The 144,179-nt window shown below is 39.3% G+C and overlaps 2 protein-coding genes across 4 annotated transcripts; both read left to right on the top strand.

Annotated features, from left to right (window-relative positions):
- The first annotated feature begins 35,588 nt into the window (after positions 1–35,588).
- LOC121959351 (glycylpeptide N-tetradecanoyltransferase 1-like) lies at positions 35,589–45,132 on the top strand. 2 transcript variants are annotated; one of them, XM_042508621.1, is made up of 12 exons: positions 35,589–35,647; positions 35,752–35,854; positions 36,041–36,185; positions 38,106–38,224; positions 38,385–38,476; positions 40,382–40,498; positions 40,646–40,816; positions 42,678–42,786; positions 42,987–43,157; positions 43,267–43,434; positions 43,585–43,722; positions 45,002–45,132. In XM_042508621.1, the coding sequence occupies exons 1-12, from the start codon at positions 35,631–35,633 to the stop codon at positions 45,023–45,025; spliced, it is 1,374 nt and encodes a 457-aa protein (XP_042364555.1). In that variant the 5' UTR covers positions 35,589–35,630; the 3' UTR covers positions 45,026–45,132. The 2 variants fall into 2 exon arrangements, with proteins under 2 accessions (XP_042364555.1, XP_042364554.1); XM_042508620.1 differs by lacking the exon at positions 45,002–45,132 and having other exon boundaries at positions 43,585–43,868.
- Positions 45,133–47,345: 2,213 nt separating this feature from the next.
- svild (supervillin d) lies at positions 47,346–108,089 on the top strand. Of its 2 annotated transcripts, none has more exons than XM_042507583.1 (29): positions 47,346–47,667; positions 63,233–63,750; positions 70,047–70,081; positions 75,373–75,428; positions 77,903–78,000; positions 79,841–79,943; positions 82,262–82,776; positions 83,864–83,996; positions 90,433–90,580; positions 91,140–91,223; positions 92,669–92,755; positions 93,076–93,259; positions 93,408–93,580; positions 95,283–95,444; positions 95,721–95,857; positions 95,949–96,096; positions 96,969–97,114; positions 97,374–97,549; positions 97,775–97,910; positions 99,012–99,312; positions 99,626–99,780; positions 101,378–101,480; positions 101,608–101,815; positions 101,907–102,040; positions 102,954–103,109; positions 103,760–103,903; positions 105,302–105,414; positions 106,579–106,734; positions 107,934–108,089. In XM_042507583.1, the coding sequence occupies exons 2-29, from the start codon at positions 63,371–63,373 to the stop codon at positions 108,018–108,020; spliced, it is 4,458 nt and encodes a 1,485-aa protein (XP_042363517.1). In that variant the 5' UTR covers positions 47,346–47,667; positions 63,233–63,370; the 3' UTR covers positions 108,021–108,089. The 2 variants fall into 2 exon arrangements, with proteins under 2 accessions (XP_042363517.1, XP_042363518.1); XM_042507584.1 differs by lacking the exon at positions 47,346–47,667 and adding an exon at positions 49,794–49,847.
- The last annotated feature ends 36,090 nt before the right edge of the window (positions 108,090–144,179 follow it).

Below are 144,179 nucleotides of genomic sequence, written 5' to 3' on the forward strand. Positions count from 1 at the left end.
TGGTTATCAGTATCAGCTGAAAAAAAATCCTATCATGCATTGCTGCAATTAATCTATGAGTTTAATCACATAAAATTATTTGGCAATTATTTTTTTAATAGATTAACCACTGTAAAATACAAAAATTCCAATAATTCTATTATTACTTGTTCTAAAGGGTGAAGAATTGTTGCCTTTGAAAGTTTTTTTTTTATCAATTTAAACTGAATTGTGATGGACCTTTTTCACTATTTCATGACATTTAATAGACCAGACAAAAGCAAGAGGACCTTGAGTTTGGACCTTGTTAATGATACTAGGACCTGGTGGATTAGGTGGCAACAACAACAACAACAACAACAACAACAACAGGTATTCTTCCAACAAAGTGACAGGACAAACTAGGTTCCCTGGCTGCTCAACAATAAAAACCTGTGGGCTGTTTTTGTTTCTTTTGCAGCATCTTTTTGCTTTTTTGTGTATTCATTTAATAAAAACGTTGCATATTTCTGACCATTCTTATCCTGGATGATGACAAATGATTCTGGCTTCAGTTGCAGGTTGCTCTCATTAGCTTTGAGTCCCATATGACAATAGGTGACTAATTGGCACACAAATGCTGAATTGTAATGCAGTCACAGTTGTGTGTTTATACAGTGTTTTACAATGGCTTTGAACGCAGCTCTTATCATAATCAAGGATTAGATCTATGCGCTTAATAACTACAGCTTTGACATTTTTTACTTTACACACTGATGTAATCATTGATTTTTCTATAAATATCACTTTTAATTACTTTATACAACAGCCCCTTATGCCAAGTCAAAGGCTTCTGTAAGTTGGCAAAGCAGTATTTCTAAATATTGCTATCTTCCTCACTCTCTCTTTTACACACACACACACACACACACACACACACACACACACACACACACACACACAATGCTGGGTCAGACTGAATACGTTTAATCATTTATGAGTCTCCAGCCCTGCTAATGCAAACTGCACACCAATACCCACTTAATAATTAAAGCCTTGTATTGATTGTGGAATTACAATGCTTGTGTTGAGGGACATTAGTCAGTGCTGCTGATGATAATACCACTGCTGATTCGCCCCAATAAAACCAACTTTAATTCAGTGGGAGAAAGAAGATTGAGGGGAGAAAATAAAAGTGTGCAGGGAGAGATTTGAAAGACAGAGTGAAAGTCAGAGGGATTGACAAGGAAGTCTTGAGTAAAACTAAAAACAGAGAAAAAAGAGAGAGAAGACAGGAGAGAGACAGAGCGAAACAGAGTGGCAGATGGTTTGAACACAAATTCGACATCCAGTGACATTTCATATTCAAAAGGCTGAAAATGAATTACAGAAACACAACCAACAACAAGCAATCTGTTGTTTTGAACCTACAAGGAGGAGGCCGTTGGGTTATGTTGTAGTTTTTAGATACATCAGGTCTAAGATTAAAATTTATCAAATGAAATGTTACTGTTTTCCCACAATTAAATTAGCAATTTTTCACTAAAAAAAACATTTTTCTGTTACTGTCAGGTTGCAAAAGGAAGTAAAACTAAAAATATAGACCAACCTTGCCACAGCGACTTTCACTGATTGATTACAGTTCTATATGTCTAATATGTTTATTTTCGAGCATGGAACCTTCTCGTCTTGTTTGTGGCAAATATACTGGTTTACACAAACCATGGATTAATACTACTATTCTGCTGTACTCAGATGAATACTTTGTTCTCTAAGATTTTCAGTTTGTCAGTGTCATTGCTGCACAAGTTGGTGTTAAAAAAATTATAGAAAGAGGCAAATACTTTAGAAATTGGTACTAGATGACCAGAAAAAAAGAGAAAAAGGATTGTGGCATTGACATTTGCTCAAAACCTATGACTACTAAAATGCATCGGACCAATAAATGCTCCTGCTAGGTAACAGTTAGATGGAGAGAAGTCTACTAAACTAACATTGTTATGTTACAATCTTGGTTGAAAATTGGACAAAGTATCCCTTTAATGAATATACATTTAACAAAATAGACTGTATTCAGGTGCAGCACACAAACAGATGCAGTATAACCAAAATGACCAGTAACACACCTTCAACTAAAATAAGTCTCACTACATATGACACATGAACACATACACAACCTAACACTTACAAAATACAACTAGATAAAGCATTTAATCTCTGTTTATATCTCTTGATAAAAATTGTGCTCAGCGTGCACATACTGTGGAGTTTTCATGTTACGTTCAATGGTACGTGATCACTGATAAAAAAACACTGACTGTAAACATACAGTGGATCAAACCTGTGATATCTGATCCTGTGAATTTCTCCCTGGTCACCTGGCATCCCTGCCCACATCTCTAAACCTTATCGTGAACCCATGACCCATAAATATTATATCCTACATCACAAAGTCAACATGAGACCACTAACAGGATGAAAAGCTACAGATCTATATTTGCACTCTCTGCCCTGAGACTCACACTTTGTGCAGATTACATTTATGTTATGCAGCATTAAAATGATGCACAGATACTAAAAAAGAAAACATTGTGCTAAGGCTTAAAAGATTCAAAGAGCCTGACTTGTGGGCCTTATGATGTGCATGTTCTGGTTTTTCAGATGATAAAAATGTGAAGAGAAGAGATGCACAGCTGCTAAAAAAAGAGCCACATATTAGTATTAATGTCTACATCTCAAAATGATATGTCTGATAAAAGTCTGAACAAAGTGCAACTTGAAAGAGCATAATCCTAACCTAATGATAGTATGCAATGTCAGGACATTATTCTGAAACAATTTATTTTATATAAATTTTGACAATTATTGCTTCATTTCAATTCCTCTCAAGAAATTCTGTACTAATGTCAGATTCATCTACCTTAGGCAGTAATGCAAGTTAATCCCAGCTGCAAACAATGTTACACAGGTGGAACATATTATGTTGAATCCCATTTGTAGGATACATTAAACATTTGGTAGTCATCACTTTGATATGGAAGTTTTTTATCTAAAAGATCTCTAAACAGGTCAAGTAATATATTGCAAGCACACTGGTCAAAAAAAACGGCTACATTAACAGTTTCAAGTAAAGCAGTTTAAAAAATCTTGAACAAATCACTGACAAAACCAGACTAAAAAGAAAAAACATCACACATTCAATAAATAATATAGAGAATTAACTGATATATGTATATGACACTTGTCTAACAATGCTTTAAATGGTAATTTGGTGAACTACAAGTTCAACATATATACTGCCAGTGAATGGAGGTAATTAATAATTCTGGTTACCATGGTGATTTGTTTGCAAACATGCATTTGTCAAGATCAATTACACATTTTTATCAATAAAACTCTGCATATGTATGTCAAACTGTCTAATGGATGTTGACTTCTTTTTCATAGGGGCATAATTATAGAATTTCTATGATAGCAGAAATAGGCTGACTTTACTATTTCAGCAGTAAACAGAGCACACCTGGTCCATTCACATGACATGAAGGGTTTTTAAATAAATTATGTTTTTTCTGTGTGTATCTGATCTGACTTTTAAACTTTTTGACATTTTTCCATCTCGTTGCATCTTCTCCAAAAGAGGCCGGTCAGCAAAGTATTTAGAGAGAGCGTCTGAGTCCAGATGTTGCGTGCAAAAATTCATCACACACAGCTTTTGTGTACATGTGGGCCTGATCTGCAATATGTGTTTGCACGTGTGGGGTGGTAATACACGGAGAAAGTCAAAAGGAAAGAAAGAAATGTAAAGAGAGCATGCTAAAGATACAGTCGATGTGTTTGTACATCCGTGCACGGCTACGTGTGTGCTCCAAGTTCCCTAATGAAAACATGGCAACACACCAAAGATGTGGTTTCTCTGAAGTTGACAGCTTGCTCTTAGACTGATGCTGCTCCTCCAGAAAGGCTAAATAAAAAATATTCCCTCAGTAAGTGTACATCATTTATCATCATCACCTTTATTTACCACCGGTGGGTTGAGTGAGAGTGTTGCTTGGAGCCAGAAATACTAAGGTTCTGGCAAACTGTATCAGTGGGGCAAAACATAAAATTGGACCTAATGCCCAACAGTTGTAAATATGTTTGATGATGATATTGTTGTCACATTTACACACAAATGATGAGGTACAATGCACTAATAAATATATCTAATCATGATCTTTTATTTGATATAGAAGTCCATTCGGCTCCAATCCCTTGATTTATTTTCATTTTGGCACACTTTAGTAATGACTTGCTCATTGTTACATGAGTAAAATAGCAATCAGTCAGTACCACACAGATCGCACACTTATAAACATGATATGACAGAATAGAGGTCGACTGGAATAAAGAAGATCCCGACATAACACGGACATTTTGGTGGACAGGTAGACAGTCTGTGTGTGGGTATGAAAGATAAAAATAGAGACAGACAGATGTATTGCGAGACTGTGAATGTGAGGTTTGGAGAGAGAGAGAGAGAGAGAGAGAGAGAGAGAGAGAGAGAGAGAGAGAGAGAGAGAGAGAGAGCGAGAGCGCATGTGTGTGTGTGTGTGCGTGCGTGTGTGCGTGTGTGCGTGTATGCACGTGGGCGTGCGTGTGTTTAGTGGCAACAGAATCAAAACAGAGCTTATGAAACCAGTCAGTTTGCCTTGAAGTCAAAATAAGATGAGTTTATAGATTTTCTTTGACTGCGCCATCTGTCTCCGAAATATAAGAAGCACATGCAAGCATGAGTGCCCACACACACAGACGCAAATATGCACACAAACACACACACACTAGAAAAAATATTGTAGAAAGTACTGTGTTTGTCCTGTGTTTTAAGAGAAGGGTACAAATTCATTTGTCATGATTTATTCCTCAGCCACTAAACTTAACTGTTAAAACCAAAAACAAACACAGACAATCTAAGCAGCTGGTCACTTCATTAACATCACAGAAAATCCATTAAAGTTTGTTAATGGTGTGGCCCAAGGGTGGCAACACTGGTCAGCGAGTCGATCAGTCCACCACTCTGGACAAGTCTCAATTATCTTAACAAATGTTGGATGGACTGCAATGAAGTTTTAGACAGTTACCCTCTTTAGAGGATGAACACTCATGACTTTGGTGGTCCCTAGATTTTTTTCTTTAGCATCTTAGTGTTTTTAGGGTAATATCTGGACAACTATTGGATGAAATGCTAGACATTATGGCTCAGAAAACCACGTCCCACTCAGGTTAAATTAAAATAACTTGATTACCCCCTGTGTTTACATCTAGTCTCATCATCAGATCAAAATTTGTTTGTCCAATATTGTGTTTTACATCCAAATACCTGCAAACTAATGACATTCCCATCAGCCTTAACTGTATTTTGTGTTCAGTGCTTGCAAACTGGCAATGCATAACATGTCAACACACTAACATAAGATGATGAGTATGGTAACCACTATACCCGCTAAACATCAACATGTTTGCATGAATTGTTATTGTGAGCATGCTTGCCATGCTAGCGTTAGCATATAGTTCAAACACGCAGGCCTGCAGGAAAGCCAGTCCGCCTTGCTTCCATTTTTTCACAGTGGCCACTTGTGGTATTGCTGTGAAAAAAAAATCCCTTACAGCCTATAAAGCATTTTCCCCATGTATTAGAGATGTCTGAAAAAACTGTTGAAAGGACACCTCAAACTACAAACAAGGTAAATAATGAGTGCTGCAGTGAGTTCTGCTACTAGGTGTAGAGCCACAAGCGCAGCTGTAGGTTATTAGTCTTGTTTACATATTTCTGACATTAGATTATTATCAGCTATAGTCACTCAATAGGATGACTACAATCGGTAACAATCTGTCATGCAGCATTCAAAGCCCGATGTTTTTGAGCACTTGATTATGAAGGTTTATTAAAATAAAGTACATAATAAACATTTTTAATTTTGAGGAAGCATTCATGTAATATCAATACAATCAACAGAGATTGTTATTTATGTGTCTGGTTTTATGGGATGATGATTGTACGAACAGCATGAATCAGTCAGAGTGGCATTCCAGCGCAGTGTGGGTTAACCTTCAGAGATTTATTGGATTGAAAAGATTTTTGACTCTGTCATTTATCGTCTTGAGCTTTTGATCCAGATATGTTCTGTATCTTGAAGGCAAGGACCCAGCTGCAGTCTGTGGAGCGCTGGATCACTGTCATTGCTCTGGCTGCTTAGACAGCAGATAGTCTGTATCTGAGCACTAGTACCTCTCTCTGAGGTATTTGAGACGTCGTGACCTTTTGGTGGCCACTTAAAACTTTTAGACAAGGAGCTTATTGACTGTCAGCAATGATTTATGTTAGTAAAGACAGAGAGGGAGGCGGGAGGAAGTGAGGAAAGGGGATGGAGAGGAACAAACATAAACTGTTGACATCCTGTATCTTTTTTTAATAATAAAAATGCCACAGATACAAGCCATGAGAGCATTTAACAGTAAAGCTGCCTGTGTTGCCCTTACTTGTTGACTTGAACCATAGGCAAGACAAGTTCATCTGTACTGCATCTTTAAAAAAAACAGGGCAATTCAGAGACAGAAATGCACTAAGAATAGATATAAAAAAAAACAACAACAAGGAAATAGGGCTGGGCAATAAACAATAACAATATCAATCGCGAAATAACTTTTCCTCGATCGATAGAATGTATTTCAGACATGTTTTGACGGACAACTCGAACAGCCAATGATAATAAGAATAGACATCTTTGGACATCTACAGATTACCTCGTGTTAGTTTCATGTTTAATCAGACTTTGGATGCATTATTTAGAAACCCCAGGACGCATCGCTCCGTGTCTCATCCAGCCACTCGCGCTGCACTCTCGCTATTATTACCAGGGGCAGATGTAATGTTTTGGGGGCCTGGGGCCACAGGCACATTACCTTACTTTCACCCTTTCTCTAACTGGGAATGTTGGCAGCTATAGGAGAAGCAGGCCTTCTCAAAAGTGTTTTTTTCCTGAGTAAAATCAGACATTCACAGAAGTTGAAGTCAGAGTCCTGCAGTCAGGAAAGGTTGGCCTGTTATCAGCACAATGTGCTTAAATTTACCTTAAGTTTGTTTAAGATGGAGCTTTCAATTTTTATATAATGCTGGAGAGTTTAATAAATAATAATAAATCATATGTTTATCACACTCCAACACACCATGCTCAAATGAAACTGTGTCAGTGAACTATGATATCTTCATATCTCACTTAAGACTAAAAGGGAACCTTTAAGCTTGACAGATATAGTGATTTGATGTATATCCTGATATATATCGATATTGACTGATATGAAAAAATTATCGTGATAGGACTTTTTTTCCATATCGCCCAGCCCTACAAGGTAATATAAAAACATGAATAGGGTTTTAAATAAAGAATAAAACAAATCAAATAATAAAATAAAAATCAAAGTGAAACTAAAGTGCAGTTCAATGCAAGATCTGAATAAACATTCCAAAGTCTAAATTAACATAATACTGGGTAATTCAGAAAACTTTAAAGCCCTTACTTAAAAGAACTGAGGGATGAAGCAGAACTGAAGGTTTTCTGCAGTTTGTTTCACTTATGTGATGCATAAAAACTGAATTCTGCTTCTTCATGTTTAGTTGATGACTCTGGGGACAGAAAAAAGACCAGTCCCAGAAAATTTGAGGGGTATGGACGGTTCATGTCACAGCAGTAGGTCAGAAATGCATTTTGCAAGTCACATTTAACAGTCACATTTAAAGTCAATTAGTACACAAGAAGCCAGTGCAAAGATGTATTACAGCACCAATACACACAAAGTAGGCTGTATCCTTCAAATAGGATTCAAACCAGTTTAACATAGTACCAGAGAGTCCATAAAAACAGCAGTCTAGATAATGTGGTGTGGCTGAAATCCTGACTGGAAAACATTAAACAATTGTTTGGGGCTGAGAATTTGTTAAGGGTTTGAAAAACAGCTTTTTTAAAGACTTAAAAAGAGGAGGTTTGATATGGGTCTGTAACTGTTGGCTCTTTTTTAAGTGTGACTCAATAACTGCAGTTTTTAGGGCCTGTGGGAAACAGCTTAACAATAGAGAAGTGTTGACAATAAGCAGAAGATCTGATATAGATAAAAATATAAAATGCCTGTAGGTACAGTTATGAAGCAGCAGGAGGATTTCAAGCAATGCACATTTTTTATAGTTGATGAGATCAAATTATGTCAAGCAAATTAAATTGGTTTTAAGTGGATGCAAGGATAATACAAACTCAACACCTGGCGAGAACAAACAGAAAACTATTTTTTTTAATTCTAAGATCAGGGGCTACTGACATAGGAGGGTTTGTCAGCCTGCCAGAAGCAAATGAGACACATGCATGATCATCGTTTTTTGCTCGGACAAGAGCATAATGTAAACCAGCCGACCAGAAGTTTACAGCTCATCTCTTATCCTGTCTGCACTGTTGGCTTGGTTTATTTAAATGGTGTTGATTCTAAATGCAGCAGTGCACTTCAGTAACATCACATCCAGTTCCAAAATCAATGAACTTAGTTTGTTAGAGATGTCCCTAGGAAGAGAGGTAGGGGACTGATGAAGCAAACTTCTGGTGGCCTTGCTGGCGTTTTCACTCTTGTCAGACTGGGCAGGAGATGAGCGGTTTTCTCATTTTGTCGTCTTCATTATCAGCGAGTTTGGCGTAAAACAACGTGCGTGGTTAGGATGGAGGCGGCCGCTGTGACAGTGACCAGAGGCCGAATCTAATGCCAGCATTAACCAGCGCTTCCATTTTATCAGTGTGAACTCCCTGTTCACCAGCACCATATGTGACTGTTTCATCCTTCACTTGAAAAGGCCGACTTAAAATGAATTAAAACTCGTGATACTGATGCCATCAACCATGCTGCAATTACACCAGCGAAGCATTGCTGAAAAAACATGTTAACTGTAAATTACATGAACACAAACTGAAAATTACTGAAATACCTGCTCCTCTAACGCTACATCTCTGTCTGTCTCTCTTTTCGTCTTGCCCTCAGTCCAGTCCATGTCCGTGTCCAGGTTTCTGTGTGATTCAGTAAGAAGTCCACCAAAGAACAGCTTTTTTTCTCCTTGCCTCAGATGTGCCTGTTGCAACATATTGTACATCAGGGCTTTTTCTTAGATGTCTTTTCATAGCTCCAGAAAGTAAAAGATTTTGACTGCAATGTCAGAAATTCAGCAGTGACTTTTTAGTATTCATATAATTATGTTCTAGAAACTTTAGGCTTTTCTTTAGAACCTTTTATTTCTTTTCTTACTCCTGTCTAACTGCTGTCATATCCTCTGTCTGTCTGTCTATCTGACTGCATGTCCCCGAGCTAATAATCATTATCAGGCCAATCCAGTTTGCACATACTGCTAACTCATGTGGCACCACTGAGTTAGCTAAATGTTACAGCTTGGCCAAGGATGCCATTCATGTCTACACCTTGCACTGTCAAGAGCAGGAGCATCTCATCCATGAGTAGATGCACGCTTCCTTCAGCACAATGATACAGTTGGCAGATGTAGTTTTGTAGAAAGAAAATAGTACCTACATGAAACTGCTCACAACAAGGTCTGTTGATTATCTTGAGTAAACGGGTCATGATATCTGAAGACATACATTGCTGTTGAGTTTTTCAGATGTTTTTTTGTTTGTATTGTTTTGGTGCTTTGAGCACCGCAAGCTGAGTGCCATTTAGTTCCATTATATTGGACAGAGGGCACACACCTCAACAGCTGATATCAACACTCAAAAACTTACACGAAAAAAAAGCTAGATTGATAAAACAGCACTAAACGTAAGAGGAAAAATAGGGTTTTTTATTTTGTAGTGGACTGTCCCTTTTAAGTGAAATGCTTGGTGAAAATGACTGATTAAAAACCTGAATGTGATTTGAGCATGATCTGATATTTTTCTTTTTCCTAACAGGTAAAGAAAAATGAACAAGAGAGTTACGCCTGTCAATCAAGACCATATTTGGTAAGGTACTGCCATAGTACTGTAATTTACATGCTTTATGTGGTTATAATAATTCAGGGTTAAACATACGTTGTGTTGTACAGTACAAAACATAAACACATTATACTCCACGATACGATACCTGCATTACTGTGCTACCCAGTATGCTATGTGTATGACTGGTTTGACTAAACGTAAAGATGATGTATGAGAAGTGTCTTTCCTCGTATATCAGCTCACAGTTACGCCGTGTTTCTCTTTTGGTCTGCTGCTCTCTCCCACTGTTTCTCTCTTGTCTGACTTACTTGATATTTTCCCCCAATCTCTCACTCTCTTTATTTCTCTTTCACTCTCTATCCTGTTCCCTTTCTCCTCTTTCTTTCTCTCCCTTCAGTGAGACTGCTCTTCTCCTTCCTGTTCTCTCTGTTGCTCATGTTGATTGTTCTACACTTGTCTGAACCTTCTCTGAAACTCCCTGCAGGATGGGTGGTGTGTGTGCACACACCGCCGGCACACACCGTCAGGCTCACATTTCCACCTGTGCTTCATATAGTACTACTATAAACTTAAACAGGGATACTTACTTTTACAAAATGAGAGGAGGCCAGAGGGCAGTTAATAAACAAACATTAATAATAGTTATCACTACATATAAATTTTCAACCTTTCAATGATTGCTGTCCTCACTCATCTTTGCCAAAGAGGCAGCAGCCCGGCGTAGATTAGATGCACGCAGGGGTGTTTTCTAAGATTTGAGGACATTTGGGGCTTAGGGGACCTCTGTTGGGGGTCTGGCCATTTTTTGGTAAACAAGCTCAATTTTGATGGGGGCTTTTTTATGCACGCCCAGCCAATTCTCGGCTGGGCGTGCAAAAGCAGTCGGGTGGTTATTATAAACTAGCAGGTTGCGTCCACCAAATACGCACACAGGTGGCGTCACTCCTTTATGGTCGGTGGGTCACCCACCACTTTTACACTCACCAGTTTTAGCCCACGGACCATAAGTTGGGTATCACTGCAGTAGAAACGTATGCACAGACACTCTCTCACATACGCTCATGAGCTCACACACACTTTCAGGAAGCAGCAATTGAGCACTTGCACGCATACACACAAGCACACACACAGCAGTTGTCGTGACATTTGTAATAAATGGCTTAATGGAATTTCCTCTGCTAGTTAAAAAGGATTGAAATGCCACTGCAGGCATGATCACAAATCAATAAACCATCTCAAAGCTGCCATTTTAGTGTGTGTGTGTGTGGGTGTGTGTGTGTGTGTTGGGTGCATTTTTTTCAGACCACAACTTGTGAAATTTTGTTCTGCCTCTGCAGTTCCATTTTATTTTTCATTCATTTCATTTTGTTCCCTTAAATGTCCCCAAACCGTGTTGATAAGATAAGATGAACTTTATTGATCCTCAGGAAAAACTGCAGCAGCAAAGAAAAAGATAAAAAATTTAACATATTGAAGTGTGCCTTCACAGATTTTCTTCTGTGGGTTGAAATGATTCTTTGCTGTTTTGCTTTGTTCTTTTTGTAAAGCTGGATATTTACAGTTTTGTAAATGTGCAGACACTGTAGGAAAATTAATACAAGGCTGGTACAAGTGGGTAGATAATGAGATACAGTCTTTTTTTAATAACCTATTTTATTGGAATTAAATGTGTGAAAGTACAGGATGGAGAATATGGGATTTAGGGTCAGTCAGACAATGATTTATGTTTATGAACAATCATTTGTATGAAAATCAAAGTCTAGTTTGCTATGAACTCTCTGGAAATGTGATTAAGTTATAATTTGTGTTTAGTTTAATTTTAGTTAGAAGGATGACAATTTTATGTTTTATGTTATATTATTTTATGTTTTATGTATGTTAAACCGACAAGATGAGCTGTTTTGTTTGTTGTGTTTATCTGTGGTATTGAACAACCATGCTTTTGCTGGTGCTAATGGGGATCCAAAGACAGACAGACAGAGGGACGGAGGGACGGACGGATGGAGCAGACAGAGGGACGGACAGACGGACGGAATGATTGAAACACTAAGATATTTGGCGACTGGGTAAATAAGTGATTTCACAAACAGCAACGACACTTTCACAGGCTCACATTGTGATGCAGTTCATTTCATTTCTACTGGGTGTCCACACAGACAACCAATCACATCTGTTAAAAGCATGTGTCATACCCAGCAACGGGACCAACCACACCTCCTCACTGAGGTCAACTTTTTATCCCTTCCTGGCTCGAAGTTGCTCTGACAATTTTCGGAAATCATTCCTAAGTAGGGCTGCACGATTTTTGCTAAAACAAATAAGAATTAAGATCATGATTCTTCAAACCAGAGATTCAATTAAAAGCTACAAAGGTTCTTAACACACGTTTAAACCTCCGGGCTACTGCGCATACATGATTTGAGCCGCAACAAACGCTTGAATATAAGAATCAAGATCTTATTCTCATAGTGTCTGTGAATACAGACCCTCGCCACTGGTAAGATGTAGGGAAGTTTACCACAGTTCATTTACACATTCTACTCACATTATTTTGATACAAATCTTGTTTAAATTGGCAAAGTATCCCTTTAATTATGTTTGCACTGGATCAGGTACCATCACCTCACTCACTTTGGTTCTGACTAGTATTATTTTAGCAGTAGTGTGCCCTGGTGTTATCACCACCTAGAGACAAGATTAAATAAGTGTGAATTTGGGGATTCCAGAAAGATTAGTAATGATATGGTAGACATGTGTGGAGGGACACGGATTAAGGTGTAAATCTGATTCATTTAAGATAAATCTCCACTGCTTTACTGCCTTTAGAATGGCTTTTTGGCTTAAATTTTTTGATCCTCTTAGTGTCTTCATGCTAAAGCACTTTGTGGACTAAGCATTTAATTTTGGATTCTCCTCTGATCATTGCTAAACTCTGATATTCCCTGCTAGCTGAGTTCAGTGTGTCGCTGAACTCCAACATGGCAATGAACACCATAATTTCCCCTGAGAGAGCTTTGTGTGCCCCAATAATGGCACTTTCTCTTTTTTGAGGCTTAAGAGGAGGTATGAATTATTCTGGCATTGAATCACACTTGATGCCCGTGGTTTTGGAAAAGGCATGGGAGGTGATATGTGCAATTCAAGCCCAGGATAGATTTATTAGTCACGCCACCACAGCAGGGATCTTCTGCTGCTGCTTTTGAAATACTTTTAATGGACGATTCTTTTTGTCAATACTGCGTTCAGTGTTCTGAATCTTGACGGCACCCACGGACACTGGTACCCAGGAATGCCAGTTGAATTTTTAAATTTTGTGAGCACTTTCAGCTCCATTTGCTTTTGGCTGGATGTGCTGAGCAGTGCCTACTGCTTGTCCATCAGCATTTGGAAATGACTGACAGCTCCCATGTCTGCTGTGGTCAAGCCACTCTGAACAATGCCAGTGTTTTATATTTGGGAAAAGGGGCGAGATACTTCTCTGTTCTAGAAGCCAATAAATGTAATCCAGGCAACTGAAATAGAGCTGCAATGAATGGCTGGTTAATTAAAAACTTAACAGATATACTTTGGGTAATCTGAATTATTTATTTAGTTTGTCTGGCAAAAATACCAAATATTTTCTTGTTCCAGTTTCTTGGACTAAATACTTTCAGGAATGGGGCTGTTAATCTGGGAATATCACAGACTAGATGTGTCATAATTTCATTAATGAAATTCATAAATTACAATGTGATAAAAATAAAATTAAGAATTTAAAAAGATATAAAATTAAACACATAAATCACATATATATTTTCTCAAAAGAGATACTTATTCATTTTAAGTGATACTGATATTTCATCGCTCATTTATTTCACAGTTTTTGTTATTTATTTTATTAGGGTTATGATGTTTGATAATCAATAATTAATTTTTTTATCAAAGCAGTATATTGCATTTTTTTTTGTTTAGTTTATTTATTTATTTGATTGTCTATTTAAGTAGTAACATTATGACTCATCTAATTTTCATAAGAATGAATACCAGCAATTGGAAAACTGTGATGGACATTTATTACTGTTTTCTTAAGTTTTAAAGCAAAATGATTAACTGATCAAATATAAATCAGCAGATTAAGATAAGAGAAGAACAAATTTCATTTCATTTATCATTTATCCTGAGCAGCTGCAGTGCAACGTAGGAAAGAGTGCAAATATAAAAAGTAAAAATATATAATATCAATACAAGGTAAAAGATACAAGATGAATAATTAAGAGAAAATTAGGTACGACAGGCCTGTACAACTAGATTCTGAAGTAATATTTCTGCTTGATTTAGGAAATAATATCGCCGCTATCCTTGCAAGTGTCTTTACAGACACCAACATCTGCATCTTACACCATGCAGGTAAAGAGCACAGCAACACATCATCTGGCACCTCCTGATTTCTACACAGACACACAGCAGGCCAACACAACCGTAAACAATGCAGCCTGAAACAATACACAGGGATACATGTGCACCACAAGACAAGCAGAAGCCAAACGCATACTTGTAACAAAACTTAGGCACGGCGGCCAAATAACAACACACACACCTGGCAGGAGCTGCAAAATCCATACATCTATTGTTTCTTCTGTTTGGCGACAGCAGTGAAAAGAGCTTAAAATGCAGCTTACCTTTGATGTCTTCAGTGATTTCCAGTTTTTATCCAACGTTGCAAAGAGTAAAACCACTGTACAGTTTGTCATGTAGGGCATGTAGGAAAGGATTCACTTTGAGAAAGATGTCCAGTTTCTTCAGTGAAAACTGTGCGTCCTCAAGAGCCGATGAAAGTTGATGCCAGCAGGTTGTTTTAGCTAGCGCTACTTAGCAGCTAACGCAACGCCTCTCTACCTGCTGGTTAAGAATAGCGACTGAACTTTCTCTCATTTTTCTCTTCCTCTCACAGCAGTTTATTGAAAACTTAGCAAACTTTTACCGCACCAGTAGCAGCAGCTTGCTAATCTTAGCTTCAAACTCCCTCGAGCTCCATCACTGAAGGACAGGAAGTGATCACGAGCGCACCTGCTGACGAGAGTTGCCACCGCCGTTTTTTCCCAGACTTGTACTCTTTTTGTCCCGGCAAAATAAAAATATCTCAATTTGTCCCGGTTTTTGGGGAAAATGCAAAAACCTGATTTGATTTCCTTCGTTCTGTAGTCTAGAAAGGTTCCCCGTGCTTCTGCGGCTATTTAAAATTGTCTCTGTTTTCTTCCCGTCTATGTACGTCACACCTGTGCGCCCTAGCGCAGGGAGGGAAACTTGACCGAAGAGAGACAGCAAACTGAATTGACAAATGTCCGCGCTGAGTTCTTCTTTTCACCAACTTTTGGCGTCTCCATTTGAAATGGGAGGAGAGACGACTGACGAGGAAGGAGATGGAGCAAATCCATGCCAGCCACCACGACAAAAAAGGATAAACTACTTACAATCCGGACTAGGGGACGCCGCCGACACTACATTTTTCCGCCACATGCGTTTTGTGTCCGGCGAAAATCTCCGTAAAATATGAAGGGAAAAACGCTTGGAAAAAAGCATTAATGGTATCAAACAAACAAAAACAGGCAGCCATTGCAACTTTTATGACCCAAAAAGGTTCACCAGAAGAAGACAAGATTGCAGCGGCAGAGCTCACCAGTGTGTACCATGGAGGGAAACACGGCCACAGCTACTTATCAACGGATTATGGCAATAAAGTAAGTGCGAAAATCTTTAATGATTCTACTGTTGCTGCAAAAATGTCATGTGGAAGAACAAAAAGTGAGGCTTTAGTTCAAAATGTCCTAGCTCCTTACAGACAGGAGGATGTCCAAGATGTCCTATGTCCGAAGTTTATGTTCATGTGGTCAGTCTGAACTGGTAATGGTGGCCGAGCCCTCCGCCCCAAACATTTGGTCAAGTGTCCCTTTTTTCACCAATCCAAGGTGGCAACCCTACTGCTGACAGCTTTTTACTAAATGTTAAGTTAACCCTTTGAAGCCTGAGAACATTGGTTTGATTTCTTTCAAAACATGGAAAGAAGTTCTTTTTTTTTTTTTTTTTTTAAATAACATTAGGAAAGAGAGTAAAAATGATTAGTTTTCTGTAACCTAATTTCAAACTTGTAACATCACAATTAAAAATTGTTTTGCAACTGCATAATTGATCAAAGTTTTAAGACCAAGCAGTGATACAAAGTTGATAAAAAAGTGTGTGATATCTATCTCCACTGCAGTAGCACTTACACCAAACTTCACAGTTTTATTCCTGTCTATATTCTGAAGGTTTTTTTTTTTTTTCTGATGGTTTTGGTCATATATCATTCATAGCCCCATTCTATGCAACATTTTATTCCTAAAAACATGGCGAAATTAGATTTGTGTTATTATTTTTTCTGTCAGTATTTTCTGAAATATGAAATTATATAAAGAGATATCAAAAGTTCCCACTGTAAAGACCTCGCTCCAATATGCCTATTTAAATTGGCGCATAATTAGACGACTCATTTGCACAGGCAATTTGAACAAAATATTTTTGAAAACTTATAAAAGAAAAAAAAGTTGACATCCGTAAGTTAAAAGTTTTATTCCTTGTGTCTCCCCTTAAGCAAAAGTTTTAATACCACACTGAAAATATTCTAAAAGTAAAAGTCCTGTATTCAAAACCACATTAGGCCAAGTAAGTTATAATGAGTTTAAAAGTAAAAGCATGCGATGTCTGTCAAATTAATGGGTTGCATTTCACTGCTGTAGATGTTTAAGGTTATTCTGATTTTGACGACTAGGTAGTTTAATTTTAGCAATGCATCACATTTTACATGATCCTCTTATAACATCACTGTCCTGTGAGATTAACATATCGTTTTTATCAATGTGGCTGCGGGTTCGACTTCAACCTCGGTCCTTTACTGCATGCCATCCCCTCTCTCTCCCCCTTTCACACTTGCTGTCCTATCTGAATAAAGGAAAAAGCCCAAAAAATAATCATTAAATGGGAATACTAAAGTACAAGTACCTCTAACCAAGCACATGTGAGTGAATGTAATTAGTTACATCTTGCCACTGCTATTATGTGACCAGCATTTCTGAGATATTTTTGAGACAGATAAAAAAGCAGAAAACCTTCACAATGATCTGTACTTTTGCTGGAAAAATTACTTAAATAACAATAATTACTCCATTATCAAAATCATTGCCGATTGAATTTCCAGTCAGTCAGACTAATCTTTTCAGCTCTAATATTCGTGTTTTTAAAAATTATTACAAATGGGAATTGTTCCCATTAACTGACCATGTGCAGTGAGTCCTGAGAGTCAAACACTTATTCAAGTCACTGCATTTGTAGTTTTTCAGAAAAATTAGATTTCTAAATGTGTTTTGCTAAATGGGCCTTTATTCCTTCATTATTCAGCTGAAATACTTGTTTTCTCCATTTTCCCATTTTTCTTTCAAACTGTCCTCCATGGACCCAGAGACAGCTACATCCTCACACATGTTTTGCAGCCAGGCCTGGCTTCTCCTGCTCAGTTCATTTTTAATTTCTGTGGGCCTGTTCTTTGGCATTTAATTAGACCTTTCCCAGTCAGCATCCCCACACTACATGTAAATCTGACACATGGTGCTTATGGAGCTATCATCCGCAGAGCTAAAATTGCATCATTTTGCTGAAAATAGTTTTCTTCCAGCTGAAGTCTCTAGATGTTGGTTCAGTGTCAAAACTGCCAGATCCATGCAAAATGGTTCAGGTGCACAGGTGGTGCAACAGTGATGGATTTTGGATCCACTGCCAGCACAATCTGGCAGAAATTAGGTTCATTTTGGGTCACCTCAGAGGGATGTAGTGGATGTACAGTAATGTGTGAATCCTGGGAACAAAATCCAACAATAACACACTCAAAAATATACTTTTTTTATTTTATTTTTTTTATGTGTGTGTGCAGTAAGTGACTCTGTGAGTAAGATCTCAGGAGCAAGAGGACCGAATAGGACAGGAAAGAGAATCAAGCACTTGAGGGAAAGGAGTGAAGGAATCAGCTCTGCCTGACCCCTTTTTCTGCATCAAACAACTGCACACACACATTGAGTGTGTAACACATTTGGAATTCATGACCAAAAGTTTGGGAAGAGTGATTCATATATTCTACTGATACTTTCCCCCACAGCAATGCACGCTTTAACACACAGCTCACCAAACCTATTTTACCCCGTGGTGGGAAAACCAATCATGTCCAACAACTATTCAAACTCGCCCTTTGCCAGTAAATGTTGCCCTGCTCATCTCTTATGTTCAGGCATCTGTCGGAGGTCCCAGGGTCAACTTGCCACACCGTCATCACCTTTTCTCCTCCACTGAAGGCGTTTCAGCATGAACTCAATCCATCATCAATGGCTTACATCATTTTGCTGCATCAGAGGCAAAGATGTTTCTTCATTCCCCTTTTTGCTGTCATCTTCAACTCTTTTTACCCAAACAATGCAAAATTTACAAAAGACATCCACCTGCCTGATACTGAGTAATGTCCTCTCTAGCACAATGTAGGCTAATAGCTGTCTGATATGTTCGCCTGAATGCAAAGTGCATTTAAAACTCACTTTTTTGACACCTGCACCCAGTTTCATATTGTATCCTTTTAGATTCTGAAAGCAGCTACGGCACTCAGAGCATTAATATAACGCCAAACAACCATTTGCTATTTAAAGAAAAAAGTAGAGTAAAGGCATCCTGAGCAGAAAATAAAGTCGCACTAACTCTGTGTGATGTTAGTGATAGCTGCACATGCATGTTACTGCATGTGAGTCCCTTTATGTATCTCACTGGCGAGCTAATCGCCACTGCTCTGCACTGTGCTCATACAGCAGTTAACACTATGACACCATCCTGACCCATCGTGGTGGAACAGTGTTGCAGAAGTGCCGCGCACAGCCTCCACTTCCCCCCTCTGTTAGCTCTTTAGCTCCGTTAGCACCGTTAGCTGCTAGCCATTAGCTCAGCCACATCCACGTTGAGAGACATGTGTAGGCAATCCTGTTAGCTCTTTCAGCACTGTTCGCCTTGTTAGCACTGTTAGCGGCTAGCCGCCCATTCTTTCCCCTCCTCCTCCGTTGAGAGCTGTATGCAGGCAATCGCTGCTCGGACTCTAGATTAGTGGTCGACAGATTATAGGCCTGGCCAATTATCGGAGCTGATATTTGGCATTTTGCCAGTTATCTGTATTGGCGGTGTATTGTAATGATCACTGATAAAATTAATTAATTAAAAAGTGCAAAGAAAGTGTCAGCACTGGAGGAAATTTTACTTTGTAGAACCTCAGGGAGCTATTTTTCTTTTTTCTTTTTTTTAAAACTTGACTTAATAATAAAAAGTTGCTGGGGACTTGCTGTATGTGATATTCAAAGTTTGAGTTTTGATTGAACATTTGCTAAAGGCATTTCAACAAAGTTTTGTGTTGAAAAACCAATATCAGTCAACCCCTAATATAAATCATAGATGTGCTCAGGATGTCGCATGGATTAACATGCATTGTAGGTGGACCTTCTTGCTCTTTATAGCATGACCTGAAAAACACGTGTATGGTTACTACATCCATTAGAGGGTTTTGCTATTTGAATGTAGACATATGTTATTGCTGTAATGGCTGACTTGATGGACTTGTCATTTTTCTTGAGAGGACAGCCTCTTAAGAGAGCCTTTTGGACAAACCGGAGCTCTGCTTTTTGTTACAAACGTTTAGTAAAATTCGGTTGTCATTGTATCGGCTGCAGCTGCTCAAAATGCTACTCTTCTGGAAAGTGCTTACAGATTATTTTGTAGTTTTAGCAAATTTTATTTGGAAAACTACTAAACACCAGCAGTCTAAAACCACAAGAGATAACAAAACCATCTTTGCTGGTGGGCTTTGAGTGCAACCCACTATTCTCTTGACCTATCGTTTTTTTTGTTCTGGTGCTTGATATGCTCTTCTGCCCTTAACTCTTCGGGTGCTTCCAGCTTGCTGAACTGGTGCTCAGCGTACACTGTGTGAGCGTGCAACTGCATGCTCAACGTTAAGAAGGAAAAAGGAAGAAAATGATGCCACAGTTTCTGACTATTTAATAATTTAGTCAGTAGTAAAGATGTTTGCTCTGGCAACAATAGCATGTGTCAACTTAGTGTGCAGTGCATGGCTGTGTGGCAGTCATACAGTTTGGGAAAAGCTTGAATTTTTTTACTCAAGAAATGTGTTTAACTCTTGCATCATGACTGGGTTCTTGCTGCCTGAAGCAAACCTGCGTCTTGTTCGCAACTTTCCTTTGACTTTATATGCAAAAGCGTTTTTCCCTAAAATTCACCTTGCATTCACTATGAACAAACCTTAAGGCGTCAAAAAAATCTTTCTGTAAATTCTACTGAGTCTGGTCTCCATCTCATGAGTCATGAGTGGAGCAGATTTAATGGGTAGAGTCAACTGGGGATCGCAGGTTTGACCTGGATTCACAATAGTGGGTCTATTTCACGGAGAGGAGGATATATGACATTTGAAGAGGAAAAATTCTCGATTTGAAATCCCTCTACTGTATTCTCAAAAGAACATACTCTGAAAAATGCACATACTGTAAACACGCTTCTCTCTTATTCTACCCAGCTCTGTCTGTTTCTCACACACAAGCCCAACTGTGAGTCAATTAACTGTGTGTGTGGTGATATGTGCGTGTTAATATTCGTGTGTGGTGACTTTCCCTGGACTAGTCTCTTGGTAGTTGGATTGATGCTGCTTACACGGTCACTGACAAATTGCAATGTCAACCATTTCCCTCTGTGACTGTTTCCAGACAATGTGTGTGTACGTGTAAGCCTATTAAAAGTTTGTATCTGCCCATACATCCTGTATTCTGTATGTGTGTATTGGTTAACCTCTTGCATCCTGCTAAATGAATCACAAAAGAAGCAAATCTAAAAAGGCAAGGACTCTATTTGTTCAGTCAGTAGCTTTTATCCCAACAGAATGTCCGTGCTGTTGCTACAAAAACTTCATTTCATTTGCTTTTAAGTTGTCAGATGAATTTCTTTCTTTTCTAAAATGAAAAAGCTCAAAATCCACAACAAACTATTTACACTGACCACAGAAGTTGACTTTTTGACTTACAAATTAGGTGGATTTTCCACCATATTAAACATTGCCTGAAAGATACTTTTGACTGTAAATTCATACAATATTTATTTAGATTTCTCTATCTAGCCGAGTTGCTTTTGAACAGTTATAAAGCTTCAGGTGTGTTAGGGTAGGCTGATTATATATTTATCTATCACTTGATTTGATTTGATTTGATTTATTATTTTTTAAGAGGCTGCATCTACCGCAAATGAAACTTCCTGACAAACAAGGCATTAGCCAGAGGATATGTAGACTTTTGCTTTTAACTTGCAGTTAGTTGAATCAGAGAGACAAACAAGAACTGCAGTTAAATTTTAAAAAAGAAAAGAAAGAAGGAAGAAAAGAAAAGAAAAGAAAAAAGAAAGAAAATGACAATGTTGGTCATTTAAGTGGGAAAATTGCTTAATTTTTTCAAATTTGGTCTTATTTCTGCAGTTACATCTTTCAGACTCTAAATCTGTATATTGTTGTCTCTCATTTCAAGAATGACCTGTTCACTGATATGTACTGTACAATGACTGTCAATGTCAATAAAAGAAAGAGATTTACCAGTACTTTAGGGAAAAAGGCTGGCAGCCTGGCAGTAATGTAAAGTATAGTAATTTTGTAGATAACGGGTCGCGACAGGCGGTCCTTCATCGTGCCGCAGAGGACTAAACATACACACAGCAGGAAAGCTGTGCAGGGTGAATTTAGTTCAGCTGGAGTTGAAACAGTTCAACCTGCTCACAGTATAATGTGCTTTTTTCCTTTTTCCCCTGAAATAATACCGGAAACCACACTGTCATTGTTGCACCAACGGATTCATTCAATCACCTTACGCCAATCCCATCGTCTCTGCCAGCAGCCAGTCAACCAAGCATTGCCAGGCCCTCTGTGCCAGTGTTGGCTCAGCATACAAGATCCCTGCATGTACAGTTTCTCTTTCTGTGTGTGTGTGTGTGTGTGTGTGTCCCCTGTATCTGTTCACTTCCATATGCATACACGTGCATGTCTTTGTGTCTGTATGTGTGACTCATCTGTGTACACGAGTGCGTGCCATCTCATCCTGTTATCCTGAGATTTCCCATCCATTTGTGCTTGCGTGAGGGTTTGACTGCAGATTTTGGCATGAGTATGACACTATGCCTGTTTTTGCTTCCTTTTTTTTCAGGGGATGGCAATATCGCTTGGTCAGTCAGCCAGTCTGTCAGTCCATCAGTCAACTTGTTCCACAGGGAAATATCTAGACGAGACTGTCATAACATGTGGCACAGAAATTCATAGCCTTAAAGCTGAAACCCTAATGACTTCACTGACACTTCATCTTGTTAAGAGCACGTCAAAATTTCCACTTGATCAGCGTTTTGGTTTATAACAAGACACCCAAAATACTAACAACCAAATGCCCATAAAATTTTCTGGATACCATGCTAAAGGTGAATCAGACAGATTTTTGTCACCCCTCAACCTCTCCACTAGCATGATGTTAGGCTGAAATTCCCAGCTGTACATGCAAATGTAAAAACATGTTCATTAATGAGATGCATCCTATGGATTTTAATGATCTGATGACCTCCCCCTCCAGCATCAACAACGAGGCAAACTGCACACCTCAAACACATACCACATGACCATTCACGAACACTAAGTTTGGCAGTGGTACTGGTGTGCCAGTGTTAACACTCTGTCCACTCTGCAGTTGGTTCCTCAGTTACAGAAAATACTTAATAATTTTGTTGCTTGGACTGACGACAAGGTGTAATTGTTACTGGAAGCGATATGAGAAAAAGGTGGTAAAGCCAAGCCTGTTCTCACTTATGTCCACTCTGTCAGTGCTTTCAGTACACAAGCGTGACAACAAAAGTCACCTCCCTCGTCTTCCTTGACGGCATCAGATGAGAATGCGCTCAGAAAGAACCGGTGGTGTTGTTATTATACGCCGTCCCACAAATGGTCCAACGGCACAAGGTGCATCCATTTGCATCCAGACAGAATTGGTGGTGTGCTTGTAGGGTAGGACGGGATGTGGACAGTTCCCACAAACAACAGACTTTCATGTAGGAGTCCAGATTTTGCGTCCAGCATGAATGTGAGGGGTTTCTTTCTACACTTTAGGATGTGCTTTTTTTTGCCTAAACCTAACCATCCATGACTTTGTTGACTAATCCTTACCATTATGAGGGTCCACTTTGGTTGCCATGTGCTTATGTTGTGTAAAATAAGGGCCGTGCAGTATCATCTCACCATGTGCATTTATTGGCATCATGGTAACAATATCCTGCAGCGTAAACAACTGACACAGAAGGATACCTTAAATGTCATAAGTAGACGCAGAAGGTCACTGACAGAGCGGCACCATGTGACAAGCTGGGAAGGAAGTATGTTGTCAAGGCAGTGGACAACAAATTGGGAGATGTTGCAAAGCAAATAATGTGATATCAGAGCAGTACAGGGAGTCAAAGGAAGCCATGGCAATGTACCTACACAAGAAGGATGACATCAAAACATACGTAGACATAGCTATAATGTTTTGGCTTGACATGCCATGATTGATATTGTCTGATCAGGGAGCTAACATGGGTTTCATCGTTTTCAAAAGTTTTTATTTTGCCCGTCCAGACCATACTCAAACTCTGAGATTTCAAACTAAAACCAGATCAACCAAACTACCAAACCTCTCGCACTTGTTTTTACCTATTACACTGCAGGATGCCATTCGTAAATTTGTGCAGACACATTCCTCTGTACTAGTTGGTATGACCAGGCCTTAATGTAAACTCTGCTAGAGCCGATATGATAAAAAAAAAATTTGTGAAAGTAGCCCAGAATTGTGGTATGTCAAGGCAAAATTGCCAATGACAACAATTATCAATATGAAAGCAATAATTATACCCTTAATGTTACATGATGTGCATTAGAGCTGTTCAGCACAACAAACTAGAATTTGTTTTCTTTTTTCTGTTATTGTTCAGCTGTCTTTAGACTGACCCTTCTGTCTCTTCCTCTCTGTCTTTGTCAACAGAGGTTACAGCTTGAAAGGCCTTTTAGTCTTTGAAGATGTCAAAAACTGCTCTACACTATGTATTTGTGATTTTTTTTCTCCTTTCTCTCTCTCCCTCTTTTTTCTGTTTCTATTATCCAATAAGGGAAAAGAGAGCTCATGTCTCCTGCTCTGTCACTCTCCGTCCGTCTGTCTGTCTTTTGTGTGTTGCTCCACATCTTTTGCCGACGTCAAAAATAGACCTGCCCCCCAACCCCCAACCCCCCATTTTTAGTCCCCTCTCTTCCCCTCTCTTTCTGTCTTTCATAGATGTCAGAGAGGCATTTGTGTGCTCTGAATGTGGAGTAGAGGTGATGTTTGGATGTTTTGAAGCAGAACTGTCTGTCTAACCGTCTGAATACAGACTGAGACCTATTGATTTCTGGTTTACGAAGGGATCAGAAGCTAATCTGTATGGCACGCACACACAGAAATGCACACACGCACACAAACACATTTTGTGCATACTCAGTAACAAATGCTTTACCCCCATTACAGTAAGTACTTGTTCATGCACAAATGAACAATAAAAACAGGCTTTCATGGAGAATCATGAGTTTTACATTGAAAGCGAAGCATTTATGTACTTGACGTAAAGATATGCAGCTTAGGTTTGGGAAAACAATCATTCGGTGTTGTCACGCTATATGCTTAATATAAAGGTTTAACTAAGTAAAGTTACGTAGGTTAGGTTTAGGAAAGCAGTTCTGGTTGGCTGTTGTCATGTTATGTAAATTTACGTAGGTTATGTTAATGACGTGGGTTATATGCAAAGTTACATAGGTTTGGTTTTGGAAGAAGCATTAAGAAAGAAAAATGGTGGAGATGTACCTCAAAATAACTCAAAGTTTACATTGTTTCGCATGGGACTCGGAACAGGTTTCCAGGGGGAATGTGTGTTTGTTTGACCTATCCACCTCCCTAACCTACTTCCTCATTACTCTTTATACTACTTCCCTCTTTACTCCTGTCAGTGCATTCATCATGTGATTGCATGCCTTCACCTTTTTGTGGGTTACATATAAATTACTGGCTCATTATTACATGGATTATACAAATTCTGGTGCATTATTTGTCATAGGTATACATACACAAACTGACTCATGACACCTGGATTAGAAACATTTTCTAATAGGCTGACACAAATACAATCTAGGCACTAACATTTAGACATACACAATAAAAATGTTTTGTATACACAATCAACCATGCATCCCCCACACAAACAACACTAAGATGATTGAATTAATTGTCTTATCGTTTTCTAAGCAAAGTGATTTGGGAGGCTCCCAGACTGAGTCACACGCAGCTTGATACTTCCCATAACACCAGCTCCTCTTTTATTAATTCCCCTTCTCTCTTCCACCCACACCTCTATTTATTTATTCTCTGTATTTGTCCATTCTGTTTTCTGTCATGTTGCTTTGCTTTTAGATTAAGAGAGCAGTCTAAACTACCAGTGAATCATTCCTAGATCGTCTTCTTGGCCAGGCTTGTATGTCTGACCCACGTTTTTTTCAGAAGACTGTGATCATGCTTGAAATAGAAGGTAGATGTAATAACAGATATAGGCAAGTAATGGATTGATAAGATAACAGTAAGATAGACAGTAAACTTTTGAGAGAAAAGTATTGATTGTCATGATCTGTGGGATGATTTCCAGCACCAACAGGCATGGTATAAGAGGCATGTCTAAACAATGCATCTTCTGTCATAATTATTAGTGATGAAATTTGGATGAAATAGTGCCCTGAACGGAGCCAAACTGTTTCCTGAATCAACGCAGTGTTGTGTGTCGGACCCCAAGGCGGCTGCTGCTGCTGCTGCTGCTGCTGTCAGAGAGAGAATTGTTTTCCTTCAAGCCTTAACTCTTCTGCTCTGGCATTCCTCAAAAACTGGCGCAGCATCCTAAGTTAGGTCACTAGCTGATTTAAATGGGTTACTAAATTATTCCGGAAATATTGGTGTCAGACAAATTTATTTATAAAATCCTTTTCATAAACAGGCTTGTCACAAAGTTCTTTGCAGAGAACAAAAGGATTATAAATGCAGGTAGGAGGAGGAGATAGATAGGACAAGAAATAGAACAAAACACACAAAAAGTGAATACAGGATAATGTTGGCAGGGCGAGTTTGCATAGTGATGCTGCATGGAGTAAATGTCTGTTTTTCCTTTTCTTTCCAGTTCTATTCCACATGAAGTACATCACCAACAATCAGAGAGGGTAAATAATATGAGCCAACAGGCAGTACATGCTAGTAAATTTTGACTACGGTTGTTAAGTTTCGTCTACTTCTACCAGCTACTCTGGCAGGTATCCAAACCAGCATATGGAGGTTCACTTAAAGCACTAAATTAGTTTGGCTGCTAGAATAATGGAAGTGACTGATGAGTTTTGGAATACAAAAACCACCGTGGACAAAATCCAACAGAGGATTTGTTTTCTGCTCAGAATATAATCGAGTAGGACAGGGAGTTTATATAGTAGCATGAATAGGCACAGCATATACATGGGGGTAGATTAGTCTCCATAGTTACAGAGGACAGTGTTCACAAAAAATATGTCAAGGATAAATTTGCTTCACGGATGAAAAAAGTTTAAATGGAGTTCGTTACACTGAAAACAGAAAAACAAAAATAAGTGGTGACTCACACAAACTTATGCAAAAGTTATCAATATTTATAGTTTGAAAAGGTTGCAGTAATGCGTAGGTGTTCAGGGAAATATGCTTATTTTCTCTCTTGTTGAGAGCTATGTGAGAAGACTGTTAAAACTCTCATGACTGTCTGTTAAAAATGAAACTTACCCTGGCATAAAGACTTGAAAACAGGGGAACAGCTTACCTGGCTCTGTCCAAAAGTTTAAAAAAAAGTCTGCATACCAGCACCTCTCATTTTCAATTAATTGTTGTGTATCAGTAAATACGCAACAACAAGCTGTGGTTTTACATTGGGTTGTGTGCTACACTAACTCAGCTGCTTGTACATTTCTGCAAATCATGTAACATTTGTAAATTTTATATGTATCATATCAACCATTTTAAAGTGACGTAATATATAAGCTGACTTTGCAGCCTGTTCTCATTCCGAACGCATCAAACAGCTCCACACTGTAAGTGCTTCTGGTGTTTGTGCACAACACCAAAAGGCATCTTTCATGTGTGCATGGTAAACCGCCGGATGGTGTCTGGTGTTATTATACACCACTGGACAGCACCTGCTTTGTTGGCATGATACACACAAGGGTGGCATCAATTTCGAACTAGACAGAACCTGTCATATGTTTATGAAATGCATTAGGACGCCATCAGGTTGAAACACTCCAACGCAATGACATAATATAAGAAACGCGAGGGCACTTACAGGGTAGGTGGGGAATTGGATGGGTCCCCCAACCTCAGACCTGTTTGAATGTGATGAGTTTTTTTCTCACCTTACTATGTGCCTCCTTTCCCTAAAATAAACCATCTGTGATTTTTCGAGACCTAAACCTAACCATCCATGCTGTTGTTGCCCAAACACACCCATGTCCCATGTCTTCCCACCATGTGCTTTTCTTGAAATCATGGTAGCAGCTGCCTGGAGCGTAAACAACAGACGCAGAGGATACCTAACTCGTGATATGTAGCCGCGGAAGCCCACTGACAAAGCTCACTCCAAACTTGTCAAATACCGCCGCTCTGTCAGTGATGATGGCATCAGATACATTGAGAAAATTATCGTTATGCTTTCATCGCCCAGTCCTTCCTCTGGACAGAGCCAGGTTAACTGTTTCCCCCAGTTTCCAGTCATTATGCAAAGCTAAGATAACAGGCTTCAGGCTGTAGCAGCATATTTACCAAACAAACATGAGTGGTACCAATCTTCTTATCTAACTCTTGGCAAAAAAAATAAATAAGTGTGTGTTCCAAAATGCCGAACTCTTCATTTAATTAAACCTGTTAATACATGTTTTGCTATTGATGCCTGAGATTACATTGAAATAAATAGTTTCCAAGACTAACCTTGCACTAAGGGGACATAAACAGCTTAATGTTTATCTGTTGAAGTAATTGTATGTCAAATCCGTCCAGCTTCTTCATATTTTAGAGCCAGCCCTTTGTCAGTGCACTGCTTGCTTTTATTTACTGAACTGAAACTATTCTCGGGGTTTGAAACTGACTGTCTGTGCCGATAAAAGGATTAACAGGATGTAACAGCTGAGAATACATTTTAAATGTGTCTTGAGTGAAATGCGCACTTTGATGAATCACAGCAGAGTGTATTTTTGTGTACTGTACTTGTTAGTGATCAAATGTTTGGGATGCTGCTGAGCTCAAAGGACTCACATCAGTTTATATACACACTGAGCTCATTCCAAGTGAGTTTGATAAGAGTTTGAGAACATGAGCCACACATTAATTTCATGTACAAACATAGTGATGCACCTCTGTTGTACTTTGATTTATTGTGGTCTCGTTCCTGGAAACGATTTTCGAAAAAGATACATGCCTGAGTTTTTTGTCTGTGAGACAGGCAGTGCCAGAGGGTTTTGTCGAGTTGTCAGGACTTTTTTTTTTTTGTCTTTTTCAGTTGAGGCCAAATGAAATTTTAGAAAGGTGCAGAGCCGGACAGGTGAAGTGTGTCTCTGTCCCTTTTTTTCTGTCTCATTCTTTTGCAGGAACAGATAAAGCACAAGACTGAGACAGAGAGAGAGGTAGAATGAAAGGAGAGGTGAGATGGAGGTTGTCCACGGTTGTAGATGTAATGGTCATTATTGTAAAGTCAATGTTTCGATCTCCCACAACAGCCATTTTCTCCAAGAGTTATCCTTCATGTCCTTGAACGAGACACTGAATCCTGCCCGCTCGCTGTTACTGTCACCATAATGCCAGCTACATGCCTTAAATGTAAGATGGACAGAGGTAGACAGAAATGACAAGTTGCCAATAACACAGCCGGGCATCTTTGATATTGAGACCTCTTCTACAACGAAATCTCGGAGCTCAAGGTGAATGCAAACACAGTCCAGTCCTCTCATGATGACCGGCAATTTGGCCAAATAATATCGATAAACAAGGTCCTGTGGTTACATGATTTGAGAGATCCTCCAATTAGGACAAAACCGATCTTTTCCCGAGTTGTTGGCAACATCAAAGTAGCATCTTGGACTCTTTGATGAGGAGATGTTTTTTTTTAAAAAAGCTTTCCACAAATTGACCCCACAGGCTTTCTTATTCGTTAAGTCAAAACATTATATTTTTTGATGTCTAATTAACAAAAAGTATAAGTGATTTATTGCTTATTACATGAGGTCTGTGTATTCATGTTAAAGTCCCATGTTTGTATGTTTTATCCTCACCCTTTGGGGGCGGGAGTTTGCTCAGCCTCAGGCCAGACACATTTTGAGGTCGACAGCCCATCAAGATGAGTGACAAGAGTGTGGAAGGAAGTGTGGGATGGAAAGTATACTTCCTGCCCTGAGAGAGGGCTGTTTCACTGTTTCCTACTCGCCAAACAGGAACACTTGTATTGGAAGAAATCACATTAAATGTCCACTATGGAGGATTTAGTGGCATCTAGTGGCGAGAATCACACTACAGAATCATCCAACATAAGTCTAATTTCTTGAAAGGCTGGCTTTAGTTTTTGGGTTAGTCTGCTAAATGCCCTCTTTCATAAAAAAAATAAAATTAATTTTAAAAAAAAGGTGAAATTATCCTGTCTTTATCAGTTTTTGACATCATCTGAAATGGTTTGTGAGTGTTTTATGGGGTGCCCAACTTTCTAAACCCTGAAGGAGCACGTTATCCTTTAATCTACCTGAAGTCTACATACGTGGACATATGGTTTTCAATACAAACAATATTATTGTAATTAGAACAAAGAGAGAAAAAACACAAAATTAGCTAGAGTTATTTTATTGGGTGCTATGTGTGAAGAAATGACAGCTTGGTTTAATTTGCAAAGCTAAATGCTAAGTGACCTCAATGAAATGTTAGTAAGTTTGAAAAAAAAACAGCCCATCTTTCTTCTTACAATTTAATTTACATGCATTAATTCATAGGCAACACACCCAGTGCCCAAACTTCTAAGTCCCATTTGTCCAAAAAATGTCCCATTTCACCGAAAGCTCATCTGTCTGACAGCCTTCTATCCTCATAACAAACATCTTTTGCTTAGAAGTCCCATTTCCCTGAAAATACCAATTCCCTGTAGTTAGCTTCAGTTTCCCAGCAGCATTTCAGCCCCTGATCCCAGGTGTTTTTTACCGATCGTTTGTGATGTTCCCTGCTGGGTTTGAGCCTCTGATCACAGGTGTTCTTGTTTTTACCAACTCTTTTTGGTGTTTCCCAGCAGTGTTTGAGCCTCCAAATCCAGGTGTTTTTTACCAGTGGGACCTTAATTTTCCAGCAACTTTTTTGCCACTAAACGCGTGTTTAAAGCCAAAAGGTGATCTTTTCGCAATCATAACCAAGTGGTTTTCGTACCTAAAATTTACCGCACATTCAACAGCTTTGTTAACACCTGTAACGTAGCCATGGTTTACAGAAACGTACATTACAAACATTTTCTCTGGGTGATATAACTGCTGGGATGTATATTTAGGGAGAAATGGGACTACAGAGCAATGGGAGTTTGTTTTTGGGCTGTCAGAGAAATGGGCCTTCAGTCCAATTGGACATGTTTCGTCTTTTTCGTCTTTTTTTTTTAATTGATTTTTCAGGCGAAATGCTAAAAAATAAATAGATACTTAATGGCCTAATCTTTCCTACGCACTGATTAGAAATATTTACTTTCGTGACGACTTATTTGACATTCAAGAGGGATCGGATTTAGTTAAATGCATATGTGAGAAGCAATGAGACAAGGCTGGAACAACAGGCTGAAAGAGAAATCTGAGAGGCAGTGAGTCAGAGAAGCTGAAAGACAAGAGTCAGCAGAGAGAAAGAGAGATGCAGAGATTGTTGCTCATTCATCCAATCTCGCAAACAACAGAGTTACAGACACAGAGACAGACAAGGGAGACGGGGAAGAAGAAGAGAGAGCAAGGCAAAGCGTGGAGGATCTTGTTCGGCAGAGAGATCACAGCAATACAGATCTATTTACAGATTAGTAATGGCTGTGCGTGTGTGTGTGTGTGTGTGTGTGTGTGTGTGTGTGTGTGTGTGTGTGCTTGCGTGCGTGCGTGTGCGTGTGCGTGTGTGTGTGTGTGTGTGTGCTTGCGTGCGTGTGTGTGTACTGCAGGAACCAGCAGAACACAGTCACACTCACAAATACACACTCACACACGATTGCACACACACACTCAAAGTAAACACACGTTTGCCTGTTTTTTTCTATATCCCCTGAGCAGATAGCAACAAATTGCCACTTCACAGTTTGTCATTGATTGGTTGTAATGGTAATGTATATTCATCACTGTTGGTGTTTGCGCACCATCTACGGGCCTGGGTATGGATAAATGACTTACAGAATAATGATTACAGAATAATCTATAATAAGGAAATCTTCAAATGACATGCATGAATATTAGGGTTGGGTATTGTTTCAATACCAATACCAATAGAGAGCCTCATTCATTACCTACAATGTGAATGGAGTGGTACGTTGACATACTTTTGAAAGTTTTGGTGGCATTTTGGCATACTGAACTGCCAACTGAATCACATTTCACAAGAAATGATTAGTAATCATTTGTAAGTTAACCTCATAAAATACTAAGCAGTGCCTTTCAACAGTTAGTGGTTGCTGTATTTTTTAATGATGTCCCCATGATGTATCCAAATGCTAATTGTGTTTTAGCGAGTGAAATGATGTTTAGAGATCAATGAAAAAAGTCCAAATCCGAAAAATATCTAGTGGGGACTGATCATGCTATGTCCATGTATATACATTTGAGCATGTTTATGCTGTGAATCACAGTAATCAGTTTCTCTGACATGATCAGACAGTAAATTTGCTGTATGCGTGTGGAGCATGACAGTAATCACTGCAGGTGGTCTGAAATCATTAATAAATCCAAATTGATTTACCTACCTTGGCGACAAAATAAGTAAATTATTTTTCCGCATCATGATAAACCTGAGTGACTCTTTCAGTAATTCGAGAGAGCTCCAGCACAGATGAAATTTGAATGACCCTTGGGGGGGATATTGCATCCTTTTTTCAGGATGTAAAAGCAGAAATGGCACACAAAACAAAACAAAACAAAAATGAATGCTAGATATAGAGTTAGACAAAAAAAATACCAGGTATCGGAGGCTACATCAGCTCACCAGAGACGTGTTTTGTGTAGTTCAATAGGATCTCTCTTTTAGCCTTCATCCTCTGCCTCACTGCTGCAGCAGAGCCAGCTGTGTCAACACTTCAGTCATCCTCCCTGCATCCAAAATCTTGGTGCTTTCTCTCTGGCACAGAACTGGAAAGAAAGGACCAAGTGTGATTAAACATATATGTTGGGTCATGTTGAAACACCTCAAGATGAACATGCAGCTTTTCTCTATATCTCCTTCTTTGTTGTGAAATCAGAAGTTGTTTATGAGCTTTCCCAAGCACTCATAGGTTTGCACTCAATTTTCACTCCTTTAGCCTGAATGGTGACAGGTGTTAGAGCATCCTTCTCCTATTTTACATGTACATTTCAGTCAAAAACATTTAGATCAAAGAGTTGGACCATTTATAACACTCGTGGTTATACAGATTTATTAGGCGTGAAGAGCTTCTGAGGATGCTGTACAGATTATCAAGACCCTTGAGGCAAATTTGAGATTTGTTATATTAGGCTATGTAAATAAAAAAAATTGACATGCTCCCAAGATGAATCCGAGCAGCATGCAACAGACTCCACATGGAGTGCAGTGAATCTCTTCTGGGGTTATCAGAGGAGAACGTACACAAGGCACAATGCGATAGATGCACCCTATTTTTGAAAAAAATAATACAGCCAGGTAGAAGCTATGTGGCTGCTGATGGACTTGATCACTGTGACTCACACAAAAAGCCATCTTTTTGATGTAAGTATTTCATTTATTTAATTGATGTAATGTAAGAATAAAATAAAAAATCTATTAGGAGAAGAAGTTAAAGGAAGCTTTCCAGCGTTCCCTGAAAATAGCCTACACAACTCTCCACCTTTTGTTTCATTTTAGTAAACACCTTTTACCATTTGGGGCTACTTTTATCTTGATAAAGGACACACTCTCTCTAATTAAAAATTGTTTCCCTGGTATAATCAGTTAATATGTGCTCCTGATTTCATGCAGGTCTTTTTATCCTTCCTTAGTAGTGAATAGAGCACTTAGTCAGGAATTAAAGTGGCCTTTTTTATTCTGTTTTGTCGATTTTAACATACTGAAGGAACATTGAGTTAATTCCAGGCTAGTAGGTCTTCAACAGGGGTCTGTGACACCTAGGAGGTCCTTAGAGTTACTGCAGGGGGGCAGCCACATTATTGTTTGTTTTGAGTTTTAATTCAAGTTTTAATTGAAGTTATTGTTTTTTTCCTCAGAAATTAAAAAAATGCATGAAAATATACATGAACATGAATCCAACATATTAGTGCAGATAAATCAGGCTATTCATTAAAAACCCATTTTATTTACAGTACACAACATCAATGAAAGGCTAACTTACTCACGAATCCTTCAGTAATCACGTTAGCTAGTTAACCGGATCATAATCAGAATCAGAAAAAGATTTATTGCCAGGTATAGTTAACACAATACGAGGAATTTGTTCTGGTGGGTTGGTGCAACATAAATATAGAAAAAGAAAACAGATAAAATAGAAGATACAAATATAAAATATAAAAAGTACGAGTCTTACAGTGCAAAACAAAACAAGTAACACAAGTAACAGTGTAACAGTGCAACACTTTAACGCTAAACTACTAAGCTAACAGGTAGCCTATGATTCAAACAAATAGTCCTTTTCATTGTGTCATATATTACTTCAAGTGTGCGGATATTTTTGTGACCACAATGGACTGTTTTGTCAAATTTTCAAGCAAGAGACTCTGACACACCGTCAACCTCCAGAAACCACTGGCGAAAGTGCAAAGGGGGGAGGCTAATGCTGCGCTCCAGTCACCTCGAAAGTCAGATCTTTCCGACTTCCGACTTGATAAAGTTCACTGAAACAGCCACTGAAGTCGGAGCGCTGACTCGGAAAATCGGAGAAAAAAATCTAGCCCGACAAAACAGAGATTCACTCATCTGACGTCACACAACAATGGCAGCATCCTCTGAAAAGCCACATGTGAACTGTAAGATGCTATATACTATATATATAGCCAAATATTAGCTATATATATAGTAGTATATAGTTATGTATAGTACTAGCAGAAGGCAATTTGTTTGAGAATAAAAATACAACATAAAATTAAATATATAAAGGCGTTTTACCATACACGTCCTTTCCTCCCATCTTCTTCATTTAAATATGCCAGAAGGCTGACGTTATCACTGTTTAATTTTCTTGCCGCTTGCCACAAGAACATTCCCTTGTTAATGAGTGCCATTTTTATGATACTTCCGACACGGTACGTCTGGAACGCTCTGAAGTCGGAGGTCAGAGTTTTCAACTTGAAAAGATCCGACTTTCGAGATGATTGGAACGCAGCATAACGCATGTAGCCATGCTACAACTACTGCTGACTTAGCGCTAATCCTAATATTATAGGCAAGTGCAATAAGAAATAAATTATTAAATTAAATTATCTCAGGTTCAACTCACTTTTATGTTTACACTTAAATACACATATATGTAGTGGAGAGTCCCTGCTCCATCTGTCTTTCAGCTAAGGCCCTTGGCCTGAAAAACATTCAAAGAAAATGCCTTTTTTCTATCTAAATATCATCAAAAGCTCAAAGATGGAAAAATATTTTAGCCATGTTGTAGCTTAAAGGAAGCCAGCAGCATTTTTCAGTCACTAATAATTTAATTTAAATATTTTTTTAAGTGTATGTTTGCATTGCTGTGTATTTTATTACAGATTATGTGATACCAGTATAACATGAAAGCAGTTTATTGAGTGAAAACGTCTGTGGAAATTAATTAAATGTGACCATTTTTAGGAATTTTACTTGATTATTTAAATATTTCTTTGTATTCTATACACATAAGCAACAACCCAATGATAAGTCTATGGTCTGTGTTAGCGTACTGTATACTGAACACGGTCACAAGAGACATAAAGTTCTGGAAAAAGTGCTGACTTTTAAGAAGAAGACTATATGGGAACTGTGCAATTAGACAATCTCCACCAATTAAATGTGCTGCCTGGATCAAGCTGCTAGAAGCTTTAATCTGCCGCAGCGCTCTATCCAGCAGCTGTCTGACATATGAAGACCGTGAGAAGTTATATTTAATTGTTAGTATTGCTCTCAGTTATCTATCGGGCTGGGTGGGAGTTGGGGCTTGGTGACTGAGGCGGTCACTCTCCTCCCCTCACTGCTCGCCAAGATAAGAGCTGAAAAACCACAAATGTGTCAGAAAACACCCCGAGTCACCCTTAGCTTCAAGGACTCGCACTTGTTCACAATGACTGATTCAAACTCGTAAGTATTTACAGTTCTGTTTTTTTTTTTATAGTAAGAAACTCGTCTAGTAAAAATCATCCTGGTGATATACAGAAATGTCTGAGCATGAAAATGTCTTTTAGTGATAAGAAGCTGATTGAGGACAAGAGTGTAAAAGGGAGCAAAAAGAAGCAAAAGAAGGAAGATGCGTGGCGACCAGAAGGACCCAGAGACCCAATTGCTATGGTTTGTGTTTTTCCATGTGTGCTCATAAACTTGCCCAAGGCTGTACATATTTTTATCACATATGATACAGATATATGTGTCCACTGAGATTATCAGTTTTAGCTGCACTGCTGCTGAGTGGGGGTCAAACTTAAATCTTTTTGGGAAAGATTATATAGTAACTTGTCCTTGCCTGTCCTGCCCTAGCTGGACACCCTTCCTGAGTCGAAGCAGCAGGAGATCCAGAGAGCCCTCCACCTCTTCTCCATGGGCCCGAGTATGCCCAAAACCCTGCAGCAAGCCAAAAAACGCACATACCGTTTCTGGGAGACACAGCCCGTCCCCAAATTGGGTAAGAAGCAGTTCCTCTTTCAGCAATCATTTGATTAAATATTCTGAAAAACAAAAGCACAGTCTCAAACTTACACCATAAGATTAACATAATGGGAAGTATTAACATTCTGCGGGAGAATTACATGAGATTATTTAACATATTTGTCCAACCAGTTGACTTAACTTCATATTAAGACTGGAAACGGGGAAAATTTTAGCTAGACTGGGAGCGTATCTATGCCCCTAGGGTCCTTTGTTCCCCAACTCAGTATCCTCTTAACATCACACATTAAGTAAACCTGTCAAAGGGTTTTATGTTCTCAGCAATGTATTTTGTTCCCTATAGGTCAAATGTTCATTGCATATTTCCCTGGGTCAGTATGTTGCAATCATCCATCTACAGCTTCCAGCTTACTTATGTTATACTTTTTAAAACGTTACACCCTCAAGTTTGTCTGCGAAACAGTTTTCTTGACTTTAGACTTTAATATCTCCATAGTGGCTCAACAGATTTCTACTTTTTATGCTACTGGAGCTGCAAGATAACCCTACCAAATAATGCTGGTTTGTAGAAGAGATGCATGCTCAAAATACAACACAAGGCCAGAGCAAGCCTGTTGAACGATACGGATGACCCCGCTAAACTTGCACTTCTAAAGCTAAGTTAACATGCAACCTGCAGTGTAAAAAGTTTGGTTTTTATGAGGGGTTATGTGCTTGACTATTTCTTGGTTCTAGGGAAGATGTCAGGCAACCTGCTGAGACTGAAAGTTAACTACTGCTCTCAGCCAAGAATTATTTCAGCATTTAACCCACCGCTAAAAGGCAAATAGTACACTTTGGTTTTCTAAAAGATATAATATGTTATTAGTGAGCTAAAACTCACCAAGCTGCTGAGTGCAGCTCGCCGCATTAATTTCATTTTTTTGCAGCTGGGAGGCGTGTTCATGTTAATGTAGGTCAGCAACAGGACTCTGTTTCTTGATTGGCTGCTGGTATTCTTTGGCAATTAACCTCAAAAAGTTAAATTTTCCCTGACTTTTAGTTTAACCGTACTGCACCGCAAAATAAAATGGCTGCAACTTGCTGAGCTCAGAGTGGCCAACGCAGCTTTCCATAGACATTGCATGGCAGTTCACTGTTGCTTGTTGTGCTTTTGGTGTTGAGCTGCTGTTAGGTAGATTTCATTACCTTGGACAGACTGTTTCACTCTGTTTCCAGTAAGCTCATAGTTAACAGATGTGAGAGTGGCACCAAACTTCTCATCCAATTCTCCTGCAGAAGGTTAATAGGGTTAGTGTAATTATAAAAATGCTGAGCTGTTCCTTTAGGTATAAAAATATGTGCTATTCTTTTTAAAATCTAAATTGCTAAACTGTCAAGTTACTTCTACCGATCTATGGACCTTGCTCCCAGCAGACATTTGAACTTGTCATAGTAGGAAAAGCACAGGTGAAATCGATAACATTAACTATGGCTAAATTCCATTAAGTGTCCCAATAAGATACTCCAGTAATCCAGCATGGACAATATCATGGCCTCCTCTAAGGATAATGCAGCCATCATTAATGTTATTGAATACACCTGTGCACACCACATTTTAAAGGTTTAAATTCTTATGAAAGGTGTCTAAACATAGCACAAGAAAACTGATGGTAATCCAGATTTCAAAGGGTTAACTCCACTGCTGATCACAGCCTCTACATGACATTACACACTAATTTTATGGATCTAAAATAGAGATGGACCTCTCATTTGCACAGACTTAAATGTTAAGTTCTCCTTTAATGTTTTCTTTTAAACAAAATGGTAAGAGGGAGAAAGTGTGTAATTCTATTTTAGCGTTGTCATTATTGCATTCATTTTAAAATGCCATCACTGGAAGTCCATACATCATTTACTACAATTACAAGATTCAGAATCATACTTGTGTCCTCAGGTGGCAATATTGAGACTCATGGCCCAATAGTAGAGAGTGAAGCCAGTGTTCGTAAGGAACCCTACTCTTTACCGCAGGGGTTCTCCTGGGACACTCTGGATCTGAGCAGCCCTACGGTGGTAAGTTACGGACTGCAAGTTACTGTTTGTACATCATGAGAAACTGCATCACATACATCTGTTAAATTCTGGTCTTTCAGCGTTCAGGAACTGTTCCTCCTCTTAGTGTGAAATTCGGGGGGGTTACTCAAATCCAATGCTTTTTCATCTATCATTGCAGTTGAGAGAGTTATGCACTCTGCTAAATGAGAACTACATGGAAGAGGATGACAACTCTATCAGATTTGAGTTTTCACCGGAGTATCTGCAATGGTAAGCAGATAAAGCACATTTAGTCACTTCTAGTGTAAAAACCTTTTTCAAAGTTTTGATTCATCTAATTAAGATTGAGTGCAAATGCTTTGTTTCAGCTCCGTCCTACTTAAAGCCGTAGTTAAACATTTTGGGAAGTACACTACATTGCTCTCTAGTAGGATCTGCTGTAAATATGAGGCTACATAAAAACAGTTAGCTTAACTTAGCACAAAGACCTGAAGCAGTGTAAAACAGCTAGCCTCGAGCTGTTACATTTTAATTATTTATCTGTAAAAATAAATAAATAAATAAAAAGACTTTCTGTTTCTTTGTGCTGACTTGCCAGGCAACAAGCCGAGAAGGCCTAATCAAAGAAAGAATAAGCTGCGTCCATAAGAATTTTTTCAACATGGGAATTCACATAAACGAAGTCATGAACTCTGAGCTCTCTGAAAAAATTTCTTCTTACAACATCGTGAATACCACATCATAAGGTCACTCATGGTGAACATTGTAAACACAACCCCATTTTAATGCAACAATTAACACCCTCCATAAAATGGCTTATTTAACACTTTAGCCTTTTCACAGATGATTTTACAGATTAAACAAACAAGTTATGACTTGTTAATTAGTGAGTTATAGGCGTACTGGTGAGGGGATTTTGTTGATGTTGAGAGAGCCAGGCTAGCTACTGCGTCTATTTCCAGTCTTTGTGCTAAGCTATACTGACTGATAGCTAGCTGTAGCCATATTTTTCACTGTTCTTTTGTACCTGCCATCTACAGGTGTCATACCTAAACAACAGAGTAGGTTGTATATGACCATTAAAGGTCACAGTTTTAAACCCTGCAATGTTGGGGAAACTAACTAACTAGCTAACTAAGAAATACATTTGTTATGCTAACGGAAGGTAACTTTCATGTGACATACGTAACTTCCTATACAGTGGTGGCTAGATGGATAGGGTAAGGAGGAAGTGGACATACTCGCCTAGATATTCCAGTGGTTTAATGGTTGATAACTGGGTATAATGTAAACCACCAGAAAAAGAGGTGGGTATATCCCATACCTCTGTATACCTTCTGTCACACCACTGGTCCAGTGCTACGTAGTTTAAGTAACCCAACATTGACGTTTTTTTTTTTACCCATATTTGGAGCCTGACTGCTTCTCTATGCAGACTTTTTATACTACGCAACTTGACTTCCTCCTTCCTCCTCCTTCCTTCCTGGCATAAGTACTACAGCCACTAGAGCTCCCTGCAATATAAAATAAAATAAATAAATAAATATGAGTCAAAATAAGCTGGCTGTATTTTGGAGCTGGACAGTCTCATATTTTTAATGAACAGAATTGGCAGTGATGTCAATCTTACCCATTAACTCGATTTAAATAAGCTTTTTTCCCAAAATGTCAAACTAGTCCTTTAATATTCATACACTTTTACACATTCATATCTCAAAACTGCTGAGTGCAACTGCAACACATGTCTTTCAGCCCCTGAGTTACACTAAAGGAATTAAGGCGTTGAGAGCCTAAAAAAGAACAACATCATTTTTCCCACTCGACTTTCCAGCCTGACCTGCCGACACACTGTTATCAGTTACAAGCCAGCTACTCTAATCTCTCCACTCGTGCCTTTTTTCCTCTCTGATCTGCATAAACGGTATCTCCACCTTCAGGGAACTCTTACATCAAAACATAATAACATTTACTTTGATAGGAATAATTAACATTAGTATTCCAGGAACTGGCACAGGTCTTTGGCCCTGAGCTTAAAGAAAGCTCAAATTCATTCAGCTGAGTCATCTCATACTCAATTCTTTTATTAGAAATTGTCCTTAATCAGAGTTTATGGAACTACCCCTGCATGTATTCACAGAGTTGTATTGCAGACAATGTCATTCTTTTACTCGTAAGGGCTTTACAACCTCCTAAGTGGCTGGCCCGGTGGCACTGTGGTGTGCGAGTAGACACTAATAACAAGTTGGTCGGCTTCATTGCTGCTCTTCCTGCAGATGTCCGCATATATGACACGTGAGTAGCTCATAAATATATGCAAAGATACATGTTTGTGTGAAATCTGATGAGCATTATTGGTATTCACAGCACTTGCTGACAAAACTGCAGCAATTTCAGCTGAAAGTGTCTCAAAGCAAATGTTCAAAACGTGCTCTCCTGCAGGGAGAAGCGGATGGTACGGGTCACATTCCTGTGTGTTCATAAGAAGCTGCGCCTCAAGCGGATGACTCCAGTTCTGATCCGAGAGCTCACCAGACGGGTCAACCAGCGGGGCCTCTACCAGGCTGTCTATACAGCTGGCGTAGTGCTGCCCACACCACTGAGCTCCAGCAGGTAGTCGCTGCTTCACAGAGTTGATTCATATTTGATTTAAAAGCAAAGTGAAGCTACAATTAGCACTTTTTAAAGCCAACTGAAAAATTTCAATTCGCAATACAATGAAGGATGGTTTTTAACTTGAAAACAATTTTTTTGCCAAAGTTTTGGCAAAAGACTTTGGTTATTTTACTTGTCAGAATCCTCTTTTATGTTCGTTTCGTTTGAAGCAGCAGAGTGCACTTACAGAATGGTGATATCACGCATTTCTGAGCTGCAAGGTCACTGTCTGTCAAATTTGATCAAACCACACCTGCACTGTGTGTGTAAGAATACTCTTCTATATTTTGTTTAACAAGGTTTCCATGTATAAAAAGTAAAAATAAAAGGAAGGAGGAAGGAGATCTTCTCTTTGTCCGTCATTGAGAGATTCCAGATATGGCCTCCCCCCACCACCGCTGCCAGTGGTAGGTTTTGTTTCCCACCAAAGACATGAGCAGTGAGCATCAAGATGGCTAACATTATTTATGCCAAAATCCAGACCCCCAAGAAGTGCAGTGGGCTTTGACGCCACCTTTAGTAGTGGCAAAACAGTTGAATTACAACTTCCAGGTCCATCATATGATGCCAATGAGCCTTAAAAGACTTTTTGATTTGAGCCTTAAAGGATTTTTTGGGCATCACAACCCCTGTGAGCCTGAATGATGCGTAAGATCCAGGTAATTTTATGCAAAGGATGTTAAGCTGTTTTTGGCATGCAAAACTGAGCAAATTTCAAAGGATAGAAGGGGACCCCGCCTTGAAAAAGTTCTCTTTATAGGCTAAATCTATGACAAAATCTGCAACTAGCAAGTTTAGTTGGCATTCTTTGCTGGTGTTATGTTGAAGTCTATTAGACTGGGATTGGCTTTCATATTAGTGACATACCTAATCTAGCTCTCCTGGCGTGCCTTTAAGTCTCAGATCTTTTTATTTTTATTTTATTCTAGTGATGTGCGTGATGTACGATGTGCAAGAGGCACCACCTCCTTCAGTAGGCGAATGTGAAAACGCCACTTCTGAAGTCTTCAGGGTCTTTAACACTGCAAAGAATGAAATTAATCACAGAACATCTTTATCTGCCTATGGGTATCACTCTTGTTGCCCTAACTGGCATCAATGCAGTCTTTGTTTTGAGTGTACAGTACATATGTCTGTAGCTGTAAACTGTTCCGAGTTGGTGAAGCAGTCCTCAGGAAAATGAAGCGAACGCAATAAAATGTTAGGTTTATATTGTTGAGGAACAGTGGTAAAAAATCCATTTCAACCACTTATTCTTGATTTCATCTTCCTTGGGTAATCCATACAACGATAATTTGTGGTCACAGCGAAAAAAGAATTGTCTCCTTGACACAGCAATTCAAGTTCAGGCTCCCAGCAGCCTCCAGACATCGCTCACTGCTCTAACAAGGCTGGTTTGGGAGCATGCATATGTAAACGGTAGGCAGTGACGTGGGCGGGCATTGTATGCATAATTAATGAGTTACACTGTGATGTCACCAAGTTACGGAATTAAGACTGAAACTCAAACAAGCTGTTTCAGGCAGCTCAGGAGGCGTGTCTTCTGAGAGAAAGAGAGATCCCTTTGGCTCGGACCTAGGCCTTTTTTACTTTGGAGACCTTTTATAAGCACAACACTGCTATACAAAACAATTAAAAGTAGGGAAAACCCCCACAAGCATAATAGGTCCTCTTTAAACAAGCATGTTATAGTGGGGACTTCACATTGGCTTCAGTAAGTTACCCATTACATCTCATCTTTGATATTTCTTTTGAAACAATAAGAAGCAATGCTCTATGTTCTCTGTCCCTATAATAATAAACAAACTCAATCTTTTAGGTGCTGGTATCGCCCTCTGAATCTCCGAAAGCTGACGGAGGTGAGCTACCCAGGACTGAAACAGAACATGAACCTGCAGAGAGCTCTCAAATTAAACCGTCTGCCGGAGGTTAGTGTGTGCTGCCTCCTAGAGGCAAAAACCTATCAGTGCCAATGTAATCTGACATTGGCCTAACATCACAGAATTTTCGACTGCCTGTGCCCATGTTGAGAAAAGACAAAATATGTAAAGATGCAAACTTTAATCATTTCAAAGTTGTGTTAACAGGCATCCCTATAGCACTTACTGAAACCTCCCCTCTCTCGCAGGTGACAAAGACACCAGGTCTGCGCCCCATGACCAAAGAAGATGCTGCAGGGATACACTCACTACTGCAGAAAAACCTCTGCAAGTTTCACCTCAGCCCCATGCTGTCTGTTCCAGAAGTAGAGCACTGGCTGTTGCCGAGGGAGAATGTGATTGACGCCTATGTTGTGGAGGTCTGACCTTGCAATTTGTCAATTTCAATTTTTAATTTCTCTAGAGAGGGGAGAGATTTAGTCACTATTTTCTGGAAATAACTGATTCACCTCCCTTCCTCACACACAGGGTGATGATGGCACGCTGACAGACGTGGTGAGTTTCTACGCCATCACTTACAAGGTGCTGAATCACCCTGTGCACACTGGTCTGAGAGCAGCTCATCTCTTTTATGTTGCCTCCACCGCCACAGACCCTGTCGACCTCATGGAGGACGCACTGGTCCTGGCTAAATCTGTGAGTGTGTTAGAAAGTCTCCTTAAATTAAAAAGTGCACAAGGTGTTCTTTGACTTTCACTGATTAGCATCAGTATATTTTTAAATGTGTGTAGCTTTGATTTACTGTGTAATATAACAAAATAAATGAAGTTTTCTCCTCTCTGACAGAAAGGTTTTGACGTCTTCCATGCTCTTGACGTGATGGATAACAAGAGTTTCCTGGAGAAGCTCAAGTTCAGCATTGATGACAAGAGCCTCCATTACTACCTGTACAACTGGATGTGTCCTAATATGAGCTCAGACAAGGTACTGAATACTGTAATACCTCCACCTGCCAAGACATATCACTGTCAGTCTGCATAGTCAAAGTCCTCCGCACAATTCCTCCCTGCTGAAGGGAAAATCAAGATTTTACAGTCATCATCTTGTAAAAATAGAAAGACCCTCTTGGATATTAATACAAACACACCTAATCTCTATAATCATCTCATGTCTCCTTATTGGATATGAATATATTTTAGGAAAGATAGAACTCTATCAGTCGACTGTAGGACTGCTAATAACGATTATTTTCATTCTTGATTTATCTGTCGAAAATGTTCTTGATTAGTTGTTTGGTTGGAGCGAGACACACAGACTTTGATGGTTTTGTGTCTTTTGTATTGTTTTGCTTATGTATTTTTGTGGTTTTCTGTGTCTTTACAGTTGTTTTGTCTCTGTAGTTATTTTGTGCCTCTTTGAGATCATTTGGTGTCTTTTTGTAGTTATTTTGTATCTCTATGATAATTTTGAGTCGTTTGAAGTCATTCGGTGTCTTTGTAGCCATTTGTGTCTCTTTGAGGTCGTTTAGTGTGTCTTCAAGGTCATTTTGTGCCTTTTTGTAGTTGTTTTGTGTCTTTGTAGTCATATAGTGCGTCTTTTCAGTAATTTTGTGTGTCTGTCATTTCTGTCCTTTGTGGTCATTTTGTGTGTCCATGTGGTTGTTTTTACCATTTTTGTAGTTATTTTGTGTCTCTTTTCAGTTCCTTTGCATCTGGTTGGGATCATTTTGACTCTTGGTTGTCAGTATGTCAATTTCAGTGACATTTTGCAGGTGAAGGACAGGGGCCCCTGACATTTAGGGCCCAGTGGAGCAATTCAGTAATCTACTGGAGTAAAAAAAAAACTCGAAAACATTTACATTTTAATACATTTACTTTTATAAATTTTATTAGTTGGCTATTAAGGCCAGAGCTTATCAATTCATTGTTGTAGCTCTGTTCCACTTTTATAATTTACTACACATTGGATAACTGTAATACACATATTGAATCATTGATCATTCAAGCTGTTTATTGACATGAAATGAGGGGGTACGTTCCTTGAAATTTAAAATCACATATCTAGAATTACTTTTTTTAAATTAACAGAAATACATTTAAAAAAAAACTGTTTCAAACAGTCTGTATGTGCCCAGATTCATGATGTACGTTTACTTTTATTGCCACACGGAAAGACTGGTGGAAATGATCTCATTACAGCTGAAAGATGTGTTTGATAGCTGCCAGTCAGCACTAACTCATAATAATGGCTGCGTGTTTGACAGGTGGGCTTTGTGTTTCCCAACTAACCTGCGACTGAACAAGGACGGAGTGGTGAAGATGAAAGGGCTGCAGTGATCAGCACTGAAGGTGGATATCAAACTGCAGAAGCAGCATGAATTTGGGTTCAAAATATGAAATGACAAACTGCAGAAACACAAACACACTCACAAATCCATGAAAGAAATAAAGACAGAATTCCATTTGTGAATGCATTCATCATCTGGCTGTCAGTTATTCACCGGGATCAGCGTTTCTGCGACAGGAAATGATTGTTTCTGACATGCTGGAGAATTGAGTAAACATGTTCAAGCGGTTCAGAAAAACGCACCCTGTACATCCTAATACCTGTGTGTGTGTGTGTGTGTGTGTGTGTGTGTGTGTGTGTTATAGTCTCTGGGTATTTCAATAGGCAGTTTTACATAACCTCTGGTGACATGACACTTATTACAGAGATCAATACACTAATCTAATTAGAGGACAAGGTCATTAATCATTCTTACTGCAGGCACATGTAAGAACACACACACACACACACACACACACACACACACACANACCTCTGGTGACATGACACCTATTACAGAGATCAATACACTAATCTAATTAGAGGACAAGGTCATTAATCATTCTTACTGCAGGCACATGTAAGAACACACACACACACACACACACACACACACACACACACACACACACACAGATACAATCCGTTTCAGTGTGCATGCATGTGCAGCAGATGCATTATGCCAAGCGTAAATGCAATCAAGTTAAAGCTCATCTATTCATGATATGAATATTAAATGTATGTTTATTACTCAGAAAGGAACATGTCACAGAGTGACAAGTGCAGAGGCATTTTATTTTTTTTGACGGAGCCCATCTTATTGTGCTTCTCGAGTTACTGCATTTATTGTTTGTTTTGTTTTTTAATTTGTCCCTTTGTGTGACATAGTACAAGCACCTGACAACTTAGACTGACAAAGGCGCAACCAAATATACAGACAGTATTTTTCAATCTACATGAAATCTTTAGTTCCAAAATTGAAAGCGTAAAACTACAGAGGGGTGACAAATCAAAGGAAAATTGTAATAAATGAGTGGAGAAACACGAAAAGGTCTAAGGAAATACGCAGACAGGAACACACACACAGACAAAATTGAATTGAAATTGAATATAAAATGGTACAGATTTCAATTTGTTCTGGTTAGTGGGCATATTGTAGGTGTTTCTGTGAATATATAAATGTGTATATATAATTATATTTTAACATCTGTAACCAGAGGAATGAGCAGGTGTTCAGGGGATAACAAATAATACTAATAATAACTATTATAATAATAATAACAATAACAATAATAAATTAATATGTATCTTGGTGTCCATTCTTTATGCATTATTATTATTATAATAAAGTCCAAATTAATACGTAAATGAATCAATTAATAAAGGGTTTGGGGAACAGCCACTGATTACTAGCTACAAAATATGAAACCACCAAGTACAGACCATATGTACTTATGATACAGACGCTGTCTAAATATGACCAGCAGGGGTCGATGCAGTCTCAATATTACAGTGAGTGTTTTTATCGTGAGCAGCAACAGTATGGGCGCAAATGTGCACACCTCAGCTGCTTTGCATTTTATCATTGGATGCGTGAGAAATCCTGGACACAGATCAAGTGCGTGTTTGTGTGCATGTTGAAGAGTAACACATATAAAGACAAAGATACACAGAGGGACAGATCATAATAACAAACCTAGTTTTTATGATGCGTTCAAGTCCGTCGAATATTTAATAATCACAAGGTTAATAAACAACAACAACAAAATAAATGGTTAGAGCAGTATGGCAATGATAAATATTCCACTATATCATACATGCAATAGTGTGCATACATTAACAGTAATGGGGAAAAAAGATAAACATTTAAATCGAGATTATATAAAAATACAGCATACAGTTACAGTACAAAAAAAGACTCAAATATCAGTGTTACAGAACTCAACTAAAGACATTAGAAAATAGTTAAAATTCTCACATCTCTGATTTTGCCTACCCTCCTGCAACAACAACTACTACTGCTACTATTGATAACTGAATAAGTACAAACACCTAAATGATACAAATCTAAAAATGTTTCACTCAAATGTTATTTCTTTCATTTATTTTATTTTCTTAATGTTACGAAAAACACTTAGGCCTATTTGAAAGCTTTTGTTTGGATTCCAACTTTACCTGAGGTACATAAACGCATCACCACGAGTCTGGGCCAATCAGAAGCGAGAAAGCATTTTAAGTTTGAAGTTACTGGACCTGCCAGCAGCTCTCACTGCCGCCTCTGCACCCTGTCCGTGCGGGACGGAGACGTGTCTCCCCTCAGCTCCAGTGGAGGATGAGAAGAGAAAACCAAATTGTATTTTTAAAGAAGTCTAAATAACTCTTAGTTTCTGTCTTTCACTCTCGTCGAGGACTCGCCCCTGCCGGCTGAACGTTAGTCGTCAGTGACGTGCTGCGGTTAGCATCGGCAGGAACTTTCCAAAACACGTTAGCTAACGAGCTGTAAAAAGTTAGTGTTTTATTTGAACAGCTGTCTGAACGTCCAGCAGTCATATCTCCGTGGATGTTGTGTGTGCTGACGCTTGAGCGGACCATTAAGGATTACAGGTATGTTATGCACACTGTGAAGTGGCAGTTTATGTTGTAACTTTGTGCAGTGTGTGTTGTCGCTGTGTAACTTACTACGGAGACATTAGCACAAACTGAAAGTTTCCTCTGCATTATTTTGAGTTTTTGATAGGTGATTGAGTAACTGGTCATCTGTGACAGTCATATGATAGTATAAAACGTTGCATTGTATGATATGATGTGTGGTTTTGTGTCGAAACGCCACACACTGACTCAACTGCTGTCATTGCGTTTGTCATTGTAGTTTCCTTCCTTAAACATCAGCCCAGTTCACACGGTGACAACAAACAATGGGGGAAATTATCCTTTTTTATTTCTGCAGTTTAATGCATTTGAAAACTTCAAACTTACCGCATTTGCACAAAATGAAAACAAAAACACGTATTGCTCCATTGACTGCAGGCATTGCTGTTCAGGCAGTCCCTCTGTGACATATCAAGTGACAGACCATCATAGCCAGCTGGTTTTACCCTTTTACACACTGTCTTATATAGGACTTGGCAAATTGGTCAACAGAGACTTGTTGAGTCTTTGCAAACAGAGACAGAGAGAATTGAGCATTTGGGTTTGAGTTCTGCAAAAACATCTGTGAAAACAGATGAGTGATAAGAGTGTGTGAGAGCTGATGGATGATGGATGTCCCTCTATACCAGTGATACTCAACTTACAGCCCCCCAACTATTTTCCAATTCATAATAACAATTAAGTGATTCACGCTGGGAATTGATTTTGTTCTTTTTATTTCTCTACTTTTATTATACATTACAAACGTATACATACAAGGTGCCAGAGTTAATAAAACAGCATCAAAATAGTTCATTTATCAAAAAAAATGACCAGTGGACTACCCCCCTCACCTCCTGACAGAGGTCCAAGCCCCTAATTTCCTAAAATCCTCAAAACATCCAAAATCAAAGAAATGTCCAAGAATCCTATGAACTACCTAAAATCTCAGAAAAATCCTAAAACCTCAGAAATGTTCTAGAATCCTAAAAACGTCCTAAAATCGTAAAAGTGTCCCAAAACCCTAGAAACATCCAAAAATCTTAGAAATGTCCTAAAATCCTAAAAACGTATTAAAATCGTAGAAACGTCCTTAAATCCTCGAATCTTAGAAATGTCGGAAAATCCTAGAACATCCAGAAACATCTAGAAACGTCCCAAAATCTTAGGAACATGTATGGCGCTGCTGCGATTGGCCCTTGGCCTCATGTCATTTTGCAAAAGTGGCCCCCAAGCAAAGCAAGTATCCTTGCTATATATCTTTGTTTCTCAACACTGCTGTGGGGAAAAAGCTCACAGTAATGTCACCACAGACTAGATTATGTAAGTTGGCACAAAGCAGTTGGGAATCAAAGTCATGTTTATCTGTGTCAAACTGCCATGGCTGTGCAAATACTCGCAAACTGCTTGTCTGTTTACATTGACATGGACGATACCTGTTTGATCTCCCTTTGAAATATGGCCACTGTGAGGTGTAGCCTTCGTTTATTCAGTGTGCATTTCGGTCAGCAGTCATTTTAACTGGGCCTGGCTCTTATCATTTGTGCAAATTCAGAGGTATATGTTCAAAATAATTGAATTTTAAGCAGAATGATGATACAGCCTGAGTTCATTACACTGTATCTTTAAAATTTGCTGTTGCAAGTGCAAGAGAAGCTGTGGAGTAGCTTTTTTTCCTCAAATGGTGAATTGAAGCTTTATATCCGAGGGCTATTGTGTTTGATTCTTGCCAGACTGTAATTTTCCCATTCGGCGTCTCAGTGGTCTGTGTGTCACAACAGGTTTACCGAGACCTACTTCAGCCTGTTGGTATTGAGCAAGACAGAAAACAGAAAACTGATGCATGCTTTGATAAGACATACTCACAGTCTGTGTGTCAGGCTCTGAGCAGTACAGCACATGCTTTTTTTTTGTATCTCATTAATAACAGCATGCATCATTGTGTGACCATTTTTGTGTTGGGAAATAACAAAAAGTTGACGGCCTCTGTGCAAAATCCGGCCTGTGCAGAGCAGCTGAAGCAGGGAGTGGCTCTTGTCATGCTTGCGAAATTCTGCCTCTCTTTACCTGCTTTTTCTTCGGACTGTGTAAAGACCCCAAACAAAGAGACAGACACTGTATTGTTGTGGAGCAGAAGTGAGCGCTGTGCTGTTGTGGTAAGTGTTATCATTCACCTGAACGCCTCGTGTCAGCGTTGGGGTGGCGTCGCATTGGTCCTGCAGGGATCTTGTTACACTGGCTACAGGGGATTTGGAGGGTGGAGGAGTGTGCTGTGGATGAGGTTACCTGCTGCAGAGACTTGTCTTGTTCTACACTGGAACATCAACCTGTCACTCTTTTTTTTCCTTCAAAGGAAGTGTGAAACCGTAGATCAAGTTTCAATTCTTGAATCGCTATCATTACCAGAAAGCTATAGAAACGAGTGTGAATCACAGTGTTGTTTTTGCAGGATCCCCACAGGTCCTTGAAGTCCTTAAAAGTTTAAAGTCCTTTAAAGGCATAAACACACATAGGTCATTGAAAGTGTTGAATTTATTTTGTGCAAGAATAGAAATTTAAATTCTTTTGGATATTGTCTATTTCAAAACGGATTCAAAGCCCTTCTCTCTTTTTAAGTGTTGTCAGAGCTTCTGTAAAGCGGCTAGTGTGCATTTGAGGGAATTGGGTTTAGAAAGTCTTCGAAAAGTCCTTGAATTTGATGTTAAATAATATGCGTGTACTCGGGTTGGGGGAAAAATTGATACAGCAAAGTATTGCGATATTTTACATGTCAATAATGTATCGATACATCACACAATTTCTAAATTAAATTGTCGAATATTTGCTTTCGTTAACATTCTAAAACATCCTTTTCAGTTCCAGCAAAGGGCCAAATAAAACATTTGTTTCTGGTGACAAAGCAGGCCTGCATCTTTGGATTGCATGGAGATCAACATTGGTGAAATTAGCCTTGTGAAGTCACAGCCGCAGCCAATAGCAAAGAAGCATGTGTAATTGACCCCACCTGTAACTGCGTCTCACCAGCTGGTATTGTAAGATAGTGGCCATGAAAAAAACAAACTAAACTACATAAGAGATGCGGCCGGCTGGCAGTGTGTCGGAGATAGGCATCACATCCCACGCTGCCCATATTCAGCATGAATATTGCTCTGGCAGGAGACGGTCAATTGTGGGCTGTCGCTCATGTGTGGTCGTGCCCTAAAGCTTAAGGTTTAGTTTCATTTGGGCTTTTATTCTTAAGGTTATGTTGCGATTTTGCCAACCATTTGTTGTGAAGGTGTAAGTTTGAGATTTGTTTTGGTGTGTTGGGTGTGCTTTAGCTAAAATGTAATTGAAGGGATGTGAAAATTTGTAAAATTAGGGTGGTATATTACATTTAAATGGGTAATTTAAGGGTTTTAATAAGGCTCTAGTCTAGAGGGAAAGGTTGAAAATAAGTAGCGTGCACTTGTGCAGCCAGATTGCTTAAGTCTAGTTTAAAATGAGCAAAGATTTACTTTAGTTCCTTTTTTTTTTTGGATTGGCGATGTGATGCTTGGATTGCTCTCCTACATCATATTTAGAAGACTCCCTCTTGTCTGTTTATTGAAACTTCTCCTATATTATTCTCCTCTGCACCTGCAAAGAGCAAGTGAAAGAGACAAAGATTTTTTTGTGTGTATTATTCAGGGTTCCCACTGTCATGGAAAACCAGGAATAGTAATGGAATTTCACAATCTGATTTTCCAGGCCTGGAAAAGTCATGGAATTAGTAAAATTCATTGAAAGTTTTGAAAAAGTAATGGGAATTTGTTTTGTGTAATGGAATGAACTGTCACAGTACTCTTGTGGTACTCTGTAACCTTCCATGCAGTGTAACAAACAAAACCAACTATAAGAGATCAGAAAATGTTGCTGTTCAGATTTTATACAATAATTGACATTTGGAGTAAAGTTTACCGTACAGTCCTGTTCATGTTATTGGTTTCGGATGGTCATTAAATTTTATTATAAGTCCTTGAAAAGTCATGGAAAAGTTTTCAAATTTTGTCCATGGAAGTGTTTATTATACTTATTTTTGTGGTGTGTGTTTGTGATCATATTAAAAACACCCAGGAATCAGTAGCCCTCATTTAAAGCTCTACAAAAGCTATCAAGATGATTTTAGGGAAACATTTATTCATTGTAGTAGATTTTGTTTCACAAGGTGTGCAAGATATCAGTATTTTAATTGAGCATTTTGAGTCTTAAGCTTCAACTACAGGTGTTAATTAACAGCTAAATAGCATGCTGCAGCTGAGCTGCAAAACCTGGCTGCAAAAAGTTAAACACAAGATCCACCCACTCAACCCTATCTCTCCCTTTTCTCCAGTCTGACGAATCCTGTCGTCGCAGCTCTCAGTAGGGTTTGATGTCGGCTGAACAGCCAAGAAGTTCTGCAGTGCAAATATTTATATAAAGCAGAAGGGATGTGACAATGAGAGCAATGGGAACTCCACTGGGAAGAGTGCTAGGGGGTTACCCTCAGGCTAATCTCCACTAAGACATATTTATAAACCTAGCTAGCAGTTAGAGTGGACCGCTTCCAGCTTCATCACCGAGACGCTAACTGTATTTGGTCAGCCAAGGCCCACTTCAATGACGTCTTTAACCAGTGTAATATTTGCATGGCACATCAACATATGGTTATACTCCAGACTTTCATTTGATTTGCACACACATAATAGTTTCCATGTGTAGGGGCAGCACAAGGCTTCTCTCCATACTACATTTCACTTTGTTTTAGCTCAGTGCCAGAGCAGAATTTCATCTGACACCACCATCAACTGAAAATAAAGCCTCAGAATAAAATAGTGTTTTGAATCTATGATCAAAACAAGTGAGTTTATGGGCAACCTTTTCTGTGCATGTCAGCCAGGGATTTATTGCCTTTTGTGGCCATATGAGTGACAGATGTTGACATGAAAGATCCCTTAGCAAAACACGCACAAACAAATGTATCTTTGTAACCCACATGTAGGGATATAATCAAAGCATTGTGTTTAAACACAGCAACATTTTAATGCAAATTATAAAGGGGGTGCACAGGTTGAATTTATCCTGAAGGTCCAAGTTTGCAAAGAATATTTAAACATTACTGCCCACATGCAGCTCATTCTTAGAGTTTTACTGCCAATGAGCTGTATGCTCAGCCTGTGTGTTACATTATGATTTGAAACATGTTTCTGCCATAGGAAGGCGTCCTGTGGATCCTTAAAAAGTACAAGGCATTGAATCCATTCATCAAAAAACAAGGCCTTAATTGTTAGGGGTTTGGGTCTGTGCAGTTTTGGTACCCAGATTTTGTTGTGGAGTGAGTACTCTTCTACTCTCTAATGGTAGCTGCGGAGATACAGGCAGCAGCATGGACGACGAGAGCAGAGGGGCCCTCTTCTTAAAAGTGGTTAAGTAAGTCAGTTCAGCTCGAAGCAACTTTATATGAAACTGTCTCTGGCTTTTGTTTGATATCTAGTGTCGAAAACAATGTTGCACATTTACAACCCGTCGTTAACTCATTTAACTTGTTTACAACATAACGTGAATGCCACTGTCACACTGACCATCCCACGGAGTCCGGTCAAACTTTAAAACTTTGTATGGAAAACTAAATGAATCAACAAATATTAAAATTGGACAGCCAAATCCAATGCGACTGGCATAATTCTGAGTCGGGTACAGCTCTGCATTTCATACTGATATTTACAGTAAAGGCTAATGGCCCCAATGGCCTCAGTCCTGCTTACCAATTCCGTTTTTTACAGAGTTTAGCTGGCATTAAATGGTTAATACCACTACTGTTAATACTTCATCTCTCCGCCATTACCCATCCCCCTGAAAGACAGAAGACCCCCTTAACCCCTCCACCCCCTGCTCAGTGGCATTCCAGCTGGCCAGATGGTGTCTGCTCGGCACGGTGGACAGCAGAGAGCAGAGCAGAGAGAAACCCCACCAGCAGGATTCACCGGATGAGACATTTCACCCCACTGATCCTCCACCACCCCACCCTCATGTCGCCGTCTCTCTGTTCAGTCTTGTTTGTATCTTACAGCCGGCCATTCTGGGGGATGAAGTCCATGTTGATAAGCGGAAAAATCGCATTAGATGGTTTCTAAGGAGAGACGGTGCTGTAGTATAAGAAGTCGCTCATTTCTGTGTTTGGTTCAGAATGTTTAGAAGAATGGCTGCAAGCGTTTTGACTTTTAGAAGTAATACCACAGACACAGCATGTATGTAAACTAGAATACATGCATGGTATCATGTGTGGAATAATTATTGTCATGCATTTTAATTCAGGAGTTAGTAAGATAAATGCTTCTGGTAAACACAAGAGGAGGAAAGAAACATGAAAGAAAAGATCACTTCTACTCAAACGTAACGGCCGGAGATTTAAAAACAGCTTAAATCGAGTATCAATTTGCACATTTTTCACTCTTTCCATCAACGTTGGTAAATTTTATGCCCTGAAAGTGTTGCTGGAGTGAAGCAATGCTTTCCGTATGGCAGAGTGCAGCAAAGGGTAGCAATCGGTGTGAGAGTAGGTGCTTTTAACTGTAGCTACTACAGTACATCTGTCCCATAAAGAAAACTGTGTGGGTGTTTGTTTCTGGCCCACATTAACCCACTGAAAGGAATCCAAGTGTGTGTTGTGTGTGTGCGCGAGTGTGCATGCACACGATCCCCTAGCTAGATAAAGCCCTATAAACCCCACCCTTCCCACTCCACGCTCCAGCTTCCATGATTGCAGCCTTGTTGCAGAGCTAGTGTGTATTTTTGTCGGCCTGTTTTTGTGTGTGTGAGTTTGCTTGTTTGCTTTCCCATACGTCACTTTTAATGGCTCCTTTGAATGCGGCAAACAGAAAGCCGGAAGCTCTGGGACAAAGAGGTAGCATGTAAAAAAAAAAAAGAAGAGGAAAACACACAGATGTTCTTCTGTTTAAAACTTCATAGCTTTACTGAGTTTGACAGACGTGTGCCGTTGTCCCTCTTGACAAAGATTCCAAGAAAAACAGCACACTTTTTTTTTTTGCCTGGTGACAATGACGGCTCCGCCTCGAGCAGGTCGGTACAGTTTTTACAGTGTCAGTTACTCAGGCAAAGCAGACTGCAGGCATGAGTACGCAGGGGGTTGTTATGTCAACTGCCTCTCGGGTGACTGGCTGCAGTCAGCAGGACTTCTGGTAAAAGGGATTTGAGGGAGTTTGTGTCTGTGTGAGAAAGAGGGTAGAGAGGGGAGGGAGGGATGGATTAGTCTCAGGCCCTGTTTTGCCCCCATCCTCCTCCTCCTCCTCCTCCTCCTCCTCCTCCTGTAGCAGCAGTGGCAGATCTTGTCCTCCCTCCACCCACTAGACTGGGGCCCCTGGCACCCTGGAGACACATGCCCTACAAAGCCATCACATCCACCCCCACAAAAGCCCATTCTTGCCTCAATCCTTTCCATCTTCTTTTCCTCTCCGCAGTTCTCCTCATTCTCTTCTTGTAGCCACCATCCTTTTCATCCTCCTCCACCCTCTTCTTCCTCTATCATTTCATCTTCTTCTCCCCCCTCTCCTATTTTCCTTGCAGCTCAAAGCCAGGGGAGAGTTGAGTCATGTGCATGATGGGCTTTAGCCGTGTTAGATAAACACACCCCTCCTGTCAGAATCATTCTTTGGAGCTCTCTATCAGCGGAGGCCTGTTTCAACAGCACAAAGTGTTGTGAGCCTCCACAGTTGCAATTAAAACTTCACTCTGCCAGTGGTTGCAGGCAGTGCACTTAAACCACCTTAAGAGCTGAATGATTGCTTTTTAATGAGGGACACATTGGCTACTCAGTATGTGGTTGATTGTTGTATGAGGGTGGCTTAAAAAAGTACGACACACCCTGGACCCGCCCCCTCCCCGGCTGGTTTCTAATGGGCTTGTTTGATTTAATAGATTGGTTTGAAGCCAATACTTTATGTTCAAGATTGGAGTTATTGGATTAGGGACTGGTGACCTGTATTCAGTGGGCACGTGACCTGATTGTAGTCATATGCAACCATGCACACAAACATGCAACAAACTGTACACTGTACAAATCATGGGATGCGTGCCTTTTCACACTTATTGCAGTATTTAGATGTTCAGTTAATAGTAGTCTGTTCAGTTCAATGTAATTTATGATAGCATATATGACATACCATTACTGTAGTTTATATATGTGGCAATAACACTCACATATATAATAATAGTGGAGGTATGACTAATAATAATTGCAGTAGTAGTTGGTGTAGAGTAGGACAGCATCAGTGCAGCCATGACACAGGCGCAGCCACAGGCAGGATCACAGCATCAGCACAACTGTTACCTTTTCTGAATGCATATTGAATAGTGTAAAGATAAGATTAGATTTTTTATTGTGGCTTTTTTTCACACTGCAACATTGGCTACGGTTACATGCACACCAATATTCCCCTATTATTAACGCCCAAATGTGACAGTATTCAAAATTTAATGCGGGTCAATTTAAAAGCATATTCTATTTAGATATTACAAATCAGGGCGTTTTCAAAATTTGGGATTTTCCAATCAAGACGTGGGATATGCTGGTATTATTGAGGTTTTAGGAGCATTCTTTGCACATGTATACTACCAATTCAGTATATTTGTTTCAACTGGGGTTTTCACCGCAGTTTGAGAAAGCACGGCCTCTCATCTATGGTTGGCAGTTTGCAAAGCTGTGGGGTAGAGATGCATTCAAAAGAAATCCCACATTTCTGAGTGGAATGAGAAAACTTTTTTTCAAATGAGAAATGAGAAATTAGTTTTTAAGAAGGTGAAGGATGGAAAGAGACTCCAACAAGTCTGCCACTGGTACTAAACTGTGAAAAAATCCTACTAAGCCAAATGAAAAGCAGCTCCAGCTGTTCTACTTCTTCATATTTTGACCTTATAAAGGACATGTTAGGACACATTAATCAGAGTACGCATGTCTGCATGTAAATGGGAGTTTTGGTCAGACATGTAAAACAACTTGGTAGGAATACTGTCTTTTTTTAAATAAGGGCAAGAAACAGGCTATTTTGTGCATGTTAACATACTCGGTGGCTAGTATTTGAAAAGTCGGGGAAACGCATTGCGTGACCAAACCTCAAAACAAGTAAACAATAACTTTGAAAGTCACTCTGATTTCCTCTGCATTGAAGATACTTCCATCTTTTGTTTTGGTCCCAGTGCATAGCTGGAAATTCCCCAGAGCTGCACCATGTGAAGAACTTTTTGTAAAAATGGACTGCCAGGCAGTTTTTGCCTGCTGTCTTGGCAGTCCATGAACTGGCACCTGGTTTTCTCAGTGGAGCATAGTTTCCATTCTCCACCCTCTTCCCTCAGGAAGAATGTGTGTCAGGAGCTGGCTGTGTCTTTAAATGCCTTCCCTCTTTCTGTATAGCGAAGGAAAGGCTTTCTGATGTTTGCAGTAGCTTTATGTGGATTCCTGAAGGTTTACAGTGCCAACATGTTGTCTCAACACAAAGCGGTGGTGCTGAACGGCTAACTTACTGTCTTTTTCAAGTGTGAGTGAAGAAGTGTACATTTTCAACATGACTGTGAAAATTCGATCAGTTTCAGGTGTAAATATCTGTCATGTTAACAAAGAGTTTCATGGTAAGATAAGAAAAGACCATGTGGTGATTCCAGTAAAGCTCAACTGACACAGTGACACATAAAAGACCTTTAATGTTTGCTAATCACAGCGTGCATGCACATTGGTTGGATTTGGAGCCAATGATGTGACCATGTTATCACTTTGTCTATTCAAGCATCACTTTGGGTGTTACTCACTTACATAGAAAGCCCCTGATTTTTTTTATACAGTAAAAATCCCCTACTTTTTCCCATGCAAATCCACTGTTTATAAGTAGGGTGTTGCCTGCATTCCTGCTCTGTCCTCCTGTGTGGACATGTGAATTTTGAAAAGATACACAGGTTGGTGGGCTACAGGTCAGCTTTGCCTCTGAGGCAGCTTTCTGTCTGGCCCTTGTCTTGGAATGAATCAGTGAGTTAATGTGTATCTGTGCTCCCTGCAGATCTTTGTGTTGCTTCACTCATGAACTATGACATAATGGTATTTGACTGGATTTTCTTTAGGTGCTTTAGTTAACTCATCTTTATCACAGTTTTATACTAAATTAAAATCGCCTACTGAAAATTCTCCTCATATTGTAAATCACCTTTAAACTGTTTTTGCAACTCCTGCATTTGTGGTGTATTGCATTTGTCAATAGGGCTAGAACAGCTATTATGTAATCTGAAGTAAGCTGGAGGTCTTTGCAGAAAAGTAAATATTTAAAAACTAGGCCATCAAGAAGTACTTAGACTTATAAGAGGAAATGATGACACTAAATTTGATACTGCGAAGTGGATGTCTGGCAGTTGAACCCATTTAGAGTTTTCTCACTGCGCTCACTCATTCCGTCTTTCAAGAGAGTTTTGGACATTTTCCAGGTTTATGAGTTACATTTCCTGATTAATCGAGCATTTATGAAGGAGGATATGGGGCACAGTCAGGAAGTGACACACTTGGACTTTGTTGAGACAGATCTTCCTCTTGTCGCCACTAACTACTCCCAGTGGGCCACAAAAGGTCAGAGAAAACTCAAATGACTTAAAACAGAGGACTCTGTTTGTTTACATGCCCTAGAGGAGCAGAAATAATATTGCCAGCATGAATTAGCAGGTTGGACTGGTATAACTACATACTGAGGGAGACAGACACACTGACGTCAGAGATATTTTACTTACATTTTGTCCATCAACAAACCCTTCAGCTGTGGTAAGTGTGACACTGAGTGCAGTAAAGTCATTTTCCTCTCCACCTATCGTCATGTACTGAATCAATATTAGCACATTAGATTTGATGCAGAGCCCCCACATTGAGCTTTATTCCTGCATGTCTCTACCTGCTCTGTCTCTACTTGCCTGTATTTCGTAAGAAATACCCATAAATAGGTAAAGACACCTTGGGGTGTTTTAGCAGTGTAAAACACCTACCAAAACAAATATTCCCGGGTGAGTTCACATTTGCTGATAGGGGTGCTGATTTTTCATGTATGACTCACATCTGTGTTTTCAGTCCCCCCTGTTGCTTAAAATAACATGAGTAGCTTCCAAACAAAGCAGCCTCGATGTTCTGGGTCTCCACGGACAAGCTTTAGCGTACTGTTTAGCACTCCTTTTATAGGTAGTGACCTAGGTGAATTATGTAAGCACAGTCCTGAAATCAACATCCAAACTCAGGATCATTTTGCCTTCATAAGGCAATCCACAGAGTTTTGAGTGAAAATCAGTTTAAAACCCCTAGATAAGCCTAGTTAAAGGGATATTTGCAGATTTTCAGCCAACTTTGTATCATAACAATGAAGGTACTATGTGCAAATAAACGGTAAACAACCAGTTTGCCAACGCACAAATCTCCCTGCTCATCTCCCAGCTCAAATGGCACCATACGGCAGATTAGAGCTGTTGCCTAAACTACAGATTGTACTTTCCCCCAAAGAGGAAAGAAGTGAATTGAGTGAGAGCCCCCCTTTAAAACATTAGCCAAATGGTAAGACATCATCATTCATTTTCCATAACCACTTATCCTCTAAGTGTGACTATGACAGGGCAGCGTGTCAACCACTGCACCACAGTGCCGCCCAAATAAACCCCAAAAAACCCCAAACTTGGTAGCACTGATCAAATATATACCAAGACTCGATTGTCTTGCCTATTTGTACATAAAATATCTCCATAAACCTATTTTAGTGCTCTGTGGCTGTGATTTGAGAATATGAGAACAGGAAGTGGATGCCATACTGTTTCCTATATTTTAAAAACAGTGGCTGAAAATAAGATCAACCAATAAAATTTAGCACTGCTGATCAAGTATGAACCAAGATTCTGTTGCTACCTTGCCTATTTCTCAACGACAGTGTTTTCAGAAACATATTTTAGTGCGCTGTTTAACTGTAATTAGAGAGCGCTTGTCACCACCCAGCTGCCATAATGTCTAAATGGACTTTCGTCACTCAGCAGTGGGAGTGTTTATTGGTCTAGTGCAGTGCTGATAGTTGGAGGTTTTCTACCTCTTAGCAAGAGTGAACGCCACCGTCCTTTTCTTCTGTTTTCTCTGGACTTAGAGCACGAATGTGACAAGCATAGATAGCCTAGTGTTGTTAAATTTAAAAAAAAAAAAAAAAAAAAAAACATCTTTACAGCAGTGAAGTACTTCTTTAAAGATTTCTGCATTAGGTTTTGAGCTTCAGGAAGCATCATAATTTACAGCTGCATCAACTTTAGATATGTTTTGGCATTTTTCAGCATCTATATTGCATGGACTTCACAACCAAAACAGCCCTTATCTTGAAACGTGAATCTTTTATAACAGAAATGTAATTCAAATCCAGTAACATCCCTATTGAGCTGTGGAGCTCTTGAAGGCTTGAGGCTGGCCAATAGTGGATTTACCGCTACCAATTGATTATACCTGCATATAGACCTTTTGGTTTTCATATTATGCAGTAAATTCCTTTTAAAAAGCTTTAGCCACATCTGATCCTCATTACATTCCTAAAATATGTTCTAGTTTCTGTTCTGGCTAAATTTCATTGGCTATGGATACTTGTCACTGGACTACCTGCAATAGAAGCACTTGACGTAAATTTTGCAAACAGATGGTGAATTTATTTCTGCATAATGCAAAGCATACTGTGCATTTCCCAGAGTGTAGGTGTGGACATCTCTGGGTTTACAGCAAAGAGCAGACAGCATGTAATCGTCCACCGGAGTTACAGTTTATGGTTAGACTAAATTTAAGTCCACCCAGGGGAGGTACTGTTTAGCCAAGAACTGTTATGTTAGGTAGAGGAGGGATAATAGAGGTCAAGGTGAAGCCTGACACAGAGACACACATCCCCCAACACTTATTTCCTGTGTAATATTTCAAAGACATATTTTTCAAGGGGACCAGAGTCCCGATTCTGGGTTGATTTTATAGCCCCAGCAGGTGGTCGAGGGTCAGGGGGGGTGCACTTGAAATTGGTTCAAGCTTATCATCATTCCAGAAAAGGCAGCTCATTTATTCCACCTTATGACCAGCCTCACCTTTCTATTCCCTCTTCCCTTGACCCATTCTTCACTTTCCCTCCCCCTTCACTCATTGCTAACATTGTCCAGACATCGTATTTTTCATTTATATTTTCCCCATATCCCTGTTCCTGGCCATAACTCTGAGAACCAGTGTGCCCTGCAATTTGAGGGATACCAGGGGGCTACTTTAAACTCCTGCCCCTCTCTAACATAAATATACCTCATTTTATCTTTTCTGTTCTCCTCGGACAGAAGTCCCAAAGCATCATGAGTGCACTTGCAGTGTGAGAAATACTCTGTGGAAAAGCCACTGTGCTTGGTTTGGAGCAATCAGAAACTGTGCACACATAATTTTTTTTATTGCTGTTGTCAGCTGCTGATGCATTTAAGTGAGTGCAGTTTTCAGACTCTGCATCTGAGTCATATGTGTGGTTTTCTGCTCTCTGAATACTTAATGGAACAAAATGAGCTCAACCCACCCTCCTGATTTTGTACCTCCTAAACTTAATTTGAAAAGTCAGAAGTAATTAAAGAATGGACTTTTTTTATTGTGCTGGATGTGGAAAGGAGATGTTAAAGGGATTATCTTTTTCAAGGAAGCCAAAGCCTGTTCCAGCATGCATTGGTTCGGAGGCTGTGTACACTGTGGATTAATTATAAACCTATCACAGTGCTAACACAGACAAGTCAGCAAACTTCCCCTTTGGTTCCTTTGTGTGTGTGCATGTGTGCATGTGCGTGTATCTGTGTGTGATTCTGTGTCCCCTATCTGAATTCAGGGGTCTTAATGGGTTTTTTTGATGAGTTAATTTGATCAGAACGATGGATAAGAGGAGCAGCTGCTGCAGAGGCGAGGGAAAAACAAACCTTCATACACAGTGCAGTAAACAGTTAAGCTTCACTTTTACTGTGCCCAGTGTTCTGCTGCTCCATGTGTGCCCAGAGTGTGCTCTGTGCTCAGAGAGTGTGGCTCAATGAATAAGTGAAAGGTATGAATATTCCAACAGCTCTCCTAATGAACAGTTCAGCTTCAAACAAATATGTTGTGACAGCTATTAATACCATGGTGGGCTGCCACAAATGAATACGGGGAAACCCTGCTTTAAAAAAAATGTAACTTATGTCCTCATGTGACCACCGCGATCAAACTGGTCCGATCCGACCCTTTCTGAATGACTTTATAATTGGGTTGAGAGGGGTGGTGTAAACCTTAGATAATTTGTTCAATAAAAAAATATAAGCGCCTAATAACTATGTAAACGCAAAATCCGGTTGTCTCTGTGTGATAGGAATCAATGTATTCTTTGCGCATGTGGTGGTAACATTAGGTAAAGTAGTGCACAGTGCACGACATGCAACAACAGTTTTTTCTACGAACCTCTCTCTGCTGATTTTGACAGCAAATGGCTCATTTATTCAAAAAATATTTGCCACTCTGCTAGTGCTACATTTGTATAAGTGTTCCTCAGTTTTGAAACAGCAGCCTTATATTACGTCAAAGCCTGCAATGTGGAGTTGCTGGCAATAACAGTCGTCTATCGCTGTAGTAGCAGTAGCCTGTATATGAGACTTTAGGGAACATTGGTAAATTTTGCCATCTATCGATAGTCATACAAGGCATTTAGAGGACATCTGTAATTTGTAGTTACAGAAGATAACCTGATATACACTAAGGTTGCTTACTACAAAATTAAAATTTTAGTAACTTCTTTTTGTTTTTTACTTCATGTATTGCATGAATTGAATTTTCATATTAAGTTTTTTAAAATAAGCTTTTTTGGTAGCTCAAACTCCTCAGCGTCCTATCAAATAAAGGCAAAAAGCCCCAAAATATAATGAAAAATTTCAAGGAATGTAAATGCACATTTTTATCAAATCCATTTATTTAGTATTTGTGCAAAACAGTTAACTTTGAATCTCTTATCAGAATAATTTCAGTTGGATTAAAGAAATATTTTACGTGTAACTGTAGCAAGTCACACTTAGGGGCAATTTTGAATTCCTCATGCTTTGTGTCTCTAGTTAATACAGAATCACCCTGAGGTGGGATAATGTTTAAGAGGTGATTGGCTGTGGCATAAAGCCTTAGCTCAGTAAGGACTAAAATGGGATGTAGATATTACTTGATGTGTGATTTTGACTTTCTCTCCTCCTTCTTTCCAACTGGCTCCATGTGAGTCGATGGAATAGAGGTAATATGAGAGTCTCACTGTGGTGGTCGGCTGTCTTTTGAGCAGAGCTGGCTGACATCATTCTCACAGGGGGGTGGTATTAGCTGGGGCAGGGCAGGGTTTGGCCTGGTGCTTTACAGCTGAGCCAGTTTCCTATGAAAGCTGCCTTGGTTCATCCAGTTTTACACGAGTTTAGAGTGCCTGTCATCTGAAATCGTACTCTACATTCATGACGCACTAATGTTGTCTTGCTTTCTCATTCGCAGCACTGGGATGATTTTGATGGAGTGAGACACTTCTGTCGAGGCAGATCTACAATAAAGCTGATCTACGTATCTGGGTTAAAGTCGCAACTTGGAATCCTCTCACCTGCATTCGTACCCTGAACTGAACTCAACTTTAAGATGGATGGAATAGACACCTTGCAGAGCTCGGCCCCAGAGACCAAGGCCGAGCGAATTGCTCGGTACAAAGCAGAAAGGAGGAGGGAGCTCGCAGAACGTTATGGCAACACAGACGAATTCACCTCCAAATATGTCCGTAGGGACAGGAAAATTGGAGACACATCGGAAACAGTGTCTTCAGAAACCAAGGAGAAGGGAAAATATGAGGATAATACATTAGAGCAAACATATACCAGGAGGGGCCCCAGGAATAAAGTAGCAGAACCTGTGGAGCACGCTGATGAAGAGGAAAAAGAGTTTACCACTCAATTCAAAGAAGACACAGTCTTATCCTCTAAATCTGAAGTTGTCTCCACAATGAAGACGTCCCCTCATTTGAGGTGAGTTTATGTGCTTTGTCACAGTTAAAGTTCTGTTTTTGTGCAAGACCAGCACCACTGTTTTTCCAAAACATATAGAAAAACAGTGGTGTGCTATAAACTCGGGCACAAGACATAAAACACAAAGCTGTCCGGGCACAGAGACTGAGGGGGCCAGTGCAAGTAGTGCCCAGAGTAACATCTCAGGAATAGATTGTAATAATGACGTCATTTATTATCTAGATATTCTTGTGTGTATATCAGTTTTGACTCCAGTAAAGATCCTTTCCCAGGAGACAAAAAAATCCTCGAACATCTGTATATATTTAAAGGAAATGCCACAATCAGTGTTCACTCTGGGGTCAAAAAGTAGTCAGGTATTTATTAATCTAGCTCTGATCTGCTCCCGATCAACAGTGATGGAAGTACGACACCTGGGTGGACATGCTAATTTTAGCCTCTTTGCTGCCACAATGACAGACATAAATGACGTCCTCCTTTATCTCCCTCCAAGCACCACTTGAAAAATGTTCAAATTTTATTCGGCTTTTAGTTTAAGAGAGACTGAATAATTAGGCTAAGCGATATAAAAAAGGTAACTGCTGCAACATTTTCACTGGCCTCCATGCTACTTTCCTCTGTTTACTAACCTGTTTTCTGGCCTGTCCGTGAAATCAAACGTGACAAACAAGGGAAAAAAAAAACAAAAAAAAAAAGAAAGAAAGGTACTCGTCTGCTGCAATGTAAAGTCGTGTACATGTTTCTAGTCTACTGGGAACAGGAAAAGATTTAGTTGCACGTTTTTTCAGGTTTTCCCACCTTTAAAGCAATTGCATACACATGCTAATTTTGTTGGAAAAAGATTATAATTGTGCAGACTAATGGCTTTATACTTAGTTATGTAAATCTGCTTAAATTTTGAGCATATTAGATCCCTGCTATTTGCAGCTGAGTCAAGTACAGTAGCTTCCTTTTGAGGCATCCCTGTGTTTAAAGAACATTTTTATATAAACTAGTAAAGATAACCATGAGATTACTGTAAAAGGGCCTGCTGCTTGTTAATGAGAGAAGAGGAGGCAACAAGTCTACACATTTGGAGAACGCTTGGATCTATCTACTGTTAGAAGTAAACACGGCAGCTCACATTTCCAAAATTGGCCATGTGTGCAAAGCCTACTGCCTCATTTATTTTGCCATGTTTTGCTATGATGATATGCAAGCTGCTTGTTTTGGTTCACTTAGCAGTCGTACAGAGGATCACACATGTTCAAGACGTCTGGGAGTAACAAACCAGTATTGTTCGGGTGACCTGAAAGACTTTTGGAGTTTTCTCACAGGAATGTTCTTCTGACATTTTTGTGCGTAGATGGAGTAAAAACATGCCCAGTCGTGGGTTTGGGGATGTTTGAGCTGTAATCAAGCCGGGGATTCACACAGCCAGACTTGTCTGTTCTTGAAAAACAGCCCAAGGGAATGACGATGGAGAGAGATGAACTGAGATGGACGGAGTGCTGAGATAATGTCAGAGATTGGGGCTTGCAGGGGTGGTAGGATTATTAGGCTCTGCCAAGATTTCATGCCCTGCACTTAATGAAGCAAGACATCTAGAGAGCTGTGAGTGATGGCTTGTTGGGTATTATAGGCCAATTATTTTATAAAACTGGGAAAGACATGTCTTATGTTGTAATAGAGTTGCAAAATAAATACAGTACGTGCAGCATGGCATGTTTCAGCAAATCTCAGCTGTCAAGTATTCTACTTAATCATCTGTAAATGTAGTATTGAAGTTAAACTACTTTGAAAATCTTTTGAAGCATCAGTTTTGTGCATGAGGAATTTAATAATTTAATTATTTTTTTTGCACATTTTGCATGTTAAAAGGAACTGTTTTTGGCATGCCACAACAGAAATTATATCTGGCAAAATACAGAGTAAAGTCAAACAAAGTTGTGGACTACATTTGTAATTACAGGGAGCATGAAAGCGGGTTGACGTGTTGACGCATTTGTCTCGCATGCCTGTCACCTCAGCTACTAATCTTGCCAGTTTTGTTATGACATTTGCTGCATGTCACACTCCAGCTGTGCATTCTTGTGTGGAGGCGTACTTATGCAACAAATAGAGATAAACAGAGGAGGCCATGTAGAAGCTATTGTTAACAAACCAATAAAATGCCCATTGATCCCGAGATATTTTTGGTTTAATTGTATAATATGTGTCAATTCTAGGGGATAATTGGAATTGTTTGTATTTCCATTACTCACCCTTCAAGATTTTTCTGAATTAAATATTAACCCTTTGAAACCTGGAGTGACATCACTTTTCTTGTGCTGATTTCAGATGCCTTTCACAAGTATTTAAACGTTTAAACCTTAAGCAAATTGGTGCAATTTCTTTTAAAATCATGGGAAAAAAGGAACTGAGCAATATGGTAAGAAATGTTCAGAAAATGGCACGAAATTAGTAATTTTATTTTTTTTTTTCTTATTTGTTTTTTTATTTTCCATTTTGTTGTGTTGTGCTTTTTGTTGCTTTTTGCATTTTTGTTTATTTATTTTATTAATTTTCAGCTAAATTTCTTGTACTTTTTTTTTTTTTTTTTTTTTTACAAATCAAATTTCTTGCTTATTTGGGCTAATTTCTTCTTTCCTTGCTCATTGCCTTTGCAGAGGGATGTCATATTCTGTAAAGCCCTCTGAGGCAAACAGATTTATAGATTTATAAATAAAATTGACTTAACTTGACTTGCCTTCTTCCCATGTTTTTATAGAAATCAAGCCAATTTACCCAGGTTTCAAAGTGTTAAAAAAATAAATGCCAGATTCCTGGTTGACTTGCATGTCCTTTATAATTACAGCTTCACATTTATGCACTGAACCTTCACAGGCAACATGTTGACATGTCTGTTACAGGAACAGCATAAAGGAAACTGGAACTCAGCTGTTTGAGCGATAATGAAAACTGTCAACAGGTTTATCTGTGACAGACAAGAATCCTTCCTGTCAAAGTTACAGTCGAAGAGTGACATTCCTTAACACATTAGCACTGTTATATTTAACTGTCACTTAGGCCCAATCCTCTTTCTTGTTTTTGTCCTGCCCCTTGTTTTCTAGTGTCACCTTGTCACTCAGAACAGACTAACAAGGGGTACTGGTTGAAATCTTCCTCCTATGAAATGGGACCCTGTTACGTCATGGATAGTCGTTGATGCTGGCGCTAATGTAAACAGATGCGACATGTGACACTATACATGGTGAATATGTCGTCCTCTGCTGTGATGATTTCTCTTGCGTGGGCTACAGGCATCCTTATGTGGTTATCAGGATGCTTGGGATTTGTTTACAACTCAAGTTTCATGCTTCACATCAAATAAGTCATCAAATCGAAATTTATTTTACTTATTTTGTATTTGGTCTATTTGTTTGTATTATTTTATTATTACCCTACCTGAGGACATCAATAAGCAAAACAGAGGGGTAAGGGCTTAGTGGTAGGAGTAAGGGGTGCATTGAGATTGGGCCTTTAAATTCATCCTTAGTAAATTAATACTATAATACAGATCCTGTACTGTCCCACAGCCTTACTTGTTATCTCTTCATGCAAACGTAATGTCATCTTTCTTTCTGCTCTGATTGTATTTCAAAAACAACGCAGTAACATCATGTTCTTTGGCTTGGTAGTTAATGTTGGCAACTAAACTGTTGTATAAAAATAAGTGCACTGCTTATACAGAAATAATTCCTTATCTTTTACAGCCTTTAGCAAAGAAACTAATCAGTGAAGAACCATGAATCATGTGACATCATCTCACCACAGTGTGATTTACAAAAGCAAGATTGTGGGATTGAGAAGACTATACATCAGTGCCTGTTACATATGGGATACAAAATTCAGCTGGTTCATAGAAAATTCTATACAGGGTTCCCACAGTCATGAAAAACCTATCATGGAATTCCCAATCACATTTTCAAGGCTTGGAAATGTCATGGAATTAGAAAAAATCACTGAAAGTTGTGGAAAAGTTGTGGAACTTTGTTGTCTGCAATGAAATTGTTACAGTAATCTTCCATGGATAACCTTTACGAGGTGTAACACAATGGCACATCTATTTTCTGTAGCTGATGACGCATTGCATCTCTAATATGTGTTGGTGCATGACGTTTTGTTTACCATCATGTACGTTTCTTCGTCTTCTCCTTCCAGTCTGTCTCTCTCTCTCTCTTTCTTTCTGTCTCTCTTGAACTGAGTTTGAATGTCACGTTTGAAAAACACCAGGTAACTGGCTGGAAATTTGAGTACAATTTTATTATAGGTCCTTGAAAAGTCAGGAAAAAGTCAGGAAAAAGAAAAAAAATGTGCATGAAAATGTGTGGGAACCCTGTATGTAGCTCAAATGCCTGGTATATTCAAGTATTTGGGGTTTGATGTTCTGTGTGTCATTAAGGATGTGTAGTAAACACCAGTAATTGTGCTACTGGCACATTGGGGTTATCGAAACACCTTAGCAGGACTGAATGGGATTTGGGCTAATTATTGTTTACATGACTGACTCATTACACAGTTCCAGTACCTGCCATATGAGGAACTGAGCTTCCCAGCAGTTAAGCGCACAAATTAGAGACATTAAAATGAAATCTTTTGACTATGCCACGGTCACAATTATAGCCCTTCTGTGCTCTTACATCAATCTCTTTATTGCTGTTTCAGTGTCTCACTTAATGCTTTGTGTATATGACATAATGTTACAGAACAAGAGAGAGGAAGTTTGATTGATGACTTGCCTGCTTTGATTTGAACATATGTTTAGTTTTTCTCTCCTCATCTTCCCCATTATTCTGTCTGTATTACTGCTGCTTTTCTGTTCCTCTCTGCTCTGCACTCCTCTTCTATGGTTAGTTTTTATGGGTGCGTAGGACCATCATGATGAAGTGTCACTGAGCCCTGTGGTTGCAGAGGAGGGTGTTAGAGTTTGAGAACTAGGTGGCATCAGTCACTGAGGTCACCATGGTCTGTAAATACACTCTCTATAAGACGAGCTAACGTTGTGCGATACTGTATAATCACTTAAAATTCATGTGTTTTTTACACAGCCACAGATCGCTGTGTATTAAATTAATTATTGTGACACCTACATCAGTTTGTGATATTCTATTACATTTCCCGTCTCTGACTGCACCATATTATTCACGCGCCATAAATACTTTGGCGCTGCATTTTTAGTTTCCCCATTATATCGCAAAGCTGTACTGAGGCGTGCCAGCCCAAAACTGACTAAAATGTCCGTGGTTGCCAAACCCAAGCCCAAAATTACTCGTAATAACATACTGGTGTAAAAATTACTTTTCAACACAGTTTTGGAACTCAAATATGACACCAGTCCACAGAAAAGTCACATGATACTGAGTCAGATCCAGTATTTAATTACTGTCTGTAATACATCTGCACAGTCCTTGCTAAAGGGCCAGTATACTTTCGGAAATGCTTGGAGGGAACTTTCCAAAAATGTCAGTTAGACTTTCACGCCAACTTAATGCAGTGATTGGCCAGGTATGAGGAGGTGAGAGAGGATGCGGGTGTTTTGCCAAAAAAAAAAAAAAAAAAAAAAAAAAGAAATATCCACTGATTCGCAGATGTCTCTTTCCCAATTTAAGTTAATCAGAAAAGACTCTTCTCCTGCCCCAGGGCATCATGTAATGGACCCGAGTGGTGTTTGCCACTATGGAAAATTTGCTTCAAAGCTTGCCGCTGTTGCTTGGGACATGGTGTACATGGATCAGAAACGGATCTGACTTATAGTCAACCTTTACGATCCATAAAAAAAAATTAAAAAATGGCTGCGTTGTTGCCAGCTACCCTTTTTCAGTAACCTCTGACCTCCCCCAGATGTCCATCTCGACTCTCTATTGTGTTAAAAGCAGTCCTCTCCCCTCCTCCTGTTACATCATCGCTGCTACCCCACAGGCAGCTGCTGTCCCCATCCATATTTAACGCCCATTACTTAGAGATGAATGGCCATCGTCAGAGGCTGCGCTGTTATATCACTGCCAACATGGGACTTAAGGAGCAGCATGAGTAAATGTTGTGAGATGCAGATCATATTCAGCAGAGTAAGAGGCTGTCAGCATCTCTGTTGATAGTTTGGTTTATATTGCACCTTTTATGTGGCTTGAGTACATTTTTGGATTACAGTTGTGTAAGTAAGACTTAATATTTTCTCTGTCTAGTTTGCAAACCTCAATTGTGACAGACACATAATCTCTGTCATCGCTTGAGTGTGTTACAGAGTGACCTCATTCGTCTCTCTCCGTCTCTCCTAGGCTGCTGGAAACTGATGACACAGAGGAGCCAAAGGGTAAGACGAACTCTCCACTTTCACTGCGCTCAGATCGTCTTTTGTTCCACAGACTGAACTCATTCAAGCTCTCTTTATTACTCAGTGTTAAAGGAATACTGAGCTCATTGCTGATGTCAGATCACCTACCTGGTTTATAGATGTTGGCTGTTTAAAACTTTGCCACTGAGGAGGAATGAAAGAAAACAGATCCACTGATGTTTTTGGCTCTGCTCTGTTCGGCGTCTAATTTTAAGTGAACGTTTTGCCGCGAGCGATGGTTTTTCTTTTTCAGAAAACAAGGGGGATTATGTCTGGCACGTGTCTACAGAGTTTTTTGTTCAAAGACCATGACTTAGTGGGTGTGCACTAACACTTGTGTGTCTTTCTGTGCAAATGTTTGATCTTACGTGAGAACACTGGAGGCTTGTTACAGCCAGCTAGTATTATGAACTAATTTTGGAGCCTGCTGCTAAAGAGAGGAGAAAATGGATAATTTTACACATGGGCCGCTGGCTGCGTTTCCCATTCGCATTCAGCCACCTGAGCCCACAGCCTGTGTGTCTGTCTTTTTGTGTCAGTGGTCAAATGCCTTTTTTTTGCCTGCCTGTCTGTATGTGTTTCTCTTATGTATCTGATTTGGCTGTCTTGCTTTGTCGTGCTGGCCTGCTTGCCAGTCAATGATGTGTGTGCATGTGCGAGACAGAAAGATAGTGACAGAGAGAGGTCATAGGAAGGTCCCAGGTTATTTCAGCATTTCAGGATATGTGAAGCAGTGTAGTGCAAACAATGTAAAATGACATTTATTTACCTTCTTATCTTCTCCTCCACCCAAGTTAATCAGAAAATTTGGCAGACCAAGTCTAAATGAATCTCATAATTATTCAAACATATTATTTAATCATACAGAGGGGCAAAGAGAGCTAAAACAAAGGTAAAGCCAATCCGCTGTCTAACCTGTTGTGTTTTCTGATAGTTTTACAGTCCAATCATTGATTCAAATGTTGCATTTTATCTAGATTTTTCCCTGTGCACTTGGGCAATAAGCACAAATAGTAAATGGCAGAGCTAAATCATGTATTGTTAGATTAGTGCTATGACATTCAGTAGGTTAGTAGATTTAAAACACAAAGACGTGTGTCTGCTAATTATCTGCTCTGCTGCATATTGCCATAACTGATTTATTTAATCATTTTTCATTGTGCAGCTGCACGCAGCTCATTCACTCAGACCTATTTTAACACCTATTTTTTTCAATGATTTACCCATTTACCCAATTGTGATTATTTTAAATCTTAAATTTCATTCTAAGTGGCATTTAAAAAATGTCTTAAGTCTTAAATCTAAGTTGCCTTAGACTGTAGAAACCTTGTCTGTTTATCAAACCACAAATGAGACAAGAATTGGTTATTTAGCCACCCCTCAGTCTCTCCGTTTCTCTCCCCACCACTGTGGACTACTGCCCGGTGCGATAGCGAGCAACAGCTCAGGAGATGGATCTTCTGACTGCGACAGTAGCAGCTTAAAATTGGCCAGCGCAACATCAGGTCTAACCTGTGTAACGGTAGCAGCAGAAAGTTTGCTGTGGGAAGTCGGGTCTGTCTGTACCTCCAGGTTTTCACTGGCTAGATCCAGGATACAGCATCCAATGACTCAGGGCCGGTCGCTATCCACAGAGAAACCATGGGGTGGCTAGCAAGCCAGTTCTTGTGTCATTTGTGATCTGATAAACTGGGAGATAGAGTGGGAAGACAAATCTAATAATACAATATCAGAAATACTTTATTGATGCCCGGGGGGAAATTTTGTGGTTCGTTACAGTCACTCTGATGCCAGCATAGAGACAGAACAAGTGTATAAAAATAGAAAATAGAAATACAGTAAGAGTAAACAATTAGCATAGTATGTAAAAATGTATATATATAAAATAAAGTATGCATAATATGCTAAGTATGTTAGTGTGTAAAATATCAATCTAAGAAATACAGTAATAGACAATTAGCACTATTGTGTGATTATTTAAATTGCAATATGGATAATGTGCTGAGTGTGTTAAGTGTGAAAAATATAAACTGTGCGTACTGCTACCATGTTATGTATAAAACTAGTATGCAAGTTAAAAATATATGCTATCAGAAGTCTAGTGTTCTCTCAATATACATACTTGTATTACAAATAGACTCAAAGTTTATAGTAGAAATCTTGCCCACATGAGCCAAAAAATGTAACTACCTATGTGAGCTTTAAATGTAATGTCATTATTTTAGGCAAAAAAAATATTGAATGACTTGACTTGAATTTAGAAACAGAACTGCAGAATAATCCAGAATCCTAAGGTTTTCCCTTTTCTTTGAAAGACTGAATATCTGTCAGCAAGGCCAGTGTGTTTCTGCGGTTGAAAGTTAAGAGCAGAATTGTTGTATTAGAGAGCACCAAAGACACAAAAAGAGGAACAAAAAGCAGTTAGTGTTGATTTGTAGTTGAGATATGTGCGTGTGAAAGCAAGAGAGTCTGAGAGCATCAGTGGTGCATTCACATGGCTGATGAGCTTCCTGTCCAGGCTGGCAGTGGAGTCAGTGCTCTGAGCCAGAACGCTTCTTGTGGTCACATCAAGGGTTTCCCCAACTCTTCAACTCTCCCACAAGCCAGTAAGGCATACATTCAACTGGTTTATACTGAATAGGGTTAGGCCGGTGTGAAAATTTTCAAACCGGTTTGATATTAAGCTGAACACGGGGTCAGACCGGTTTACCAAATTCTACTAGGGGTCCTACATGAGTCTGCAGTCAGTTCTCAGTGGAACATAATGACCCATAATGTGTCCTAATAGAAAACTAGTGTCTAACTATCATGTAGCATGTCATAGAGCTCTCTGTCCACATTAAATCCATAAAATATGCTCCTCTGTCACTTAATGTAAACAAACCACCTATTAGCAATCAGCTGTGTGTTTAATATCAGACCAGACGTAAACACATAAAGATGTGTGAGTAGCTGACTTGCTATCCTTCTATGTTTGTAACTTTAGTTTTTAAATCAGAAAACACGTTTTTTTGATATTGACTGGAAGTTACATACAGTATAACCAACAGCAAGTAAAACTGGCTCAACTTACTTTTAGCGATGATCATTTACCTCAGCAGAAACTTTCAGCTCACAGGCATTCTCCCTCGAGCCAGCTGACACTGTGTTTAGGTTATTGAAGGGAAAAAAGTAGGTTTCCCATAGGTAATTCCTCATTTCAGCTTCATGAATCAACCGTTCCTTCACCACTATGGTGCTTTCAAAGCAAGCATCAGATATAAATAGTATCACGGACGACAAAAGTTCAATTCACACACCTGCAGCCACTTAGGACAGCTCTTTCCTTTCACTTTGAAATCAAAATGTTGCCATATTGGTACAGTTTTAGTCTTTTTTAAAGGGATATCTCTGCCATGTCTCCTTCTCTCAACCCCAAAATTAAACAAAAACACAACATGCTCCTCCCCCCGCCCTGCTGAATTTGAACTCTCAGCAGTAAATTAATTTCTGCAGCTGACCTGTATCACACTAGTGGCTAAGTTAGTCTTTTTAAAAACATAATATATTAATCACGCTGTACTACTGCTTAGTGCTAATGCAATTTGACTTGAATTTAGCACTATGACTAAGGCTGCTTTTAAATTTGCCAGAATGTGCTGTAATAACAAATGGCAGTTAAGCCAGTCTGTGTACATCAAACCATTTTAAGTTTATACACGGACCGGCAAAATCAGAAATTAACCCAACAATACTCCCACAAGACAGTGAATATATTTTAGAAGCCTTCAGCTAGATACTGGTTTCCACTGCACTCTATCATGCTGATATTAGCCCAGTATAGATAGCAATCAAAATGATTTAAGCTCACTGTGACTCAAACACTCTTCATTAGATTGTCGTGGTGGTGGGGGAAAGCTGTATAACACATTATGCAGATTTGATGAACTCTACACTGCTCTTCAGATTCTGTTGGCTAATATTGACATATGTGCAGACTCTTCTGGCCATTCCAAGGTCAAAGGCCCATCCAATAAGCTCTCAGCAGCTATAACTCAGCAGTCTTGTGAGATGGATGAAAACACTTATGGAAAAGCCAGTGAACTTAAGTGGAGATTTTTTTTTCCATCTCTTGAGTTTCTTTTTTCTCTCTCCGTCTCTCGCTTGGACGTTGGATGGATGATGATGTGAAAAAGATTGGACTGGAGTCAAAACTAAGAGAGTGCAGTCTGTGGGGAATCACCGCTCTGCAATGCGTAATGATTGTGTCATCATCTGAACTAAATCATGCTCAGTTCTGGACAGCAGGGGAGCTTTGAGACATAAATCTGCAGTATTAAAACACTAGAGTACAAGACCTTAACAGAGAAGCTTTTTTTCCATTGGAAAGGGGGAGTTTATCATAGACATTATGTGGATTTGTTTGTTCATTTGTTTTCTTTGGAGGGGTAACAATTTTAGCTGAAATGTCTCATTGTCGAGGCAATAAAAGCAGATTTAGAGTGGGAGAGTGGATTTAAGTGCGCTGACTTAAGAAATTTGCGTTGTTTTGGAATATCATTAAATTTAATGGTTTCCTTTTGTTCGGATTAGAAGATTATTTTCTCAGGGCTGTTTTTGATTAGACAACTCTGCAAGAGAAATGATTCTTTCTTTCACACACATAGGCACACACACACAATAATGGGATTTCTTTCTTTAAGAAAATCATTATCTCACCATGAACGCTTGACTGACAGATAGATGCAGGATGGTTTTACCCTCACTGTACTGTATGTCTGAACACACTCATCCTGAGGCGAGCGATATACTACTACATTCATTTCCTTTTTCTCAGTTAGCTTAGAATCATGGGTGAAGCCAATAAGATTATATCCTATCAGTTTTCCTGTCTACATTTTTCAGCAAGGAAAACTTCCATTTGACCAGCAAAGACTGATATGTGTGTGTGGCGGTTTGTGTGGCTGTGTGTGCAAAGGCATGCATTAAATTATCTGTTAAATCTGCCGTTGTGAACATGTCCATGCTCTGTTCTGTCTTTGCATGCATTTGTATTCTGTATTTACAAAAGGCTAGTGTATTGATGACTTTGTTTGACCTCACCATCTCCATGACCATAAAACAATGTATTATGATGTGGATACCAAACACATACACTCCTTCTTAAACTCTCATTCTGAGATGACCTGACTGATCATATCATACTACACTGGCAGGAAGCAATTGCAAATCCCTCTCACTGTTGTATTCATGATTAACCGTGTGCGTGTGTGCGTGTGTGTTCTTTTTAGGTGACGAGAAGCCTGAGGACTCAGCCAAGAAGACTTCCAAGATGTCTCTTTTAAAGGTATGATATTTTAGGTTTGTCTTCTTAATAAACATGGGATGATATGAATATTATGAAACTAAGGTTAGCCCAGGGAAAATAATTGTGATTAATGATCAAAAAAATTCTAAAAAACCCTAAAGTCGCATTAAATCGCACTGGAATCACCTAACTATGGTGTATATTAAGCATATGTATATTAGAAAGTATGTGTAAAGAAACAAATGTGTACCAAGAAGTATGGTACCGGGAGGTAGGAAGGGTGGGATATCACTGTATTATGGTATACCAGGGTATTTAGAAATCACAACTGTGTGATTTTAAACTCTGTCAAATGTACGGACTCTAATCATATTATTAACTTTGTACTGGAAAGGCTGTATTGAAGATGCTTTGCATGTAGTGCGCATCACGTGCCCTGTAGGTTAGCGCCAACCACATACTGCAGTGAAATTCCAGGAAGGCATGAAAAAAAAGATACTGCAGCCAGGAGAACTCTCACTTCCATGCATCATCCCATACCAACTTCCAACTTCCTTTATCCAAATATTTCGTATTGTTTGATTGATTTTGTGTGTGTGACTGTGTTGCTTTTGCCCAAATCTAGATTTAATAGCTCCAAATGACATCACACACTAAACCAAATCCAAGCTTTAAAACAACATTTCTAGACGTATGAGTGGTGTCACAGATGCTGAATCTATATTTTTCTTCAGACTTTGGTTAAATCTTTTCATATCCCTCGCTGATTAACTCCCAGCCCTTTCCAACACAGCTGGTGTATGCTTCAACCCCCCTTGGATCTTTGCTCCATTAATAACAAATTGAGCTGTTCCATACAGCACGGAGCTGTCCCGCACCTGGATGCTCACTTGGCCAAAGTCATGACTTCACACACACACACACACACGCAGTCCATGGAGGTCTGAAAGCAGAAGTCTAAAGAGCTTAAAGATCCATTTAGGAACAAAAGCTTGACAATGTCCCCAATCCTATGGGAGATACACACATGGGCTTAAAAATGAAGATGGTATCCATCTTTCCCAGGCTGCTCAAGTTTCACAAGTGGTTAGTCTTCATGATATTGGATGTAAATAGCTGTTCTGACTTGGCCTTCACGGGCCAGGAGCAGTGCCAAGGTTAGCCAAGTGAACCCAGATGGCAGGAAAACCTGGTGGGAAAACAAGCTCCCACAAAGAGGCAATCTTACAGTCACAGGACTTTTTGTTTTCTCTTTTTTCCTCTGCTCTCATTGCCCCTTGTTCGGACTTAGATCTCTGGTATTTTAAGGTGTCTCGCTTTAAAGTCATCAGCAGTGACAGATACTCCTTTGCTGTCTTCACTTTCCTCTTATCACTCATTTCTCCTTCACAATCCCTGTTGAAAGCCTGTGAGTCAGTGTCTCGAGCAGCGGAGACAGAACAGGAGTGAGCTTACAGTCTGCTCCCCGGCGCAGATTGAGACAATGAAATCTGAACATGGAGACTTGTGGAGAAAGATAAAGTCCATTTGTATTCATGGATCCAAGGGTCATTCAAAAAAAACCCAGGAAAAATCATGATATTTTACAGTCATGTTTTCCAGGCCTGAAAAAGCGTTGGAATAAGTAAAAATCATTGAAAGTTTTGGAAAAGTCATTGAATTACTCACTTTTTGAAACCTGAGCAAACTGGATTGATTTCTTCTAAAAATGGGAAGAAGGCAAGTAAGAACTTTGCAACAAATTAGTAAAAAGTACAAGAAAATTATGTAAAAAATTGCTAAAAAAAGGAAAGTACAAAACAAAAACAAATTGTAAATTCGCATATATGTATGCATAATTCTTAGAATTATAAATATAGTTTCTCAACATTTTTTCAAGTAAAAAAAGAGGGTGAATACAGGTGTTTTACCACAGAGGAAAATGAGGAATGATGAAAACAAAGTTGTTGTTTTTTTTTAAAAATATCAAAGCATGTAAAGATTTTCTAGTGGAAACCTCAAATGCAAATATGACCCTGAAAGTTAGAACAATAGATCCCATGTAAGAATTTTTAATCAGGTAAATTTGAGATTCTTATGAAAAAAAATACATGAGACACAAACTGTAATTCAAAGCAGCATATTTTTATGTGTCATATGTCTTAATGGGGTCTTTACTCTCCAAAGATAGTAAAAGACAAAAAAGAAAAAACAAACTATAATGGCTCCCTTGAAGGTACTTTACGCTAATTTGGAAAATGAAGTAGGAGCAGTATTCATCTCTCTCCATTTTAGCTTTTATTGTTTACTTTACAATCACACTCACACTTAAGAACCAACCTGAGCAACTCTGCTGAAGCATTTAAGGGGTTAACTGCCTCACTCAAGTGTATGGGTGGAGCCTCATTCATTCATTCACTCCCCTTATTGAGATTTTTTTTTTTACTTTCTTTTACAGCTGAGTTAGGACGTAAGCAAACTTGCAAACATAATCCTAACCTGTAGGCTACGGCCGCCCCTCTCTCTGCCCGTAGGACCTGGAGGAGATGGAGGATGGAAGCAGCGGCCGGCGTGCCAATGATGGGGTCAAGTGCCAGCAAATGAGCAGTGACGAAGAGGAATCCTCTACCAGGTAGGCACGCTCAAACTGAGAGTTGACTTTGAAATGAATCTGTAACTTAAACAGGAAACTGTAGCTTCTGCTGGAAAGTGTCAGGATAACTGCATTTAAACTTTGAATGGAGTCTTCTTTTTCACCTTTGGAGTAATAGATGTTGTGGTCTGCGGTACACTACACATGCAACACAACACAAGCAGATAAAACAAACAGAATCACCTTGAAACCAACTGACACACACAGACTGAGTGAAGGACAGAGTTAATTAGAGACCAACTGAAAGGCTTTCTAATGATGCAAACAGCTGCAGTGGTAAACCAGATAAACCTGCAGAGCTCGCCTCTGATGCCACGCAGTATATTTCACACACATGCATAAACACAACACCGAGGGCTGCGTGGTAGCCATGGTGATGACTGAAGCTAATAGCTGCCAAAATGTACTAAGCACTGTAACAACTGAAGCCTGGACTGAGCCAGAGTCCATCTGTGTAATCTATTAGAAATATCCCCCTTGTTTGTGTGTGTAGATACATTAAAGACATAATTAAGTTAATTCCTTTTTGTCAACATAGAGTTTGAACTGACCCATGAACTCTTCAGTTCCTACCCAAGTCAGAAGTGATATCAGTACATTTGACTTTTTGCAACTAAACCTCATCACTGACATTTTCAGCAAAGCTCAATCACAATGCATCGACTAACCAAACATCATCGTAGAAATAAGCAATCCTGTGAAAAAAATAAATCAACTGCCCAAAAGAAAGACTTTGCATAGAGATTAGAGGCACGTTAAAATCAAAAGGGAATGTATCCGAGCATCCCTGCCTTCCAAAGGTCAGAAACACCCATCAGATGAGATGATAATGAGCAGAGTGGCGTCTTAACGAAGTCCAAGTTTAGTGTCTTTATCATGCTGGCTCAGTGCCTATATTGATCACAAACTGCCATATCAGTGGTTGGTAATTGATTGTGTCAACATCCTTTGTGTTGGTAAAAGTTAAGGAAGATGAGATCTTCGGCAGTTTTGTAGAACTTTGACACGAGCTTTACCATACACCCAAGTCACTTTTATTTATATAGCACATTTAAAATCAACATGACTTGAACCCAAGTGCTTTTCAGTCAAGGCAGATCCTAAACTATCCCACAGGCAGGTTCACTTGATTAAAAACTCAAAGGCGCATAAAAGGCAGTTACACTTAAAGTAATACAATAAAAACTATAAAAGATCAGGACTAAAATGAAAAAGTTAAAACAACTTGCATGATAAAACAAGATAAAAACAACTTGCAGAACAATGTAATTAAATGAATTTTAGAAACGAAAAAGATTAGAGGATGTTAAAATCTAAGACTTAGACTGAATTAACGCAACTAAAAAAGGTGCATCTTTGATTTTTACTTTTGCAAGTCAATAATGTATCGTCAGACTAATCCATTAAATTTTAAAAACTAATAGCAGGATTTTTAAATCAATTATTTATTTTGCTGGTAACCAATCAGTTGTCCTATGTTTGTCTTCTTCCAATCAGTTGATCCTGAGCAGTCAGTACTTGATAACAGTCATATAGATTTAGATACATTCAGTTTGGGATGGTTACTACTGTATCTTGGTATGTTTAATTTAACTAAACAAATACAAATGGTAACCATGGGTAACAGATCCATAACAGGAGGAAGATTGATTGTTACATTTCTCAGTTTGTAGTTTGAATTCACCTTGCAGCCAGCTCTTTCCTTGCAATTCCATTATGTAATGCCTGAATCTTTTTTTTTTACATTAAATTTATTGAACATATTTTCTTACCGTCTGTTTCCACCATCCTTGTCCTTTTTTTCCCTCGCATATTTCAGTCTTCCCAAAACTGACACAAGCACGTTCATGGATGAGAAAGAGGCCTCAGATGAACCTTCATGGAAGGAACAGCACGAATATGCTTCCACTGTCGAAGAAAAGGTCAGTGGTCTGTTTTTTTTTCTTTTTCTTTTGTTTTACACGATGTTTATACATTATTAAAAATGCCACGTGGTTTCCATAACTCAAAGATAAAAGTCTTTGATCTGGAATGTGTGGTGGAAAGATCATATTTTTGACCTTATGCAAACTAATTCAAAAACTCTTACTCGCCTTAACTTTGGCTCCCTTTACCTCTCTAAGTTTGTTTTTTTTTTGTTTTTGTTTTTGAGTTTGACGTGTAGATTGAAATTCATGTCGCTGATGTACAGTTGCAACACACACACACACACACACACACACACAAACTAATCTGGACTAAGAATGATTATCTCACCCACATATTAAACTGATTATCAGAGGTAATCAACGTATGTTTATGTACCCAATTGACAAACACCAATAGCCCTTTACGTTATACACTCCAGTGTAGACCACCTGGTTAGTGTTGCACTTTTACACCAGCTGGCTCCACAATCTGCTTCTCCCTTCATCTCCTCCTAAATCAGCACTCCCTCATAACCTTTGACCTGTCAGTAGGACGTCTGCTGTCGCTCCAGCTGCTGTTGTAGCGTCCAAGCAACAGCATATCAAACACACAAAAAAGGGTGTGTCTTGATGAGTCATTTCATGTTTATGTCTTTATTACATTATTACTCTTTAATATGCCTTTTAAACGCATGATCGCTCACATCTTTAAAGCTGTTAATATTTTATAGTAGCTCCGACAACAAAAAGCTTTTGTCTTGCAATTACTTTACTTGACACAACATGTGTTTTTTGTTAAGGTTTTTTTCCTTTGAGAAAAACAAACATGAGTGACATCCCAAACAAGTCTCGCAGATTTATCGACAAGGCCAAAACCCCCACAGTCTTTCCTGACACAGTTTGTTTCTCTTTGTTTCGCCCAGTAACTCTTGGCTTTTTACTTTTTTCCTTTTCCTAATCACCATTGTTTCAGTTTTCTCAAGATCTAAGTCTTATTTCTTCCTTCTTATTTCTTCTTACTTATCTCTTTAACCCCTTCAATCTTGTCATCTGACCTTCTGACCCAGACTTCTGTGATAACAGCAGTAGGTCAGTGAAAGCAGTGAAATAGTAGCTGGAACAGGAGTATGTGATTGTGTTTGTCAAAAAAAAGAAAAAGGGTTTTCAGCATAGAAATTGATATTAGAGCAGACATTGAACCGTTTGTTGTGGTCATTTGACTTACTTTAGAGATTGCTGTTAGTTGTTATGGTGATAACGTACCTCATTTGGGTCGTAAAATGATTCACACTCACTAGTCTATGAATTTCGGCCTATTATACACAATATAGGCCTTGTATAGCACCAAAATGAGACAAAACGTACAGATAAATTTCCTCCTTCCTTCTCTCCATATGATATGCCTCCCTCGTTGTTGCCACTCTACATGTATCTTGCGTTTGGAACTGAAGGAACTGTGCTGTCCTCCTGCTTTGTCTCCACACTTTCGCTCTCTCTCTTTTCGTCTGTGTGCGATCTTCATATTCAGTGGCCATCATACCATGTGCCCTGTTCCTCTCTCTTGTTTCAGATGTATGAGTCCCACAGGTAACACCACATTTTCTTTACAGCCTCTTACTCAAGCAGTTTCCTAAACGGTTTTCACAGATGCAGAAAAAAAACAGAAAATTTAACTCTTTTCGAAAACTTCAATAATGCACGCAAGTTTCAGAGTCTGTGTTTCAACGTGATTGACACAACATGAGGTCATTTTTAAACTTGCAAAAAAAAAACATGGACTTGATGTGCAGAGGCCTCAAGCTAGTGTTTTCTTTTTGTCTGTCTGTTGTTGACGCTCATCATGTAGCCTTGGCCTGTAATCACATTCATAATTATCAACATCTGTGTGTTCTCGTGTGTTACTGAGCCAAAGATTGTAATCGTCTCATACACAATTAGAAATAGTTCTAACCAATTGAATATGAACACCTCAGTAAGTTCTTGCTGCAAGTTGGTTTGGACGGAAGTTAGTCCACTATAACGGTCACAGTTTCATGCAGTTGCAATGATACACAAAAAAAGGCACTGCTCTCACCATGCTGCTATGTTGTTTTGAATGACAATATCCATTTTATTTTCATTCTATTTCTATGGTTTTCACTGTTAACATGGAAACTGCAAAGGAGCTAAAGTTGGAAAATGTTGGTTTGGTCAGAGAGTTACATGCCGTAATCAAGCACCATTGACTTCACATCACATAGTTCTTAGAGTTAAATTGTCTTTTCCAGATATTATAAATATTATGGCTGGTAGTAAAAAAAAGCGGTGTCTCTCTTTCTCCCTCTCTACATCAGTCTTCCAGTCTCCTCTCCGACAGCGCCCTCGCCGTCAGCAAGACCAGAGACGCCTCCCCCCCTCCCTCTCCTCCCTGCCAGCTTGCCTCGCTGCAGCGCCAAGACTCTGGGCCTCGGGGCATCAAGGGAATCCTAAAGAAAAGCCGCTCCACTAGTGTGGAGTCGGACCACAGCGAGGGCTCGACGCCAGATTGTGCACCAGTCCGACAGAGCAGCGTCACCCTCAGTCACCCTGAGAGCGAGGAGGAGATGGAGGAGATAGAAGAAGAGGTCAACGGGGAAAATGACAGAGAGGATGAGTCACTGACTGATGATATAACAGACGGAGGGAGCTTCAGCATTGACAGACATCAGAGGGAGGGAGGCAGCAGCAGCAGCAGCAGCAGAGGGAGCTTTGAGGAGATGAGGAGCCCCTCGCCTGACGAGAGCCTGGAGAAAACGTCCTCCGTTTCAGAGGATGTCGAGGAGCTGGAGAGCAGTTTGGACGGAAGCCAGGGCTCCACAATCAAACAGAGGTCATCAGACAGACACAAACACAGCATACATTGTTAAGGCCTAGATGTGCATTTTTGTGTCTATGCAATGAAATTTAAGAAATATGAAATGGAATTCATTTTCAGTTAAGGCTTTTTAAACAAGAGCATCTAACAATAGAGTATGCCACAAGTTTTCAAATATTCAGTTGTCAAAACAAATATCATTACAAACCTGTGACCAAGTAATATGCAATAAGAGAAGCCAGGCAGTACAACTTTTAGATAACTATAATACACCGACTATTTAACCCCCCCAGATGATTAGATTGTATTAGTTACTCACCCCTTGTGACATTGAATAAGTGAAGAAAACTGCTTAAAATGGAGAAAATTCTTGATGAACTGAAGTCATAGGAGTTCGTGTCTAACAAGAGTAATCAAAACATCAGTATATTAACTCTCACTCAACGTGTGCAGTGTAGCCTCGCTTGCACAGTCTTATGTTCAGTACTTTCTAAACAGACAGCCCCCTCTGGCAGGGAATTGAACTGAGGGTGAAACTTTTCTATTTTCTCTTCAAAGTCAAACTGCATTGACAAAAATCAGTCATTGTGCCTCGCTGAACACTGGAGCTTTTAGTTTACTCCATCAATTAGTTTGTTTTTGTTGTGTGACTGTGGTGTGTAAAAAGGTTAGTTCAGATTAAGCAAAGATACACAATAACACTACCGATCATGGCAGTGGGAAACCAGCAGCTCCTGTGTAAAATGACTGTTTTTGTGAGTGTGGCCTGGCTTTGAAGAGAGCACAGATAAGTTTCAGGTCAGTTCCTCGTCAGAAAGAGTTGTTCGTTCAGGAGGCACTGAGCGTACGACTGGATAAATGACACTTGGATTATATCGCATGAGTTGTTTTTTTATTTTAGGATTCATCCTGCACCAGAAGCATGTGAAAAAAACAAAGTTTTCTACACAAATTCAGTGTGACACGGGGTGAGTAATTGATAAACAAATGCTTATATAGGGGGTGAAGTATGACTTTCAGTCCATTCAAAATGCATAGCAAAGGAAGGTTAGACAGGGTAATTTAATAAGGAAAGCACTAATGAGTCTTTTGCCTTTTTCAGACTTGCAGAGTTCACTAGTGAAGATGAGAAGAAGGACAGAGTGAAAAAACCCAAACCATCTGAGCAGATCCAGACATCACTGGCTGAGCGCTTTGGTCAGCTCCAAGATGCTGAAAATGCCTGGAAGAAAAAGGTACATTTTTACTCATCGAGCTTTTTCTTTGTGTTGTGGAGTTTAATCGTCTCTTTAGCAGGTTTACAAGACTGGACTTGGAATGGATTGCTTATAGTGGTGTGGGTACACAAGCAGTAACAAGCAAATACTGCTCCATGTTGAGGCTTACCTTCTACTCTCTGTGCTGGAAAGAAAGATTTGGCTGTGGACACATTTCTTCCTCTGCTGAATCAGCTTATATTCCCCGGGTTACTGCCAAAAGGGTGTGAGTTTAGGAGGGCTTGAGGGGGGGGGCGCAGCAGATTTGGGAGTGGTGACGCCAAAGCCCTGGGATCCAGGGCTTAGCTGGCCTCCCAAAGAGAAAGAGAGACACGCCTTTTCCCGTTGTGAAAGTAAAATCCTACACCGTGACCAAACACCTGCAAACCTTCCAAGCTAATGCCTGCTTCCTTTGGCTGATTTTTGCACTCTCCTCTCTTCTCCTGTCCTAAAAAAATCCCCCCATAAGCCAGCTTTTGTGTTCTTTGTAGACCTTCATGTCTCACAAACATCCAGGTCAAACAGTTTAACACAGGTCAGTGTTTAATGTTTAACACATGTTAAGATAACTGACATTTTTGAAGTGGTAATAGAAGTGCTGCAGGTTTCTACAAGCTCTCCTATTCAAACAAGACCACCCTTGCTGAGCTGAAAAACAACACTGCACTCCATGATAACCTTTCCATGGACAGTGCGAGTTAAGACTGGTGCTACAGCAATGGAAAAACCGTATGAGCACCACATTTATATCCCCAAAACAGTCAATTGGACGCAAATATTGAAGTGATGTCATGTTTATTTATTCGGAGCATCTCTTGGCTCGACGTCTGTCCAGGTCAATGATCCTCTTGGAAGGATTTCTGGTTTGGGGCACATCCTTCATTGAAGAATGAGCTAAGAATAAATCCACTCTTAGTCTGGAAAAAAGCCACTTAATAAGTAAGTACAGACAGCCAAAAGTTTGAACAAATCCCCGCTCAAATAAATACTGAAAACTGATGTCATTTTGTATTTGTGTGGTCTGTCATCATTAGGATAAGTAAACAAAGAGCCCATAAAAATTAATGGCACTGAAACTGCATCACTCACTCAACACTCACATGAATGAGGGCCAAACTAGTGTCCAAAATGTCTGCAGATTTGTTCCTTTAATTCTATCTGAGGTTATTGCCTGTGAATTGGTCTGGAACCTGCTGCGCTCTGTGGCTGCTACCGTAGAGCTACATGCAGCTAATACATGGTTTGGCTAAATTACTGGCATTGATGCCATGTCTGCATTAGCTATGGGGCATTTCCCTCTTTATAACTGTCCTTGTTACATTTCCGTTTCTCTCTTGAGGAAAGACCATCGGTTTTCATGTTTGGGCATGTCATTTTATCTCATGCGCTGCCAATCCGGAGCAGATGTTGTTGTTCTTTGGTTGATATGTGGGAGACGAGGGAATGTAACACGCACGGTGCGCACTGTGGTCATCTTCAACCAGCTCCAGATGTTTCCTGTCAGGCCTGCTAAGCTGTTCTGTGCTCTAAGGCTGTGTTGTAAAGTGAGCCCTTGTTGTAAATTTAACCTAAAGAGGATCTTGAGTAACGATTGTTAGTCATAGGTTACAATGACTGTTTGCAGCATATCATTAGTTGATGATGAATTGTACCTGGATGATTAAAGTAACAGAAAACACAAACTAAAAGAATATTTTGAATTCTGCTGTTTGCTTTAATTCCCAAAGGATTTTGTAAATGTTGGGTTTTGTACTCCAGTGATGACTCATTGAATAGTAGTCTGATTCAGTCCATTAAGACAAATGAGCAGTAGGAAATATTGTCCCTGATGTGTTGATTCCCAGAAAATGTATTAAAGATAATCCACTCAAGATGAGTGGATAATCTCCAACACATTGTGAGTGTGTTTTAAAAAGACTGCTGAAATAGGCAATTTAAAAGCACAAATTCATACACTGAAAGGAATCAAACTTTTAATGTTAAATCTGCCAACAGGGTGAAACATTTTCAAATGATTGGAATGAAACTGTTTCAGTGTGCTGAAGGATATGAGAAAAACATGCAAGATGTGACAACAATCAGTATCACGATAACAAATTTAATTGTGATAAACAGATATTATAGTGTACTCAGTTTTGCCTTTGTGGTCAGGATGTGTGGGATAAGTCACAGACAGTGCTTAACTTAATAGATCAAACTGTGTTTAATGTTGACTGTTTTCTGAGTGTTTCCTTATTTTCAGACTGGTTAACTAGTCTGTTTTCAAACTTCTGTTAGGAGGTCTTTTTCAGGGCTTTAGAAACAACAAATTGCTTCTTAGTTGTTTTTTTTTTTTTTAATTATGCCCCAAAGGGCATAAAAATTCTAGATGTGAAAGTGCAGTATTCTACATATAGTCTTTCAACTGATTAAAATAAATACCCAAGTGCAATATCGCAGTCTTTCGCATTGTGTTTTTCGCACAAGTTGACCCTGTGATGAAGATCACAGACAATATATTGTGCAGCTCTGTTTTTTAATACCCTGCATTTCTTTCAGCTTATAGTGCTTAGTTTTCTGCATGCGCTGTTATAAACAGTTTATTTCCCGTTTCCTTTCTCTCCCATCCTCCCAAACTTTCTGCCAGGCTTTAAATGACCCGTCTCTTCTTTGGTCTTCCGTGCTAAAACCTGCTCTCCCTAATGTTGCGCTGCTATGCTCTTTCTCCTTAATACTCCTCTGATAATTTCCCTTTCCTCTTCTCCTCTTCCTCCTATCCCTCCTCCCTTCTCTCCAGTTTCCTCTGTCCTCACCTGCAGACTCTACCCCTTTCTTTGACTTTCACATGCACCTGTCAACCTTTCCCAGCCCCTTCAGGTGAGTGTGTGTCTCTTTGCATGGACTTAATCGCTAAACGTTTTGTTTTGGCCCTCAATTCTCTACCTGTGCTCTGGACAACTTCTCACACACTCTCTCAGAATCACCACTGAGAAATCACAGCTGTCAACACACTTGCTGTTGGTACATGAATGTGGTTTTCGGGCCCTCACTTGGTAGATATCTGAGTCAGTGGTTTGGCTGAGGTGCTGCCTGCACCGTACAGTGAGGCAGGGCTGGGAAAAATGGTTTCCTGTGGGGGTTTGAGGCCCAGGCCCTTTCCTCTCCTCCTCCCTCTCTGGGGTCCTGTCAGGCCAAGGTATTTCCCCTCTCTGATTGACTCCAGAGATGGGCTGCTCGCTGGAGGGGCTGCTTCGGTCTGCATGTGTGTGAGAATTCCTCAGGACTGTGTGAGATGACAGATGTGATGGTTTGCATGTACAAGCATTATTGTACGAAGAGTGATTGTAATGTGATGCAGTGTAGAAGCAATTGGAAATGGTATTTCTGAGTAATAATAGTTTAAAGGTGCAAGAAAGAGGATTTTCTTAGTCCCTACCGTTTGTCTTATTCATGGAAAGATGTGCAGAAACAGCTCCGCAGAAGTATCCAGGAGTCCCACGGTCATAAAAAACCTGAAAAATTAATGGAACTACACAGTCGCATTTTCCAGGCCTGGAAAATACATGAAGCTAGTGGAAATCAGTGAAAATTATCAAAAAATCACAGTAATGGGTTGTGTGAAGAAAATTTAACAAATTCGGACATTTTTGTTGTTGTTGTTTGTTTGTTTTGTTATTTCCTTATGTCTTTCAAGAAAACATATTTGGGCCTTTTTTTTAATATAGTGGCTTTTTCTTTTTTTTTTATTTTTCGATTTAAGAAAACAGGATTGGAAGGCTGGTTTTCTTTGAAAGAAATTGCTAAAAGGACACCATTTATCATAGTCATAAACCTTAAAACCAGAAATTATTTTTGCATTTTCAAATTTCAGACAGTTCTTGAACACATCATGTGGGATGCTGGAATTATGTTTGAATAGAGTTTGATAAATGCCAAGCAAGTGAGGCAAGGAAAGAAAATATTAGGGGTACTTGAAAAGTCATGGAAAAGTTTTGAAACTTTGTCCATGAAAATGTGGCGGAGCCCTGCGTATCATATTCTGTCATGTTATGAGATCAGCAAGAGTTCACTTTGATGTTCAGCCCCAGTGTGTTGTCTCTGTGTGCATGCCAGTGTGATTTAATGTATTTCTTTGAACCTTTGTCCCATGTTGGGCTAATATTTGACCACTCCATGCAACATGTTTGACATTAAAGTACAAAAAAAAACTGTTTGCAGTGATTTAGAGAAAAGGATGTTTGTTATGGTTTGAGTGGAAGATTGTTTGAGGGGAAACTGGTGTTTTTCCATTTCGTTACCTCATGTCTGTTTGGATATTGTAGGATGTGTCACATTAATTCAGGACAAATAGTACATATTATTCCTCAGGCTTGTTATTTAAATGTGACTAGATTTTATTATATTGTATTGTAGTCTCCAGCTCCTTTCTTGCCAGACTATCAAAAAATGATTTGTTAAGCAGGGATGGAGACGGTTTCTCAGCGTCAGTTCAACAATAAATATGCTGTTAGACACAAAGACTGTTGTGAGGAATAAACTTTTGACCTTCCAGTCAGCCATAGCAATAAAGTGATAGCCAATGCGAATGCTGGTGCCAATAGAGATCCGAATAAAGATAGAAACAAAGTCTTCTTGTTTAACTCAGATCTGCACAACCGCTTTCATTAGAAAGGAAGAAATTGGGGGGGGGACCTTATGCTTAATGTTAGTATCACTATTTTGGGTTTCTACACATGCTTTCCTCAGTTGTCTATGCTGGAACACCTGTATTAACCCTATAACTGAAAGGCTCGATTTTGGCGCCTGTCTCTTTTAGCCCTCCTCCCAAAAAAGCTCTGTCTACTCTGATTGGTCAACATTTTACCATCATTGCAGCTGGGGAATGACTTTAACGAAGTATAGCAGCGCTTTAAAATGACTAGTAAAAACTTCTAAACACAGCCAGACATGTCTCTACAGGAATATGATCTGAACAAAATCAGCAACCAAGATTCCATGTTTCCCTGATGTTAGCATGTAGCCGTGTGATTGAACACTTGCAGTAGCGTGCCTGGACCAGATGACTATATAAAGAAATCTGTCACTAGCTGACGTCAGCTTGTCTCAGAAGTTTAACAAAAACATTGGCAACAAAGTATTCGGAACGATCTGAGGGCTGAGGTTTTTCCTCACTTGGATTGTTTTTACACAAGTTTACCTCATTATTTACAACTTTGGTTTAATATGATCAGACATTGTAGCAATATATAAACCCATATGACAGAAAATAAGGAAAAGCACTATGGGTCCCCTTTAAACGACGACAAATGGTGAGAAATCCCAAGAAGACATTTTTCCCAAAACATTCAGCCTTTGCAATTATATCGACATCAATTTCATGTCAAAAATTAGAGCATAGACTGCCAATTTTGCTTTTCTAACACCACATTGACATCAGTGCGGCTGAAGTTCACCACTATAACCAAACATCTTTTGAGCTTTGAAGCCGCTGACATCTGTGAATGTTTAAGTCGACCCTTCGCAGCTTACAGTAAAGACGGTGCTGTAAATTTCAGTATGACAGTCAGCAGATCACACAGATCATCGTTCATCCACAAAGAAAATTCCTTTCTGACTGAAACGAGCTGTTTGGTTTTTCGCTAATCTCAATCATTTGTTTGTCATTTATTTCCATCTCTTGTTGCACAGACTTGCATGCTCATATGAATCCATACAGACAGGAATACATTCAGCAATATACAGTATACACACAAATATGCTCACACCAACCATGTGGAGTTTCTTCTGTTAGCCATAACTGTTCTGTACATTTACTTGCCTTATGATCTGCTTAGAATTTATTTTCTGTGTGTTTCTCTTGTGCAGACATGGTGCAGAGATGTGGAAATAGGTTTGGGTTTGCAAGACGCTGCTGTGTGTAGAAAGGAAGTCAACTCATGGTACATTACACGCAGTGAATTGCTCATTATTAGCGAAGGAGTAAGGGGTGGCAGCCAGTAAAAACCCAGGCAGGGCTATAAAACGCTTCAAATATTTAGGAGTGGAATATCATTAATTACTTTTAAACAGCTCCTGGGGTCCAGTGGGACCAGGGGGGCCAGTAAACTTCTGCTAATTCATTTTTAATGGTGGCATTCAGGTGCAAAAATGGCAGCAGGAGTAAATCACGCAAGGAAAGCTCTAATGAATAGTGGCTGATGGATTGACATGGTATTGGTTTCGGTGTTTTATTGTCAGAAATCAACATTCTTCATGTTTTTTTACGTTTGTAAGTAGACTTTTTTGGGAGAAGAAAAACTCAAAAACTATGAGAAAATAATGGGATCCTTCATATTTCCTCCTTAAATCAATTTCTATCTCTGAGGTAGCTTCATTATCTTCCTACATACCTTTTAACACAAAGTCTAAAGTTGTATTTAAATACATTTTCCAACAGAAGTCCAATGTAGATGTCGCGCCCAAGATGTCGCTGACGGAGAGGATGAAGATCCTTAAAGACAAGGAGGAGCAGTGGAAGAGCAAAGGCAAAGGAGCAGCCAACGACTCGGTCCAGTTCACTGTGGCTGGACGCATGGCCAAGAGAGGTGAGACTGCAGTGTGTTTATACACTGTGGCTTGACACGAGCTGAGCGTGCTTATTATTCTGCTGTATGAGGCCCAGTAAAACTTGCAAACTCTGTGCTGCTGTATGACTTCTGCATTTCTTCACTGTTTTTCAGGTCCAACAAATTGCTTTACTATAGTCTCTTTTTTTTCATTTTAAGCAAAAAAAAAGTTGACACAAAGTTCAATTAAAAACAAATAACTTACTGGTATGATTCTGTGAAAATGGACAACCAATCTTTGCAGTCCTTATAAAAGCATTGATCCTCCATACACAGGCATTCAGCCTACAGTGTACAATCCACACAAAGAACATTAGAGAGGGCAGGACTGTTGGAACTTTTTATGTATTTTTTTAGTTTCTCTAATGTAAGGATTTGTTGCTTTGCTTTCTGATACTTGATAGTGAGACGAGAGAATATACGCTATTTTAAAAAAAAAAAAAAAAAACATTTTCTGACATTTGACAGTGAATCGAGAAAATAACTGACAGCTATGTGTGTCATTTGCAACCCTAATTTTCCCCATGTCTTTGTCTAGGTCTTGTGACAGACACCGGAAGGGAAGAGTCACCTCTTATTGCCCTCAAGAAGTCTCATGCCACGCCTGTTAAGCCGCATGAAGGTAGTAGACATTCCCCTTCAACTTACAGTCAGTGTGTGAGTCATTCAGGTAATCAATGAAGTGATTAACCTGATAACATCTGTTAGATGTTGTGAACACTTAAAGGGGAACACCACCTAAATGCAGAATGCCAGTATGTTATTTCCATGACCTCAGAAGGTTTAATCAATATTTGAACATGAGCTACTTTCTCTCAAAGCCAGAAACCAGAGAAGTAAGTCTCAAATTTGTGAGTATTAAGTCTGGAGCTGCTCCATAGCCAGTGAGCTGGAGCCTGATTTTATGGACCCACAGAAAGTTTTTTTTTTTTCCTTTTTTATTCCCAAATGAGCTTTATTCAAAGCGTTTTCAGATGTGAAACAAAAACGGTCCCATATAACTCAGATCATTCCCCTGTGTGCTCTCAGTGTCGTCTATAACATTTTTCACCATACACTGTCTATGGAGCAGAGCCAGACTTTATCATTGATGACATCAAAAGTTTGAATTTTAGCACTTGGGGAAAAGTTGTTCATATTTACTGAATTTTTTGGACTGTCTTAGATCATAAGAATGACATGTATGATATTTGAATATCTTGATAATTTGAACTGGACTCTTTCGGCTAGGTGTGTCTTTAGAATTAGCCCATATGATTTTATTTAAATCTTTGTAGAAATTTAAGAGCATTTTCATAACTTTTTAAAACAATGGTAATGCCAAATATTATTATTTTATCATAAGTTTGATGGTAAAAATTCACGAAAGGATTGTGCGGCTTTGTAACTCCTAAACCTGCACAATTAAGACAAAGACATCGTTAAACTCTCAGAGCACCCACAGGGGGTGAAATATATCCGTAACTGTTTTGCCAAGCAAATGGTATCCCGATGCTCCTGTGCTATTTGCAAGTATTTAAATGAGGTAATATGCATACATTTGGTGAAAAATTGTCCCTTTCTAGGCAAATGAGCCTCACTGCAAAAACATTACAATTCACAGAGATCAGTTCTGATATCCACACGCACTTACAGTGAAATGATTAGTGTCTGTAGAGAGTTGGAGAACTGAAGCACATTTAAATGGGGTGTCGCGCCCAAACACTCTCCAGAGATCATAGCATACCTCTTTACTTCGTCTGTCACGGCCTGTACCTCTCAATCTGAAAATTTTAATCATTGTCCTGCCTACTGTGTTCTTACCAACAAAGATAACATTTACACTTTGCAACATAAATAATTGAAGTTAGACACAAAAACAGCCAAATTGAACTCAGCTGCAAAACTTAATGGACATGTTTTTGCTGTTTTATCTCTTGTGAGTGGAACCTTGAGACAGGACACATAGTGGTTGCATGTTATGGCCAATTCATGGTGCTATTTGCAGCCAAAATTCATTCTTTGTAAATTTGCCCGTGGGTGAAGTAAGCAACAATTAATAAGTCCTTGTTTGTTTTTGTTGAACAGGAATCTCCAGTAGAAGTGATGTGAAGGTGGAAGGAGACAAACGGCTCGACAAGCTGGAGTCTTTCCTCGACAAGCTCCACAATAAAGGTACAACCCCCTCTTTTTTTGTCTTCTTCCACATAAGATGATAATCAATGATACAAAGTGTCATTAAGGATCTGTTGCACACATTTGTTTAATTTAAATCTTAACCCTTTTTGCTGCCACATAGTCATAGTGTATATCAAACATTACACATAAGCATTTTAAAGATGAACATGCACAAAACTATTTTTTTGCATATCTCAATCACCTTACCATGACCCTGTCCTCGACCTGTTCACTGAAAGCATCATTAGCGTTAGAAAAGTTCTGTGTAGCACTTCTTGCTCCACCTTAATTGTTTCTTGTCACTGCTGTCGGGTCAGGCGTGAGCAAAAGCAAGACGTCCACCGTGGAGGTGACAGCAGAGACGGAGAAAGAGGTGATGACCCTGGATGACGATGAGACGTTCGGTAACTTCTACAGATCTGTCTCACCATCGACGCTCCAGGACTCCAGTGTGGTTGTGACAGAGGAGGACCTCAGCCAGATCCAAGCCAATACACCAAAGTTAGTTTATAAAAACCATAACAGTAATGAATAACATCATTATTATGTCATATGATTCTCTATTTTTTTTTAACATCAGCATTGTCAGATTCCTTGGTTGCTTGAATTAAAAATGACATGTCTGTTTTACATATGTGTGTGTATTCAGGCTCACATCAGCTGTAGCAGAACACAAGCGAGCAGTACGACCAGCCAGAAGGAACCAGGGCTCCAGGAACCCTCTGCGGGCTCTGGCCTCCCGCAACGACATCCGCCAGGTCTACACCGAACAGAGGCTTAACGTAGCCTCACTGGAGACCAAGAGGATCCAAGTGGAGAGGAGTAAGACTGCTCAGGCTTACTGTTCACATCTTAGCGAGGCTTAAGAGTCTTAAGAGCTTTCAAGCGCCACCAAAAGTTTAATCCATGACCAAAATTTGCTGTATAACCATTTTACCAAGTCATGTTGTGTTGTTCCTGATGGACTTACAAGGTTCCACTGGCCTTTAGTGGTTTCTGTACGTTGCAGTGTGTTGAAAGTGTGACAATAACATAAAGATAGAAACAATAGCGAAGGAATGAGGTACTTGAATATGATTGCATAGTGGCCAAAGTAATATAAAATTTAAAAAAAATGTTGTTTCCATTATTTCCCATCAACCTACACAGGAACTATCAACACGCACTTCAGTAATCTACTGTAAATACGTGTATATGTGTATGTTATTTATTTATTTATTGTGTCATGCACATACAAATGGCCACATTGACTTTTCGTAAGCGGTAAATGAATGGGACTGCACCTGATTTTCTGGCCATTTAAAGTGCTTTTACACAACATGTCCCATTCATTTACTCACGCAAACATTCACACACTGGTGGCTGATGACTGTACAAGGTGCCACCTACTACTCAGCTTAAACATTCACACACACTCATACAGTTCAGTATCTTGCCTACATCAATATGTGGATAGGAGAAGCCGTGGACCGAAATTGCCGATCCTCGGAAGAGTGGATGAGTGGCACTACACGATGTTCAGACCGTATCAGCGATTCTGGGGTTGTCTACACACAGCTCTCAACATGGAGGCTGGCTAAGCCAACAGCTAGTGTTGCTTACAGTGCTAACAACAGCAACAGTGCTTACAGAGCTAACGGTGTTGACCTTGAGGGTAACCCAGAGGGTTGATGTTGTGCTTTTGCAACAATCCTGTGAAAATATCAGTGGTAACTGCAGTATGAGTGCAGAGCAGAGTTGCAGCAGTTTGCTAGCCACTGAGACCCACACAAACAGGGACTCACATGCACTAACATGCATGCATGCACGGCTGGACTTCAAGATGCTAGTGCTCCACTTTATCTTTACATATAGTTGCTTGCTGCTATATTAATGTTCGAAATGCTGTATATAGCTCCTCTAATGCACCAAAACTACTGTTGCAATGGTGAAACATTTGTCAGACATATGATTCATTGCAAACAAAAACCTTTTTTCTCTCCTCCCACGCTCCAAATTTAAAACCTGCCACAAAACAGGTTCTCTTCCTTCAAAGCAGCTCAAGTTATTCATTTTCAGTAAACACACTGCATGAAAGCAAACATCACAGCTGAATGCCAATTAGCTGTACTCGAGGGCTGAGGGTGCGAGCAGCTGTTCTTGTTAGCTAACTAATATTTATATTCTGTATTTTCAGTCTTCAGTTTAGTCTGCTGCTTGAGTATTTCCTATATTCAGTTCCTCTCTATAAATATTCCTCACAGACTAATCTGACCCCAGTGGCCTTTTACAGGTTACGTGATAAAAAAGAGGAAGTGGGTACTACAGCTGTGTGTAGACTGTCTAATGTAGCTCACATGAAAGAAGAAATTTGAAAACATGTCCTGTTTCGTATGTATTATTCTGGTCCTGGCTTCTGTTATACTTCTGTTATGTTCCCTCAGAGCACTTTGTAACTCTGTTGTTAAAGGTAAAGAAGAAGGGTGATTTCAATTGTTTGATTCAACTTTGTTTATTCCCAATTGTCCTTTTCTTTCCTTTAAAGTGGCAAAACACTCCAGAACAAACCTGGCTGACGTGGCCTTGGCGGGTCTCGCCAGTAAGGAGAACTTCCGCAAGGTCAACCTGCGCAGTGTGAAATCCACCGATGTTGTGACCAACAACAGTACGCTGCCTTTCAACAAGCTCATGCTCATTCGCATCAAAGGTAAGCAACACAAGAGACTGAACTGTTTGTTTTCTATAAATATGCATTGAATGGAGGTGTGATCTATGTTGATCTATCACCTATAACCATTTATAATGAAGAGCACTTGACATAACACTTAAAACTACGGAACATGAGAAACTCTCGAGTGTGTTTTTTGTGCTGTTTTTTAAGTGTTAATTGAATAAACCACAAAATAATATTAAATTACAGATGTATATCAGTGATTCATTTTTCAGATTCTGGAAGTAATAGCTGCTTCCTTATTATCTGTAGGTCGCAGGCACGTCCAGGTGCGCCTGGTGGAGCCCACAGCCCACTCTCTAAACAGTGGCGACTGTTTCCTCCTCATCACACCAAAGCACTGTTTTATGTGGAGCGGAGAGTTCGCCAACGTCATCGAAAAAGCCAAGGTAGAGAACCTCACATACACAATGAAGATTAGAGTGTTGTGACATGTGTATACGGCATGATAAACTGTCCTTGTATGCTTTGTGTGACCAGGCGGCAGAAATGGCAGCGTTCGTTCAGGCCAAGAGGGATCTTGGGTGTAAGGCCTCCCAGGTGACGGTGCTGGAGGAGGGGATCAACACCGAGAGCAGATGGGCCAAAGAGTTCTGGAGCCTGCTGGGAGGACACACCAAATACAGAGGTTCAAACTCACACACACAAAGTCTCTGTTGCTCTTTAAATAACACCAACACTGAAATAAACTTTCCACCACAGTTCACTTATGACTGAGGGTGTTTTGATCTGCTTCTTCTTCCTGATCTACTTTGTTTTTATTCACATCATCTCAAGCAGTTTCTATTGAGCTCAAGCACAAACAGAGGTTAATGCAGCACATATTTAATTATTATCAGGGTATTTTTAATAAAGTTGGTGACAACCACAGCCCTTAGTTCATAACATATTTTAAAATATAGTATGATGCTTTTTAAATTACTAAGATTTGTTGTTTTCCTTAAGACTATCTCAGCATTTGAAGGATGTTATGTCTGACCACTCACCGCCCAACACATACGCCTACTCTACTCTTTTATCTGTGTGTGAAGGTTATACTTATTTAAAACTAAACTTAAAATTAAAACTAGGTGTGAAGAAAACATCTTAGATACTTGAAATTGAATTTAAAAAAATGGCATGAAAAAAAACCAAAAACCTAACTAAAATAAGATTTAAATATAAAGGAAACGTCTTTAGTTTCAGTCTGTCAATATGGTTAAGTTTGTCAACAAAACAGGCGTGAGGAAGTATTGGTGCATATGTTTATTAAGACTGGGGTGTGATACCTGTTCTGAACGTCTTAAATCTTGCCACTGACAAATACCATCCATATTATAGTTAGAAACTAAAACCAATACTGAAACTAATAAAAGCTAAATCAAAACTAAAGAGTTACAACAAACTGAAACAAGCAAACACACTCTTGAAACTAAACTGTACTGAAATCAAAAGAGAAATAAAAATATAAACTACCGAAAAAAACAAAACTATAGTAACAGATATGTCTGTGTGTTATAGGAGCCGGGGAGCCAGAGGAGGATGAGCTGTATGAGAGCGGGGTGTTAGACTCTAACGGGGTGTACAGACTGCAGGGAGACAAACTGGTGCCTCATGAAGATGCCTGGGCCTCCATCCCGAGTGTCTCCTTGCTCGACTCTAAAGAGGTAACACCAGCACCACAGTAATGACCTCATATGTCTGGGAAGTTTTGACGAGTGTGGAAAACTATTTTGATCTTTCTAACACCTGGAAAACTGTGGGACCTCCATAAAAAGTGTGAAAATGGATGGTGTAAAAGTTAAAGATGTTCTTAAAGCATGTATAATTGTCCAGACATTCAAATACACATTGTTTTTATGCTTGCTGTTATAACTGCAATCCATCTTCTCTCACCATTCTCCCTGCTGCCAACACCCACACCAGGTCTTAGTGTTTGATTTTGGAGGCGAGGTGTACGTGTGGCATGGGAAAGACGTGCCCTTAGGTGACAGAAAAGTCGCTGTGAAACTGGGCAAACAGCTTTACAGCAGCAGCTACGACTACAGCAACTGCAGAGTGAACCCTTTAGATGCCTCCTGCACTAATACAGAAGTGCCTCAGTGAGTAACACCTTAACCCTACCAACTTTTCTAGCAGCTGTCACAACTGTGAAAGTATTTTTTGGTACTGATAGATGCAGGTTTATCTAATGTAAAAAATGCATGAATGTAGAGCAAAGTTTGTCAGATTATTGGTTGTGTTATTGTAGCCCCTAGTGGCTTCATGCTGACAGTACAGCTGTACAGGTGTTTTATAGGTTATTTCCCCGTGTGTTTGATTTCCAGGAAGGGGGAGGGTCGCCCGAGCTGGACTCTGTTTGGCCGACTGTCGGAGCACAATGAGACGTCTCTGTTCAAAGAGAAGTTCTTGGACTGGGCCGAGAGGAAGAAAGAGGAAGCAGCTCAAACAGAGGAAGTCAAGGTAGATGAGATTAGATCAAGGATGTTTACATTTTTAATTTAACAGTGAATCTGTGTTCTTGCAGGGTGTCTGCTGGTCCTTAAAAAGCCTTAAAATGTCTTAAATGTATTTTTATTAACATTAGGCCTTAAAGAGGATTTTCCTTAAAAGCGTGTGTAAACTCATACAGAAGTATTATTTCTGAATGATCACTTCTGACCCACTAGAAATGCCTGGCAGTGTATTTCTCTGCAGAGATTCAGCCCCCTGCCTGTATTTTCTTATTTTCTTCTTATTTTCTGTGTTTGGGACATTTATGGGCATGTACTCTCACGGTGCTCAGATGAGATTGAGGTTTATAAAAGGTAGCAACCAGGAGCAAGACTGTAAACAGTAGGTATTCAAGAGAAACGGAGACCAAAAAAAACCCTGCAAATACAATGAAGCAAAGCACCAAACAAGAGTAAATGTGGAGTTTGCTTTTACTTTTATTGTCACTGGCAGTCCTGCATTGTATACCTTAAAAATTGATTCAATAGTCTTAAATTTTACTTTGTGAGGTCTTAATTGCCACAAACATTTGATCTATTTTCCTTTATTCATCTCAAATTTATTTTTTAAAACTAAAACTCCACTGTGTGAAAGTCCACATTTCTGATGCTACAAATCTTTACACCTACCACTGAACCAAACCTGGTCTTTTTACTTTATTCTTGCACTTACCAGTTGGTAAAATGTAGATTTACCTCACTCACTCTGATAACCATAATCTTACATTCAACCTACCTCTGTAGTGGTTCACGTATGACAAATAAAAAATAAAAAAAAGTTTAAAATTTGGTTTAAAATACCTGGAAAAGGTCTTAAAAAATAGTAAATGTAAGTGTGTGACACCTGTAGACACCCCGTCCTGTAATATGTGAGTCAGTGACAGCTTTCATCAATCTGTTTTGATTGTTTGCTCAATTTTAGTGCATATTCACTTTGTGTTAGTTCTTGACTGGATAGATCTTACTTTCTTGTTGCTTGTTGACCTGTAGATATCTCAGCCATACAGTTCATAAATATCCTGACTAAAGTAACAACCTTAAAACTGACTAACAACATCCTGCATCTGCTCAGAGTCCAGTCCACGCCATCGAACGCCCCTCGTTTGACTTGGAACTGCAGCCATGTGACGCCAAAGCCCTGCTGGACAACGAGCCAGAGCCAGTGAAGACACTTTTGGAGGGGGTGAACGTCCAGCGGGGACATGGCATTGTGAGGGCAGATGATGGAAGACAGGCAGAGCTGGCTACGATAGCTGTAGAGGCCTGGCACATCAAGGAGCACGGCGAGGAGGAACTGCCTGAAGAGAGTCTGGGTCAATTGCACGAGTGCGACGCCTACGTCATCCGTTGGAAGTACTCTATCACCACACTGGGTGAGTCTTGTGTTTTTCTCAGAGGTGGCTTTGATGAATGAATGTGTGAATATGAAGATGAAGTGCTTAAGAACTTGGAGAAGATCAGCGGCATTACCATCTGCCTGATTTCACTTGTTAGCCGTAATGGAGCGGAGCTAGAATACAGCATCTGTGCTCAGAGCAAAGAGGCAAATTTAAGTGTTGTTACTGAGGTTTGAAAGAAGAGACTTTAGTGTTTCATTTTAAGGTTACAACTGTCCAGAAGTGGAAGCAGAAGTCTAGATTTTATCCACTTGGTTTACTGTGGTTCTGCTCTGTCCTGTTGTGTCAGTGGGGAAGCGATTGAAACCCGGGGAGCTGAGTGCCGGCGCTCCTGGAAGAGAGAGGACTGCTTGTTTTTTCTGGCAAGGCAGCCGCTCCAGTGTCAGTGAGAAAGGAACGTCAGCTCTGATGACAGTGGAGCTGGGCAGCCACAGGGGGTCACAAGTGAGTATTAGGGCTTTTTTTTCACTGCCATTTTTGGCAGTGCCAAGTCACACTACTACCTGTTGATTGACGTGTCCATCCCCACTTGAAATCCCCAAGATGGACCATCTCTCAAGTCAGGCCAAAACGCGCCCAAATGCCTCCAACTGGAGAGCAGTGACGTCAGATGGGCTTCGTCATTATTAATTAGTGACCATTCAACAACATGTTTAAATACTGGGTTCATAAAGAACCTGGGAAATTCATTGAATTTGCAGTTGCAAGGCCTGCAGAAGTTTTGGAAAACAATAAACCCAGAAAGTTTGCATCACAAATACCTGTATGATGCTGTTTATATACTGGATGGTAATAATGTTCAGTCACGTCACGTGACGTCATTGTTGTTCTCTGTGTGGGTAACATCAGACTCCAACCTGAGCAGAACGTTGTCAGTTCAATAATGTCCCGCCTTACTTGGACGAGTCAAAGACGTAGCTTAACTAAGAACAGCTTTTTTAGGTCATGATTTCCATGACAGACAGATATTTGCCAGATCTGCATGAGGTAAATGCAAGCACTTTTATATACATATACTGGCTCCCTATTTTAAGAAACTGAGTGCTAAATTTTGACATGGATTTTTATACTTCTTTTTTCATTTATTAGGAGAAGTTTCAGAGAATGTAAATGTTCCACAGTGACATGGAAAGTTACTGAAATTGATTGGTAAAAATATGTATAAACTCTGTAGATAGCCTCTACTTCTATTGCCAGACATAGTAGATACTTCTTCAGCTTTAACTGCGTCCCAAAAAAAGCAAAGAAAAAAAGAGAATGGTCTTTGTTTGTGGATGAAACAGGAGCCCTGCTCGCTGTTTGGAGCAAAAACATGCAAGATGACTTTGCTAGAGCAGCAAGAAATGTCTTCCGAGACATTGCGAGAAACCTGAAGGACATGAGCTTCTGGCGTACATGCCGAGAGAAAATTCAAAAACAAAACAAACAAACAAAAAAATTAAAAACTCTTTCAACAGTAAAAGAAAGTTTTTATGATTGAAAACTGACGAAGAACAGTGGTGGGAGAAAAATGCTTTTTTAATGATTTAGCCACTACAATAAAGGCTTTTTAACATAATTCCTCCATCTTTTTCACATTTTGGAGTGCCTGGATTTCCTTCAAGTTTTTGATCTACGCTTGATTATAGTCCACAGAGCAATTAATCATCTCTCTCTTTAAGTTAAAGAAGGTTGTTAACCACAATAACACCTGGGGGGTGCATTGTAAAAATATTTTGTTGTTTCAGAAGCACCTCATCAGTTAATGACACTTTTCAATCAGGTAGACCTGTCATATGAAGAAAAAAAGAAAATCCCTGCCTCACCAGGCTGATGCAAACTGAATCAAGCCAAACCAGCACATGTGCATGGAAAGGGGCTTTATGAGTTCATCACAGCAAACCCGTCAATAAAATTCCTGATTAAAAACCCACAATTATGTAGTATTTCTTCTATACATCTATTCATTTATTAACTGAATATTAACATATGAGTGTGTTCAAGTAGGAGTTAATCAAAGTGTGCGTTGCGTGTGTCATCTGTTTGTGTCTGGTTTGTTCAGGTGTTGGTGACTCAGGGAAAAGAGCCTCCATGTTTCCTGCAGCTGTTTCAGGGAGGTTTGATCATTCACAAGGGCAGCAGAGAAGACAGTGGCAACAAAACAGGTGAAAAATGTGTTACTGCAGATTAATTTAGAGGCTGCATCAACCTCAATGTGATTAAATAATGAGTAGGGACTTCAACGCTCATTCTGGCATTACCCCTCTAACCATGTCCGTTTCACCTCTTCAGATGGCTGGAGGTTGTTCTGCGTCCGTGGTGAGGCAGAGGTGGAGGCCTCGCTGGTAGAAGTAGTTTGCCAGCGTGCCAGTCTGCGCTCTCGTGCCAGCCTGGTGCTTCTTAACGCTCAGAAAGGCGTTCTCTACTTGTGGCATGGCTGTAAAGCACATGCCAGTGCCAGGCAGGTGGCCAAAAGAGCTGCGGACAAACTAACCCAGAGGTAAGGAGTATGCAGATGAAAAAATAGATGTTTAGTGAATGGATATACTGTATATGTGGGTTGACATTTTTTCTGTGTGTGTGTCCTTAAGGAATCCCTCAGAGTTAGGTCTGAGCAGCACCAGCAGCGTAAAAGTCGAAGAGGTGGAGGAAGGAGCTGAACCTGCAGAGCTCACAAAGGCTCTGGGCCTGCAGGACAAGAAGGCATACGACTGTATGCTGCAAGGTGCGCCCCCATATTTACATACTTAAAGGAACCTATTAAGTTATTTCCAGGTTCATACTTGTATTTTGGGTTTCTAATAGAAAAGATTTATATGCTTTATAGTAAAAAAAGATACCTTATAATCTTCATACTAGCAGTGCTGGAACACTTGCATTCACCCCCCTGTCTGGAAAAACTCCATATAGCACCTGTCCCTTTAAGCTAACCTTAAAGCTGCTCTGATTGGTGTTTCTGGATCCTCTGTATAAATGAACGACTGTTACAGAGTCTAGAAGCACTTTCTGTCGCGAAAGATCAATAAAAGCCTCAAAAAATCTTCCCGTGCCTGCAGAAATATGATCTGATACGGGTAGAGATTAGCTACATCGGCAGCCAAGATTAAGATAAGATAAGATACTTTATCGTCTGTTTTCAAGGAAATTTGTCTTGCATCCTCAAGTTCTCAACAATCAACAGAACAGCATAAAAACAAAAGACAAGTAACATCTGTAAAGTCGCTCTCCAGCAGTCATCACAAAGACTATACAGTGAGTGACCATATGCCCCTCCGACAAACATTGTTATGTGAGAGAAAACCAGAGAAACCCCTATCCAGTCATAAGAAATCCCTATCCAGTGACATTTTTCCCTGACATTAACATGTAGCTAGGAGGTTGACATCGGCTTGTCATTAAAGTAAAAAAACTGTTGGACCAAAACAGTCTGAAAGGTTTTTGCCCACCGGGATTTCTCTGACATACGTTTACCTCGTTATTTGAAACTTTGGTCACGTTTAATATAAACATTGTAATATCATATGTATGGCAGAAAATAAAGAAAACATAACTAGTCCCTTTAAAACCAATTAAAAATCTATCTAATAATCAGCAAGAATTAAAGAGAAAGAGTTTTTGGTGTGTGTGTGTTTTCTCAGATCCAGGGAAGTACAACTACACGCCCCGGCTGTTCCGGCTGAGTGCCAGCTCCGGGGTGTTCGAAGGGGAGGAGCGGCTGTATCCAGCCAGGGTGATGGAGGGAGTGATGGCGATGCCCTTTCTGCAGGAGAACCTTTACTCTGCACATCAGCCAGGTACCACACACACCTGTAGCAACGTTACATTTCAGTCAGTCAGTTGTCTGATGCTTTCTATGAAACCAAAAATTCCCTCTAGAATACATGTAAAACTACTTCTGATATTTTATACTAGAATAAGATAAAACAGCCTGTTGGAATCTCGTATCGAAATTCATTTGTAATATGTTTGGCCCTTGAGTGACAAAGAAGTCATTACCAACAACTCTGTTTACTTAAAAAAAGCATCTTTTTGTGTGGTTAGCTGTCAGTCATTATGCTGTAAAAAAAAACATGTTTTGAAGCCCTTCCCTGTGAGTCATTCATCAAAACATTGTGTACATTTTAGAGATTTGTCATGAAAAATACAGCATTTGTTCTGCTTTTCTTTTTAGAGTCACCATTAGTCTGACTGTGAGATATTTTCTGAAAAGAGAGTCTCATCTAGGGCGCACACAGAGCAAACACAACACAAAAATTACAAAAACATTAATTTCTCTGCTTGGACCTTGGACTGATGAAAACCAAACATTAAGGTGCTGGTGTTAAAAAGACTCTTTCACAGGCTTCTCTGTTGATGTTTTACTGTTACTGTAACATTAACTGGAACCTATTATACCCCCTGGGGCTAATGGATATTCATGTTAGTGCTCTGCTGTGTTCTTCAGCCCTGTTCCTGCTGGATAACCGGATGGAGGTGTACCTGTGGCAGGGCTGGCAGCCTGAAGACACGCAGTGTACCGGCTCTGCAAAGATTCGCTGGAACAACGAGAGGAAGTGTGCCCTGGAGACAGTACTGCAGTACTGCAAAGGTCAGAGTTCACGGACGACCCAATTTGATTGATTCTACTGTATTGATCAGGACATTTTTAGTAGCCAAACACATAACTACATATACTTCTGCTTTTGTTTTTACTTTTTATCCCAAGTTTTATTGTATCTAAGGTATCAGACAGTATAACAATATTTCACACCTTATGCAGCCCATCAAGCTCTTTCAAAAAGCTAGCAAGCAAACTAATAAAAACAAACCAATAACAAAAACAAAGGACAACAAGCAACAACAGTGCTTACATAAAAAAACAAAACAAACCAACAACAAACAAATAGATACATACAAATTTAAATGAAGAAAGAAAATACTGAAAACTGTAGCAAATGAATGTATGTGCACGTGTATAACGCGTTTTATCAAAGTAAAGCATTTTAATGTGGTGATTATACCATCTGTTGTCTTAAGGCAGGGGTCAGAGACATTTTTGGCCAAAAAACCCAAAACAAATCTGTATAGAGCCGCAAAACATGTTCACATATAAACATATATAAAACACATATACAATGAAGGTAACGCAACACATTTAGTCAAAATTAGCCTATCAATGTTATTAATGGGTCTATTTTTTTCTTACATTAACTTTGCAGCATTGGTGGTAAAAACAAATAACAGATCCATCCATGCACTATTAACTTCTCCATTTTCCTCTGAGACTTCTATCTTGGATTTGGAATCCATTTCTAGTCAAGCTTTTTTGATTCAAGACCGTCCACCACTTTTGAAATTTGGCAAAATTTAGCAGAAAAGGCACCAAGGCCACAGAAATATGATGCATATTTTAGTTAACGAAATGCTATTTTCATATTCTGTGTACAGGCTACATATTTTTGCAACTGAAAAATGCAAGAGTAATTTTAGGTCTCAAACGATGATAAAATTGAATGAAAATCTTTTAAAAAATAATCGCTATTCACTTCCATATCATTTTTTTGTCAGAGACAGAGGAGCCACTGGAGAGGGGCTAAAGAGCCGCATGTGGCTTCAGAGCCACAGCTTGTCCACCCCTGTCTTAAGGACATGGTTGCTAAAGAAGGATGACCATATTCAGATTTACTCATCTGCTGAGCCTATATTCATATCAGTTATTTTTTTAAGTTAGGGTTAGGGTTAGCTATTTTCAACATTGCATCAGTCCAGTCTTTAATGTGTGGTGCACTGCTGTCTCTCCATTTACCAAAAATTAACGTTTTGGTAACAACAAAAGTTACAGACAATCTTGACAGAAGCCCTGTTACACAGAGTACAGGGCCAGGCTGAAAATGCTTTTGTTTTGACACTATTAGTACTTTGAGCCGACATTACAGTAAATATCTGTCATCAGGACTGAATTCAAAAGCTTGTTTTGTATTTCTTTGACTTGTGATATTATTTACAGAGAAGAACCCTCGGCGCCCCCCTCTGGCATATCTGGTCCTAGCAGGCTGTGAGCCTCTCACCTTCACCAACATCTTTCCGTACTGGGAGAAGGACGCTAGTGTCGCTACAAAGGTGGGATACTTCTTTTTGTCATTGACTTCAGTTACATGCAGAAGATATTCCGTTTTTTTTTGTCATTATTTAAAAAAGACAGTATTTCGACTAAGCTGGCTAATGAAAAAGAATATTTCACTAATATTCCAGCAGCAGTGCATACTCCCATGAAACAATATTTATTACATCAAAATGTGCAACACTTGGAGTCATTTGTGCCATTTTGCTTCTTTGCATCAAAAGACTCCTCACATTATTCCTTTAAACGCCCTCTTGAAAAGGTTGCCGTGATAATTGCACAGATCCAAAAACCTGTTAATATCCAACTTTTTTCATAATGTTTATAAGTTTGTTTTGGGTTTTTTTGGCATGTGCATCTCTACCCCAGCCCTGCAAACAGTTGGCTTTTTGGTTTGTGAACAACACACAGAGCTAACCGTAAACAGGCAAGAGGAAATGTGTCATAAACTGCGCTAAAATGCCCATTTAGAACGCATATTCCAAACGTGCTGTATACATAAAGAATGCTCACAGTATCTGAACATTATCAGCGTATTCCACGTCTTAATGAGAAAACTCGTCGTTCGAAATAAGGCCTAAGAATCCAAAGAGAATTTGCTGTTTACATGTCCCATACCAAATTCAGCATATTGTCATATTCCAGATAATAGTCTAATAAGTGTATAATAGGTGCTTGTTAGGGGCAGGAGAGCTGTTACAGTATTAGGAGACTCAGTTGACACAAGAAAGAATCTAAATCATCTCACTCGACCTGTTCAGATAAAGTGCCATCACCCTGATGTGTCTATTTAAAGCTGCCATGCAGAATCATGTTTAGCGTGAGGTAAAAAAAAAAGTATTTAGTACAAATTCGAAAGACAAGCGTGCAACAGAGCACAACAGAGTTTTAAAATGAAAAGTGAAAGAGAAGTAATTTAAAGTTGAATGCCTTATTTATTGTCTGTGCAGCAGGTAGGGAGAAAGTCACCATCTTTATATTGAAACTAGCATCCTGTCAGCCTCAGTGAACTCAGGAGCACAAATTATCCATTTACACATATTTTAACATTATTCAAATCTGTAATGTAAGATGTATGATTCTGTCTTAAAACAAACAGAAGAACGGAGACAGTAGTTCAGTTTTGCATTTGTTTACCTTCTGTACATTGTTTGTGTATGCAGACTGAGACCTCCAAGAGCAAGGTGATGTTGGTAAAGGAGGCGTTGTCTCAGCTCAGCAGGCAGCAGTACTCCATCGAGGAGCTGACCAGGAAGCCGCTGCCAGAGGGAGTGGACCCTCTACGCCTGGAGGATTACCTGTCGGACCAGGACTTCAAGGTAGAGCACTCAGCTGCAATCAAATAGGTTCATAAGGCTTAAAGTTTATGTGTTTTTATGTCAAGTTGTTATATTGCAGTCAGTTATTTTCAGTGTGTGAGTTTTGTTTATGTGACAAAGGACAAGAGGAACTTTTTCAACAAGATATTCAATTCAAGCTCTTAAAGGAATACCCCTCCCCCCTCCCAATTGATCATTCAGGAGTAATCATTTCATCAATGACTCACCCCATGTTTAGTGGAAGTAATGGAGAAAACTTTGTTTTGTTGCATGCCTCAGGTGAACAGAGAATCCAAAAACAGAGAAAATCCTTAATGAATTGATGGCATCAGCGACTGTGTTTAATTAAAGCAAAACTACATCAAACATCTTTATACAGAGTCTCACACAACTCGTGCAGTATAATCGAAGTCTCACATGTATCTTTGCTGAAAGTGAACTATTTAATCTTGGATCTGAAAGTGAAAAACATCTATGCTGCCCTTCAAGCCAGACTCCATTGAGAAAAACAGTCATTTTAACTAGCTGAACACGGAAGCTGCTGGTCTATCACTGTCTCAGTCAGTTTGTATTGTGACTTTGTGATGTTGTGTGACTTTAATTAACCCTGAAAACGCTAAACACAAACTAACTAACTGATTAAGGCAGCAGGATACCATCAGGGCACGTGTTCAGCGAGGTTGAATTATTGTTTTTGTCAATAGTCTGGCTTTCTTTTCAGTCCGCCGTCAGAAAGGCCTGTCTGTTTGGTAAGCGCTTAGCTACGACTGGATAAATGAGACTTGGATTATATTGCACAAGTTGTGTGAGTTTTTAAACTGTTGTTTTGATATAGTTTTGCTGTTGTTAATCACAGACCCCCATGACTTAAATTCATTAAGATTTTTCTCCAATTCTGTCGTCTTTGTTCAGTGGAGGTAGGCTACAAAAAGTTTTCCTCATGAATTCAATGTAACATGGGCTGAGTAAGTGACAGACAAATGGTCATTTTGGGGTTAAAGTATTCCTTTCAAATTAAAAAGCTAAAATGTTGAAAATAATTGAAAATGGTTTGACCGGACAATCATAAGCTTTTCTTTTAACTTTATACTCTTTATACTGAGACGCGTTATTATAGCAATTTGACTAAAGTGTCGTATTTACTGTTATATTTTCCCCTTATGTAACATTTGCTGTCCTCTTCCATTAATGTTTTGCAGACACTTCTTGGGATGAGTCGTGTCGAGTTCAACGCTCTGCCAAACTGGAAGCAACAGAATCTGAAGAAAAGCAAGGGTCTGTTTTAAAACACATCTTTTTGTACACAAATCTGCCTGTTTTTTGTTGTTTTTTTTTTTGATTGTTTTTATGTTTTCAGCAGCTTTTCTTACATTTTTTATTCCAAAAAAAAAAAAAAATCATGTCCTCATTTTGTAAAGGATAAAGAAAAGCAAATGTACAATTTTGTTCAAATGTTGATGTATTTTAATAACAATAACAAAATTTTAATGATTGTTTCCCTGAAATATTTTAGCCAATCATTATGTGCAATTGTTAATCTTTTTGATGGCATGATGTTTTCCTTGTATGTTAGAAACAGTTACCCTCACATTATAAATATGTAATATACTATAAATGAATGTTTTTGTATGTCTGACACCAGACAGTGTTGACTTTCATGTGAGATTGTGTTTGTATGAAAATTGCCGGTTTTAAAACTGAGGGAGTTATTCATTGATTTTTACATCTCATGAAAAAAGCCAGCTCTGCGTAATGGGATTAAATTGTTCAGCAAAAATGTCTCCACTTATTAGAGGAAACTGAACAAAACAAACTAAAGTTCAGAGAACGTTCCCTGTAATTTGTGGACGTTTAACAGAAATGTGGCGTTCTTAAACCAAGATTGTCATTTAGACGTCTAACTCATACTATATCAGCAAATATATATTCGCTTTTATTTTTTTAAATGTAGGTGGATGTGGGTGTGACAAAGTAAACTCCAAAATCTCAAAGAAAAGTGAGACGTGAAAAATGAACGCTGACAGTTTTTCAAGTTTGGTACTGAATTCTTCCTGGTTCTCATGATTAACTGCCTGTATGCCAGTGACGGCAGCCCCCTTGATCGACTGGTTATTAGGGACCAAATCTAATCTTTTTGTCTCGTTTTAAATGTGTTTGTGTATTTGTGTGTATGTGTGTGCAAATGTGAAACTCTAAAAGTATTAAGTGTGTGTGTGGGTATGTGTGAGAGAGAGAGAATACCTCTGCAGTATAAACTGCCTTTATAGCTGTAGCTGACACCACAAATGTATACTGCAAATGTGATGTAATGGTATGTGTAAATCATACTAACAATATGACTGCCTGCGATGTCTGAATTTGGAAATTCTCTGCATGATGTCCACAAAAATACTTTGCTTAACTCATGTATTAATTTCTTGCAATATGTATCTTTTTTGTGATACATAAGATCTGCATTATAAGTGGAGACAGCTTCCAGGCCAGCTTTTATTTCATGGCACATATCAGTAAACATCAGTGGTAGGGAAATGAGATATTAATGCTCAAGTTTCTCTTTTTAAATAAAGTATTTTTAAAAATCTGTGGTTCTGATCTTCTTTAAAACAGCACAAGTGAGGATCTTTTTTTCTGAAAACATGTCAAAGTAGGAGACACGGGTGTAAATAATGAATTTAACGATAGTTTACTAGGGCGCTTCAATGAGCAGAGCCTTCGTTTAGTGTTATTACAAACACCTGTATTTTTCCAATTATGACAGTCAAAATGCCTGCTGGGAAAAAGGCCCACTGGGATAAATATTACAACATCCACTCAGTGCTAGTTATTGTTAAAGTGGAAATACAACATAGTACTACTATAAAATGGCACATTCATTTGTTTTATTGGTGTTTTTTCTGCAGTTTATAACATGGGAGAATCTGTGAACGCCTCCAGTGGAACAGAGCCACTGTTTTCTTCCCTGGGCTTTTTCCTGGCAGGTATTTGAACTCGTCATCCAGCAGGAAAAGCACAGGTGGAACTAATAACATTACTGATGGCTCCATTTGGTTCAGGGCTCTCAGAAAGCTCTGCCAGTGAGCCAGCGGACACAATACCAGAGTCCTGGAACAGGTCCATCTGAACTAAAAACATGAAGTTATGAGGAACATCTGTGTCACATAAGTCAAAATGTCCACTGTGAGAACACGGCTGTTGTTTGTTTCAGAGGGAGCTTGAAAAGCTATCCTATTGGAAACCCAATGACTCAAGCAACTGTGTCTTCCTCATCCTATTATTGTGCTAAGGGCCATAGAAAGGGTTTTAGAAATACTGCAGTTTATTATCATAATTTAACCCTTAAAATCCTGGATGGACATATGTTTTCTTGCACAAGGGTCCAGATGCCTTTCACAAGTAAGTCAACGTTTGGAATTAAATTACTTTTCAAAAAATGGAAAAAAGCAACTTGGTATGAAACGTCCTGCAAATTACAAAATAATAATAATAAATTTCAAAAATTAAAGGGTGACAAGATATAGGTCTAAAACTTAGCTAAAAAGAAGAAAAAAAAATCAAGTGACTAGAGAAAAATGTTAAAAGTATTTATAATTATAGTTAAAATTAGATTACAGAAAATATACATTTTTCATATTTTATTTTAGCACTTTTTTTTTTGGTCATTGTTTTTTTTTTTTTTTTCTCGCAACTTGTTACACATTTCTTGTGAATTTTTGGGTCATTTAAACCACCAATACATTTGTTGGCCACGTGAGGGCAGCACATCCATCTGTAAACACTGACGCAATCGTAGAAATAGAAAAAATAGAGCCGCTATGGACGAAATTAGCTTTTTTAGTGGCACTTTGTTAGCCGACAGGTACATATTTACACACCGAGCAGATGCGGAGCAACATAAGCACTCATTTGGAGTCTTGTTTGTGTCCACCCCATTAAATGTAAGTAATATTCAGTCTCTCTTTAGCTCTGTTTTTGTTTTCCACCAACTCCTGAGCGAAATACGTCGGTTAGCAGCTAACGTTAGCTAGTTACCGTTAGCTAGTTAGTTGCTAACCGTTTGCTGTTAGTGGCTGGACAGACAGCACTCAGGTGGGTTTTTAGACAATTTTATTGATAACAGGTAGCCTCTGTATCTAGATACAACACATTTAAATGGTGTAAACAATAACAGTAAAGCCTTGGGCTTGAAAAACAAAACAGTGGGTTTTAGAGTGTCTTGCAGGGCTAAAACGCCTCAAAGCAACAGCAGATTTACAGATAATTTCCCTGAGTAAGTCACCTGGAGCGACCCCATCATCCACAGACAGCGTGTATAACTTTTTATTTGATCACCTAGTTAGTTTTAAATTGTATGCATCTACTAAATGCACATATAAATCCTCCACACTGGCAAGTGAAACGTCTTGGAAATGATGAATGCTTTCTTCATTAGCTGCCCTAAAAGTAGTCAAATTATACAAACCAAACCAAACTCGAATCAGCCTGTAAAGCTTTCACTCAGTGTTACTATTTAATTATATAATAAACCCAACTGTAGGTTGCTAAAACCTTCAGCAAATTCAAAGAAAAAACAGGGTTACCGTGGGTCTATGAAAAGTCTTTGAAGACATTTAATTCATTAATCTAAAAAAAAAAGACTACTACTAACTAAGACTACTGCTTTTTTTGCTGATGTTGCATTGTAAACTCTCAAAATAATTGTTATCATGTAGGGTTTTTTTTGTTTAAATGATTTAATAAATTACTCTTGATGAGATGAATTACTATAAACTCGTCATGATGAGAATCCAGACAAAAAAGGCCAAATTTATGTTACAATAAACACTTGAGCTGAAAAAAATTGTTGTTCTTCAATTTGGTTTATTAGAAAATTGTTCTCAAACTCGATTTCAAGTAGCAATAAAACGTTTTCAAAAGTCTGAAATCTAACTTATCTCAAGCAGCAGGTACTTTGAAAAACTAAAATTTAAAAGACATGACTTCTGTGTCCTCAATCTTTAATGTGTGATAGATCTGTGTGGTGAGGGAAGAGGAAGGTTTTCACATTCATATTTTTTACTCATGAGGCCTAGTTATAGTAATGCTTCTTTACAAGCTTGAATTTGTAATAAGTGAAGTTATTGAGGTGAAGTGAAGTGAAGTGAAGTTCCTCAATTTCTCAGTTTTGAGATCAATAAAGAATGTCTATCTATCTATCTATCTATCTATCTATCTATATAGTAATAGTGACTGTCATGTACATATTGAACCACCAGGGGGCATTGTCTGTCCAACCTTTACATTATGTAAAGCTGCCTTTTAATTCTGTAAAGCCTTTTGGGCCATACTGATCTATAAGAGATGAGTAGAAAATGAAACTTTTAAAACTAACTAAAAGAGGTCTGCAAATTGTTTTTGAATGTATTATTTTTTGTTGGTGGAGGTCCTTCTTGAACATTATGTCAAAAACATTCAGGAATATCTTTTCTGTCCTGCCTGACTCATCACTGTTTTAAACAACACCTGCTCAGCTGAGATGCAGCACATTTGTGCATCACACATCCAGGGTCACTGACACGCTGTAAAACACACCGAGATATGTTTGTATCATGTTCAGGACACATGCATTCAAACATTAACCGGCTCTACGACTCTAACTGATAATTCCTCCTGTCACATTGATGCCATCAAACATGCAGCAGCACAACAGATGGTAGGAGGCAGCCGCCGCTTCCTCGAACAGCGAATGGGCGGCTGGTTTGTTTATTTATCATCCACTCTGTCCTGCGAGCATTAATCACCTGCATCGCTTTGCCTCCTGGCTCAGGTGCCACAGCAGCCCACAATGCGGCTGACATGCAGGCAAACAATGAAGCTGCTAATACAAGGCAGATTAGCCTGAGTAATAACATGCTGGATATGAGATGATGGAGCTGAATGGGCAGATCTGGCAGGAAAAATAGTCTTTGATCAGGATCCAAATTTTGGCTGAGCATAAGCCTGAAGACGTCATAAACTCAGTCTGAACTCATGCTCAAGCAATATTTTATGAAGTAAACCCAATTAAAAAAGAGTTTTCTTATCAGCCATTCTGCAATAGTAGCAGAAACCTATAAGTTATGTAACGTACATGCTGCCTTATGTTTTACTCCTCTCTTAATATTGATAAATGCAACTCAATAGTAGTTAGAGGCTGCATTCACACAGTACAAATAAAGTTGCTTATGTTTACATTGTTTTCAGGTTCATGAAAGTAAAACTACTTACAATGTTAGATGGATTAAAGCACTAGTTTGACATTTTGGGAAGTATATTTATTTGACTTTTATTTTACTCTTGACAAGGACACACGAGTGTCAGAATGTTTCTTTTAATTATTTTGTAACATGGAAAATTAAAGATTAGCAGAAATGTGGATAAGGCAAAATCAACAGTATTTGAAAATACACCCCCCTCTCAGTCCTGAGCCCCTCCCATTAGACGACCATAGGCATATGCATGAACTTCACAGGACCCAGTGTTTCCCATTCATTGATTTATTTAATCCTATTTCACTGTACAGTTGCTCGTCTCTGTCTCAGCTTATCAGATCATAAATGAGACAAGAATCTAGCTAGCTAGCCATCCCACGGTCTCTCTGCCTCACTTACTTCTCTCGGAGGAAAGCAGGCAGCAGCTCGTTGTTCGGCAGCTGTGGTGACTCAAATTTTGCCAGCACAATTCAACCAGGTCTGAAGGCCTTTGCACACTGAGTACCATTTTTTTACCATGTGTTTTTTTAATCTGTCATCCAAAAAAAACGACTTCCACACAGAAACCTTGCATAAAAGTCTGATGCATTTTAATGTTTTATTTGTTGTGTAAATGAGCAATATAAGACACATTTGCTCCCTTGCTTCTCTCAACTGGAGGTACCTTTCTGGCTGTCACTACTGTCTCCCTGCATCCTGTATTTGGCACCGCAGCTGCATGAAGTATCGAAGCTGTCCTCCTCTATGTCTTTACACCAGGCGGGTTTCCAATAACCCTCAAATTGTGCAAATTGAAATTGCAAATATAAAATACGCCTAATGGAAACTCATCAACTTTGTAAAAACTCCTGTTTATTGCAAAAAAAGTTTTTACGCTCGCATGAGGTAGTATTGCTGGCAATTCAAAAAAGCCATATTTCACAAAACTGCAATGGAAATACTTTTTTGGCTTTTATAGGCCACATGATTCTATGGCTATGTGCTTGTTCGTAGTACATGGCTCCCTCGGGTGTTATTGCACTGCATAACTCTGCAAAAGCAGAGCGGATCATCTGGAAGTTTTGAATCCACAATTCCTCTGTGAAATCATGGACTATCACCTCCCAGAAATCTCTCATACGTGGCCGCTCCCACGTATAAGGGGCTTACCTTTCTGTTACTACTTGCCTGCATGAGCTTTGATTGGAAATAATGACGGCTAGTGCGGTGTCTCCAATAGAAAATAAACCTGCTGATGTTTTAAACATCCATCTCCTTGCTTCTTGGCATGTTATCGCGGAGGAGAAGTGGCATAACATCACTCAGTGGAAACGCAGTCAACTATAGAAGCTCTTTGTTCCGATTTTAAAACTTTAAATAAGACAAAAATAGGAACAGTGTGATTTGATATTTGTTTACTTTTTATGCCAAAAGATGTGACAAGGTCATAAATTGCTGAGTCGAAAACATCAACAAAACAGCAGGATAACAAAAGAAAAAGATTTAATAAACACCACATCCAAATGTGATATTTTAGGAGAATTGATTGCCTCAGAGAGTGCCAATCAGTATCCCTGCTTTTTTCGGAGCCTTTGTTTATTATAAGATTTTTGATTAGCTGGAGCAGCGGAGATGAACCTGGCTTTGAGGAAGATGATTGAGTCCTTCAGATTCTCATAACTTACAAAGTATCAGTGCCTGGCTTGCTCAGAGAGTAAAAAACACTTGTTTTTATGTGGAAAATCCAAGGCCTTGAAAAATTCATTGTTCGCGAGTGCAGCAGCCAATATTAAACCGAGACAAACCTGCAATAACCTTGGATGGTTCTCTGTGTGTGTGTGTGTGTGTGTGTGTGTGTGTGTGTGTGTGTGTGTGTGTGTGTGTGTGTGTGTGTGTGCGTGCGTGCGTGCGCGCGCGCGCGCGCGTGCGTGTGTGTGCGTGTGCATGCGCATGCACCGAATAAGTAGGAATAAAGGTGATAATGTTGCTAATCAATGTTGTTCTCTGGCTCCCCTCCCAGCAGCACACTAACTCTGGATTTTTGCTGCTGAGATGAACTCGCCAACTCTCCCCAAACTGCTTACGAGCTACAGCAGGATTAACTCTGGGAGCTGAACAACATGTGCACCTAAGAATATGGACTGATTCATTGGGTATGACTCACATCACTAATACTGAAGGTTAACTATGATTACTTTAAGTTCATCACAAGCCAAATACTGTTATTTCCATCATTGTATTTTATTGTTTTTGCCTTAAAGGGACACACCGCTTAATTTGACAATTCCTGTATGGAGCCTGGTGCTGTTTCTGATCACTGTCCAATAATTCGGGGAATATGTTATTTTTTTTCTTACCATCAGCAGTGCTAAATGGCACCAGTAGTTCCTAGTTTCTAGTTTTCTTTTGTAAGATAAAGTCATTTGAACTCAAAAAACCACATACATTATCTTTCTGCATCTGTCTCTTACTGTGTCCCAAATCCAATACTACAAACTAATTCGATACAGAATGTACTACTGCTGAGTTTTTTTTTTTTTCAGCTGTGGTGGTCAAAAGACAGAGGGGTGACATATATATGTTATAAAGCCCTCTGAGACAAATTAGGATTTGTGATACTGGACTTTATAGATCAAATTGTAATAATTGATACTGAATTGAAATTACATTTACAGCCTTTTGGGTTATACTTTGTGATTAGGCAACTTGATTAATCAGTAAAGCATGTTGGGTTACCTTTGGGTTTAAAATAGGCTATATAAATTTGCCCCATATATGATATGTATGTTATCTGTTGTGTATATACTTTATTTTGTCTCTTTTCTAGTTTACATAATAAAAACCTGCTTATAATTAGTATGTAACATGGATTTGGAAAATGTAGCATGAATGACTAGAGCTGGCTCGGGTGTCCTGGTGTCAGGTTACACAGGTTCAGACCCATAATAAATAACTGACAAACACCATCAGAAGTTGTTAAAAGCTCTGACAAAGCTTGTATGTTGACCTATGATTTGAGATCATTTTTTCACTCATACTGTTTCTGATTCAGCAGCTTACCAGTGTGAATCCTCCAGGGGACTGAAAACAAGCAGGCTGAAAGTACAACTCATCACTAAATAAAATGGAGGATTCCCAAAACCAGTGGCATGTTCAGGCTTTCGTCATCAACTTGACATTAAAGGTGCGTGCAAAGTTGTTAACAGACCTGGATTTGAAATCAGTGTTACATGTCAATAGATTAAAACAGGAAAAACTTCCCACAGATGTACATGTAGGTGCAGCTTTTAGTGCTAAACATTATTTAATTTGCTCTTTAATGAAGTAAGAACTTAAGAAATACTGATACACACTATAAGAAGTCTTAAAGGACTACTTATCAAAATGTTCTGACTTAATAATTTACAACTCACTGATAGAGAGCAGGACTTCTGGTTTAGCCTCAAGTTACCGTCAGACCAAAATCTAAAGAATTTTCTAAATCAGGGCTGACACGCTCGATATATTGAGTTTCTCTGCTTTTTTCTTCTTTTTTTGCTAAAGTGGTTCAAGAGATATTAAATTATGTTTCATTTTTACAAACTCTGAATGTCTCCTTCTGCACACAGATGTTAGTAGTAGTTTTTCACAACAAAATTGGACACAGCCATCATTAATTGTGTTATTTACACCTGTGCTTTCCCTACTGCAACATATCAAAATATCATCCATTAAAAAAGGCCTGTTAAGTTAAAAGAAAAAACTTTCAAAGTGACATTTTTTCCCTTAAATAGAATCGTATGAGTGTTTTGGGAGGTGATCTCGTCGTTAGGGAATTTAAAGAAAGAAAGAAAATTAGATCAAACCAGCAAACACTTGCATAGCACACATGTTTTGGATTAGGAGAGTAGCTCCCACTGAGCCAACTGCTGAAGTGAGCATTTATATTGTCTGATGTGTAATGTCAGCGGGTATTTCCAGGCAGCAGATGGTGACAGTTTGCCCACTTAACTTGAGCACAACACATTCGAACACACACACATACAAACAATAACAAACAAATTCATACCCTTCCCATTCCTACACCACCCTCTGACAAAGGCAGGTAGCGTACACCACATGCATGCATAAACACAAACACACATCTCGCTGTGACAAAAGCCGCCGAGTATCGACCATGACATCAGTCCTGTTTCCTGCGGATGAGAGGGGTACTGCGGATGACAGATTGATTGAAAGATCTTCCTCCCTTTCGCATCCATCATTTCAGCCTGTTTATCATCTTCTTGCCGTTCAATCCATCTGCTGGAAAGAGAGAGAAAGCCATTTAGGTCGGCCCTGACCATCAAGTCACCCAGAGGGGTTTTAGGCAACACACAGCTGGGTCTCTGGCATAACTAACCTCACAGAGGACAAGAGGGCCGCAGTTTGTTTGGCTTAAATTAATGCAAAGTGACATTAACTTGACCTTGTCTTCCTGAATATGCAGGTAGCAGATGTCTGTCATTGTGGCAGTTGAGCTTCTTGATAATCTAATGCCAAAAGTTTTGTACCTAACTGAGGTTTGGGAGAAGCCCAAAATTTAATCTCAAGAAGGATTTGTCTAAGCTCTTCTAAAGTTGGGATTTTGAATTCATTCATTTTGCTAAAATGTTTAGCAGTAAAGTGGAGCAGGAATGAGTTCTAAAATCAGGGAATTAGTTTTTTTTCTTGCTTTTGGTTCCCTTGTCTTGAAGTCAGTGAAATTTTGGTAAGATGCTTTAAATATAGTCTTTGGTCAGCAGAAGGTAAAGAGATTTTCACATTTCAAAACATCAGTAAATACCCCTCTTGTGATTTTCCAAGCTTTATCGTGTCTTAGAAAAGGCGGTCGCTAACAAGTGGCTTAATTAGACTACAGGATTAGTACTGGTATGATCATTTTTTAAACAATACCCAGCCTTACTCGTTGTGGTGGTGACATTAAAGTCATGTGATCGTGGTGTGGTTTGGTTTTTACTTCTGGCCTCAGTGGTGTTCATTTGTGAAGATTATCTTGATAAACAAAACATTTAAGTAACATCAACTTTTGTCTGCTACAGAGCTTGTTTTCTGTAATAATACTAAATCCAATTGAAAATGAAAATTGAATTGACTTTTTATTGAAGGAACCAGGACAACACAAATGTCAGGGTTGGCTCTCAAAAACACATAGCTCCTGCAGCACTCTATAACAAACGAGATAAATGGAAGGACGGAAGTAAAACTGCAGTGAAAGTAACTTGTGAGTGACAGCTGAAGTCCCTCTCTCATGTTGTTTTGCCTGCAGCTGCTGTAAAAACTCACCAAGTCACTTATTACTAAAGTTAATGTTTGGTCTTAATATTATTTCTTCTGTTACGTCTGTTCTGTTGGTGCACAGTGTACCAAACACCAGGAAAAAAACAATTGAACAGATCAACACACAGATGGACTCTTCAAGAAAACAGGAACGAAACACCTACACAGCAACCCTGGGGGCAAACTAACTGACTCATTCACTCAGAATTCAAACTAAATGCATAAACTCAGTCTTTTGCGTTGACAGAAAGGCATCCTATAACACAGTGATTACCAATCAGGGGTGCAATAAACTCAAAGCGTACTTCTGAATTTGAATAGGAAATAACACAATTACATACAAAAAGGACATTCATATAGCAAGATTTCTTTGTCCAGCTGTCAAAATATTTTTTTGTTTTTACTATGAACACATTTTGTGGGTTTGATTTGATTTATTATTTTGACTTTGTAAAAAAATAAAAATAAATACTAAACTAAAAAATAATAACCACACAGCATAAACAGACTCATCTGTATCATCTCTAATTTTTAGATGTTAAAGACACTTATTCAGAGAAACTCACACTGAGCACAACAGCAAAATAAACGTATGACGTCTAGATATCACTGACACAGATCCCCGTCAGGAAGGAATGCCAGGGTCAAAGCTGTACAGCAGCGTGACGAAAGATGTAAACGCATATCCCTTTATACTTGAGGATAAAGATAAAAGAATATGGAATGTGAAAAAGCTACGATAGAGCGTGTTCAGTGAGAGCTTAAAGCAAAAAAGTACTGCAGAAAGGATTTTAAATGTCACTGTCCACTGAATTCCACGTACAGTGTTATAAAACATAAAATGTAGAAAAGTATCACTTCATTAATATGAAGCTGCAGCAAAGAATTTTATGCTTCTGTGGGAAAAAAAAGAAAAGAAAGAAATGTGACTCACATTTTAATGCAGATCTACTTGAAACCATTGAATATAGACCTTGATTTTTGGTTGTCAGAAGATGCAGCAGAGAGAGAACAGAAGAGACAGGAGATCAGTCACGAAGTGTGAAAAGAAAGAAAGAAAAAAGAAAAACCTTTTGAGATATGACATTTTTTATCATCCAGCTTTTCATATTCTGTTGTACAATCACAACTTCTTTGAGGTCAGAGTTTACGCACTTTATGATCAGTCCAGACTAAAATATCTTATTAACAATCAGATGGATTTTCATGATAGTTTGTGCAGAAATTCATACTCCCACAAGATGAATCACCTGACTTTGCTAAGCCCTTTTGGCCCTTCCACGGCCACAATGATGCTGGCATTTGTTGCATAGAGTGAAATATTTTGACAGATAATAGATGGACTAACAGAAAATGTCGTGATTTTTGTAGTGTCCTTCGTCTGCTTAATGAGTTGGTCCAAATGATTGTACAGACATTCATGACTCCTGAGCTTTTTTTTTTTTCCAAATTGCTTGACCTCTTTTTTGGTTGTTATTGAATGTAGAGTCCATTTTTTTTGTTTGTGACTAATAGGTGACCTTTCTTAGTCGGTCATTAACAGTTAAGAGATATCTGCATGTAGTGTATTGCTCAACTTAGCACTTCCTCGTCCCTCCCACGGGAGTCCATCCGCCCCGCACACACACATTGACTGGGTTAAATGTTAGCATCCCAAGGCTAATGTTACCTAACAGATTTAACAACAGGGTCGAGCCGTTCTGGTGATGTTTTGAGTTTTGACAATCTAACAGCTTGGTTTTGGATGTTAGTTGCTGCAGCTGTTTGTTCACGCTAACCAGGCAGACATTAATCAGAACATTTTGTGTGACCGAAAGTTCGCTGATCCTTTCCCACCAGTGAAGAGGATTAGCATCCAATGTTATGGCGTTGCCCTGGTGGCGGTGTTCAACTCCAGCTTGGTTAACAGTCTTCTCCACTTTCTCATCATCTCTCCCCATTGCGCCAGTTTCTCATATGTAATATATATTTTGAACTATTTAACTGTTTGTATTAATCAATCATAATTCTTATTGTCAGTCGATAATTATACCGTTCATTTTTAACGTCCCTGTTGTTGAAATATCGCAACAATGACTAAATGCATTATCTTGATATTTGGGACTGATGATGTTACCAAACTTTCATCGACTTTTCATCCAGCTGTCATCAATTTTTCACTGTGTCAGATACTTTGTGTTATGATCAAATACCTGCAAAATGAATGTCATTGCATAAAATAGATTCTGTGTGTCAATACAGACAACAAAGTCACAGTTGGTGTTGCTGTGCTTTGTAGATCTCTTGCAGCAGACTCAAACTTGCTTTTGCTATACACGTCTAACGGATTTTAGCAGGAGGAGACTGTTTTGTAATTGAGCCATAATTTCAGTACGATGATGGGACTCAGCTAACCCTGTTCTGTCTGTACTTATTAGAGCCAGTGAGCTTTTTTGTGTTCGCCGTCTAATCCTTGCTAAGCTCATCGGTTTCTTTGGCACCAGCTAAATGGGGTTGTCCACTGTTTGATATGGAGTGACCTTCTTTGTGGCCGAGGAAACTGAATTAGGTCTGTCACAGTTTTCTCCTCCTCTCTTCCTCACCTCCAGTCTCCATATTATACCTCCTCTCCTGCATTTTATATGAATTGATTTGCTCCAAGAAAGCTCTTCCACCATTGTGCCAGGTTTGCCGAATAACAGCAAGAATCTGAACAAAACATGTAGAAAGCACTTAAAGATTCAAGATGACAAAATTGTTGCAATTTTGATGTAGATCTTCATTTTCTATAGTTCAGAGCTCTCACCCCGCCCCCACCTCCCTTTTGCCAATTTTGTCTCTTTTATGTCATTCATGCTGCAGTTTTCATTCTCACAATTGCTCCTTTACTGTTGCATGACTGGATTATTAATCAAACTTCTACAAGGAAAGTTTTGTACTTTCTTATGTAACTGTTCCATATACAAAGAGAAAAGAGCACTCAGTAGTGTGCACATCTCCACCAGATGCCTTTGTTACAGCTGCTACGCGGCAGCCTGAGCTGATCACGGCCTCTCAAGAAAATTCTTATAATTCTAGCAGACATCTCATGTCAAAAGCCTATTAAAAAACTAAAGAAAAAGTTCCCATGACACTTTGATTACCTCCCACCCCCAATTGAAAAAAATTGATACTCACTCAACATGGTTTGGGAAGATCTGATTTGTTGCAAGTTTCCACTGTTGTCTAAAGACAAATGCAGTTACCCCTTTAGATAAAACTGTACAGCATCTGGAAAAAATAAAGTATTAAAAAAAGAATATGTACTAGATGCCATCTTCTTTCTTGTAGCTCTTGGAGGTCTCCGTTCAGTGAGAATGAGGCAGCTCTTTGGAAGCAGCCCTTTTAGAGGGGAGATGAGCAGGAAACTCAATCACTTCCTTTGCCCCCCAACTGTCAAATGATGCTTGTTATTCAGCATAGGTGACGTATGATTTTTGGGCTCTTTGTCAGGTAGAGTTTCAGAGAACTGGAAAAGGAAATCTCAAATTACTACTACACATTTCGTCTGCATGGACCGGTAACAATAAGAGTCACTCTGCAGAAGGGGGCCTGTGAAGAATACTGTGTGTGTGTGTGTGTGTGTGCGTGCGTGCGTGCGTGCGTGTGTGTGCGCGTGCGTGCGTGCTGTCAAGGGTCACAAGTGTGGAGTCTTCTGCCTGCAGGGGTCCTCACATTTTTGCTTTGTCTTTATGGACTTTCAAACAATAAGGGCCTCTTGGCAGGTGGTACATGTGAACCACCGTCTCTCACAGGTCTCGAAGAAGAAGTCTTGGTTTGTAATTACTACATTTTTGCGTCCCCACTGGAGGGCATCAAACAAGTATGTCTTTATTGCAAGAATATCCTTGTTTTGATATATTGTTGTCCTCTTGTTATCTTATTGTCGCCTTTAATACATTTAGAACATTCTCAAACTCTAAGCTCTAAAACTATTTTGGTGACTTAAATCATGCTAATCCTGTAGAACCTCACCATCTCATCTACTGTTTTCATCCTGCTTGCTGTCTTCAGTCAATATTTTGGGATTGCAGGAAAACTTTTTTAGAGCCTCCTGCAAAAGTGGCCCCCAACATGCTTTGCTTGGGGGCTGCTTTTGCAAAATGACAGGAGGCTAAGGGCCAGTCGCAGCAGCCTCATGCATGTTTCTAGGATTTTAAAACATTTCCAGGTTTTTAGGAAGTTTTTTTGGATTTTAGGATGTTTCTTGGATTTTGGGACATTTCCCATTTTGTAGGTTGTTTCAAAGATTTTAAGATATTTCCAGGATATTAAAATATTTCTAGGATGTCGAGATGTTTCTAGGATTTTCGGCTTCAGGCTCTCTGTCAGGGGATGCGGTGATCCTCCACTTGCACTTGCAAGCTCCATTTTGATGCTTTTTTTTATACTACAACCTGGATTTAAGGAAAACATAATTTGAATTGAAACCCTTCAAACTGAATTCCTCTTAACCTCTCTAAGAGTCAATCTGCAGCTGAGGATTAATAAGAGGTTCATACTGTACCTAGATTTTTATCAAGGTCAGTTCACCCATGTCACACAGCCTGACGTCCGACATGAAGTGTCGACAGAGGACACTGAGTGGTGTGTGTAATAAAGCTGTCACAATGTGTGTTTAGAGATAAGCGGGGGGTGGGTTCTGGATCTTTCCCTAGATCAGATATTTGCCCCAGAGTATGTGGCAAGGATCTATTTTTTATCACTATTACAGCAACCTTCAAAATCATTTATTTCTACAGTATATTTGCCTCCCGTGGTTTTATACAAACTCATTCTCCTACGCAGATGCTGTGAAATTGCTTTTACAGGTGTGTTTACCTTTGCCTGTAACGCTTGCTGCACACACAAACACACACACACACACACACACATGCATATATACACATATATGCAGTTATCAATCAGTATATCTGCAGCTGGCTTTCAGTGTCACTGCAGGTGTTTTGCAGAGCAGCAGCATTGAATATATATCAATTTCAGCACTGTTTTTCCTTTTTCTTGCTCTCGGTTTCCCTCTACCTCCCCCTCTATTTATTCCCTCCATACCCACCCTTTCTCTCATTCTCTCTGCCAATATATCAGCCTCCATTCTTCCCCATCCCTCCTCTTTCCACTTCTCCATCTCTTTTAAACCTCCAACAATCAGCAGCAGTGGAAAGGCTATTTTCCGAACGTATTCCAACACGGGAATCTGTAATTTGGGGTCAGAGGTGCTGTTGTGTACACCTCTGTTGGGACAGATGGATTGTGGGTAATGCAACATCGAGGCTTGCACAGAATATCTATCAAAGGACTTTTTTCTATAAGCTTGAAAGAGGGTATCTGTAATTGTTGTCACACTCTTCTTGATCTCTTTAGATTATGGACCTTTGTCAATTCATTTGATTTAGGGTTAAAACCGGCTCTCTAATTATCTTAAATGGTTTCCCTTAACATGCTTTTCCCATTTATAAAATGCGTTTGCAGTGTCACGGGACATGAGTGTGAAAAATATCTCAATATAATTGCAGGCTTCTTTTGCAGTCTGGATGACAGCAATGAAGCACGATTAAAAATGATGGCGACCGTGTAATTGTGATGAATGTTGTGTGTCAAGGGTGTAGCACTGATGGAAACACTAGCCTCTGCCCTAACCGTCCGACTAACCCTCCTCACTGGACCCGGAGGAAGTAATGAACTCAAGCAGCTGACTCAATTCTCCAGCACGTGTCTGCACTCACACATAGCTTGCGCTGTCACAGAGGATTTATATATTACATACAATATGATCACTGGGCAGGCCAACACCGTGTGTGGGCACTCCTGCAGTTTCCCCCGATGTGCTCACTTGCAGAGAGTAAAAATTAATATTGTTCATCTTTACACGTCTGCAGAGCTGAAAGACAGTCAAGTGTTTTCTCGGCCACAGACAACTTTAATTTTGCAACATCAAAGAGCTGTCTCTTCCTCTCAGTCCCAAACCGTCTGTTTATTTCCTGCGCTGAACTCCAATTTTCCTCAAGAGTGTAATTTTCTGAGAGCAGTATGATATCTAGCCTTTCATGTCTGGGCTAATGTTGTTTGTAAAGCCAATATGTGCATTTAAGTAGAACATGTGACCATGAAATGTCCAGAAGATGATTTATATTTTTCATTATTTGCTTTTTCCTTAATATCTACAAATGTTAAAGGAGATTTGTTTTGGCTGTTGTTTTATATATCGGAGTGATGTAATAAATTTGATACAACATTAGCAATTTTCCATGAGAAACTCAATTTCAGCAGCAGCAAGAGTGTTTCTCTGTGGTGCTCGCTATAGCTGCAATTTTTTATTATTTTTTTTCTTCACGTCTCACCTCAGTGCAGTCCATTACAAGCATTTGCTATCAAGGGAGTTTATTATGGGCACAAAAAATCACCATGATCCCTCCATTTCCAAAAGCTAGCACGTGTTACCCATAATGGCACCCATACGCTTTGACGCGTTTGTAAAATAATATGTACCGTGACCCCTCCTGACAAGGGGTTATGGACAAAACAATTTTCCCACTGTTTTACTGCCTCCCTGAGGATTTCTGCTCCTGCTGGTGGGTTTCATCTGTTGTGTGCCCCTGATCCATCTCAGCATGACCCCTAGGTTGTTTTGTAATGTCATGGCAGCGTTGTCATGCGCCGAAAAGAAGCCCAATGTGTGTGTTTGTCGTGTTTGGTTGTGGTTACTTTGATGGATGGGATGCAGGGCTTAAAATAAGCTGTCAGTCTTGTAAAGTGGTAAAAACACAGTTGTGCAATTCATCACCAGTGCTCGCCTGCCTGTGAAAGCACTCACATGGATTTGAACTTACATTCACCTTCCACTGCTACACAAGTGTACCCCACTTTATCAAACACAGCATACAATTAGGAGATTTTTTTTAAAATCCGACTCAGAAGGTGCAATTATTTTTCTCTTTGGCAAATTCCCACAGGAATCATTTCCTTTAACCAGAAGTAGTTATACACATTGCTTAACACTAAAACTATGATTTATACCCAGCAAAATTCTACCATTCAAGCTGAACCTTGCAATTTTTTAACAAAAATGTAGATTTTCTTTTTTATATATATAAAACCTTGATATGCAAGACCTCAGTTACAGCAAAAATAAAAATCGCTTTCACAGATGAACTTCGATGTTCCAGTTGCTGTATAGAAATGTGGCAGTGATTATAAGCACAACATTCACTCATAAAGCCATACAAGTCCTTGAACATTTGATCAGGAGCAAGCCCCTGTTCACAAGCCCTTTATCTTACATACAATCGTCTGAGCCAAGATATTTTATTTTCAGTGAGTCCCTGGGACGTATGTTGCCTTTTTGTTAAAAGAATAGTTTAATATTTTGGAAAAATGATAACAGAATTGTCATCTCGTTACACTCCATCATTCAGTCTTACTTTGCATCCACATTAACTGATCTCCATGGAGGAGGGGGATTAGGTTTTCCCTAACCAATCACTAGAGAGCTGCACATCCACCTGAATCATTTAAAGTCCATACCGATGTGCAGCCAGTAGAACACATTATTTGGCGAGGGTTTACGAGTGAAGTGGAGAAAAGGAAAACAAACTACGATGCAGGGCGATGTTGAGAAGACGTGTCATTTCAGAACAACCTTCATGACATCTTGTCTATAGCGCTCGCCATTGTCTTTTTACTCCTCAGTGGTTTTTGGCACACTGCTTGACAACAGCATTAGTCCTTCCCATGGTGCTTTTTGGCCCATTGTTAGCCCCCCAGTAGTGCTGATTGGTTTTTGTTGTTGGGTTTTTTTTGTTTGTTTTTTTTTAACTAATAGTCAGTCAACTCAAAGTTGTTGAAGTGGGTGGACTCCAAGGTCTAGAGGCAAAAGAAGCTTTGCTGGAGGGTTAGATTAGAAGAAAAGTGAAGCATGAAAACATCAGTTAGCTTTTAAAGCAAGATAATGTACCAGACTTCTTTATTTATTTATTTATTTGTCCGTGCATATGATAACATTTCTGAAAATAATGCCAGACTATCTAGAAAGGCTAATTTACATCTGTGGTCTCAAAGCAGGCAATAATTAAAGGCATACACATTAGGAATAAAAGCAGTGAAAAGTATACAGACACAAACACAGCCTGCTCTACATAGAGACAAAAAAGATAGCTGTTTTGACACATAGAGAACTAAGCAGAATAATTACAAATATACCACAAAAGCAGAAATGTTTATTACCTTACCTGATACATGTTAAAAGAATCACCCTTTTAATGGTTTTATGCCTCTGCACCGGTGATAGCTGTCCCATTCTCGTGAACGTGACATTTTAAAAACGGATTTAACAAAAATCTGATTAGATTTTTGTAGTCACCAGTGCAGATCAAAGTCACCATGCATCCGTCTTATTTTTGTGAACACAGTCTTGGAGGAATTTCCTCAAATTTGGCTCAAAGGTCCACTCAGACTTCAGGATCAGCTGATTCAAAATTAGTGGTCAAAGATCAAGGTCACTTTGACCTCACAAAACATGATTTCAGCCATACATCTAGAATTAATTTGCCAATTATGACCAAATTTCACACAAATGTTGGCTGGGATAAAATGATGAAGTGAAGACATTTTATTGAATTATAACTTCTTTGCAACAACATCCATATTTGAAGCAATTTCTACTGTCATGGCTACATATGAGTCTGACAGACAGAAACACAAGGTGGTAATTCTAGTTTCCACTTACACTTTGCTGTAATCTAGTTTCCTCAGTGTGTCTAGAATGTTTTTTAAAAACCATTCAAGCAACAGATCAAATGTTCCTTAAAGGGAAATATTATTCATTTACACAATAACAGCGCCTTTCTCTTTAACTAATATGTCATATTTTCCATCTGTGTAAGCAGAGTCGATCCATTAAATGTCACCTGCTCATGTGTAAAATGCGGTCATGCTGGATTTTACTGACAGCTCTTATGGACACCTCATCCCCTGTGGTTAGCCACTGATCCAGCCATTGGAGGTTCTGTCCTACAGTACATTTAACACACACACACACACACACATACACAAGGATATACACAAAATACACCTCACTGAACACTTCACCTCCTGTGTGTTTCTCCGCTGAGGCTCCTTCTATCCCCTTCATGCTGAGATGAACACACACACAAACAGACAGGAAAATGTATTTAGCACACATACAACTGGACACATGCTGTACCTTCACAGTCAAACATACACTCACATACAGACACACACTGACTGCTGTTGTCTAGAGAAAGGCGCCTATATTCATGCAACACATATAGTGTATCCTGTTAAAAAATGCATGCATGTTTGCTCTACACTTCTGGGACCCTGCAGGTACGCTACAGTGGCTCTGTGGACTCTGTGGGGCAATGGTTAGACTTTTAAAGAAATACACCATGTTTGAAAGGGATTGGCCCATTTTTTCAGCTTACTGAGTCAGAGAGGACAGAGTCTCAGTTCTGCATGTGTCCCCTGGTAGCTAAATTTATATTTCGCTGTGCTAGAAGCTCTAGGGATGGCAATGTTGATTGTTCAGATTTAATTTTGATTTGTCAAAAAAGACAAATGACTTCTGCACCAGCCTGAGCTGTACTTTGCTAGATGAATTTTCTCCATGTGAGGATGTTATTGAAATATCTCGACAATTATTGGATGCATTGCCATGAAATTTGGCACAGGTGATGTCTGAACCAAAGTTCAAACCCCTGACTTTTCATAATCCTTAGCTGCACTATGTTTAGCAGTAGCTAGAAAAAGCTAAAAAGCTAAACTAAGACGCTTAACACAGGAAACATACTAGCATTGTTAATGTGGACATTTTAGCATGTTGACATTAGCATTAAACTCAAAGCACCGCTGTGCCTATGTGCAACCTTAATGATCACAAACTTAATTTTCTAAGGAAAATAAGGTTTTCTGCATATTACACAGATAATTATATGATCGTCTCAATTTGAATCTAAAGCACAGTGTCAAATGTAGTTCATACAGCCCTTGTTATGGTGAAATTACTGATGACGTTGTGCTTTTCACAGAGCTCCATATGGACCCACAGGTGTCTAACGCAGGCTGCTTAGAGCTCAGGTGACACATTCCTGCTGTGCTTCACACAGCTGGCATTAGTCAGAACGTTAAGTAGTTTAAAATGGATCATCTCCTACATAATGCACTTATTGTTTTTATCAATCTCCAATTCAATGTTATTTAGCATTTAATTCTTGAATCGCTAATTTTTTTCATATTTTAATGACATGGAGCAGCTTTCAATGAGACCAAGAAACAATCTGCTAGAGACACATATATGATTTATTCTAATCACTCAACAATCACTTTTTGTAGACGCTAATCATCCGATATTTACTTTGACAAAATCATCTCAACTCAAAGTCCACTTACTTGTTTGTTTTTTTTTGGAGCTGCATGTAATGGTCTTCTTTAATGAATAAACAACATGTCTTAAAAAGCTAATTAAGTGGACCTTGAATTGAGACTGAGATTAGCTCATTATGAGTGGTTGACTGAACACAAGCTAAATAAGCTTTGAGTGTACTGTCATGTCAGAACCCTTATGAAGCCAGCTCAGTGTGTTTACCCACACTTATTAAATGAAGATAGACTGACAGACTAACATGCAATATTATTATGTTGTTATCCTTTTTTTGTGGTAAATTGTTGCTTTTTAGATGTCAAAGATTAAACTATTTTTTAAACACATTATAAAGTTGTTCATTGTTAAATGTACACTATTGAGGGGAAAAGAGGTGCAATGAAGGGCAAAGAGCGTTTTTTTTAACTGAAATGCTTTGGTTGCTATGATACAGAATATCTACAAAAGTAAATATGTCAGCACTAGGAGTACTTGAGCAGGATGAAGGGAAGGCTGAAGCTTGTAGGGAGCGAGGACAGAACCTCTGCTCTCTGTTGGTTTAGTATTAATTGCTCCACAATTGTTGCGGTTCAGTGATGTGAAGGTTGGTCTTTGTTAGGGGGTCCAACAGATTATCGGCCTGGCTGGTTATTGGGGCAGATATTTGGCATTTTGCTGAATATCTGTATCGGTATTTTATTTTAATGTTCGCTGATAAAAGCAATAAATTAAAAAGTGCAAAGAAATATCAGCATGGGAGGAACTTTTACTTTGTAAAACCTCAGCATTTTAAAATACAAATAACTTGTATTTATAAAAAGGAAGTTGCTGGGAACTTGCTGTATATGATGTTTGATCATTCCAGTTTTGATTAAACATCCGGCAATTTTTTTGTCAAAGTTTGTTATATTCCAAATTCTGTATATTGACAGAAAGATTTAAAATTGTATCGTAAATGTATATTGGTTTTCAATCTCATTAAGTACTAACAACTGCTTTCGGTATCGGCCCTTAAAAACCAATATCGGTTGACCCCTGGTCTTTGTCCCAACCCTTCTACTCTGTGAGCAGGCGGCAGTTTAAGGAAGGACGGTGACGAACAGCTGCAGTGTTTTAGCCAAAGTTCAATATTTCAATTCTCTGTGATGGGAACAGCAACGTGCAGCGCTCAGCAGCACATATACATACACATACACACTCAGCAGCTTGTAGCATAGTGTAACTATGTAGTGCTCCCATGGAAACGGAAAAGACATGACTATAGCTGTTCCGGTGGTTGCTTGTCATCCCCTTGGGTCGGCTTGTCAAAAGCGCTTTATTGCAATGTTGTGGTTATAACAACAACAACAGCCCGAACTGAAAGAAAAATGCCCCCCCAAAAAAACTTGGTTTACTCCTTTAAATTGATCCCTACAGGCAGTGTCTTCACATGGAGCAGTGTCTGACGTGTGTGTGTAGGTGTGGGTGGGTGTGTGTGTGTGTGTGTGACATGTGACAGGGCTGGCTTGATGGCCCCCTGCGTGAACTGTGACATGGGCAGAATGTCAGAGCCATATGATAGCAGTGAAGGAGCTGATTAATAACTCGGATGTGTGAAACGGAGGAACATTTTTTTTCTGAACTTCTGACTCACTGAGAGAGCTTGCAGCGTACGTGTTGGTCTGTGTGTCCGTGTGGATACCGAATGGCAGTATGTGCGTGCAGACACGAATGTGTACGTGTGTGTCTCATGTGTCTACCAGATGGAGCTCTTGACAGCGAACTGTATGGGGGGGAGAGAGGCGACATTGAAATGATGTCACTCAGTCCTCTTCCTGTCTCCCCCTAATTAAATAAACTCTCTCTCCCTGTTTTCCTCTAGCTCGCTTTCTCACTCTATCTCACTCTAATTCCATCAGATCCGGATCCCCTAGCGTACACTGCAGGGGCAGGTGGTGTGTGTGTGTGTTAGGAGTGCAGGGGGTTAAACATGCGGATAAGACAGCGGGTGCAGCAAATTCATGGCCTTTCCCGTTTGACAAATGACTCTGTCAGCCTCTCGAAGGGCAGCAGCCCTCCATCGACCCTCAAGGTGCCCTTCCACACATTCAGCTGCGACTGCGAGGATCAAAACCACAAGTGCAATGAACTAAATGAACAAATATGCAGCTCTGGGGAGCACACTTAACACATTTCATTGTGTCCCGCAGTGCAGCGCATCCATCTTTAGCAGGGCTGGCTGCAGAATCAAACCTTTAAAAGGATTCAGTTAATGCTGATTTATCCAAAGTGAGAGTACTGAGTAGGCAGAAGCAGTAGCTGCAGAGATTACTATAAATGTGTGGACCGCCCCTGTAAGAACTGTTAACAATGCGTTACTGCATGTCTATGTTTAACTTGTCCAACGTGCATCCTTCAGTGGTTAGGCCTATGACAAGATAAGATAATCATTTTTATGCCTCCATGGCGGCGATATGTTGCCTGGCATGACTGTCCTGATCACATGAGCTCAACATTGTGTTTTTCCCCCTTTTTCAGTCTAGACCCTCTACCAACCTAAACGATTTCAATCCCCCGCAGCCTTGTCGGGCCAATCATCAATCTGCTGTAGCTGAGCATGCAGGCAGCCAATCACGGATTGCATTATAGTTGATGATGTAGTGTGTAGGCCGCTGCTTTCAAAACAGTAATGGCGACTCGCACAGCAACAAGTGCTAACTTTAACATTAGCAGAGTAAACTCAACGATAAGTGAATCTAATTTGGTGATGCAGTCGATAACAACTATTAAACAACAACAAGATGATGCACTCTCTGAGGTTCTCATAAGAAAAGAGTTTTTTGCCGTTCGTCTGACTGGATTTGGCAAAAGCTTGAGTTACTAACAGGCTCTGTTGGTAATGAAGAAGATTTTTATTTTTATTGTTGTTTTGCCACTGATTGCCCTGATGGAAGAGCAGATATCACGGCCATGCAGACCAGTGTTCACAAAGCTTCGGACTGACAACAAGGACGCTGCCAGCTGGATTCTGCACTCCAGATGTAGCTGGTTGCTGAATGAGAAATGTATTTGTGTAGTAGAGGAGCAGACGCTAATGTTCACGTCAGGATTGACTGAAGGGTCTGTCAAAGCGAGTAACTCCTGCCCACTGAAATTGTTTGGGTTGGGAGTGAGTCCAGACTGAGACCGAGAGAGAAACAGATTGTTGAGCTCAAGTGATCAGGATGTTTTTATTAAGCTAGGCTACAGCCAAGGCCAGAGGTGTTATGTTTCCGGGTTGTCCATATGTACATGCGGCACATTCTTGTGAATGCGATATCTCAAGCACGCTTTAGGGAATTTATTCAAATTTGACACAAACGTTCACTTTGACTTCACAATGAAGTGATAAGATTTTATATCTATCTTAAAGGGGGGGTTATCAGCCTGAAACTGGAAATTTGCTTCTCCATAAATACATAAAAATATTTCTGTGCATTTTTACAATGAAGGGTGTCATGTTAGAGGACTCAACTGCCACACCTGCCAATATGGCAATAAGTTGTGCAGATGTACGTGTCAAGGAAGGGAGAAACAGGGTTAGACTGGACATCTGGTTTACCGGGCACTTTCCCGGTGGGCTGATGTGCTCTTTGACCCACCACAACTGTCTTTATGCCTCCACACCGGTAATAGCCCTGACCAGAGGCATTATGATTTCAGGTTGTCTGTCTGCCCATACCTGTCCATTCCTTCATGAATGCGAACTCCTTGGGGGAGTTTCTTTTTGGCACAAACAACCACTTGGAATCAAGGATGAACTGATTTGATTTTGGAAGTCTGACTTTCTGGAAATTTGGTTAAATTTTACATCAAATTAGGATGGAAACGTATAGAGAAGTGTGAGATGTGGAGATGAAAGGTTGTCATTTCGCCCACTTCTTCAGCTCTACACAGGTGGACGATCATTATGTGCAGTCGGTATGAATGTCGGATTGGCGTTTTGGAAAGTTGCAGAAACTGTCAGACACAGCCTGCACAATTCTGACGTTGGAAAGGTGTATTGACAATCCAGCAAGTACTTTGTTTGAATCATTTTGATGCCTTTATTGTTTTTATTACTTCATTTACTGAACTTTCATCTTACGAATTTAGAGATTTATCTCCAAAGAGAGGTTGGTCTGTTATACATTATCTTTCTGCAGGGAGTGGAAATGGGCAAAGAAAAGGAAACTGGTGGTTAAATATTGGTGTATGTTTTAAACTCAAAGTTACTGTCCTTATTTGTTTTCACCACAAAACTACTGACATTATAGAGAAGAGTTTTCTTATGTGGTTACTGAATAATTACTCAGCAAAATGAATCGCTTTCATTTCCAAAACATTATTAAAGAACGTGTTTTCTCTGATGACATTTGGGAATGAGAATCTAATCAAAGTCATCAAACTGCTCAACTCTCTAATATTGACTTTTTACACCCATTACAGAAAAAGAGGCGATTGGATTTTCAAAGCAATTTTCAACTGCTCCGTAACAGAAGGTGGCTTAGCTGAGTGTGAGCGAATCATATTTAATGGCATGGCGGAGGGGGGGGGACAGCTTCCATTAGGGTTAGACGGTGTGTGACAGCAGGGGAAATGAGAGTTGGTTTTGAGTAGGCGGGCGGGATGTGACTCTCTGTGTTGGAGAGGGATGAGGGTCTCCGTTTGATAAAGTTTGGTCAAAGTGGGCCGGTCGAGTTGAGCTTCACGGTTATGAAAGCAGCTCTGAAATGGAAGTGTGTGGGTGCCAAGTGCCTTGTCGAATACTCGCTTATCTAATTGCATGACGACAAGTGGGGGGGGGGCAAGAGAGAAAATTAGATGTGTGCATATGTGTGTGTGAGAGTCCCAAGTCTATTGTAATCCTATCATGTGAAATTCATATTATTGCCTGTGTGTTTTGTGGTTTCCAGTGCCAGTGCGTGCATGTGTTGTCACTTGCTTTGAAAGTGTAATTAGGCTATTTATTCATGTGGTTACAGTACTTTTGCACTTTGTGTTTGCTTCAGCTCGTACTGTACTTGTGGATGAGCTCCCCCTCCCTCTAATAATAAGTGTAACCGCTGAAGATTGGTGGCTTCAATAATTGCTTTGGGGATTGAACACAATAGCTCCCCTGATGGAGGGTCCCAGGTCAGCCTCGTCAAAGCGCTGACTTAACATTGCTCTGTTCTTTCATTACCAAACAAGCTCTCTCACTGCACCCTGTCGGCCACAGCATAATGCCGGAAACTATCTCAAGGGAAGGAGGGTCACTTTTGCAGAAATTGCATTACCTTTTTGGGCTTAATTTTTACTTAATTAATGTGCAATATCTATAACACGTACCTCAAACTAAATGAAACTGAAAAAATTGGTATTTCCTTCCAAAACAACACATATAATAATAATACTAATAATGATAATAATGATAATAATAGTTATAGTAATAAACTTTATTTATAGAGCACTTTTTATGCAAGGGATACAGCTCAAAGTGCTTCATAATAAAAATGCAAACAAAAGACAGTCTGTGATGAATAAATATATATATATAAGTGAAGGTAAAAAGTACACAGACCAGTAAGATTGGTAAAAAAGAGAATTAAAAAAAAAATTTTGCTGGGGAGTCAGACAAATCTAGCGGCCACTTGTATATTTTACCAGCACTGGGCTGTTGGCTGGTGCCAATTTCCCACTCTTGTTTTACAACCCACTTCCAGTCCCTGCAATGTAGTGGGCCCTCCATGTGAACGCAAAAGTGGAGATGGAGGTGGGTTGCGAGTAGGGCTGGGTACTGTACATAAATACCAAGCAGACAAAGCTCGTTCCATAATTGAGACTGAATCTGGGGTTGGCTTTACTTTCACTTGTCACCAACTATTCTTGCAAAGTCGACCTTTGACAAAATTAATTCTAATGTTTTTTTGTTGGTTTTTAACCTGGTTGGTTGTAAGTCTGTGAACAGTATAAAGCAGATCTGTAAATTAAAGTACAGATGGACCGTCCAGCAGTTACTGATTCACATATTAGGGCTACGGCATCTGTGGAGGCTGATGCTAAACAATTGTGACAGGCATGTCAAGCAAAGATGAAGGGATGCGCTGACAGGACAAAGAGTATTAGCATGGACAATATGTGTGTGTTTCAGTTAGTGTGTTCCCTTTTTTTCTATCTTTGTAAGGACCAGTTGAAATTTTGGGTGAGTAAGGACAATTTTAGACTGCTTCAGAGGCTGTTTAAGGGTTAAGACTTTGTGTTAGGATTCTGTTTTTAGTTATTGAGGTTATAAGCTGATGCATTACGTCAAAGATAAGTGTACAAATCCAAATCTGTGTGAATCTGCACTATATTCACATTGCCTTGTGTGCTATAGGTCCTCTGTTGTGATCAGTATGTATGGTGCACTGTGCACCTACTGCATTATTAAAGAGCAGTGTGCGTATGTGTGCACACATGCAAGAGTGTGTAACACATGACGAAGATGAAAGCAATTCACAGACCCATGTCTCCCTCATATGCCCCACACCCCCACTTCTTCCTTTCTCTCCTTTATCTGAACTTCAGTAATGAGACCCTCAGGTGCAAAGGTCGGCTTGTGTCCCACTTCTTCACCTCGACTTTAACTCTTAGAGCTGACATGTCTGTCAACAATTTAAGATGCGATTTGAGACAGGGAATTTCAGCACCCCCATGTGAGCTGAAACAGGAAGGAGCTATGGATGTCTCAGTCAAAGAAAAGAACGAACTGGAATACTGTGGCGTTCATGTTTCATTCATTACTATAACCAGGGGGAGCATGAGATCAGGTGTGTGTCAGTGTGCTCTGTATGTGTTCGGAGTTTACGTTGATGCATGTGTGCTTTGCCTTGGAGAAAACTGTGTTTTATGTGCGCATGAATGAGCAGTGGCCAACAGGAGCTAAACCCCTTAGAGGAACGCTTGTGTGCATGTATGTGTTTTGCATGAGTGCACACTGGTACATACAGTACAGCATAGAGGCATCTTAGAAACACACAGGCATGCTTGTTGTCTTCAGGCATGTGGTGTGTGAGTAGCACTGAAGGAGACAGGAGGCTTCATTCGTTTGTTTAATTAACCACTTAAGGATTCATCTGAGACAAATGTCCAACAGTCAATGCTTCATAAAATTCTCACAGCAAAACTACAGCATCAGATTTAAAGTGATACTCATAATGTATCATATGAGCCTAAAATACTTGTACTACATAGTGAAAAAAAAATAGAATTATCACTTTGCCTTTGTATCCCTCCACAAATACTCAAGTTGCACTTACAGGTTACATCCATGTCTATCTTGTCATAATTAGCATATGAATTTCTGAATTATGGCCAAAAACATGTTATGTCATTTCATAGTGACCTGACCTTTGACCTTTGACCATTAAATTCTAATCAGTTCATTCTTGAGCCGTGGTGGACGTTTCTGTGTAATTTGAGGAAATTACTTCAAGGCCTTCTTGAGATATCATGTTTGAGAAATGAGACAGATGCAAGGTCACAGTGACCTTTGACCACTGAAGTCTGGTCAGTTCATCCTTGAGTTCAAGAAGATTTCCATGAAAGATAATCACATTCAAAACGATGAGACAAATGAGGTCACAGTGACATTGACCTTTGACCAACAACATTTAATCAGTTCATGCTTGATTTAGTATGGATGTTTGTGCCAGATTTGAAGAATTTCTCTTAAGGTGTTTGTGAGATATCACATTCACAAGAATGAGAGGGATGCAAGGTCACTGAGACCTTGACTTTAAACCTTTGACCACCAAAATATAATCAGTTCATCTTTGAGTCTGAGGGATTATTTGTGCCAAATTTAAAAAAAAATCCCTCAAGGTGTTCTGGAGATATCACATTCACAAAAATGAGACAGGTAAGGTCACACCAACCTTGACCTTTGACCTATGACCCCCAAAATCTAATAAGATCGTTTTTGAGTTCAAGTGGACATTTGTGCCAAATTTTTTAAAAAATTGCCCCAAGGCGTTCTTGAGATATCATGTTCAAAAGAAAAGGATGGACAGACAGCCTGAAAACAGCTATCGCCGGCGCTGAGGCGTAACAATTGTTTGCTGTAGTCAGGAGTATTTTGAGGCTGGTGATGTCGGAACAAATCCTATTCCACTTCAGTTCACAGCACTTATCTGTACTCTTTTATAATTTACCTCCTTAGTGTTCATACAAGTTCATACCAAGTGAAGAAGTGACTGAATATTTGCATCAGTTGAGGCCGCTCCTCCTGCACTTCCTTTTCATTTGTGTTGCATGAGTAACTGCAGGGTATTGGGTGTCAACATAAATCTCATTATACCCATGAAACGTTCCATTTTGGGGTCATCTTCTGTAGACGACTACTGAACTGTTAGAGCTCCTAAATTCAAGTAAACTGCTTCAAATCTACATAATGAATGGTAAATGTGCCCCCAGACTGTTGTATGTCTGCAGCATACAAGGGGACTTCATAATAAACTAAGATTGTATTTATAACTGCTTCAGTTTGGCCTTAATGTGTGTGTTCAAATGGATTCTCGTTAATCAATCCTATTTATAATGTTAAATAAAGCAAGTAATTGAGTTTAACACCTCAGTTCATGTAAACTAAAGGTGTACTTTATCCTGTGCATGAGCATTTTTACTTCAATTACTCACCACAGTTACATTTAATTTGTGAAGAAAACATTTTTCTCACATGCGTCCATGATGAAATTGAGAAATGAAAGGAAACTGTATTGAACAATAGTAAAACCAAAACATCCATTTTCCAATCCAACTCATGCATTAGTCTCATTTATCCAGTCTTATGCTCAGTGCTTACCATACAGACAGCCCTTAGTGACGGGGAACTGAACTGACAGTGAAACTCATCTATGGTGTCTTTAAAGCCAGGCTCCATTGACAAAAAACAGAAATTTTACCTCACTGAACACGGGAGCTGTTGGCCTAACACTGCCTTGATCAGTTAGTTTGTGTTGTAGTCTGACTTTGCTGTGTCTGTACCATTAAAACAACAAAGTCACAATACGAACAAACAGATCAAGACCAGCACCTACCGTATTAGCATAACACAGGCCAAGTAATATATAAAAAGGTCATTTTGTTGGGGGGTGAAATTCCATCCCCTTAAGCCATTCACCAAAACATATTAGGATATGAGAGAAAAATGTAAGTAAATTTTAACTATTCTGCTCACAGTACTGTAAATTTTGTTTTTAAAAACTGGGCATTTTTGTTGTTTTATATTATTGTTGACATAAAGACAGACAGGTCACCACATATGTGTACAACTCGGCTATATATGTCCTGATGTGAATTATCTTAAATTGAAAAATAAAGGCTTCGAACCTGGGAGAACGTGAGTGATGACAAGCAGCCAGAATCAAAAGTATGTTGCAGTCTCATGGAGTGCGCCTTACCCCACCATTCCTCAGGGGCACCCTAAAAAATCAAACTCTTCAACAGCACTCTGTCTTTTTTATAACCATGTCCCAGTTCCTCTGGATAATCCGCAGAACTCACTGTAAGCGACTCTCACAGGAACTATCATAAAATTCCTCTGAAAACTGTTGACAGGGTGTCTTGTGGATTATGCAGAGCAACAGGGACATTGTCTCCAGAAAAAGGATTAGACTGTTGAATTTTATTAAAGTGTCATTTTCATAGCTGTGACTATTTCATTCAAATCCTTTGTATTTGTGTGGAGAGAAATCTCGGGAGATGAATATACAAAACTTGAGCAAATAAAACTAAAATGATCAGCATGGCTAGAAACCACAAGGGGTAAAAGAGAAGCAAACTGAGTCTTTTTTTGAGCTCCGGTTGAACTGACACTTCAGTTTGAGTCTCTACTGCCAACCATGTTTCAGCCCGATGGTGACATAACAGAGTGGTTGTTATATGATACTTCTGTTCTGTGTGGTTACCTTCACCTCAGCAAGACATTGTGTAATTTATCATCCAGTTCAAGTGATCCTTGTAAGTACAGGTTTATCTTTTAGAAATCACACTCAAATCCAAGACAACAGGTCTAGGATTTGAGTGTGAATTCTAAAAGATGATCATCTTGAAGCCTTTTCTGTGAGGGATCTTTGTCCCTTCTCGTTGGCTCTCACTACACTGACATATCTGCCCTGTATTTCACTTTAACACCTTGCAGAAACCCAACAGCCGGCTTACCATTAGATTTTTTTTTATAGAATGAGACAAAACCGGTGTCAGCTGAAATTCTGCTGTAGCCCATGATTCGCTTGAGCAATCGTCTGTTATCTACTACAGAGCCAGAGCAGTGCTGCTGGCTGTAACCTCGCAGCGAAACACGTTTGCTTTCTCAAGATAGGAGATACAGAAGAACGTGTTTTACTTTAATGGCTTATGTATTTTTAACACCATCTAAGTGCAAGAGTCTCTGCATGTAGTTGTTTTTTTTCATATCTCGAGTCTCATCTGTGTTTTGGTGTCCAGTTCAGTGAATTTAAATTGTAAAAAGAGGAGGGGGAGGAGAGCAGAGAAAACTTCTGTCCAATGGATAAACCATGCACCAAGCATTGTGTAGAGTGTGTGTGTTTTATATATTCACATGCTAAATGTACATATGTGCTGTACTTGTGTTGTCTTCTTTTATCTTCTCAGTCAAGTCTGTCTTGTCCTTCCTCTTGGTGTTCCTTGCTTCAGGATCATCAATAGATCACTGCATGTCCCTAATCAATTACTCAACTAATCAATTAGAGCAGTCAGTTTGTCCAATATCAATGTAAACAAAGCCAGTTCAGACCATCTAGCAATGGTTATATCGGTCTGCATGTGGGTCCTCCAATTCGATTTACTCTGACGTATCTCAAAACCTGTTGGATGGATCTTCATTAAAATTTCACACACGCTTTCATGTTCCCCAGACAATGAATCGTACTGACTTTGGTAATTCCCTTTTCCCTAGGCGTCACCATGAGGTTCACATTTTTGGTTCTGAGTGAAATACATTGACAACTATCAAATAGATTGCCATGAAGTTTGGCACAAACATTTATGTCCCTATTCAGGAGGAATTTTAATAACACTGGTGACCCCTTTCCATCTTGCATCATCATCAGGTTCAAGTTTTCTTTTGTTCAATAGCTTGGTTTATGACCAAATACCTGAAAAAAATTTTAACACGTCCAAGTTCAAATTAGCTGGGGAGCCATTTGTCAGTTAAAACAACAAATTATGGTTAAAACAAGTCAGGGTTTACTTTTGGTTTCACGCACAACACAAACCCTACTCTCCTGTGTTAAAGTTCTGCATTTGTCTGACCTTGCCATTGGCCAATGACAGACCTTCTTGCTCTCTTTACTATGCCATTTATTCTGAAAGAGTTTGTAGCCTTACAATATACATACGTAAATGGCCATTTCATGGCCTAATATGCCATTAGTGCCAAATAATGCACTGCAGGAATTATATGATGCCATCAGCAGCAACTTGCCCAAGCAACCAGATGGAATCCTAATAGTAGCTGCTGTTTAAAATCAACTCATCCTTCAACTCCGAAGATGCAGCACGATCAAGGACAAATGTAACTTAATTTTTTAAACTTTCTGTAAAAAATGACTAATAAATCTACCTTCTAATAATGACCCTCTGAATCATATAAGAGGTGTGGCAAGCTTCTTCTGACCCACATCTATGATGCTTTCAACCACTGATAACAGCCATTTAATGGGCTAAAAACAGCCGAACTTGCTGAATAATCACATGTTAGCATTCTGACATACTGACCTAAGATTATAAACATGGTAAACATGATGCTGGCTAAACACAAGCATGTTAGTATTTTCATTGTGGACATCTTAGCATGCTGAGATTAGCATTTACTCTGAATTGCTTTAAAAATGTTCACCTACACAGAGCCGCTAGCATGAGTGTAGACTCCTAGTCTAGTGATCCACACAGGCCGCAGTGAAATGCCGTGAGCACTGCTCAGTTATGTGTGCAAGTGGATGTACAAATTATTATAAAATCACTTTTCAGTATTATTCAATTACCACTAACTCCTCAAAATGAAATAATATCTTTGAAAATGACTCCCTCCTTTCTACTTTTTTGACTTTTGGTATCTTATCTTGCCCTGTGCTCGCCCTGACTTTCCAAGCAGCTTTTCTCAAGGATGTCAGAAGGTCTGTGCGCTCACCGGTGTAGCGATTAAGATATTAGCATGCAACAGCATATTGGGATAAGGCTCGGGAAATGAACAGTGGACAGAAATCACCAACTGTCTTCAGGCCTTGGGGAAAGAATCATGACCTTTCACAGGTTTAGCTGAACCAGGCAATTTATACCTTGAAACAATAACAGAGATATGCTATGTGAGCACCTCTCGAAGGTCAGCTGAGGTGTAAATTTACTGCAGGCGAAATTCTGAAAATGTCCTTCGACGATCAGCACACTGTGGTTTTACTTAGAAATAGCTGTTTTTGAAATAAGACAGAAAGGACACCTCGGGAAAAACAAAATGAAGATACTGATGAAGTAAATCATTGTCTGTATATGATAGAAATGCAAAAGGACTACTAAATATATGACTACATAAGTTAGTAACATGAAAAAAAGAAAGAAAGAAAGCCCCCACCAACAAAAAAGTGAGTGCTCCTGACGCACAGCCAGGCTAGATGCTTTTCTCAAGAAAATGACTGAATTTACGTCAAAAAGTACAAGAGCCTTTCCTGTTGTGGTTATATGATTAAGGATTGATTGTCTGACCCTTTTTGACCTTGACAATAAAATGGGGCAGTGTGGCTCTTGTAATTGAGTTTTGGTTGGAATTTATTTCCTTTCTTGTGAAAAGTTGTTTCCGACTGACCTCGGTCTGGCCTCATCGTACTTATCCAAGTATCATTTTAATTCCAATTTCCTGGGTTGAGACTGGGTCTGACCCATTCTTCTTTACATGGTTCTGTTGTACTAATGTGTTGGTTAAGCCAAAAATGAAAATTAAGTCATTATTTACTCACCCTGATGCCGATGCAAAGTTGGGTCAAGTTTTATAGTCCACCAAACATCGCTGGAGGTTCATGGGAAAAGGCATTGCAGTCATCTCCCAAACAACTGACACAAATGGTAACCAGGATTCAGACGTTAAAACTATACATAATAAAATCTCAAAATGTCTACATACTGCTCATCCAAAGTAATCCAAGTCTCTAGAAGCCCCAACTGTTTTGGTTTGGTTTGAAAATCATCACTGGCGCCAAGATTTTAGCCTTGTTGTTGCCTGTAGCAATTGTGGGAACTCGGGATTAAACCTAGGAGGCGGAAACATTTACAGGAATGGCCTCATAGTTGGTCCTTTTAACCTTGGTGTTCCCATTGCCATTCTTTGATTTGCCAAGGTGTCAATAAATGTCGAAAGTAGCTATAAAAAAATAAAACTGGGGATTTTTGCCAGGCATTTCAGGCATTTTAACATGGGGGTCTATGGAGATTTACTTACTTCTGGACCCAAGTTCGAGTAGTTAAAGGAACTGCAGTTTTTGGCCTTCTGAATTGTCTTATTTTTATGCCACATGGTTGCCACTTGGTAAATACTTGAATTAGAAAATCTGCTTTCAAGTACTTTTTGCATTACAAAGTCTTTCAGAACGTAAACATCCCATTCAGCTATTTAAAACTTTTACTTTTAAAAAGATTTGGGGAGATGTTTTTGAATTGTTTTTGACGCTGTTAGTGTTTCTATCGAAGTGGGACTTTGTTAGCTGTAGTATGAGTCTTCACTCTGTTGTTGTTTCCTGTGCTGTATGGATGCATCTCAAAAGAGATCTTAATCTCAAAAGGACTGCTTGATTTAATAAAAGTTATATATAGTACATACTTTATCTGTCCTCTGACGTAAAGCACAATCTGCACCAGATGTCATGACATATAAGGAAGGAAGCTGCATATGTGGTTCTCACTCTCACTGACCTGCCTCACATAAAACATGAATACACATATACACATACTGTATGCTGAAAATTGTTGGGCCATGATTAGAAGTGTAGTTTCAGGGTTTGGATTAGGCTTAAAGCAATTGCAGGTCCTCACAAGTACGGGAATGTGTGAGTGTTTTATCGGTGAACACTTTCACAGTAAAAGGAGACTCCAAGTAGAGCCCACTAAGAACAAAAAAATCAGTCCAATTATCCTGCTCATGAAAACATCCTCAAAGGTTTGCTGCTGCTTTTCAATGATCATGGACGCTTTCTTTTTAGAGCATTTTATTGAAGCATTTGAAGTTACTCAAATATATTTTGATGATTCTTAGTTCTGCAACTGTAGTTACTGTTCACATTATATTTATGGGGTCACCATACTAATGCCTAATTTTGTCACAGAATGCTGTAGATAGGTTGATATTTTACATTATTTTGGACTTACAGAATTTCTATTGTTACACACAGTAATTATTCCATTATTATTCATGGCACTAGAACTATTGTTTTATTTATATATTTGGGACCTGTGTTAGGTTAACATGTGCTACAGTTGAGTAAAAGAGTGAAAATGGATGTAGGCTACGCTGTATTTTGGTTTTAATTAAAGAAAGTAACATGAGAGATACTGTGGCACGCTTATTACGCAAAAGCCAGAGGCACTGGAGAACGCTACCGAAAACAACAAAGTAGGGTTACAGTTTAATCAATTACTTAACGAAAGTTCACGGTTTGCACATGTGCATTCAAGAACCGATGAAGTAGTAAGTAAAGCCACCTTAAACCACATATTTATTTCTCCCTCTACTTCAATGCAACCAGAAGATACAGGTAATATGTAAACAGTATTAAAAATGCACTTATTTCAGAGGAAAATAACTTTAACAGGCTAAAGTTACAAGTATTTGGTGTGATCTGTCTTTCCACTTAGAATGTCTTGAACTCTCTGGGGCAGGTAGTATGAGATTTACAATACTTATCTTCTCGTGTATTTACACCATTCAGGACATGTCCAAAGCTTTGATTGTTTGCGCTACTTTTTGTTATGGTTCTACGATTCCATGATTGGCACTAAATATTGAGTGTAAGAAGACATTTTGTTCTGACTTTTATGGGGATTTTAATGCATTGTTCATGTTCTCTGTATTCTTTATATCTAAATAAAGGAACTGAGAAATAAATAAATCCTCATTACAACTTTGCTAAAACAATAAATCTATGGTGGCCTGAGACTTTAGCGCATAATATGTATGTTTAGAGAGTTTTTCATCGCGTTTATACCGATCTGTGTACATTTGTATTTATTAGCTGCCCAAATCAAGGACAGTCTGGTGATTTCTTTGTAGTTATTCCGTTGATTCAATCATCGAGTAATCAAATCAATCAAGTAATCAAATCTAAAAATTCCCCCAATTGATGTGGCACAAGGCTGTATAAGAAACCACAGACCTCCACAGGATGCACAATCTGATTAAGTCCTTCCCAAACACAATTTGTCCGCTGTTAATGAAAATGAATGCAACCTGCCTCCACTCACTGTTTCAACAGCATGATGGTAAAGATGCAGAGCAGCATAGTTAGTCCAATCACGTTTACCTCAAT

Source organism: Plectropomus leopardus, chromosome 19, assembly GCF_008729295.1.
Source record: "Plectropomus leopardus isolate mb chromosome 19, YSFRI_Pleo_2.0, whole genome shotgun sequence".
NCBI classification, from domain to species: Eukaryota; Metazoa; Chordata; class Actinopteri; order Perciformes; family Serranidae; genus Plectropomus; species Plectropomus leopardus.

Coding starts and splice junctions, on each gene's coding strand:
- svild (XM_042507583.1), top strand. CDS start 63,371: ATGGATGGAATAGACACCTTGCAGAGCTCGGCCCCAGAGACCAAGGCC. Junction 90,581..91,139: donor TGGACGCATGGCCAAGAGAG/GTGAGACTGCAG, acceptor GTCTTTGTCTAG/GTCTTGTGACAGACACCGGA. Junction 95,858..95,948: donor ACGTCATCGAAAAAGCCAAG/GTAGAGAACCTC, acceptor TTGTGTGACCAG/GCGGCAGAAATGGCAGCGTT.
- LOC121959351 (XM_042508620.1), top strand. Junction 35,855..36,040: donor CCAGAGACCCAATTGCTATG/GTTTGTGTTTTT, acceptor GTCCTGCCCTAG/CTGGACACCCTTCCTGAGTC. Junction 38,225..38,384: donor ATCTGAGCAGCCCTACGGTG/GTAAGTTACGGA, acceptor CTATCATTGCAG/TTGAGAGAGTTATGCACTCT.